The 107,754-nt window shown below is 43.1% G+C and overlaps 2 long non-coding RNA genes and 2 pseudogenes across 7 annotated transcripts in view; 1 reads left to right on the top strand and 3 right to left on the bottom strand.

Annotated features, from left to right (window-relative positions):
• Window positions 1-14,816: 14,816 nt before the first annotated feature.
• LOC117721219 (lymphokine-activated killer T-cell-originated protein kinase pseudogene) lies at window positions 14,817-15,845 on the bottom strand (annotated as a pseudogene).
• Window positions 15,846-22,377: 6,532 nt separating this feature from the next.
• On the bottom strand, window positions 22,378-95,790 carry LOC143434677 (uncharacterized). 6 transcript variants are annotated; one of them, XR_013104366.1, is made up of 5 exons: window positions 95,604-95,786; window positions 93,824-94,031; window positions 83,708-83,962; window positions 77,020-77,097; window positions 22,378-22,948 (listed from the first exon to the last, which is right to left on the bottom strand). It is a non-coding gene; the product is annotated as an uncharacterized LOC143434677 (long non-coding RNA). The 6 variants fall into 6 exon arrangements; XR_013104363.1 differs by lacking the exons at window positions 22,378-22,948; window positions 77,020-77,097 and adding exons at window positions 84,052-84,145; window positions 93,343-93,461 and having other exon boundaries at window positions 83,566-83,962; window positions 95,604-95,790; XR_013104364.1 differs by lacking the exons at window positions 22,378-22,948; window positions 77,020-77,097 and adding an exon at window positions 81,123-81,273 and having other exon boundaries at window positions 83,678-83,962; window positions 95,604-95,783.
• On the top strand, window positions 33,698-34,154 carry LOC117721735 (large ribosomal subunit protein uL15 pseudogene; annotated as a pseudogene).
• Window positions 95,791-98,419: 2,629 nt separating the features above from the next.
• LOC143434676 (uncharacterized) overlaps window positions 98,420-107,754 on the bottom strand; it is a 13,483-nt gene continuing 4,148 nt past the window's right edge. The window contains exons 2-3 of the long non-coding RNA XR_013104361.1: window positions 98,997-99,111; window positions 98,420-98,674 (exon numbers count right to left, since the gene is read on the bottom strand). This is a non-coding gene — a long non-coding RNA (uncharacterized LOC143434676). The remainder of the gene's footprint in view (window positions 98,675-98,996; window positions 99,112-107,754) is intronic.

Raw genomic sequence — 107,754 nt, 5'->3', positions numbered from 1 at the left:
AAATGAATTCTGCTCTTTCTAGCCAATATGTAAAGAGTTCTGTGAAACCAATTTGTAAAATTCATTATCCCAAGAGACACAAAAGAAATATCACCAGTAACATATATGAAAAATGGTTACTTTTTATATTAAAAAAGTTGAAAAGAAAACTATACTACAAAATCACATTGTATTGCTATGGTTAATACCCAGTCTGACAAGTGCTCTCTCAAAAGTGATACTCTTAGACATTGGTTTTGATCATTTATAGCAATACAAACCTTTGTGGAAAACAATGTAGCAATCAATGTCAAGGCTTAAAGATACTCATTCTCTTGACTCAGTCTGGGGGTCACTAAAGGAAGTTCTCAAAAGAGGAAAGAAAGCTATGCAAAAGATACTCAGTGCAATTTTTAATAGTAAACACTGGACACGTTTAAAACAAAGGAGAGTTGATTTCCCCATGGGACACCACTCTGAAATAACACGACAACTATAAAATGGTACTCATGAAGACAGATGAGGTGCAAACGTGTTCATGAACTCTGAGAAGAAACCTATGTTGTACAGAACTCCCTCCTAAATGCACTGATTCCACTCACACTCAGCTCGGTTGGAAGGTGGGTGGAAACCAAGGAAAATATAGTCACCTTTTGACAGTTTCATACATGCAAATAGCAGATCGTGGTCATTTTCCATATCCATCATCCCATCTCTTGCTCTGTTCTACTGAAACCCTTCCCAGCAAGTCTCCCTCCGACTCTCATGCTATGGTGTGTGTGTGTGTGTGTGTGTGTGTGTGTGTGTGTGTGTGTGTGTGTGTACACATATGCATGGAGAGTTATTTATTAGAACATGGAACCTAGACACTGCTAAAGAAGACAACACTCTCTCCTGCAGTCAGTGACTGCCAATAGTCTCTGGGGGAGGGGCGAGGTGAAGGGGCGGGGCATCACGAGACTAGTAGGAAAATGTGAACGTAAGAATAGCTGTGCTTACAGTGGGCTCATAAGATTTTCATCAGAATTTCTTTTCCTTACTATTTGGTACCCTAAATTCAGTAAGCTGTGGGAACACAGACCAGACTTGGCATTGTGCCTATCAGTTTGCCAACTGCAGCCCTGCACACCTCCCCCGCCATGTGAAGATTCGAAACACAGATGACTTTGAGCACCGCCTCAGGAACACTATCCTTAGCTTCCGTGTGGCAAAAATTTTCCAGTCACCCTCAAGTCTCGTCCTTCATGTCTGAGGAAGTAAGCACAGCTACCAGAAAGGGTGCCGACAGCTGTCCAGGCGAGGAGCAGTTCTTATGCCGGATCTGGCAGATGAAAACCAGACCCACCTCCTTCCCCATGTGGTGTGGGTCTTGTTCCTGCTTCTGTTGCTGTGACAGCCAAGTGCCAATTATCTCCCAAGCGTGAAAGCAAATATTATGATAGTCTAAGAAGCCTACCAATGTCAGAAGATTCTGGCGGCTGCCTGGCCAGCTGCCCATGTGTCTTTATTATGGTAACGGTTCTCAGGAAAGGGGCCCCACTAGATGTAATCTCTTCAGAAATTTATAGCCTTCATTTTCCTCTCTCTCTCTCTCTCTCTCTCTCTCTCTCTCTCTCTCTCTCTCTCTCTTTCTTTCTTAGCATTCTCTCTCTGCTCCTTTTTAAGTCTAGAGATGGAATTTTGCTTCTCTTTGCCTAGAACAAGTCCCATCAAACCGTGCAACTAGTCTCAGGACTCAATTTAACATATAGTTGTATGAAGACTCTGTCATTTTGAAGGCCTTACATATTCTAAGTATAAATACTCAGGTTTTTGAGAGAAACACGACCAGTAAGGGTAAGGCATAGATAGATAGATAGATAGATAGATAGATAGATAGATAGATAGATAGATAGACAGATAGACAGACAGACAGATAGGATACATATATACATACATAGTACATACATACATCATGAAAACAATGATGACAAACAACTGGTTGTTGGTTGAATGATTAATAGACAGATGTGAGGGACCAGGAATTAGACAGACTCCCTAGTAGGAGGACAGATAAGGAGAGGAGCGGTGATTAGGTAATAAAGGTGGCAAGTTTTCAAAATGGCTGGCTTCTTCCACACCTGCCTGACATAAGACAAAAGCCTGGCAGATTAAAACGAAGGCCTTATAGGTTCTTTCCCCCACCACACACACCCCCCACCACACACACCCCACCCCCTACCCCACCACTAGGCTCCCTGATGCTGGAACTGGCTCAACAAGTCCAAGAGCACATCAGGATGTGTTACACAATACTGTGGGCCAATTAACCATCCTATCTTTCTTCAAACTGACCATCCATAAATTAGAGGCAAAAAAACTCTTCAGAGACTTTTAAAAAACAAAATCAAAAGCATCCTTCCAAAAGAAACTGGATTTTTCAGCCTCCCAGGTTCCCCTCTACAGCCCTTGCTTCACAGAGGGTCTTTTTCCTGTGTGCCTGCCACACTTGTGTGTTTCCTCAACCCCAACAAACACATTTCTTCAGCTGTTGCTTCTGTCTGCTGCTGTCTACAGTGGCTGAGATTTCTCTACTGTCACCTGTCACACTTGACATTTTTCCTGCCTTTTAATTTTTTAACTGTCAGAGAAAACAATGAAGGCTCCCAATCAAGACTCTGAGACAGTAACAGATGATGAAATCATTGATAGATACATAGAAGATAGGTAGATTGATAATAGATGATTCCTACGGACTTACAGTCATAGATGATAGATATATAAATAAGAATAGATTAATGAAAGATGATGACTTATTGATGACGACTACATTGATAGACACATAGAGCACAGAGGTAGTTTGATGATAGATACATAGATCATGAATAAATTGATGATAAATGATGATTGACACATAAAGAGATTGATGACATACATATACAGAAGATGGTTAGATTAATAATATATAGTAGATGGATAGATGTTAGATAGATGACAGGTAGGTAGGTAGATAGATAGATGGATGATAGGTAGATAGATAGATAGGTAAGATAGATAGGTAGATAGATAGATGACAGGTAGGTAGATAGATAGATAGATGATAGATAGATAGACAGACAGACAGACAGACAGATAGACAAATGTTTTAAGGAATTGGCTCATACATTTATAGAGACTGGAAAGACCCAAAACTGCAGATTAGACCAACAAGCTGGAGCCCCACTAGAGAGGAGCTGCAACTGGCGTGTAAGGACAGGCTAAAGGCAGAATTCCCTTTTCCTCTAGAAATCTGGGCCTGCATTTTCTTAAATCCTTCTATTTATTGAATGAAACCCATACATGTTGTAAAAGCTAGTGTGCTTTCCTCCAAATCCACAATCTTAAAAATGAACCTCATTCACAAATACCTTCATAGCAACTTCCCAACTAGAGTTTGACCAAATAACTAAGCACCGTGGTTACATTAACTACATTTGTGTCGCTGGACAAAATAGGTAGCAGAAACAACAAAGGGTAGGAGGGTTTATTTTGCCTCACAGTTTGCAGAGATTCCAATCCATGACGGTGCAGAAGGCATGATGAAACAACCCTGCCTGTGACAGAAGGGGCCTTAGAAGGAAGGCCCGTCGTACCACAACACACAAGGAAGTAGAAAATGGTACCAGAACTTGGAACTCAGTATAGACCCACCTTTTACGACCAAGTTCTACCAGCTAGGCTCCACCACTGCCTCCTTAGACACAAGGGTTCACAACATGAACCTGTGAGGGAAAAACATATTCCAACCATAACAATAGCCTAGTCAACTGCAAGAGTTAGGTCAAGGAGTAGATTTTACAAGCATGTGTATTTGGCCCTATAATGGGGTTGTTCAAACAGCTAAACTCGCCCACTTATGAAGATAGTATGACCTCTGTTCCAAGAATTTTCAAATTAATATTAGATGGCGTGCTATTAGCGATATTGCCAAGAAGGTAACTTGAACTGAATAAGAAGTTAGAGCTATGTATCATCTATGTGACATCACTGTTAACCTAACTATCCATAAGTTATATACTATCTGCCTCATCAACCTATCTATGCATCAGCTATGAATCACCTGCCTGTCAGTCATCATCCACTCCCACCAAGCTCTTAGCAGTGAACCCATCATTCTACGTCTGTATCTATCATCTATGTAATGTTCTGATTCTAGAGTCTAATCATTAGTGTGTGGGTAATATAAAATTTATGTGAATTAGTTTAACTCCAATAAATGCAAAATATTTTAAAGTGACCTCTCACCTCAACTCTAATGAATAAAGAACCTGAGATTTGAGAGATGCAAGGATGTTCAAGGGCTATAATCTGGGTTTACCCATCCAAGACCTTTCCACTACAATGCAGAAGACATGCTTACAAAATGTTCTAGACAATCACTAGCAATACACAGGTCAGTCAGCTTCCCAGTGTTGTAGAAACACCCGAGACAAATCAGCCGGGGAAAAGGAAGGTTTTCCTTCACCTCACAGACCAAGAGATTCCAATTATCTCTTGGCCCCACAGCAGCCTTGGATCATTGGAGACAGAGCACATCATGGAGGGAGGCCAATGAAGCTGCTTGCCTATGATATCCAGGAAGTAAAGGAGAGGGGAGGAGCCCGGGGTCTCACAATCGCTTCAAGAACATACCATGTTACTTAACCTTCTCTTACTGGGTCCTACTCTTAAGGGCCTACTTGCTCCAATCATGCACAGCTAGATTTGCAAGCTTTTGACATGTGGGCCTTTATGGGCCATTCAAGATCCCCCAGAGTAATTGTCACTTCTTGAGTGGTTCCAAATCTTGCCTCCACCCTGCTCGTCAATCTACCTTCAATCTACCTTCCTACATTAGGGAAGCATCCCACAGTCTCCTAGATCAGAAGACAGATTTGCTTTAAATGAAGAGTGACATTTGCAGTGGATTTGTGCTGACCAGAATCTTGTGCCCAATCTGGGAGCTCGGGAAAGGAGGACACGAGACAAAGCCCGGATCTCGTTCTAGGCAGAACCTAGAAACGAGATTTCAACCTTTCAGCATATGGGATAAGCATTCCTGATGCAAAAAAAATCCAAAATCTAAAAGGCTTCAAACTCCAAAGCACTAAGCATCAGCTACTACAGGGGAATGCTCCATACCTGCCCATGAAGGGTTGCAGTCAAAACCCAGGAGGACTAAATATATTGTCTAATGGATTATTAGAATTCCTTCAGGCTGTGGGATATAAAGTGTATGAGGCACAAATAAATTTTATTCAGATTTGGGGCCTCGCCTCTTACTATGTCGTCTTCTTGTATTTACATAAATGTTTCAGGATTGAAAGTCATCTCGGGAATATTTCTGGTTCTAGGCATTTTAGATAAGGATCACTTAAACTTGTGTGTGGTAATTTTGTTTTTATTCTTTACATACATTACATCCTGACCACAGTTTCCCCTACCTCTACCCCCTCCCCGCCCCCAGCCACCCCTCTGCTCCAGATCCTTTCTTCCTCCATCTTTCTTTAAAAAGAAAAAAGGGGAAAAAAAGCAGGCCTCCCCAGGATATCAGCATAACAAATTACAATAAGACTGGTCACAAACTCTCATATCAAGGCTGGATGAGGCAGCCTGGTAGGAGGAAGGGGTCTCAAGCACAGGCAAACGTGTCAGAGATGCCTCCCAGTCCCACTGTTAAGAGTCCCACAAGAACACCAAGCTTTACAGCCACAAGAGACCTATCACAGACCCATGTGGGGTCCGTGATGGTTGCTTCAGTCTCTGTGAGTTCATATGAGCTCTGCTTGGTTGATTCTACAGGTTGTGCTCTCCTGGTGGCCTAGACCCTTTAGGTTCCTAGAATTCGTCCTCCCCTCTTCTGAGTATGTAGTCATTTTTATAAAGCTATATCCACGCATCAGTAAGACACCCACAAGACAGACTTGTTCTTGCTTCTGCTGGCCGTCTCTCACCAGCACTAGGCATTCCTCCTTTTATTCCATCTAGGGAGGAAATTGAAAAGGAAGGAGGCAATAATGAGGGGCAAGAGTCCATCATATTCCTGTGACATTATCACTTTCTCACAGGAGCCCAATATGGTAATAAAGTGGCATGTGGTAATCTTGGAACATACACCACTTTCCAACAAGGATGACTCCAGCAATGATGTCCCTGCTATCTTGGATTAAATGTCAGCCTGCAGACATCTTAATGCCCTCCAATGTTTCACCACAAAAAGGTACAAATACCGCCATACCCCGACAGCCCCAATGCCCTTTTGTGCATCCCTTCCTTCTGGCACAATCGTACCTCACAGATCACCTCGTGCAATGCATCGGCACCTCATCAGAATCTTCACTGGTGTTTCTTTAATAACACGTTTATCCTCAGCCTTTTGTTGTTGCTGGAGAGCCCCCACCCCCACCCCGCTTTGTGCTTCATGGTGTCTTTAGCCCATTGAGAGCCTCTCTGATACGATCCCCATTGTGGTTTTTTAAAAAAAGAAATAATTGTGTGACGGCTGACTTCTTTTGGTTACTCGGAAAACCAGCATCTCGGTGGTTGTTTCAGACATGCTTAATAAGAAAGCCATTAGAAAGGCAGAAGAGAACCCTATCATTATTTTCTGGTTTCCTCCTTAATTATAGACAATCGCTCTTGAAGGAAGGGGGACAGCTTCTCTGACAAAAGTTGTGTAGCATTTAGCAGAACAATTTGGAACCGGATTGAATGGATCAATGCTGTGTCAACTCACAGATGCGCAACAAAAACTGCTTAGATGGGATGAGAGGCTAATTCAGCTGTTTTTCCCTTCCCTCAGGAAGTGGAAAGTGTGCTTTTTTAATGGTTGCCCATTCTTTTTTGTTGCTGTTGTTATGTTGAAGCACTTCATTACGTGCATATGTTTTGGTCAAATCTACCTTCCCTCCCCTCCAACTGTTCCCCTAACAGTCCCTTTTACCACTTTTTCTTCCCAACTTCATATGTTTTCTTTAGCAAACCCACCGAGTCTACCTAGTGCTGCCTGCGCGCGCGCGCGCGCGCGTGTGTGTGTGTGTGTGTGTGTGTGTGTGTGTGTGTGTGTGTGTGTGTGTGTGTGTTTACAGGACCATCTACTGAAGCAGGGGTAGCCACACTAACAGCTATGGCCATTGCTCTTGATTACTCTCTAAAACATGATGGTAAATTAACTCTAGTCCTGAAGACATCACATTCCGAACACACAAAATGCAGAAAAAAAAATCAAGCTGCTATCAACATAGAAGTTTCATCCCAGGATCTAGATTCTATAGCACTTGGAGATGCTCTGCACATAGCCAGGGGAGAAAAACCATCAACAGTCCTACCTTGCTGTGAACCTTGTAAGCAGTAATAATGACTGCCCTAGAAAGGTATGTTTGCCGGTGCGGTAGTAGCACAAACATTATGAGAGTAACTAATAACTTTCGGATTAGATGTAAAGCTATTCAACAAGATGAAACTCACGCCTGTTACTGTTAACTGGGCCAAAAAAACCAATGGCTGGCTAGGTCCTAGGTCCTAGGGGAGAGCCTAGTATCATTATCCTGCTAAACCAATATAGTGCTAGACTGTCCTCTAAGTTCTGTATTCCTGTGCTGGTTTGAATGAGAATGTCCTCCATTGACTCGTATGTTTGAGTACTGGTCCCTAATTAGTGGGACTGTTTGAAAAGGACCAGGCAAGGCCTTGTTGGAAGACATGTGTCTTTTAAAATATTTTATTAATTTCATTTTAAAAATGTTAAAAATCTATAAATGCAGTCAGTATTGGTCTATCTGTCTCAAACTACAACCTATTGACTTGTACCGCCAACAGAATAACTACTAAAAAGAGTCGGCTTCAAGTATCATGGATACTCAATCTAACACAAATACTTACTGTGTTTCAACTTGTTTTCTAGTTTAGTAGGTTAGTCATTCTCTCTGTCCCTCCCTGTCCCCCTCCCCTCCCCCTCCCCCTCCCCCTGCCCCTCCCCCATCTCTCTCTCTCTCTCCTCTCTCTCTCTCTCTCTCTCTCTCTCTCTCTCTCTCTCTCTCTCTCTCTCTCTCTGCATTGTACTAACATTCCTTGATAAATGCTTACTGTGGATAGACATTTAGGCTTCTGGAATGTCTCCTTATTGCTCTTATTGCTATTAGGAAGCAGCTAGGAGCAGCTTGTATACCTGGTTTGGAAATGTGTGCACATTTATCTGCAAAATAAATGCAGAAATAAAATAAAAGCAGAAAGGGTGAGTCAAAGAATCGAACATTTTAAATCACTCCAGCATAAAGGATTGTTATGCCGTACTTTGCCAAATTTATCTTCAATGCTCATGCCAATGTGCTCTCCCAGGAGAAAGAGTGCACAGGGTATTGGTAAGGATCTTAAGCAATTGTGGAGGCAGCGTGGAAATCATCAAGTTTTAATCTTTGTCAGTCCTGTGGGAGTCAACACAAGTGAGTCTCTGGGTGTTCTTTGACCATCAGTGAGCATGATCCTTGTTTATGAACTAACCGTGCTTTCTATACATGGCCTCCCTCTCCATCCTCTTTGCCTGGCCTCCCTCTGTGTGATGTTTCCTTCTTTCTTTCTGCCTTATGCAGTTTGCTCTGAAATGTTCATCTTTTTCCTTTCTGTTTCAGGAGCTCTTGGTTAGTGTGGGGAAAATGTTCACTTTGTTACAAATGTTGCTATATTTTCTTCCCAGACCATCTTACCTCAGGTTTCAAGCAGATTTTTTTCCTGTAGGCAAATCTGCTTTCCCTCCCTTTACTGTCCTATTCCTCACACTGTGCTTAAAAGAGTTCTAAGATTGTTTCTTAATACCTGTTCTAAGATTGTTTCTTAATTCCTGAGAGTTTTATTCTCATGTTTTTATAGATCCACGTTTTTTACATTGAAACATTTGATCCTTCTGAGATTTATTTGGTGCAAGAAAGTAGGAATTAAAGCTTTCCCAGGTGAGGCAGTTACTCACACCAGGAAAGCACACTGAGTTCAACCAAAACCTTGATGGTCCATGGAAAGCATGCATTCGCTGTATCGAGACTAAACAGCACACCGCCACGTTCACTAAACAGCACACCGCCACGTTCACCGGCCTCCTAGCCTCCACCATCTGGCTAACTCAAGATGACCTCATGGTCTGTGCAGCTGGCTGAGTCAGGCCTCAGTTTACCTTGCAAGTGTGCCAACATCAATAGACTGAATGCCTCTTCATTATTTCCCTCCTTTAGGAATTCTTAACTTTAAAAAATACTTATTGCATATATAATATATGTTTCTTCCTTGCTCTCACCCTTTCACCCCAGCCTGAGTCAATTGCCAATGTCTCTCCCCACCCAACTTCCTACCAAAGCATCTCATTACCCACTCATCCAATTTATAAGCACATAGCATGATCTTGATGCAATCTGCAAAAGAACATCGAAATATGTTCTTGTATGTGTCTATCATGAATTCCGTTGTTTGTCCCTGCATTAGGTGTTTCCTTCCCTGTGTTGCCACGTTAACAGTTCTTCTGGCTCCTTCCTTGAGAGATGAGTTGACATCAGTAGGTTGTCTATGAAGATGTATTCACTGACAGTATTTTGAGAGCAGGAAGAAAATGGTAACGGTGGGTTTGTGTAATGAGAAGAGCCTTGGTGAATGACAGTACCACACAAAGATAGTATCTTACCCTGCAGACGCCAGGAAGTCTGACAGTCGGTTCCATACCCTTCACCTGTGATGTGTAATACTATTAGATCATTAGCCTCTTGCCCTTTGCCCGAAGCCAGCTCTTGCATCTGAGCCGGCAATGTCAGCACTTCAATATTCTAGTCTCTGGAGCCCCTGTGCAAGAACACCTCTGACCAAGGGACAGAAAAAAATCATTAAGCAACTTCTTGGTTGTTCAGTGGCTGAAGAATACTTAGGTGCAAACCAATCTATCTATCTATCATCTATCTATCTATCTATCTATCTATCTATCCATCTATATCTCTCATTTGTTCTCTCTAGTTCTTCTCCTCATCTCTTTTCTTCTCTATTGTATGCTGAAATGGTGCCGGAAAGAAAATGAAATGTCAAAAAAATATATATATATATATATTGATGAATTATTGATAATATATAACAAATATATTGACAATATATTGACAAAAGCCAAATTTAGAAACTGAAAGCAGGTGGTTCCTCTGTTGCTGTCACCACTGCTCTCTTGCAGTGCAACAACCCAAGCTTATTGGGGAGAGAGGAAAAGAGGGAGGGAAGGAGGGAGAGAGGGAGGAAGGGAGGAAGGGAGGAAGGGAGGGAGGCAGGAAGGATGAAGGAAAAGAACATTTTTCCTAAATGGACCTTCCAGACTATCTAAATGCAGATAAAAAAGGGGTGGAGACATACTTAAAGTATAAGCAACAAAAATGTCACAAATGTACTAAATTAAGAAGAGACTGTTAACTTGAAAACATTCTTTTAGAAAGTCAACAGCTAGAATATGAAGGTATAATTACTATCGACAACATGAGTAGTTTCCTTCACTGGCTCGGTATCATAAAAAATTCAAGTTATGAATCTTGAGAGATTTATTTTAGCTCTCTTACTGTCTGGCGTATGACTGCTCATTCCTGTTCAATCACCACGAGGCCAAGATGAGATCACCAGAAGTCATCTAGCTTAACCTCCTCCAAAGATGACGAAGCAGCAGTATCGGGAAGCTTGACGGAAGAATGCAGGGTCACAGTGAGTCAGCCGAGAGCTGCTACAAACCTCAGATCTACCTTTGTGATGCTTGAAGATCCATGTCATCTCCCACAAGCAACTTGACAAAGTCACCTCGTGTGTTACAAAACCCTCAGGGCTGGCTCTTTGTGCCCCCTGGTGTCTTCCATGGAGTGTTCCCCAATTCTGTCTTAGAAAGCTGACTGACATGGGCTCACCTGACTTGTGGCTCATACCTCTAATTGAGTTTAATCCAGGGAGAGGCAGGGCAAGTCTGTGAAGGACTGAGGGTGCTTCCCTGACGTCTCTCTCAAGCCAGTGTCCTCCTGAGACTAGAGCACCATGTAGGGATTTTTTTCTCCTTCACTTTGCCGTTTCAGGCCTTAAGTGTGTATTTATGTCTGTTAGTGAGAGTTCTCTAGAAAAAACAAATTGTATTAAAATAGAGATTTAAAGTGGGGGGAAGACAGAGAAGAAGAGAGGGGCAGGCAAATGGAGGGAGAGAAAGAGGGAGAAAGAAAGGCAGGGAGAGAGTGAGGGGGGAGAGAGAATGGAGAGAAAAAAGGAAAGAGGGAGAGAAAGAGAGAGAAGAGAGGAGAGAGGAAGGGAGACAGACAGTCACAGAGGCAGAAAAATTATTAAACCAGCTTAGCTACCTCACACCTGAAAGATTGAGAGTCCTGTAGTTACTTAAGCCTTAAGGCTGCCTCCCAATCTAGTGCCAAAACTTGGAAGGCTCTGAGAGATCTGCTGGTCCTTGCTCCATGACAGAAAGCAGGAAATGCTGGTTTTCATACAAGCAAAAAAAAAGTCAACAGCAGGAGCTAGGGCACACAACTCTGTGGCAGGAGGAAAGGCCAAGTGAATGGAAAGAAAATATTCTGTCTGCCCTGTCTCTTTTATCTGGGCTGCCACTAGGAAGTGCTACCCATGTTTGGGCTGGGTCTTGTCACATCAGTTAAAGCTAACAGAACAGTTTCCCCACCACCACCACCACCATGAGGCTCCCACTGAGTTGGTTTTAATTTGTGGCAAGTGGACCTTAAAGCCAGCCATCATCGTGGTCTCCCAGAGCTCCTGAAACAAATGTCAGAAAAGAGCACTGTGTTTCATCCTTCTAGGGACTGGAAGTTTATAATTAAGGGGCTAGCAGAGCCTCTCTCTCTCTCTCTCTCTCTCTCTCTCTCTCTCTCTCTCACATCTCAACGAGGCTTTCTTAGCCATTGTCATGATGGCTAACAATCCTTGGCATTCTTGTGCTGCCTCATCTCTCCCTTCATCAGCACCCAGTGTTTTCCAATGTCTGCCATGTCTCTTCTCCTCTTACGAGGATACTACACACTGGATGAGAGTCCACCCTGCTATGTCTGTAAGTACCATTCCTCCAAGACCACACATTTGGGAACTGTCAGGTACTTCAGTGTACCTGACAGATAGACAGATAGATAGATAGATAGATAGATAGATAGATAGATAGATAGATAGATGATAGATAGATAGTGACATACATACATACATATATACATACATACATACATATGCAGGCAGACAGACTAGATTAGACTAGAGAGATAGCTTGCTGGTTGAGAGCACGTGTGGCTCTTGCATAGAACCAGGGATTGGCTTACAGTACTTGCATGGCGGCTCACAACTACCTATGACTCCATAGGATCCTACACACTTTTCTGGTCTTTGTGAGCACTGCACACACATGGTACATAGACATACATAACAGGCAAATATACACTAAATTAAAAATAAATAAATCTTTAAATATATATAAACACTCTTTATTAAGTTAAAGAATATTCTACAAAAATACAATATATTGTGATCTTATTCAACCTTCACTTCTCCCTCTAACCCCTCCCAACTTCATATCCTCTTTTTTTTTTTTTTTTAGTAACTCACCAAGTCCAGTTACTGCTATCCACATACTCACAGCTATTAGGCCATGCACAGGACATAGTCAACCTTACCAGGGACTACTTAAAGAAAATTGGCTTCTGTCCCCTAGTAACCATCAACTATCAATAGTTCCTCGGCTGGGGTGGGTGCTTGTGAATGCTCTTGTGCTGGCTAGTTTTATGTCAACTTGACACACAAACTAGATATATCTGAAAGGAGGGAGCCTTAATTGGGAAGATGCCTACGTAAGATAAGTTGACATGAGGTCATAAGGACATGAGGTCCCATGTACAATTGTTGATCTTAGAGCCTGAGCCATTGGTTTAGATTCAGGAAATTTTCCCCTGTGCTGATGTGTTCAAGCCTCTTTTCCACTTTTCTATTAGATTCAGTGTATCTGGTTTTATGTGGAGGTCCTAGATCCACTTGGACTTGAACCTTGTACAAGGAGATAAAAATGGATCAATTTGCATTCTTCTATATGTAGACTGCCAGTTAGACCAGCACCATTTGTTGAAAATGCTGTCTCTCCCCCTCCCCACCCCACCTCCCGCCCCACTGTATGGTTTTAGCTTCTTTGTCAAAGATCAAGTGACCATAAATGTATGCATTTATTTCTGGGTCTTCAATTCTATTCCATTGATCTGCCTGTCTGTCTCTGTCCCAATACCATGATTTTTTTTTTTTAAATCTCTATTGATTGGTAGTACAGCTTGAGGTCAGGGATGATCATTTTCCCCAGAAGTTCTTTTATTTTTGAGCATTGTTGTTGCTATCCTGGATTTTTTTGTTATTCCAGATGAAGGTGAGAATTTCCCTTTCTATCTCTGTAAAGAAACACATTAGAATGTTGATGGGGACTGAGTTGAATCTGTAGATTGCTTTTCGTAGTATGGCCATTTTTACTAGTTAATCCTACTGATCCATGATCATGGGGATCTTTCCTTCTTCTGAGATCTTCTTCAGTTTCTTTATTCAGGAGCTTGAAGTTCTTGTTATACAGATTTTTCACATGCTTGGTTAGCTATGCCGAGATATTTTGTATTATTTGTGACTACTGTGAAGGGTTTTGTTCCCTAACTTCGTTCTCAACCCATTTATCCTTTGTGTAGAGGGAGGCTACTGATTTGTTTGAGTTAATTTTATATCCAACCATATTGCTGAAGTTGTTTATCAGGTATAGTAGTTCTCCAGTAGACTTTTGGGGGTTGCTTATGTATACTATCGTATCATCTGCAAATAGTGATACCTTGACTTCTTCCTTTCCACTTTGTATCCCTTTGATCTCCTTTTGTTTACTTGATCTAGCTAGAACTTTGAATACTATATTGAATAAATAGGGAGAGAGAGGGTAGCCTTGTGTTGTCCCTGATTTTAGTGGGATCACTTCAAGTTTCTTTTCATTTAATTTGATGTTGGCATGTGGTTTGCCGTATATTGCTTTATTATGTTTATGTATGTGCCTTGAATTCCTGATCTTTCCAAGACCTTTAACATGAAAGGGTGTTGTATTTTGTCAAAGGTTTTTTCAGCATCTAATGAGATGATCATGTGGGGTTTTTTTAAATTTGTTTATAGTGGATTATGTTGGTGGATTTTCTTTTCTTTTCTTTTCTTTTATTTTTTTTTTCTTATTAATCCATCCCTGCATCCCTGGGATGAAGTCTATTTGATTATGGTAAATGATTGGAAATTGGTCTGAAGTTCTCTTTTTTTTTTTTCTGGTACTAAACTGTCTTTTGTTTATTCTTATATTAACATTAAAAGACTTAGGATACAGTCAGTAAAAACAAAGTAAGTTAGACGCTAAGATGTGGAGAGAGGCAAGACAGTAACGAGGGTCTGAAACACCTCAGGAGCTATGCTTCTGAACGATGCTCTTCTCAACTCGAGGGCACATGGGCCTATGAAGGGTGGACACTATGAGCAGACAGATTAACTGTGTACCATATACAGTGAAATTTTTAGTAACTCATTAAAAAAGCAAGAATATCTAAATAGATCTTTAACAAAGCAATGGTCCCTTGATTCTAAGTCATCTTAGACAGGGGTCTCTAGTGTTTAAATCAGAGGCAGCATCTAGATACCTGGAGTTTTTTAAACTTCATAGACTATCCAGTACAATAAGTGCATATATAAGAAATAACATGTCAGAAAGTTATGCAAATATTAACTGTACAATGGTCCTAAAATAAGCTACTTCTAGTGTCTAGGCACTATACATTATATTAACTAAATACATCTAATTAACAGTTCCCATGCAAGCTATGCTTCGAGCTTAGACCACCACAACATTGACCATCTAGTTCCAAAGCTTCAACCATGTGTGCAGAGGACGGGTGATCTTTAGGCTTCTCATTAGTATGCACACAGAAGAGTTCAATGACCTTCTTTCTGGTAGGATTCATCCAGTTCTTCCATGTTGATGGATGGCCTTGTCCCCAGAGCGGCATAGTATGCTTCATCATCGAAGTCACTCTCATCAAAGGTTGCATCTTCATCTTCATCATCATCATCATCTGGAAGACTGATGTGTGGAATACATAAAGTCATCATTTCCCACAGAGTAAGGCCAAAAGCAAACAGATCTGCCTTGTCAGTAATAATGCCATTTTCCTCCAACGCTTCCGTGGGTTTCCATGGCTCAGTACCAATATAACAGACCTCGGGATCAGTCACAGTCATATTTTCATCCAGTGGCAGAGAGACTCCTACATCACAGATTTTAATTGTTTCAAAATCACCTTCAATTACAACATTTGAAGACTTTATGTCTCCATGAAGTAGCTTCTTTTCTTGATGCAGATACTTTAGCCCTCTCGCCATGTGCAAAGCAACTTTGAGAATTACAGCTGCAGGAAAAGGACTTCTACCATCTTTGTTCCACTCTTCTATTAGGTCATTCAGAGACTTTTCACCTCCATTCTCCATAGCAAGGCACAGACTTACCATCACTGGCTTCAGTAAAAGCACGATACCCTATAATGTTTGGGTGATTAAGGTTTTTTAAAATCTTAGCTTCATCAGTTAGTCTCTTCTGATACACAGTTAGATACTGATCATCACATAAAGGATTTATCTTTTTCACAGCCCAAGGAGAATGAGACAACCCTCTAGGAGATCTTTTCATTAGGTAAACGCTGACCCCAGTCCCAAAGCCAAGCTTCTGCATAAATGGAGAGGCAGGGATATTTTACACCTGGAGTCGAACATAATACAGATTTACTTTCTTCAGATAATTTGTTTGGCGTCTTAAAAGTATTGATTCCTTCCATTGTAGCAATCACGTTAGGTCCCTCGGGTAAAATGGTGAAATTGACAGCTGGCTCAAAGCTGTCTGGACACCTAGTCTGGAAGGTGCAGGAACAGCTCCCGACAACTCTGTAACCGCCGCAGCCAAAGTTCTCTTTTTTTGTTGTGTCTTTGTATAGTTTAAATGTCAACATAATTGTGGTTTCATAGAGTGAATTAGGTAGCATTCCTTCTGTTTCTATTTCATGAAACAGTTTGAGAAGTATTGGTATTTGGTCTTCTTTGATGGTCTGATAGAATTCTGCACTAAAACCATCTGGCCCTGGGCTTTTTTGGTTGGCAGACTTGTAATGACTGCTTATATTTCCTTAGGGGAAATATAATACATGGGGCTGTTTAGATAATCTATCTGGTCCTAATTTAACGTTGGTTCTTGGTATTTGTCTAGAAAGTCATCCATTTCATTTAATTTCTGTTTTTGTTGAGTATAGGCTTTTGTAGTAGGATCTGATGATTTCCTCGGTTTCTCTTATGTCTCCCTTTTTATTTCTGATTTGGTTAATTTGGATACTGTCTCTATGCCCTTTAGTTTGGCTAAAGGTTTACTTGTCTTGTTGATTTTTTCAAAGAACCAGCTCTTAGTTTTGTTTATTCTTTGTATAGTTCTCTTTGTTTCTAATTGGGTGATTTCAGCCGACTTTGATTATTTCCTGCCATCTACTACTCTTAGGTGTGTTTGCTTCTTTTTGTTCTAGAGCTTTCAGATGTGCTGTTAAGTTGCAAGTGTAGGATCTCTCTAATTTCTTTACGTAGGTACTTAGTGCTATGAAGTTTCCTCTTAGTACTGCTTTTATTGTGTCTCTTAAGTTTGGGTATGCTGTGCCATCATTTTTATTAAATTCTATAAAGTCTTTAATTTATTTCTTCCCTGACCAGGTTATCATTGAGTAGAGAGTTACTCAGTTTTTCAGTAGAGAGTATGTGGGCTTTCTATTTTGTTGTTGTTGTTGTTATTATTGAAGACCAGCCTTACTCTGTGGTAATCTGTTAGAAATGATGGGATTATTTCAATATTCTTGTATCTGTTGAGGCTTTTTTTTTTTTTTTTTTTTTTTTTTTTGTGCAGTTCTCATGTTCAGCAGCAGATGGCCAACAGAAAACAAACCCATTTACATCTATGGAGGCTCCTGGTTTCATAAAGACCTCTCAGAACTTTATTGTAATTTACTTTTGATATTTCATTGTTATTTATATATTGAATTTTTCTCTTTTTACTCCTCATGTTGTTTGTGTGTTTATTATGGCTTCCAGGTTAGTGTTGTTATGGGATCCCTGTGCCTCTTTGTTATTTTATGCCTATTCTTAGCCATGGAGAAGGGGTTTCTGAGGTCCTCACCCTAGCTGAAATGCTGATGGGAGTTGCTATCTTCTTGGGAGGGAGAATCATTTTTGTTTGAGGATAAGACCAGTGGTAGACTAACTATACATGTGCACTAATCCAGTAGCCACATACCTATTTCTACATGATTCTTACTAATTGGATGCAGAGTGTAAATAAAAATTAATAATCAATTATTATCATTTTAAATAAATATGAGGAGGGTGACTGGTTGGCATGTCATGGGATGAGTAGATTGGAGGTGATAAGGGTAGATGAAATCAAAATACATTGTATATTTTTAGAAAATGCTTTTTTTTTTCCATTGGAAGAGCACATTCCTACCCATTAAAAACCTCCTAAAAACCTCCTTCTTCCCAAAGTCACTGGAGACCACCTTTCAGCGCTCTGTCTGCCTAGATCTATTCATTACGGAAATTCTTGCCTAATTCTAGACTTGTATTTGGTTTCTTGGCTTAGCAGAGTAACTTTGAAACTTGCCTATGTTGTAACATGAATTAGCACATACTAGAATTAATCTGTTCATCAATGGCAGACTGTTCTCGACATTTGGATTTGTGATTTTAGTTCTTTGGGGGAGTTACACAGCGTTCGAGGAACAAAGTCATAGTAGTTGTATTTATATTTTTGAAGAACTGACAAAGTATTTCAGAATATAAGTAAAGCACTCAACACGTGCGCTAGAAATGTGCCACGATGCTATGATACCATATCCTCACCAACACTTGGAATTTCTGCCTGTAAAAGTATAGCCAATTCAATGTGATTGAATTGTTACCACTGGACTAAAGTGGTAACTTCTCAGGTTTAGTTTGAAGTTTACTGAAAGGTGATGTTGAACATTGCTACATGTGCTTTATTAGTCACGTGTATACCTTCTTTAGAAAGAAATGGCTATTTAAGACTTTTACCTATTATAATTTAAGCATGACATTTAATGCTTTTAAATTAATGTTTTATCTTTTAATTATTTTTGTTTCTAAGAGAACTTTGAATAAACTTAAAATAATTTATCAAATAGAATATTTACAATTTGCAGATATTTTCTCCCATCCTTAGGTTGCATTTTTGACAACGTAAAACAAACAGTAACAATTTATTAAAACCAATTCTTAAACACAATACTAAAAAGTTCAGAAAAAGTAAAAAGGCTATTTCTCAGGGGAGGGGAAGGCTGGCTGTGGGGCTGGAATTGCTGCTGGACTGAAGTCAGGGGCTGATCATAAGGGGCAGGAGGAGCAGCTCAGATATAGGACAGACCCAAATTGATGACATGAGATGACAGGGCCATTCTCTAAATAGGTAGGCCCACTGTAGCAAGGAGGAGATAACTGAGAGATACGTTGCATCTACAGACTTGTTGAGACACAATTCCACAGTTGTTATCAAGTGTGCTGGCTGGACTGCTGCTGCCACACGTGGCTGCAGCCACACATGCATCACAGAAACTTCTGGTGGCTTTTGTGCTATCCAGATCTGGTGCACAAGTTGAATCTGGCTCCAGATTTGCTGTTTTTCCTGCCGATTTACAGCAATTGAATCTCTGGATCTGAGGATGTGTGTCTCTCCAGATCAGAGTCCTCCTCATCCTTTTTTTGGCCTGTGAATCCTTAGCCTGTTCTTTCTTCAACTGGGGTCAGGAGCCTATTGATATCGACAATAAGATCAGAGTGTGGCATGAATGCACTCAAGTAGGCCTTCACTTATTTCACAGGGAACAAATCTGTGGGCCCACAAAAGTCCTCAGGGTTCTTGTCCATCCATGCGTGCAGGAAGCTACAGAGAGTATTCTTTACTTGCGCATCCTCTTCATAAGGGCCAAAGAATGCATAACTAGAGAAGATCAGACAGAATGTCACATGTAAACTCCCAGGCCCCCCACCTAATACTGGTAGTTCTGGATGCTCTCAGAATTATTAGTTCACCTGTACACCTACTGGTGTACACCTACTGGTGCTTTCAATATATCTTTGCAAAGGTTGAACACATGCATCTCTATTCAGACATCTCTGTGGTCACATGGTCCCCTGTATGTATCTCCACTTTGGACACATCTCTATTGGGTACTCCAATATTTCTAGAACTTCCTTTACATGAGAGAAGTGCATTTGCCCAGGCCTCAGATATACTGAGTGAAGGATAAAGTGCTTTTTCAAGGGGATAGCTACATCCATTTTAGGGTCTCAGCTCTGGACAGCCCACTCCCTTGGACCAAACCTGGGAGAAGAAATTTCTTACTTCATGTCTGGGTCCTGACAGTTATGTAGACAATAAAAAGTTGGAGAGAGACAGAGAGAGAGAAAAAGAGAGAGACACAGAGAGAGAGAGACAGAGAGAGACACACAGAGACAGACAGACAGAGAGACAGAGAGACAGACAAAGAGATAGAGACAGGGAGACAGACAGAGAAAGACAAAGAGAGACAGAGAGAGAGACAGAGAGACAGAAAGAGGCAGAGAGAGACAGAGACAGAGAGATACAGAGAGAAAGAGACAGAGACAGACAGAGACAGAGAGAAAGAGACAGAGAGAGACAGAGAGAAAGACAGAGAGACACACAGAGACAGACACACAGAGTCAGACACACACACAGAGATAGAGAATCGGGAACCAACAAGAGGATCTGAGAACTATGAGCTTGCAGATGGCCACTGACCTCATGAGCTCTAGGGTCTTTACATGTAGGGGTGTGACAAAACTTCGATATTTGGAAAGAAAGGCAGGGGGAAAAAAGGGGTCCTCTTCCTGTAGAGAAGGCACCAGCTTGCTCACCAGCTTAACCGCAGCCTCTGCACTGATGTGTGGCTCTTTCTGTGGCTCCCTCAGATCCTGTGGGGCAGAAGCATTCTCTCCCTGAGGAAAGATCAAGGTCAAGGTTTCAAAGGGGTACAGGTCTTCAACATTCTGATTGGATCTTCTCATTTCAAGATTTCCTGAATTATTACTCTGCCAAACACAGAGAAAACACCGAGTGGTTACCTGGTCTGTGCAGTCCTGGTCTTGGCTGCCATTAGTTAAGATTTTTCCCTTTCAGGAAAATGGCCACAGGCGTTGAAGGCAAGAGTGAATACTGTGCCTCCAGACACCACCATGGCCTTCCCTATTGTCTTTCTTGAGACCTGAGCCTCGAGAGTAGTCCGAATACAGCAAAAGAACATCCTACTCTCTCTAGTGTCTCTGACAAGTGAGCCTGAAAGCTTTGCTCTAACCAGTAGGTTGCCTGGGTACCAAGCTTCTTCACTGTTAGGTCATTGTCAAGAGGGTGGGTCTGTCTCTTCTTCAACAGGACTTTCTTAAAGGGCTCCTTGACCCCCTCCTATTTCCCAGGTGCAGAAATCAACACAGGTATACATGTGTTTCCCATCCCACTGCTCCCAGAGATTTCTGGATATAGGCAGTACCTCAGCTTTGCAACTTGGGTCCCTACTGTTTAACTGTATCTGTAACCTTAACCATAAACTCAGCCCTAATTACCCCAGCCTACCATAACCCTAGCCATATGTCCTTGCTTTTATGTGATCTTGTATGTGTTCTGTGTGGAATGAGAGGACATGCATACCTGTAACAGCCACCAGCCACACAAAATCAGCGTTCCTGCATAGGAATTGTCTTTCCCAGAATCATTTTCCAGCGACGTGATCATTTTAGGTGTTAATCCCAGAGGTTTACAGCTTTCTGTAAACATCTGGCTCAGCCACATCCACCAGTTTAAAAGATGGAACCTGGAACCCTAGGACTCTTTCAAGGGGAATTCATCTTCCATTGCTGCTGCTTTAATTTCCTGCTTGAGTCCTTGTCCTGACTCTCTCCAGTAATGGAATGTGACTTGTCACCTGCAAGAAAACTTTCTCTTCTCATAGCAGCATTTAGTTCTGGTGCTTGTCACAGCAACCAAATGAAACTTAAACACTGAACACTACGCTTTCTCTGTCCCTATCCTGTGTTATGTGGCAGCCAACCTCTTCTCTAGTTGCCCATCTCCCTCACTCCCTGGTATCCTATCTCTTCCTCTACACTCTGTGCTTTCTTATTCTGCTGCTCCCAGTGGTGTTTGCTCCAAAGTCATTTACTGTTCATGCCCTGGTCAGCTCCCTCCATCACACAGAGTGTCTGGGTCAATGTTTAGCAAGCCAGTGATCTGAGGAGTCCACATCATGTGCATGTGTTCAGAACTCCGTGGTACTCCTGAGTAAGGGGCAGTTTTGTAGTTAATTACTATCTTGTCTCCTTTATAGTGAAGTGCAGTTGTATTCATGAACTCTTCTCTGACCTCAGTTTCATTTTTTTCCTATTCCCAAAAGTTGTGTAGGATCTCCTTCATGTGCACATGTGTGTTCATGCTAGTTTCTACCAATACATACGAGTGTGTGTGCATAAGATCACTATTGCATGTTATGTGCATTTGTGCATATGTGCATGTGCATCTGTGCAAGTGCATGGGAATGCTTATTAGTGTATGAGCATGCATACATACTTACATACATATTTGCATGCCTCTGTGTGTGTGTGTGTGTGTGTGTGTGTGTGTGTGTGTGTGTGTGTGTAGACTTAGATTTCCTTTTACTGGTTAGGTCAAAATCCAGAACTCCTAAAATCTGACTAGGTACATACACACAATAGTTGGAACTAATTCTTCTTTCTTTGGAAACTAGTTTCAGATCAGGGTCCTGAGCTGAATCTCCTGTGACAGAAAGAGAGTGAGAAGAGAAGGAGAGAGAGAGAGAGAGAGAGAGAGAGAGAGAGAGAGAGAGAGAGAGAGAGAGAAGAGAAGAGGAGAGAGAAGAGAGAAGACAGAGAGAGAAAGAGAGAGAGAGAGAGAGAGAGAGAGAGAGAGAGAGAGAGAGAGAGAGAGAGAGAGAGAGAGAATGGATAAACTCTGGGATTCTTGCTGGCTGTATGACTGCAACTAGCTGGTGAGTTCAATCTGTTGGTGATGGGAACAGGGACATCTAAATTCAGAGGATACATCTTTGAAGAGGCCAAGCCCACTTGACAATTTGGAAATTATCAAGACATCAACAACCTACAAGGAGAAGTGAATCCTCAGGTCCCAAGCATCTAGGAGGCTAAGCATGTCACCAAGATCTGCAGCCACAAAACTTCCATAGCTGCCCTGTAGCAGCACAGGCATGTGCCCCGGCCCGCGGGGATTCCAGACCTTAGGGAAGGGGGCAAACAAATGAAAGGACAAGAGACACAAAGAATGAGAGCAAGTCTGGGTTCTGATCAAGCTCTGAAACTTTAATTTTGGGGGCAGGTTATAAAGACACAGCAAACCGGGAAGTTTGGGTGAGGGTCATTGTTTAGGGCTGTCCTACTATGGAATCCTTATCGCCCTAGACCTTCCCACTGTCAATATCTTATTGCCCTAGACCATCCCACTGTCATAATCTGCTCCAAGGAAATGCTAGACGTTCTTTAAGTTCCTGGGACCTGAGACCTGTGAACATCCTTTCTTAACCTTGTACTGACCAGACTTTCTAGAACAGCAGGTAATTTCCTGAGTTTGGCTCCCGGCAGGCATGAATCAGGTAGAGGCTCCACCTTACTATACTTTATAAATGTAACTGTGATGGAGAAGAAGTGGAAGACTAAAAATCACCATTGACCCAGAGAGACTAGGAGTTAAATACATTGACTATTAGGAAGAGAGGTAGGTAGAACGGCCATGTAGTTAACAAAAATGGTGGACTTCCAAGATGGCTGGCTTCTTCTTCATTGTCTCGACCTGCAATAAAACTTGGTAGTTTAAAAGAGAGGCCTGGTAAAGCTTTTCTTCATCAGTCACCCCTCAACACCTCCATCCCTCTGCTGCTCTTGAGCATGAACAAGTTCAATTCTTTTTTTTTAATTGGATATTTTTTTATTTACATTTACATTGTTTTCCCCTTTCCAGGTCTCCCTTCTGAAACCCCCATCCTATCTCTCCTCCCCTTTTCTCTATGAGGGTGCTCCCCCACCACTTCTGTCTTCCCACCCTGGCATTCCCCTACACTAGGGCATCAAACACTCTCAGGCCTAAGGGCCACTCCTCCCACTGACATCCAACAAGGCCAGCCTCTCCCCCCACCTCGGGAGCTCCAGGGGGGTCTGGCCAGTTGACACTGTTGCTCCCCCCATGGGCCTGCAAACTCCCTCAGCTCCTATAGTCCCTTCTCCAACTCCTCCATTGGGGACACTGCCCTCAGTCCAATGGTTGGCTGCAAGCACCCCCTCTGTGTTTGTCAGGCTCTGGCAGAAGCTCTAGGGAGACAGCTATATCAGGCTCCATCAACAAACACTTCCAGACATCCACAATAGAGTCTAGGTTTGGTGACTGTATATGGGATAGATCCCCAGGTGGGACAGTCTCTGGATGGTCTTTTCTTCAGTCTCTGCTCTACACTATGTCTCCATATTTCTTTCTGTGAGTATTTTGTTCCCTCTTCTAAGAAGCACTGAAACATCCACACTTTGGTCTTTCTTCTTCTTGGGTTTCATATGGTCTATGAATTTAATCTTGGGTATTCCAAACTTTTGGGCTAATATCCACTTATCAGTGAGTACATACCATGTGTGCTCTTTTGTGATTGAGTTACCTCATAATTTCAGCCCTGATTTTGATTATTTCCTGCTGTCTACTCCTAGTGGGTGTATTTGCTTCTTTTTGTTCTAGAGCTTTCAGATGTTCTGTCAAGCTGCTGGTGTAAGCTCTCTCCAGTTTCTTTTTGGAGGCACTGAGAGCTATGAGTTTCCCTCTTAGCACTGCTTTCATTGTGTCCCATAAGTTTGGGTATGTTGTGCCTTCATTTTCATTAAATGCTAGAAAGTCTTTAATTTCTTTATTTCTTCCCTGACCAAGTTTCATTGAGTAGAGCATTGTTCAGTTTCCACGTGTATGTGGGTTTTCCATTGTTTTTGTTGTTATTGAAGACCAGCCTTAGTCTGTGGTGATCTCATAGGATGCATGGGATTGTTTCAATCTTCTTGTATCTGTCGAGGCCTGTTTTGTGACTGATTATATGGTCAGTTTTGGAGAAGGTACCATGAGGTGCTGAGAAGAAGGTATATTCTTTTGTTTTAGGATGAAATGTTCTATAGATGTCTGTTAAATCCATCCAGTCCATCACTTCTGTTAGTTTTACTGTGACAAGTCCTCTAAGAAAGACGGAGGCAGGAGATGCCCTGGGTGGCACCAGTGCTCTAAGGCAGGAGATGCCCTTGGGTGGCACCAGTGCTCTTGTGGATATTTGATGTGCTGCTGGTTCAAATGTGAAGTCTCACCTACTTAGCAGAATCCTTGAGATGAAGTAAACATCTACAGTTGCTAGGAAACAGAGGCACCCCTGCCTCCCACTCTCAAGCCCAGGCAGACTCTTGCTGCTCCCGAGAAACAAAAGTTAAAGTTCTCGACCACTGTCCTAAGAAAACCTCTCCAAGCAAGAGAGACTTCGCTGGCTCAGAATCCTGTACTGATCGAGCAGTGTCTTGCAACCATTGAAAGCTGGAAAATGTGACCATGTAAAGATGCCCCAAAGAGAAAGCAGTCTTTGGATGAAGCAGGAGCAAGGGAAACATTGAGAAAATACTACCACTGGGTCCCAGAGAAACACACTTCACCTACGGTGAAAACGAAACCAGGTAATGAAATCCTTCCTTGTACAATCCTGAGGAACATATGAAGTAGCAAGCAATGCAGTGAGCTCCAGCTTCAAAGAGGCCCTGTCTCAAAGGATAAGATGAGGAGTAACTGAGGAAGACATTGGAAATGAGCCTGTCCTCTACACATATGTGCTTGAGCATATGTATACACACACACACCATATACATACACGCAAAGGCTATTTTGAGAAAAAAACAAAGCATGACAGGCTCAGTTGACAGTAGACTGGCATTAAATACAAATTTGCAACTAAAAGAAATTCTTCAAACAAAAATAGTGAGATAAGAGAGATGGAAAATTTAGCCCACACATAGATATAAGAAACAATGAAGGTAGTAAACTCGGAAAATTCACAAAGGCATTTTGGTTATTGTAAGTCTTTTTAAAAGAAATTCACTAATGCAAAATACTATGTGTTATAGGGTTTATGTCATATAGAGGAGGAACTATATTATTAAAACAGCATAAAAGACAAGAAAAAATAGTTTTAAAGACTATGCAACAGAAGAAATGGTTTATCATCTTTAAGCAGACTGGTATTTTGTAAATTCTCTATCAACCACTAAACACTAAGATATATATATATATATATATATATATATATATATATATTCCAATAAGAGGATATCTTAAAAATCAAACAATCCAAAATAAGTAGAAAAAGACAAAATAAAAGAAAAAGGAAATGACAGACAAAAAACCAGCACATTTAAATCCAACTATGGTTACTATCTCATCAAATAAAATAGGATCTAACTGTTCCCATTAGAAGGCAGAAACAGGAAGTCAGAAAATAGCAAGACCTTACTATATATATTTTATACATATATAAATAAAGAGAGGAAAAAGGATAAAAAAGGATATACCAAATTACCATTAATCAAAAGAAAGCTGGATCATAAGGAATGTAACTTAAAACAAATACTATCATATCTAAAACGAATATAATATCTGATTTTAAAATTATAATAAGTGAAGAGTGATTTTACACCATGATAATATAATCTACCAGGAAGATATCAGTGCTGAGTGTATATGTGCATAAGACAGGCTTCAAAGTGCATGATGGAAAGCTAATCTATTCAGATGAGGAAAGAGACAAACCCACAACACAGCACCAACAGTGGAGAATTCAGCAGTAGTGTCTCAGTAATTGAACAACGGTCTAGAAGAATACAGAGCATCTAGATACCATAGACCAGCTTGATCCAACTGCCACCTTACCCAGTGACAGCAAAGAGCCATTCTTTCAAGTATACACAAAGTATTCTGACAAGCAAGATCAAACTTGCCCTAAGGAACTTGGCGCCCTTAATCATCAGAAGTACTCTGAAGAGATTGATGCTCCTTTCACCTCTGACCTTCTTTCTCTACTAGCTAGTGTTGGGGGTTGGAAGGGTAGAGACAGTGGTAAGAAAAAGAACCCAATAAAATAGCTGAAAGCGTGGCTGCATCTTAGAAAGATCGCTGTGACATACTGAAGGTCTGTTAGCTCTTCTTACCCTTGTGGCAAAATCCCTAACAGGAACAACCCAAAGGAGGAAGGGTTTCTTTTTTATTACCAGTATTAGGATTAATTATTTTATTTATTTACATTTCAAATGTTGTCCCCCTTCCCGGTCTCCCCTCCGCAAGCCCCCCACCCCATTCCCCCTCACCTTTGCCTCTAAGAGGGTGCTCTTCCACCCACCCACTCCCACCACACCACAATGGAAGAGTTAGGGGAAGGACTGAAGAAGCTGAAGGAGACTGCAACCCCATAGGAAGATCAACAATATCATCCAACCAGACCCCCCAGAGCTCCCACAGACTAAACCACCAACCAAAAAGTATGCCTGAGTTGGTCCATGGCCCCGGCTACTTCGGTATCAGAGGACTGCCTTAGATGGCATCAGTGGGAGGGGTGGGGCTTGGTCCTGTGAAGGATTTCTTTTGTTCCTGGCTCCTGAGGTTTCAGCTCATCCTGATAGGGAAGGTAAAGTGGGACCACTCATAGTGGGCAGGAAGGAGAGGCAGACAGAAAAGGGAAGAGGGAAAGGGGGAAGGGGAGAGGTGGAGAGAAGAGTACCTACACTAGCTAACTTCCTACTTTTATTCCACTGGGTCACCAGCCGATGGAAATGGCACCCACATGCAGGATGAATCTTCCTCTGCTTCGTTCACGGCCTGGAAACTTGAGCATGCGCACTCACGGACACATACTCCAGTGTGCCTCACTAATCCCTTAGGCGCTTCTCAATCAGATCAAGTTGGCAACCAAATTTAATCATCACAGAGGTTTACTAGAAACTAGAAATTTGAACCCTGAAGTCTACAGCACTATTATTGATCTAGCTCAATGCCAACCCATACCAAGACCATCTCCACAGCCGACACACACCACACCCCCCCCCGCGCCCCTGATGCCTTCAAGTGCCCATTCTCTTCTGAGGGAAACAGCACAGCCAGACTCACCCCAAACCCTAATACAATTCCAAGCATCAACAGGGGCTCGATAGCCCTGTGGGCAAAAATGAGATAAACAGGAGACTATGAGATTAAACAGAGAAGCCATGGGTCGCAGCTCAACCAACCCAACTAAGTTATCACTCTAGCTGCTGTCCTGAAGAGACAGAGACATTAGCCATAACAAAAAGAGGCACCACCATGTCTCCTTCACTGAAAAACAGTCTGAATAAACAGAATAGGAAATCGAGCCTTACGGACAAGAATGAGAGAAGCAATTTAATTATACCCAGCTGCTCAGGAATTCTGAACATTCATTCTTAAGTAAAAGCTCATACAGACTCCTGAGGAGACGAAACTCAAATCCATGTCCTGTGTTATTTTGTCTCAGGACTGGACCACAGGCATGGCTGCTTCTGTGAACTCGGGAAACAAAGTGACTGACTATAAATCACTGTTTTCCTAATTGTGTTTCAAGCCTCTTCCTGCTACTAACCCAACCTTGAGAGAGAACTATGGAAATCTGCAGGTCTCCCTCCCAGTCATGCGAGGACTGAACCCTGTGTGTAGATGAATAAACTGCTCCAGACTCAAAGGGCCTGCAAAAGGTCCAGAGGAAGCAGCTCCTACACAGAGCCAAGAATAAGGCCTGTTCCACCAGTGCTGGGCCTTAAGCAGATATTTCAGACTGTGTTAGCCCCAGGTGGAGTACTGAAGACCATCTTGAACATCTTGGGTGGATGGTGTAGACCACCTTGGACCTTAAATGAAAGCTACAGATAGTCATGGGCCTTAGGTAGACACTGCAGACCATCTTGCCTCAGTGGGGTGGACAACTAGACCTAAAATTTTATTCTTCTTCATGATTGTTCTTCAAAAACAGGATTTTCTCCGGTTGATTTGTGTATAAATTCATTTCTGGCTTTGAGAACTGTAAGTATTTCCTTTTGTTCATGGGTATGAGTTCTATCTTTAAAACCTTAGTGCTTAAGTGTGGAGGTTGTATACTATTTGTTTGACAGATAGTAGAAGCGTGAGGCTAAGAGGGTTCCTGTTTGTTTTGTTTGGCCATGCCTTGGTTTTTGTTATTTTTATCTGTTTCCTATTTTCCTTTTTCATCCATTGTCTATAATGTGACTCCCCCTCCCATTTTACCCTTTCTCACTCAAGCTTTCTTCCTCAGAAAATCGCCCTTTAAAATTGGGTTTCCCGCCAATAGAGCAGCCATGCTGGCGGAGCCATCACCATGCCTCTGGCTAGAGACCTCTTACACTCTTCCTTGGGAGATGACAAGCAACCACACACACACCCCCACGAGAGTAACCACAGCAATGATTCATTTTGACCATTTACATATACATATGTGGATGAAATCATATGGTGTATATGCCCGTGTCTAGCTCCTTCATCTTACCATATTCTCATCCTGTCTACATGGGTATGCCACAAATGATGCTCTTGAAATCACTTCACCTTTGGGTCTAATTTGAATAGTGTTGGTGTGAGCCTTCTTGTGTATGTCTTGGTAACTGTCTGAATTACAATATGCTGGGGGCTAACATTGCTTGTTCGTAGACAAGGATTGTGCTGGCTAGTTTCATGGCAACTTGACCCAAGCTAGAGTTATCTGAAAGGAAACAATCTCAGTTGAGAAAATGCCTCCATAAGATCCAGCTGTAAGTATTTTCTTAATTAGTGGTAGATAGGGAAGAGACCAGCCCATGGGAGGGGGGGTGTGCTGCCACTCCTGGGCTGGTGGTCCTGGGTGCTATAAGAAAGCAGGCTGAGCAAGCCATGGGGAGCAAGCCAGTAAGCAGCATCCCTCCATGGCCTCTGCTTCAGCGCCTGCATCCAGGTTCCTGTTTTAACTTCCTTCAGTGATGGCTACAAAAGCATAAGCCAAATAAACACTTCCTCCCTGAGCTTGCTGTTGGTCATGGTATTTCATCACAGCAATAGTAACCCAGAGTAAGAAAGGGGTGTATGAAAACTCTTGTTACTGCACATACTTGTCAAAATGTGATAATTGCCTTTTCTGCTTTATCTGTTTTAGTCATACATGGCAATCGTTCACCACAATAAAGCCTTTATTTATTTTGTCACTAAGCCATTGGTTGTCTTCTTTTAGAAGTGTATTTTGGTCAGTTCTCTCGCACTTCGTTTTGAAGCAAAAAGACCTTTTCCCTGATGACTAATGAAGTTACCATGTTCACAAACCAAATGAGTCACAGAGCTAAAGTGAGACTTAGAATAACAGCCTGAAGCCTCCAGGCTTCTGCTGCCACCAGAATAGGGAGTTCAGGGTCAGCTGTAGTTAGTAATTGTGGCCAAGAAAGGCCAACTGTGCTAGCCAATGAAAAAAATCTTAAATTTCCTTAAACCATGACGAGACTGTGCATGAACTTTATACATAAGTGTCATGTCAAAAGGTGGTGGGTGAGCTAAATAATGACATGGCCATCTATGAGTTACAGCGACTGACCTAAAAATTGTGTGTAGGATAGATGGCAGAAAGTGAAACTGTGTGTAGGTAAAAATAGTTGGAAGATAAGTGGGACAGGAAGAGAAGCAACAAAACCAGAAAATCAAGACAAATCAGAGAGAGTGGCTGGAAAAGAAAATTTACAAGAACCAATCCTTGAATTCCTTTTTTAAGTCCAAAAGCAGGAAAAAAAAAAGTTTTCTTCTGATGACAGATGGACGCAGTGGGCCAGAAGAAAAGGCGGTTTTTGAAGAGTATGTAGTTTGTGTAAAATCCAATGATTTTTGGCATGTCAGTAATATCCAGGAAAAAATACCTCGTCCTGAAAAATGGAATTTTAGTTCAAGAAATACAAGGCTAAAGATAAAGTTGGGTGAATCAGTTGAAAAGAGACCTAGAAGTGAAGATAAGTTAGAGGAAGTTCAGAGAAATAGGAAGTGAAAGGCCGCCTGCACCAGTAACTCAAGGACAAAATCAGAGCAGCGGGGGTCTAGAGCAGCAGGTGTAGAGCAGCAGGTCTAGAGCAGCAGGTGTAGAGCAGCAGGTCTAGAACAGCAGGTCTAGAACAGCAGGTCTAGAACAGCAGGTCTAGAACAGTGGGATCTAGAGCAGCAGGTGTAGAACAACAGGATCTAGAGCAGCATATTAATAGAACAGTCTAGCAATGTGAAAAGCAGGAGAATTAGGTCAGGAGTAATAAAGCACAGAGTTGAGTGAAAACATTTCCATGGTGGAACGCTCTTCTTATTTTAGACAAACAAAAGAATGCCCACTATCTGAATTAGGATTTACTTTTCTGTGATGAAACACCATGACCAAAAGCAAGCCGGGGAGAAAAGGGTTTATGTCACTCATAGTTCCACAGAACAGTTCATCATCAAAAGCCATGAGGGCCGGAAGTCAAGCAGGACAGGAACCTGGAGACAGGAGCTGATGCAAAGGCCATGGAGAGATGCTGCTTACTGGCTTGCTCCCCATGGCTTGCTCAGTTTGCTTTCTTATAGAACCCAGGACGCTCAGAAGGGGAAGTAAAATAGACATCAGAGGTTGATGGAGGGAAGGAACTGGGTGGGAGAGAGAATGAGGAAGGGGGGTAGAAATCAGGTGTGGGGAGAGGGGAGGTAGGAGAGAGAACGGAAACGGTGGGGGGCATCCCTGGGATGAGCCGTAGACTTGGGATGGGGAGGCGACTGGGAGTCTATGGGGTAACCCTAGCTGAGATTTCTAGCAGCTGGGGATGTGGAGGCTGAAGTGGCCACCTCCTGTAGCCAGGAAGGACTTCCAGTAGAGGGAGTGGACACCAACCTACCCATAGGACCTTCAACCCAAAGATGCGCAGGGATGATGGGGCAGAGATTGAGGGAATGGTTAGCCAATGACTGGCCAAACTTGAGACCCATTCCATGGGAGAGAGCCAACCCCTGACACTACTAATGATACTCTGCTATGCTTGCAGACATGAGCCTGGCATAACTGTCTCCTGAGAGGCTACATCCAGCAACAGATGGAAACACATGCAGAGACCCACAGCCAAGCATTAGGTAGAGTTTGGGGAGTCTTGTGGAAGAGTGAAGATAGGATTGAGGGAGCTGAAGGGGTCAAGGACACTACAAGAAGACCTACAGAGTCAACTAACCTGGGCCCATGGGACTCACAGTGACTGAATTACCAACCAAAGAGTGTGAAGGGTCTGTACCTAGGCCCCTACACATTTGTAGCAGATGTGCAGCTTGGTCTTCATGTGGATCCCCTAACAACTGGAGTGGGGGTTTGTCTCTGACTCTGATGCCTGTCATTGAATCCCCTTCCTCTACCTGGACTGCCTGGTTGGGCCTCAGTGGGAGAGGATGGGCATAGTCCTGCTGTAACTTGACATCCCAGAGCAGCAGGTTGATACCCATGGAGGTGGGAAGGGTACATCCCCTCCTCTGAGGAGAAGTGCAGGGAATAATGGGAGGAGGGTTTTGTGAAGGTGGGACTGAGAGAAGAGGAGGGAAGGGGCTGCAATTGGGATGTAAAGTAGATAGGTAGATAGATAGATAGATAGATAGATAGATAGATAGATAAAAAGGAAAGAGAGAAGAGGGAGGGAGAGAGAGAAAAGGGAACGAGAGAGAGGAGGGAGGAAGGGAGGGAGGGAGAGAGAGAAAGAAAAGGGAAGGAGAAAGAGGAGGGAGGGAGGGAGGGAGGGAGGGAGGGAGGGAGGGAGGGAAGGCCCCACAGGCTTGCCTACAGCCCTATCCTAGGGAAGGACTTTGTTAATAGAGGTGCCCTCCTGACTCCTCTCAGATAACTCTAGTTTGTGTCAAATTGACATAATATTACCCAGGATACCCACCAAAGAGAGATGCATTGAAAAGAGGCCATGTGGAGAGAAGCAAGGAAAGAAGATGTTAGCATTCTGTCTAAACGCCGCCCCCACAGTTATATGGCAACAACCAGATATGTTCCTCCCCACAGTTACCTGGCAACAGCCAGGTAGGCCTGGCCCACTATAAAAGGGGTTGCTTGCCTTCTCTCTCTCTTCTCTCTCTCTCTCTCTCTCTCTCTCTCTCTCTCTCTCTCTCTCTCTCTCTTGCACTCTTGATCTCTCTTTATCTCCTGCTCTCTTGCCTTCTTTCTCCCGCTCTGTCCTCTCTCCCCTTCCCCCTTCACTCTTCCCTTTCCCCTCTCTCCATATGCTCATGGCCAGCCTCTCCTTCTCTCTCTCTCTCTCTCTCTCTCTCTCTCTCTCTCTCTCTCTCTGCCTCTCTTTGCCTCTCTCAGCCTCTACTACCCTCTTAACTCCCCTCCCCATGCCCTGAATAAACTCTATTCTATACTATATCATCCTGTGGCTGCTCTCTCAGGGGGAAGGGATGCCTAGGCATGGGCCCTCAGAGGCATCTTCTTCCCCCACACCTCACCACAGACCCATAGGACATATTCTCTATCTCTTTATCTTTTTATAAACACATCAGAAGACACTGCTTCTTGATGGGACATGTCCTGAAAACCTTTTTTATCTATAATTTTGGAGGAAGTATAACAGCTTCTCTTCGAGAGCATAGCGAATGTTCGGGACAGTAAAATTCTCAAGTTCCTAAAACAAGGATCTGAAAACTGGAGAGGTGGCCTTCCAACAGAAGCCTTTCCAGGAAGGCAGAGAGAACAGGTGGGAATTGTTTTGGGGTACCCTTTGGGGGGGTCAAATGACCTCACAGGGTCACCTAAGACCATTAGGAAATACAAATATTTACATCATGGTTCATAACAGTAGCAAAATTACAATTATGAATTAGCAACAAAAATAATTTTATGGTTAGGGGGTCACTACACCATGAGGAGGTGTATTAAAGGGCTGAAGCTTTAGGAAGGTTGAGAACAGCTGTTGTAGAAATTAGGACTCAAGCCTCTGTTTACAAATAGGAGCCTTTAAAAATCCACCCTTGGGAAAGAGTGGCTTGATATGAGCAGGCATGATGGTACACACCTTTTATTCCCACCACTGGGAGACAGAGGCAGGCAGCTCTCTGAGTTTGAGGCCAGCCTGGTCTACAGAGTGAGTTCCAGGACAACTAAGGCTACACTTAGAAACCCTGTCTCAGGGGGAATAATAATAATAATAATAATAATAATAATAATAATAATAATAATATCTGCCAGGACAGTGTATCATCAAAAAATGTACTATTTACTATTAAAATTGTCACAGGCCTAGCCTTCAGGGAAGAAAAATATTCTCCTCTAGGAATAAACAAAAATTAATATTTAGATCATAGAGAAATGTGTGCTATAGATAAAAGACACATCACCCAGTCCAAACCTCCTGAGAATTTTTTTTCTTAGTTTATAATAACCATGCTAACTAAAACCTCTACATACATATTATCCAAACCTCAACATAAAAATTCATTCCAGGCTTTTCCTTTCTGCCACCGCCATGCCATCCAGACTGAGGAAGACCCGGAAACTCTGGGGCCTCATGAGCCACGGCCACGACCATATATATCTGTAAGCACCGCAAGCACCCACAAGGCACGCATCCCCACAGGATCAACTTGGACAAATATCATGCAGGTTACTTTGGAAAAGTTGGTACGAGGCATTACCACTTGAAGAGGAACCAGAGCTCTGCCCAGCTGTCAACCTGGAAAAATTATGCATGTTGGTCATCAAGCAGACACGGGTCAACGCAGCCAAAAAAAAAAAAAAAAAAAAAACATGACCGGAACTGCTCCCATCACTGGTGTTGTTCGATCGGGCTACTACAAAGTTCTGGGCAAGGCAAAGCTCCCTAAGCAACCTGTCATCGTGAAGGCCAAATTCTTCAGCAGAAGAGCTGAAGAGAAGATTAAGGGTGTTTGGAGGCTAATTAAATGCTAACATTAAAAAAAAAAAAAATCATCCCAGGCTGTTAATAGACTGTTAATGTAAAACAACTCAAAAAGGTGATCTTGCAGCCCACGAAGGACTCTCACAAGGAAAGTGTCAATGAAGACAGAAAATCAGAGGGAATTCTCCATGCAAATCACAGAGACAGACAGACAGGGGACGGGCCACTAGGTAGAGATTTGAGACAGATTAAATGAAAAGGCCGGACGCGAATCTAAAAGGAGTTCCGCCACGGGGATGAAAAGCGGTTGGCTTTTGACGGCTCAGATTTAGAAAGCTTGGGCTTTAAGTGGCTTGAGGTGTCACAATTATTGTTCGGACGTTTCTGCTCTGATCACCAAGGTTCTCAGTCTACTCTCTCTCTCTCTCTGTGGTTCCTTAGCAACTCCAACCTGCATCCCAGTGCACCTCCAGATAATACTTCCTCGCCTGACGCAATGAAGGCTTCACACACTTGCCTGTAAAGATCTCCAACTGAGGCAAACATTCCAAACAAGGAAGGCATGCCTTACACTCCTGCCACTACCTGATACCGCTTCATCTAAATCAGACTTTAAAAATGACACAGAACAGAATTAAAGGTGAAAAGCCTCTGTGTTAAGCTTTCAGACTATAATATTCTGTTGTTATAAAGGCACCATTCTTAAGGCACTGGAGACTGAACTCTGGGCCCCGCATACACTAAGCAAATGCCCGGCCTCTGAGCTGCATGTGACCTTTGTCTTCTTTGACTGACAGATATACCCAATTCAAGAGCGTGCACATTGACAGTCGAGCCTGGCCCAACAGCTTGGTCTTCAGCTGAACACTCCTTTAAGTATTCATTCTTCATCTGCACCCCGCAAGTCTCCACACTGAGCATGTTTTGTAAATCGAACTATAAATAACCATAATAAATGTCATATGTAAATTGATCTATTTTCAGGGTTTCTGAGTACAACGGGGAATCTGGATAATTTTTTGAATGGCTGACAGATATTTCTTCTCATCTCGCACTTGGATATTGCCCAAACAACTGAGCAAAATTTCCTAAGACTTCATCTGCAATTCTCCATACAGTTAAAAAATAGACATTAAGCAGGTTCACGTCTCAAAAAGGTGGCTGGTGAGGAAGATCAACCGTAATGAAGGTCAGTAACTTGAGCTGGCTATATAATGCCTCAGTCCCCAGGACTATGATCCAGAGACAAGAGTGGGTCTCAACCTTCCTAATGCTGTGACCCTTTAATACAGGTCCTTGTGTTGTGGTGACCATCAACCATACAATTATTCCTGTTGCTACTTCATAACTATAATTTTGCTACTACCTTGAAGCATAATATGAATATTGTTGAAAATAGAGGTTTGTCAAAGGGGTCACAGCCCACAAGTTGAAAACCAGTGTATGATACCAAAAAAAAAAAAAAAAAAAAAAAAAAAAAAAAAAAAAAAAAAAAAAAAGAGTGTCGGCTGCTGTGGTCTCAATGTGAATGTCCCCAACAGGCTCCTGTTCTAACCACAGTTCTCCAGCAGGTGGCAGTGTTGTGAGAGGCTGTGGAAATGTTTAGAACCTGGTGAAAGTAGAAGGCTTGAGGTGAGCTTTTGAAAACTGTACTTTTGAAAGCAGGACCAGGCCCTGCTTTCTTGGTAGGATCTGAAGAGTCTCCCTGTTTCACACCCCACCACCATAGAGGAAGACCCTCAACCTTGTCTTCCTTGATAAGATGGACTAGATTCCCTTTAAAACTTTGAGATGAAACAAATCGTGCCGTTTTCTGTCAGGTACTTGGAATGTTAACAGTTAAGACGTGATAGAAAGTGCGCAAGGTCAGCAGGACAGAGCTCTCTGTCAGCATCAGATTCATCCTTAGGACTGAGGCTGAAAGCATCCCAAGAAATAGCACTTCCCCGCTAACCTCTAAAACGAAGGCAAGTCAGGTCTTAAAAGTGGTTTCTGCACCATTAAAAGAGCTGGATTCTGGGAGCTGAGGAGATAGATGGCATGAGGTCCTGAGGTGAGTTGCTAGATCCTACAGAAAAGCCAGGCCTGGTGGCACCCACTGTAATCCTAGCACTGGGGAAGTAGAGACCGGAAGATCCTTACAGCTTTCTGAAAAGCTAGACTTATTGAATCAGTGAGCTCCAGGTTCAGTGAGAAACGCTAAGAAAAGAACAGGAAAGGCTGCCAAGCCAGACGACCAAGTCCATGGAGTGGAAGGGGAGAACTAATTCCCTTGTCCTCTGACCTCCACGTGCTTACCCTGGCACATTTTCTCTCTCTCTCTCTCTCTCTCTCTCTCTCTCTCTCTCTCTCTCTCTCTCTGTGTGTGTGTGTGTGTGTGTGTGTGTGTGTGTGTGTGTCTGTCTGTCTGTCTGTCTGTCTGTCTCAAGTAATTAATTAATTAAAAAACAACAGAGCAATAGAGAAAAACACAGACATCGGCCTCTGGCTGCTACATTGTAACGCGCCCAAGACCTTAACACAGGTGACACCATATTAGAAGCACCATTCACCATTCTGACCTAAGACCCCAACGCATTGACTCCAATGCCTGCCAAAACTAAAACAAAAGCCTAAGCCATCACAATCCACAGTTCTAGAACAGTCCCCAAATGGACTGACCTGCTTGTTTGGCTTCTGGAGCTATTTATGGCTGTTCTTGCTGAGGCTCGTCAACCAAAGTGTGGTTTCTGTACATAAAAAGCCAAGAGCAGTAAGGCTCGTGGCTGCATGACTTGGACACGTTCCCTGTGAGTAAAAGAAGAAAGACTTCCTATTCGGCTCTAAGCTCATCTGTGTGTGTTCTCTTGTGGAGTTAGCTTACAACATATCCTCACAAACACATAAAAACGTATCGGGCACACACACATAAAAATACATACAACACGTGTAACAAAAATAATCAACACAATAAAACATAATTAGGTTCTTTGGTGGTTTGAGTAGGAATGGCCCCCACAGACTCATGTGCTTGAATGCTTGGCCCATGGTGAGTGCCACCATTAGGGGTGTGACCTTTCTGAAGTAAGTGTGACCACTTGTTGAGGATGGGCTTTGAGATTTCAGAAGCTCAGGTGAGGCTCCATTTCATTTTCTCTTCCTTCTGCCTACAGATATGGATGTAAAACTCTGGGCTCCTCCAGGCCCATGTCTGCCTACACGCTGCCATGCTTCTCACCATAAAAATAATGCACTGAACCTCTAAAACTGTAAGCCAGCCCCAATTGGATGCTTTCCCTTATAAGAGTTGCCGTGGTCATGGTGTCTTTTCACAGCAATAGAAACCCTAAGACAGAAATTGGTACCAGTGTACTGGGGTGTTGCTGTGACAAACCTGACCATATTAGGAGAGTATTGTGGAAAAGGACTTTGGAACTTTGGACTAGAAGAACCATTGTGTGTTAAGAGCTCGCTGGGATGGTTCTTTAGGCGCTTGGAAGAGAAGAATGTTGAGAGCAATGCAGAAGATGAAGGCTTAGCTTTTGATGTTTCAGAGGGAAATTTAAAGACGCTATCGGGGCTATTTGCTACTTTGAATTGAAATTCTGTCATTCTAGTTAGCTGGAGATGAAGAGTCAGCCAGGATTAACAAGAGACCAGTACCATTAAAATGAAAGCTTTTCATTATTGGGGAAATTCTGGTTAGCTAGTGCTAAGAAAGTTGGCAGTATTTAAGAAGAGACCAGCATCACTAAGGTGAAACCTTTTGGCATGTGTTTCCTGAAAGCACAGAGAAGCTGTGTTGCAGAGGTGTCCAAAGTTGTACCACATGCTAGCACCCAGACTTGGTACTGTGTCGGTCACCCAGGTGGTACTGGTTTTGAAGGCATGAAGGTGTGGGTCATGGAAAGTAACTGAGGCTTGGTATTGTGAAATGCCAGGAGAGGCCATTGGTGAAGGTACAGTCCCAGTGGCAGTTGAAGGCCCAGACCTAAAGGGGTCATGCAAAGAAACTGAGGCATGTCACCATGAAGAGAGCCTATGAGAGGCTACTGGTGAAAGTGCAGCACAGTTGCAGTAGAAGACCCGAGCATATTGGAGATGTCTAAATACCACAGGATGGCCACCAAGAACATCAGCAGCGATGGAGTGAAGTCAGATGGACCCTAGAAGACAAAGTATGTGCTGCAAAGGGCAGAGCTGGAGAAGTGACCCAAGCCCTTTGGAGGAGTCCAAAAGATTATGGGTAGATCCCAGACATTGGATGGTTGAAATTTGGTTTTGCTCTGATTGGTGACTGTACCTTGATTTTCTTTTTCCTCTTGAAATAAAGTATTTTATTGGAGCCCACAGTTGAGAGACTTTGGATTTTAAAAGAGATTGGCTATTTTAAAGGGACTGAAATGTTAATGTGTTTGCATTTGTGGACTGTTAGAGTTTTAAAGTTATTTGTTTTTCATGTAAGATTTTGGGGATGAATAAGAAAAAGAAGGTTTTGGCTTAATAATGGTGTGTTTGTGTGCTAAGTCGACAAAGGGTCAGTTGTACTGGCTGGTTTTGTGTGTCAACTTGATACAAGCTGGAATCATTAGAGAGGGAAGAGCCTCAGTTGAGAAAATGTGTTCACAAGATCCAACCCTAAGGAATTTCCTTAATCAATGATCAATGGGGCAGGCCCATTGTGGGTGGTGCTGTCCCCTGACTGTTGGCCCTGTGTTCTATAAGAAAGCAGGCTAAGCAAGCCAAGGGGAGCCTCTACATAAGCTCCTGCCTTCAGGTTCCTGCCCTGCTTGAGTTCCTGTCCTGACTTCCTTTGGTGATGAACAGCAATGTGGAAATGTAAGCTGAATAAACCCTTTCCTCCCCAACTTGCTTCTTGGTCATGATGTTTTGTCACAGCAACAGGAACTCTGACTAAGACAAGCTCCTTCATAACTGGGCTGCATCCCCCCCATGTTGTGTAAAGATTAGTTACTGAACAGATATATTGGCCAAAGAAGAAACTGACCAGAAGAAATAAACAGATCCAGAGAGAAAAATCATCAAACTCAAGGAGAGAAATGTATTCTCTAAGTCTATGCCTTCTCCACAAACATCAGGGAGGGAGGGAGGGAGGGAGGGAGGGAGGGAGGGAGGGAGGGACAGAGTTAGTTAAAACCATCAAACCCCCCAAGTCCAAGAGCAAAAATGGCAAAGCTCTACCTACTCAGACTGACTGGGGCATCGTTTTAACTTATAGACATGAGGTCATCTCCCAAGTATATTCCGCTAATTTTTTTAGTTTACTTAAAGACATCTATTTTCATGAGCTGAAGAGTTAAACTAGATACCCATTGTCTAAGCCAGAAGATATTAGAAAACTGAATACTCCAAGTGTCTTGGTTAGGGTTTTACTGCTGTGAGCAGACACCATGACCAAAGCAACTCTTATAAGGACAACATTTAATTGGGGCTGGCTTACAGGTTCAGAGGTTCAATCCATTATCATCAAAGCAGGAACATACCAGCATCCAGGCAGGCATGGTACAGGAGGAGCTGAGGGTTCTATATCTTCATCTGCAGGCTATTAGCAGAATGCTGACATCCCAGGTAGCTAGGCTGAGGGTCTTAAGCCCGGGCCCACAGTGACACACCTACTCGAACAAGGCCACACCTTCTAATCCTGCCACTCCCTAGGTCGAGAATAAGCAAACCATCACACCAAGTGATGTCTATACATGATATTACACTAACATAAAGTCAGCTAGACTTAGTCTACAGTGTTCTGTCAAGAGCTCTGTAGAGTGCTCTGTACAGAGCACTGTAGAAAGGTCCATGAAGCACTCAGGCTCACCTGCAAGGGGAGAGGTAAACGGCAGAATCAAGCAGTACACATGAAATTGACTCGTTCCCTGCTGTCTCCAGACTCCCAGACCTGCAGACCATATACTGAGTAAAGATTGGTAGCATGAAACTTTCCAACTAAAACCTACCAGACTTCTAATTAACCGGAGCTCCTCACCCACCTCTCCCTGGAGTTCTCAGGACTTAATTCTGTCTTCCCCATCTGCTCATGGTTGTTCATAATCTATCTCGACAGAAGTCTAATTAGCAGAAGAAATTCAAGGACTGGTTCTAGGGGCTTGAGGCCTTGGGTGCACAACAGGGAGAAGGGCCCCAGTCCTCCCCCATGTGTCTAAGAAAAGCAACAATTAAGTACTCCAAGGTCTCTGAACAAAAGAAGCCGGTGCTTGTATTGCTTTAGTCAAAAAAAATTACTAAATATCTCATGTTTCTATCAACCTAAGAAACACTGGAGAAACCTGCCAGGTAACATGACACTGCAGGCATGTACAGGGCCAGGAGCAAACCTTCCAATCCTAAGAAATTTACATATGCCTGTATGTGCAAACTGCCAAGAAGGAACAGCTCTTGGTTAAATCATGATTCCCAAAAGTATTTGAGGGGAAAACTCATCTTTTACGTCAGTCATCCAGGACCGAGTCTGGTTTTTCCAATCTGACCATGTTTTAGTCAACCATGGCATTCAGTGATACCTCAATCCAGAAAGCCCAGTGTGGAAATTTCCCATCTAATTTCTTGTTCCTAAGGTATTCTGCCGTCATCGCTTTGAGATAGAATAGGGTGGAGCGGAGACTCACACCTAAGAATCAATTCTGCAGAATTATTTTTTATATGAAAGCAAATATGTCTGTCTTCATTGGCAATTTTTTTTTCTGTGTTCAGACGATCAGTCAGAAATGGCTTAGAAAAATTTAGATGACCCTAACCTCACACCTCATCCACCCCAGGGTCACATCAGCCAACACCTTCTTCCTTCTTGAGAAAAAGAATGCTCGGCAGTGAAGAGCACTGGCTGCTCTTCCAGAGGACCAGGGTTCAAGTCCCAGCACCCAATATGGCAGCTCACAACTGTAACTCCAGTTCCAGGGGACCCAACACCCTCACACAGGCATACATGCAAACAAAACACCAATGCATGTAAAAGTAAAATAAATAAATAAATAAATAAGCAAGCAAGCAAATAATTTTGAGAAAATATTGCTTGCAAAGTGTTTTGCAGATTCCTTGCAAAACAAGGATCCAATGTAACAAGCTCTTTATCCAGAAAAAAAAAAAAATATATGATGTTTGTGTGGAGTTTTACAGCTCAAAGGGCTTCTTCCTAAACAGGCTCTGTGGTTGTTGCTTCAGTCTCTGCGAGCCCCCATAAGCCCTGCTTAGTTGATTCTGTGGGCTCCTGAGGTCTGATTTATCAACATTTCTTTTCACCCCTGCAGTGTCGGACCTATGAGCTTGTCACCTCCCCATAGGTCTCAGAGAATTCCACTGGTTTCCTGAGTTTCATACAGTTTTTCATTTTACATTTAAGTTCATGATCCATCTTGAGTTAGCGTTTAAGTGGTAGGTTTGAGTTGAGGTCATTCTTCCTTCTATAGATGCTCAATTGCCCCCTGTTCCATTTGCCAAAGAAACTAGCTTTTCCCTCATTGGATCGCTTCATCGTCTTCAGCCAAGGCAGGCAGAAACAGTTCTAGAGGTCTGCATCACAATAATCTGGATGCTCTTTGACACCAACACTACTGTCTACTCAACATGGTGAAGATGATCAATTTCAGCCAGATAGAGTGACTGCAATTCTACTTCTTTGGGAGATTAAGGCGGGAAGATTACAAACTCAATATGTGCTTGAGGCAAAAAGTGAGTTCAAGGACAGCTGGGAAAACCGAGTGAGACTTTGTCTCAGACTGAACGGGGGCTCAGGGCAGGAGCTCAGCCACACAGCACTTGCTCGGGTCTTCAAGATCCTGTGTCCAATCCTCAGCACTGCACAGTTTTTAAAATTCTTACTTAAGCATTTGTTTAAGAACTGTTTGGAATGGGGTAAGGGGATAAAATTTGAAATGTAAATATTATATCCAATAAAAGAGGGGGAAAAAAGAAAATCGGTTAGAACCAACATCCTTAATAAAATGTCAGCCCTCTTTAAAAAAAAAAAAAACTATCTTGATACTAAAATTTGTTTTGAGAATTGTATATTGCAGAATGATCAGCCTTGGTGTATCTACTCATCAAGCAAGCTGGGCAGACCTGCTCAAACCTCTGAGGTCTGGGAATTCCATCTGGAGGCAGTGAAGACACAGCATCAGAGGCATATCAATTTGCTCTCCCCCTCCCCACTCCTCTTCTAATATCTCAACACCCATAATCAGCTTGAAGGAGCTAATGAAGAGTCAGCGCCCCTATTCCATGGGCTAGGGGACTAAGGTGGTAAATGTTGGGCTGTCTCTCTAGGGAAAAGTAGTGGTTTTGTGGGAATAGAGAGGATTAGCTAGGATTTATTGCATAGCCATAACCTATTAGTAGAAATCTGTACAATTATTATCAAGATGAAGATATAAATTCTTAAATGGCACCAATTTACTTTGATTACAAATTTTAAAGTTTTCATTCATATGAGCTTCTTATTGATATAAAAGTGAGATGAATATTGTTACTCTCATAGGCATTGTACCAGTATAACACATTTAAGAATACAAGGCTTAGACCCAGTCCTTCTTTAACTTTTTTAACTGATTTGAGATGGTCAGCCTGTGAGTTAAGGGACTATAGCAAATTCATGGCTTGGAGTTTATTGTTAGGGTGTTTTCTATGTTTTATTTAGAAATAGCTGAGAGGAGTTAACAGACAACAGACCAGATTACCTTACATGGATAGTTGGTTTTTAAAACATCAGAAATCCACAGAATTGATGTGACAAACATTTCTGTATTAATGTTCATTTTGATTAGAGACCTGTCTGCTCCTGACAGCTTCCTATATTGAATTCTAAGAAGAAATTGAGCATCTTTGGAGTTACTCCAGTTGTGGCGAGACAGCCACTATGCAAGAATTGCCTCTTTCCTTCTACAGACAAATTACTGTCCAGAAAAGGACACACTTGCAGAATAGTCGACTGATTATATCTGCCTAGACAGAGTAATCAGCCCTTAATAATTCTGCAGCACTAAGGTCTGTCAGATGATCCTGGGCCAGAAGGCAGAAGAACAGATGCTCCAACTTTTGTAGTAGAGGGAGTGTCCAGGTGTTCAGAGGTCTCTATAAATTGGCTAAGTTTTAGAAGCTATGCTTTGTGCTTCCCACAGTTATAGTTAACTCAGTCATTCTGGATCTCTGACGGGGTTGAAAACTCATAGCCAATCCTGGCTATTTACCTTGAGAGAAAAGACTTGAGTGGATGGTCGTCAGCTGACATTCATCCTAAAGCCACGGAAAAAGCCAGTTTCAGAACTAAGTGTTTTAGTTAGGATAGACGACAGAGGTTCTGGTTAGTCAACAAAATGATGGACTGGGTACTAGGACTATCTTGTACCTCACTGGTACAAATTGGCATAATTATGCTCTAATTGTATTTTGAGAGAAAAGTTTCATTTTAACAGGAAGGGTGATATGTAGGAGGAGCTAAGGTGGGAGGAGTACTGAGAGGAAGAGAAGGAGTAAGAAGAGGAGGAGAAGAAGGAGAGAAGAAGCTAGGTGATGAGAGAGAGAAAGAGGGGGGAGACAGGGAGGCAGATGTTCATGTATCTCCACCAGTCAAAGATAGTTGATATATCTAGGTTGGGTAGTGGGTTACACCTCTGATTGAACAATACCAAACTTATAAAGCCTTTGATTAACATTTTTTTTAAAAAATGTGTAAGTGCAAAAGGAAAAGGGGGCATGGGATAGGGGTTTTCTAAGGGAGGGAATGGGGAAAGGGGGTGGCATCTGAAGTGTAAATAAAATATCCAATAAAAATGGAAAAAAAGAAAAAAAAGAACTGTTTGGGTTCTCTGTGATGTCCCATGGATCTGCACAGACATCCCTATAATATCACACTGCCTTGATCTCTGTAGAGAGTTCATATGTGTTAAAAATAAGTACAGTGATTCACACACACGTTGTCTTTTTCAAAACTGTTCTAGCTATTCTACATCCGTGTGGACACCTATACTTCACCCTACAAAAATTGTAAGATAAATAGAAAGATAGAAAGATACATACATATATACATACATACATACATACATACATAAGATAGATACATAGATACATAGATAGTTACGTAGATACAGATACGTAGATAGATACATAGATTTAACAGAAGGAAAAGGAGTCATTGATCGCTGTTTAGTCATCACTCATTCAGCAAAAAAAAAAAAAAAAAAAAAAAAACCATTGATTGAGCATCTACCATCCATCAGCCCGTTACACAGAGGTTCTAACTCAGTCTTCATGGAACCCTGTGCTATGTCTCATCCTCCATCCTGGAGACAAGGTTGCTGAGAAGAGATAAGTTAGCAATTCTCCCAAGGACAAGCAGGTGACGAACAAGAGATCCAAGATAGGAACACAGTTCTATTTGAGTCAAAGACCATGACTCTCTGCCATAGCATCCTGTACATCTATCCCAATGTCTGTCATCTGCTTGATGACCTGCTCATCTCAGTGACACAAAGGTGAACATAATCAAAAACGTCTGAGGATCTCTTTGATTACATCCGCTGACTCAACCATCAAGGTGAAGACTTGGTTCAACTGGGGCACATTCCACCCTCCCTGCTTTTCAAAGTTATCCATCTCACCCCTTTTTTTTTTTTCTTTTAACAATGATTAACTTCTTGGCCCAACTAGAATTTTTAAACTAAAAGATAATAATCATGATCTCTTACTAAACCTACCTTTAAGTCTCAGTTAGTAAAAATATATAGTCCTATATAGCATATGGCTTTTATCTTCCCATACTCTTCCCAGTACTGGAGACTGACCCCAAAGGCCTGTGCATATGAAGCAAGCCCTATCTCATTGACACACATCTCCACTCTATCAGATCTCTGCCCTATCCCATTGACACACATCTCCGTCCATAAATGCCTATGTATAATAGACAACATCTTTACTGTGTGGTGCAGGCCCACTGGTGGCTGGAAATCCTCCTGTGCTGAGGTCTGAGTCTGCCCAGCTGAGAAGCTACCTAGCGGTCACAGTGCAATAGTGCACAACTATTTTAAAGCACGATGCCGGTATCTATTAATATCTGCTTCTGAGATATCAATCAAGAGAGAAAAGGGCAATATGGAATTATCTGTTCCATTACACATGACTTCATTAATAGTGTTGTAAATTCCTCTTGTAAGCAATACATTTTCTTAGCTTCCCAGAAGATTAAAGAAGGTCAAATCTGATTGTCATTGTCTACCAAAGATAACTGTTGGTTTCTATAATGGGATCTCATATATATGGTAATCTGTTACAAAAAAAAAAAAAAAGGAAAGTTCCAGAATAAATTGATCAGTAGGGGGCAGGTCACAGCTCTGTACAGCATATGTTCAAATATTGTGCAAGGCCTCAGGCTTATACAGATGGAAAAAGATGAGGAACCTTGAGGATCTTATGAGAGCAAATAGCTGTAGTAAATTCTAAAATAAAGGTTTCCACAAAGTTCTATTGAAAGAAGAAAATTTTTGTTCAATCAGAAGACATCAGGAAAAGATAAATTAAGACTAAAATATTCAATTTTATCTTGAACGGTTTCATATCAAATTTGAAGACAAGAAAATGACCGTCTTGAGAAAAAGCAATTCCCCAAGAAGCTTGATTTGAGATGTCTTCTTTGACAGTGCGTCTATCTGCTTGCTAGCTTATACATCAGAGCTCACAGCACTGCATCCCTACACACAGAGACTGAGAAATGATGGTGACATTGTTGATGCAATGACAATCTTTCATCAGACAGGGGGCGGAGCAGATGCTCTGTGTGCTCACCAAGTCACACCCACTCCAGAGACAGTGCTTTACAGCAAAGTCAGAGAACACACTTTCTTATGAGACAACTATGCTCCCTCCAATGACCTCTCCTCCTCCCTACCCCATCTCCCACACCATCCCCAGTCATCAGGAAGGAGCCACCAACTGAATAGTGGAAGACCCTGGAATAATCAGAAAATGTCCCACAGCCAGACAGCCTCTCTATGAATGTCACAAAGACCATGACACATGTGAGCCCTCCTCTGAGATTCATAGTTCCACAAAGAGGATATTAATGACTGTCAAAGCCAACAAGAAGGAAGGGCAACTGTGGTGGTTTGAATAGGCTTGGCCCATAGGAGGTGGTACTGTTAGGAGGAGTGGCTTTGTTGAGTGGGTATGTCACTGTAGGGGTGGGCTTTGAAGCTCTGTCCAGTTCAGAAAAGTCAGATTTCTTCTGGATGCAGACAGATCATGATGCAGAACTCTCAGCTCCTTCTCTCATACCATGCCTGCCTGGACGTTGCCATGCTCCTACCTTGATGATAATGGACTGAAACACTGAAGCTGTAAGCCAGCCCCAATTAAATGTTGTCCTTTGTAAGAGTTGTCTTGGTCCTGGTGTCTGTTCACAGCAGTAAAACTCAAACTAAGACAGCGGCCAACAGACAAACCCTGTCAAATGCCTCAGCCACGTATCAGTGGCTTCACAGCCCTCAACAGCAGTCTGACAAGGCAAGATTCAGAATCAACATCCCTGTCAACAGATGAGTGGATAAAGAAATGTGGGAGATATGCACAGCAGGATATGATTCAGCATTAAAAAAGAAGGAAATCCTGTCCTTTGTGATGTCACAGATGAGCCTGGAGGGCATTGGGTAAGACAAAATGTCAGGCATGAGAAGGCAGACACTGCAGGACATCAGGACATCAGGACCTCAGGACATCAGGACCTCAGGACCTCAGGACATCAGGACCTCAGGACTTCAGGATGCGTAGAATTTCAGGAAGCTGTGCTCAGAGAAGCGAGAGTAGAACGTGGTTCCCTGAGGCTAGAGATGGAGAATAACAGAGAGCTGTTGGTCAAAGAGCACATTTAAGCTGCCAGGAGGAAGGTTCAAGGGCTCTATTGTACACCACTGTGGCAATGGTTAGTTAACAATGTATTATGTGATAGTTCTTCTTGACTGCCATCATGAGCACATTTAGAATCGCTATAGAAACAGACCTCTGACTCTATAAGGGCATTTCCAGAAAGGTTTAACTGAGGAAAGAGGACTCACCATGGATGTGGGTGACACCATCCATGGCTGGAGTCCTAGACAAATGAAAAGACTAGAATACTTCCAAATTCTGTGCATGAAAAATACACATGACAGTTCCCAATCCCACTGATTGGAGTTCCCAGCTCCAGTGTTACTGTCCCAGCTTGTACCTGTTGTGCACCAGTGGCTTTCCACTGCATTCATGCTGTAACACGGACAGAGAGGCCTATGAAGATGGGATGCTGCAGGTGTGAGCAAGCTACCAGTGGCACCTGCAAGACACAGGTCAGTGCCCCACACAGCTCAATGCTTCAGTGTCTCAGTTATCCCTAAGGACTTACAGCAATTGAGTAAAAGAAAACACTATAAGTCATTTCTTTCTCTTCTTTGTCTTCCTCTTCTTCCTCTTTTTCTTCCTCTCCTCCTTTCCCTCCTCCTTCTGTCTATAATCCTTTTAAGACTTAAAAGAAAGGGGAAATATTTGCTCAAAAAAACTCTCCTCAGGGTGGAAATGAAAAGCATCTAAAAAAAAATATTCCACTTACCTGAAAAAAGTATTAAATTAAAATATATATATATGTTATATATATTACATATGTAATTATACATATATGTAATTACATGTTCGAATTTTCAGCAATATATATAATATGTAATTGCATATATATATATATATATATATATATATATATATATATATATGTAATCTTGACAAAGCATGTCAATAAGAGAAATTATATGGGGCTGGAGAGACAGCTCAGCAGTTAAGACCACTGGCTGTTCTTCCAGAGGTCCTGAGTTCAATTCCCAGCAACCACAGGGTGCCTCACAACCATCTGTAATGGGATCTGATGCCCTCTTCTGGTATGTCTGAAGACAGTGACAGTGTGGTCATATATATAAAATAAAATCTTTTTAAAAAAAAAAAAAAGTTCTAATCTGAAGGAGGGGCCACCCTACTCTCAGTCTAAACACTATGGACTCGGTGCATTTAAAGTCTCCACAATAGCTTGGGTCAATTAGGGTCTTAGCTAAACTCAAAGCACACACTTGTAGTCCCAGCATATAGAAGACTGAGATGGGAGAAGTACAGTAAGGCTGAAATTAGCCTGGTGTACAGAGTGAGTCCAGAGTTCCCCAAAGTTCTAGGCATTAAAGGCTTAGTTTCCAGCACTGAGATTCTGAGAGGTGTTGAAACCATCAAGGCATGGAACCCAAGGGGAATCATTAAGTGTATATACATGAAGAGGATAGTGAGATCTCTCTCTCTCTCTCTCTCTCTCTCTCTCTCTCTCTCTCTCTCTCTCTCTCTCCCCGTATCACCTCTCTTCCCATAACTTTCATGAGGTAAGTATATTTTCTTTGCTAAATGCTTTCCTGACATGACAGATATTTCCTCATCACAAATCTAAAAACCAACTGAGCCAATCAGCCACAGACTGAAGCCTCAAAACTGTGAGCCAAACAAACCCTTTTCTCTTTTTAAATTGGTTGCCTTGGACATTTTGTTACAGCAACAGAAAGCTGACTGACATAGTCTGTCTTCCAACTAAACAGTTAAAGGATGTGGGCAGCAGGTATTTGAATAGAAAGTTGGCTCTCCTACATTTGATGAACAGCCAGAAACTCTGGCAGACAAGACTGTCAGAATACAGCATTTCAGTTCGAATTTTCAGCAAAAACATTTAACTCCAGCAAGAGAAATTAAAGTTAGTTTTAAGAATACACTATACTCTGTAAATAAGACTCACGGCCTTTTATACCTTAAATAAATGACTAGTAGTTAAATGTTTCCTTAAAGCAACATACATTTTAAATACATTATTAAAACTCATAGTGAAAATAAATAGTTTCTATGAAAGGAGAAATTTATCACAATGAGAGTTATCACAATAAGGGTTATCTTCTCTTATCCTAAATTTTATTATTTCTTATTTATAATTACTCATTAAATTTTTATAGGGAAAAGATAAGGAATATATTTTTATGGGGATCTGCCTCCATTTCACATTAGGGAACTGTGTTAGACAACATTTCACACAGTAGACTGCATGCTAGTCCATGGGTCTCTGTGAAAGGAGAGTTCTGTGGGAGAGTGTGCTTAGGAATCTAGATAAAACTAAACAACCTGGTCCCTTCTCGGAAGTAATGTCACTTTGCTAGACATTGAAAATACAGAGGGTAGGACTGGAAGGGTGGCTAAGTAGTTCAGATCCCTGGCTGTCCTTGCAGAGGACCCCAGTGTCACATTACACACACACACACACACACACACACACACACACACACACACACACTGGTTGGCTCACAACTACTTGTGACTCCATCCCCACAGGATCTGACACCTCTGGCCTCTGAAGGTTCCTACAATTGTGTGTTCACATACCCACAGATAGAAAGAGACAGAGAAACAGAGCTAGAAATAAAGAACAGAGGCAGGGAGACTAAATAATTACCTAAATAAACAAAGATGGCAGGAGGTTGCACAGTGGCCTGGTTCCCCAGACTAAGTGGTATCGGTGTCAGGGACAGTCTACAGAGCACCCATGTGGGAACCTGACCACAGCCAGACTTGGCAAACTGAAGACCCAGAGTCCGAGGTGTGCTTCAAATCATCCAAGGAGGGAGGAAAGGGTGCGAGCAGGGGACCCCTGAACGTACAAAGTTCTGAGCTTATCAGTCCTGTAGCCAGCGTCCCCTTCTGTTTCTGTTACCTAAAACCTTAGCTATCTTTTTCACAGTATTGTAAACAGCTCATTGAGAGCTGTGTGTCCTCCCAGGCCTAAGTCTAAGTCTGCACCACTGTTTATTGAGTTGTAGAACAGAGCCACATTCCTAATAAAGCCAGACGTCAGCCACACATACAGATGGAAGCCTGGAAATGTCCCACACTTACACAGTTAAAAATGACATGCCCAGTTAAAATCATTAGTAAATGTATTCATAGCTCTGTCCTGACAGATATACCTGAATCTGGAAATCTCACGCTTCCCCAAATCCATGCCATAAAAATGTCTGTCCTACCCTTCTCTTCCACTGCTAGCTCCTTTCAGCACCATAAGTGACCTAGCATCCTGTGGTCCTTTGAATAAAAATGGCTCCTGTAGGTTCATAGGGAGTAACACTACTAGGAGGGGTGGCCGTTTTAGAGTAGGTGTGGCTCTGTGGAAATAAATGTGTCACTAAGGCTTTGAGGTCTCCGAGGCTGAAGCCAAGCCTAGTAGTTCACTTTCTCTTCCTGCTGCATTGCAGATCCAGATATAGAATTCTCAGCTACGTCTCCAGCAGGATGTCTAAGTATACACCACCATGCTTCCCACCATGGCAATAACGAACGAAACCTCCAACCTGTAAGCCAGCCCCAATTAAACCTTCTCCAGTATAAGACTTGCTATAGTCATGGCATCTCGTCATAGCATCAAAACCCTAAGTAAGACACATACACACAGAGAGACAGTGGAGGCCACACAAAGCCCCACTCATGGTCCTTGAAACAATCAATACTTTGGCTGTTTTCTGGCTCATACAGCCACCAGCACTTTCTACTCCAAGAGGCTCTGGAACAAGGCCCATGAAACTAGAAAATTATGGAAGGGATGCTGAGGTCTTAAACATTGTAATTCATTCTAAAATTAAGAAATATAAGGGGGGAGGCTGGAGAGATGGCTCAGTGGTTAAGAGCACTGACTGCTCTTCCAGAGGTCCTGAGTTCAATTCCCAGCAACCACATGGTGGCTCACAACCATCTTCAATGAGATCTGACGCCCTCTTCTGGCTTGCCTAAAGACAACTACAGTGTACTCACATATGTAAAATAAATAAATAAAATCAAAAAAAAAAAAAAAAAGACTCCGGCCTTCTGAGTGCTGGGATTAATAGTGCTAAAAAAAAAAAAGAAAAAAGAAAGAAAGAAAGAAAGAAAGAAAGAAAGAAAGAAATATAGGGGGAGGAAGAAAATGATCAAAAATATATTGTATTAAGAAATTAATTTAAAACATGCATATAAAATACGGGCTCCAACTAGTTATATGTTTTTAATCTCAAGAACCTGAGACATGGGAAAATCTAAGGAGGGTCAGAGAGGGAACTTAAAGCACGGCCCCAGGACCAGAGTCTCTCCTGCCAAAGCCTAGGGCAGGACTACTGGAGCCCAAACTGCAAGGCATGAAGCAGGAATGGGAAGGCAGAGATGGGCTGTAGACCAGCCTGAGTGACCCAGGTGGCAGTAACTTAGCAAAACCTATGGGGCCACCTTGGTGCACAGGAACTTCCCTTTGTCTCATGAAAAAACAAAAAAACAAACAAAAAAAACCCTAAAGTACTTGTATTTAACTTGCCAAGGGAGTTCTATAAGAAAAAATTATCCTAGCTTCAATTAACAGGTTTTTTTGTTTGGTTTTGTTGTTTGGTTTTGTTTTAGGAAAAGGCTTTTAAATAAATACATTTGGAACTGTATTCATAAACAGATACGTTAACATCAAGCCAGCTTGTTGGAGTTCAGGAAAAGATGAGTTATGAAGGATGGGCTCCCAGCAAGCATTAGTTCAGTCATTCAAAAAGTATCATTAGTATCTTTATTAGAGCCATAGCACGAACGCCCACACAAAAGTCTTGCCCTCTAGAATTTTCTATTCTTTTAGGCCCTGTGTGTTGAATGGTGTCTTAGTCACGTTCTACTGCTGAGAATAGACAACACCATGACAAGGCAGCCCTTATAAAGGAAAGCATTTAACTGGGGGCTTGCTTAAAGTTTCAGAGGTTTAGTCCATTATCATCATGGCAGGGAGCACAGAAGCACACATGGCAAGCATGATACTGGAGCAGTAGCTGAGAGCTACATCCTGATGTGCAGGCAGAGATGGAGAAACTGCGTCTAGCATGGGCTTTGAAATCTCAAACCTACCCTCAGCGGAAACTCCAAAAAGGCCACGCCCCCTAATCCCTCTCAAATAGTGCTACTCCCCGATGACTTAAGCATTCAAGTACAGAAGCCTGTGGGGGCCATTCTTCTTCAAAGCACCACAAATGAGATAAATTCTAGGACAATATACAAATGAGCTAATGTGTTGGTTACTATTCTCACCACTGTGAGCAAATACCTAACAGAAACCACGGACTTAATCTAATTTATAGCTTTTCAGATTTCACCCTGAAGACATAGACTCCACTGATTCTGGGCCCAGAGAAACTTGGTAGTAGGAGGAGATAGCAGAAGAAGCAGTCCACTTCAAGACAGACAGGAAGCAGAAAGTAAAGGCTGAGGGCCAGTTTTAACCTTCACCCCAATGACCTACTTCCTCCAGCTGGACTCCACTTCCTCAAGTTTGCAGATTCCCTGATTAAGCCACAGGCTGAAAACCATGTGGTCCACAGAGGAGCCTCTGGAAAGCAATCATATCCAGCCATAACAGAATGGAAGTAATACACGTGACAGTCTCTTCAAAATGGTGACAAATAGGCAGAGACCACAGAAAAGGGATGCCCTTCTATAGTTCTCAGAGAAAAGCATTCCGTACAGAAGGAACAGTGAGCACAAAGGCTTCAGGGTAGCAATAAGCCAAGTCTGATCTATAATATAGTCTATGTGTGGTCTCTATATGGTCTATATCTCTATATATGGTCTATAGTACACAGAAAGAAGCCCTGGGAAGCATTAATAGAGACCACAGACAGGGGAGCCAGTGATGAAGCCTGGAAATGATTTGCTATGGCTTGGGGCACGGTGTGCGTATCCCAAGACACTTCTGTGATTGAGAGATTGGTACACAAGGTGGCATTATTAGGAGGTGGGACATTTGGAAATGGGGCCTAATCAGGAGGTCTTTAAGTCAAATTTGGGGTGTGTCCTTAGAAGGGACGGTAGGATGCTGTCTCTATTCCTGATGTTCATGATATGACTGTTCACACTCATATGTATTCCCATCATGAGTGTGGCATCTGCCATCCATACCACACAAGACATCAGTGGAGCCTTGGGTCTTAAATTATTAACATCCACTACTGCATTACTGGTTTCTGTTTTATTGGCCTGAATCACGTATTCTACTATTGTGGTCAAAAGCTGGCTAATACATAAGGGATCCTTCCTAAAGAGTTGGGGTAGCCAAGAGGAGTAAATACTAAAAATAAATAATAATCAGGTCAAATTACTACTTACATAGTCTTATTGGCTTTGACAAGTCACTAGTGACCACGGTCAAACAATTTCTACACAATGATGGCAGCGGAAGTCAACGTCCATTGGCATGAGGGATGTGTGGGGATGATAAAGCAGATTCTGAAGACTGATTTTTTTTTCTTTTTAATGCATCTTGGCTGTGAATGGAAAGGAACAGACAGGAAATTTCATTCTGACTGGAGGGTGCAGTGTGTGGGAGTGCCTAAGTGTGTACATGCATGCGTGTGTTGTGATATGCATACACATGTATATAGTGACATGTACCCATGAATGCTCAGAGACCAGAGGAGAACATTAAATGTCCTACACTGCCTTATTCTCTTGAGATAGAATCTCTAGTTGAGCCTGAGGGTAGCCTGGTGGCCAGCAAGCTCAGCACTCTTCCTGTCGCCATTACCATGCCCCTTCAGAGTGTAAACAAAGGCCACACTCAGCTTTTTAGATAGGTTCTGGGGATTTGAACTCAAACCCTCATGTTTGTACAAGCATCACTCTTATCCCCAGGAAATCATTTTGGTTTGTTTGTTTGTTTGTTTGTTTGTTTGTTTTTATAGAAAGAAAGGTTTCTTTGGGACCTACAATTGCAGAGGGTTAGGAGTCCATGCCCATCATGGCAGATAGCACGGACAAAGGCAGGCAGGCGGGCAAGGTGCTGGGGCAGCTGCTGAGAGCTCACATCCTGATTCACAAAGAGCAAGTGGGGAGAGAGCAGGGAATTGTTTTTATTATAATATAAACAACTAATTGCCTAAGGAAAAGACATTGATGAAAAAGAAAAGTGTTAATGTACACACGGAAGGAGTCCCTGGATCAGAAAGGGCTTATCCATTTCAAACTCCACCCTCTTGAGAGAACGCCTCAGTTAACTGCAAGTCCGCTTCAGCCTACTGTGTCACTCCAGCTCTACAGAAAGCGGTGGCTTATTTGATGAGTAAGCTTAGAGGGAAAAATGGCAGCCGAGCTCCACCCTTCATCGTGTCAGGAATGGTTTTCCTTCTTATCTTCACTCGGTATCTTTATTTTCTCACCCCCAGGAAGGCCCCTGCCTAGCACTGCCTAGGACTTCCCAGTTGAGTCTGAGAGAGTCAAGTCTGATCACATGATCCTGCACCTTTATAATGTGGCTTCTGTCCTTCCTCTTTGAAATACTTTTAAATTTTTTCATCATCCAGGGCGAAAAGAAAATGGACCCCTTACTAATGTATCCTCAGAGACCTCAGTAGGAGTGAGATGTCAGTAATCAAGATATGAACAGAAGAGGTGGGGAGAGAAGGGGAAGGGAGAGGAGAGGAGAGGACAAGAGGAATGATTTTCTGTCTTCTAAAATCAAAAAATAGGAGAGACAGTAGGTAGGTGATACAGGCTGAAAGCACACTCGGCTGATACCGGCTCACTTGTCTGTGCCAGCAGAGATGAGGTTATCTCCTGCAGGGGAGGAGACTGAAGGTGTCTTATTCCCAAAGGATTAAAATAGAACTTCCAGAAATCAAAGTGAGTGGATTGAGGACACATGAGTGTGAAGACAGTCCTGCTGCTCCCCACGGCCATCACATAACATTAAATCTTTCTTCTTCCAAAAACCAAGCCAGGGAGAGAAAATGGCCACATAATGAGCTTGCAGTCGTGATTAGAACCCACACTCTGATGTTCTCTCCTGGATGACGTCTGAGGAAAGGCCAAGGGCTCACTAGACTCACATCCCAGTGATGAAGACTTTGTATGAGCTGCTGAAGGAGACTATGGTACCCACATACATACGTGCTGTCTTGTGTTCACTCTTTTGCATAGCCCCCATCTCTGCCTTGGATCTAATGGCTTGCTTCCAGAGAATAAAGCATAGCCCAAGATGCCATTTGCAAAATTAGGTCAAGAAAGATGAACTGCTGTCTTGTTCACATGCTGTCTCTCTATTAGTTGCCTCTGATGGGGCCACAGAGAAGGCACATGTGGGAAGGAACCAAGGGCAGCCTCCGGCTAACCTAGCAAGGAAGTGATCTCTTCATCTTAGCAACCTTCCGGGAACTGATTCATCCCCTATCCACTTGATTGGGAAAAAAGTCTGCCCAGATGAGCTTTCAGATTAGAGTGCAACTCTGGGAGACATCTTGCATGCAGATGTGTGAGATCCAGCTATAATAATGTGTGGTTGATGTTATTACCCTTGTGAAGTCATAGGCCGAACCTATTCCTCAATCCAATGGTTATTGGAGGTGGGGCCTTTGGGAGGACTCCCTCCTCATGAATTAAAGTAATATGCTTATATTTTTAAAAACAACCCTATACATACAGGGAAATAGCTCAGAGATAGCAAAGTGAGGTTCTACATGAGAGAGACAGAGGCAGAGACAGAAAAGACAGAAATAGGCACAGTGGCCAGAGAGTTCACATTCTCCTGTGGTGCTGGAAAGCCACTGTGAATCCAGTCCTTCCACAAAGGAAACTAGAACCTCACCAGATACCAAATCTGGCAACGCCTTGCTTTTGACTTCCTCCAGAACTGTGACAAAAGAATGGTGTTTATAAGTCTGTGATACTCGGTAGAACACGTGTGCAGACTAAGATTCTAAAAGCAAAAGATGCATGTCTGAATTTCCAACCTGAGGAAACAAATGGATAGTGTCTTAAGCCACTGGGTTTTGGTGTCACTCGTAATACAGTAACAAGCACTGCCTGGTGTGGCACTGGCAGAGCAATACTGCGGGGCCCATAAAGCTTCTGTGGCAGCTAAGCAATGGGTTCTTCACTGCAATGTCATTCTGTCCTTGTCCTCAGGAGTGTCCAAAGAGAACATGAAAGGACAGAGATGACAGAGCATGTTCACTCTCTGCCAAGGGAATTAGGAACAAATTTAAAGCCTCACACTTCTTCTCCAGAGCTCTGTGAGATGAGGACTCATGCTCTCCTTTTAAAGAATAAGATTAATGTGAGGACTAAGTAACGAACTACATATCGAGCAATTAGCAGGGAGCCTACAAGATAATAGATACTGAAGAAACGCTCTTCAGTTCCCCTTCCTTAGCCTGTAGGGAAGCAGAGTCTTAAGTGGCAATGACAGCAGATGCTGGAGTCACAGGCTATGTCTGTAATTATCACAGCTTTAGAACAGAGAGCTGCACCGATAACTGTTGAGCTGAGATCCAGAATTAATCCCACACTTTGAAAGCAATAGGCCAAAACTACCAAGAGGAAACAAAACAACATAAACACCGTTAGGACATTTAGGAGAGGCTTGACTAGAGAGCTACTTATACATAACATATCTGGAGTTAATCCCCACCTTCATATAAGCCAAAAGTGATGCACGGATCTTAGAAAATGAATTTGGTCTTTACTCTAGACCAGATGCATTCTCGTAATGCATCAATCCAAGAGCAGAGACATCTAAGCACAGTAACGCCGCTCAAAGCAGACCCAGGACGTCTAAACCAAACAGACTCTTGCAATACAAGGAAATGGGGAAAGCAGGTTTTTCCCACATTAATCAAGATGTGAGGAGTCTGAACTCTGCCATCCAAGTATGATTAAGTGACTAGAGATGCCTAAAACAAGCACTGATCCCGCCCATCCCCCTGCCTACTTTACCAGGAATGCCTACAGCACTATTGTCACTCCCAAGGTTCCTGTTTCCAAGTATATCTAGTGAGTTAGTAGAGGAGGCTGGAGGGGGGAAGGGGTCAAAAGACTAATGTGCAACATCAGTGCCCACTAATGCCAGTGCCAGGATACAACTTCCTCTGAGACTGAATTCCCAGACCCACAAAATGACTAAACTTTCCATAGAATCCTTGGACAGAAGGCTGAAGATTTCAGTGTTTGGACATGGTCCAGTCCCGGAGATCACAAGACAGCATCAGACTTATCACTGTCACTAAACCCATACGTTCTCATTAACCCACAGCTCACAGCTTCTATACCAAGACAGGGTTACCCAAACAGGTTCCGTGGAACAGCATTTTTGGATGACAATTAAGAAGGAACTCAAAAGTCCCACCCCTATACAAATAACTAGTGACAGCTGAGAGATGGAGAATTAGTCTCTCCCAGGCATGAGCCTCTAACTGGTGATCCAGTACAAAGTGGTCGGCCGCGAAATCATACATATAAGCCACTAAACAGACTCAAGTTCCATTTATCTATGCATATATGTGTAACAACAATAAAGAGGCAATCAATTTGAGAGGGGATGAGGGGGGTAGGAAGTGTTGGAGGGAGCAGACATGGGAGGGATTGGAAGGAGAACAAGGAAAGGGGAAGAAGGGGTATAATTTTATTTTATTTTAATTTTTTCAATTAAATAAAAAGTATGTGCCCAGAGGTCTAAGGCAGCATGCCACAAATACCTGCATACCCAAGTTTATTGTGACTATCCAGAAGACCTGAGTTGTAGAATCAATCTTGACATCTATCAACAGAAGAATGAATAAAGAAAATGTGGTACATACACACAATTTCCACTTTGTTTTCACATAAAGACGAATGGGTTTATGTAATTTTCAGGAAACTGTGTCATTGGAAATCATTATATTAATAAAAATGGTATACTCCAGAAAGTCAAAAATGGTATATTTATAGTGTTACCCACCTCCATTGGTTGTCCACATGCCAGGGCAGGCCTTACTCACAAAACTACTTGAACAACACAAACTGAACTGGATGGGTCAAAAAAAGAAGAAAACCTTTCATTTGAGTGGCAGTGGTTTTAGGAGGAGTTTGGGGAAAGGAGAAATATGTTCAAAATACACTGTATACAACTCTCAAAAATTAATAAGAAAATTATTTTAAAAATATGGTACATTTTCTCCCTACTCAGGATGCTAGATCTTATGTAAATATATAGAGATATATATAAAATATATTTATAACATGAAAGTAGAGGGGGTTACTTAGGGAAAAGAAGGAAACAAAGAGCAGGAGACAGGGGAGAAGGGAAACAGTATGGTGTAAATACCGTCACAACACGTGATACTCTTGAGTAGATACATGTATGACAGCTATATCTGTTATATAAAACAATATAAAAGAGCCAGTTCTGCAGTGACTAGAGGGGACTCTGCCCATACCACACTCCTCTTAGACATTCACAATCCACCTCGCCTATTATGGACCTGAAATTTCCACAACCTGTAAGACACTGCAACATTATTCAGATTAGTACATTTTCCATCTTGCATGAAGCTTGTGCCACGTTGGTCCACAGTCTGTCTTTCTGAAGCAGAGATCTGGATCAGTGGTAATTAGTTACTTTGTATCCCATGCTGAGCCAGCCTTCCCTTCATTGCCAGGCACAAACAGTCCCTACAGAGAAGAACATCAGGCAGCCAAGTGTGTGTGTGTGTGTGTGTGTGTGTGTGTGTGTGTGTGTGTGTGTGTGTGTGTGATGTTCTTAACGAAATCAGCCCTTAAGACCATCCTGTCACTGGTCTCTGTTTGAAAAGAAGCTGTCCACGATTGTGAACTCAGCCACGTGGACCTATCAGGTTACAGAATTCAATACTGCCTGACAACCACAGTTATTCTCAAGCTAAATATTGCTAAAAAGACCTTTGAGAAATAGTAACGAGAAACGAAATATAAGATTTAGAACAAACATTTCCCAAAGTCATTCCTTCCACTTTTAAATCTTACAAATTAGCCTAAACCCTCTGTTACCAATGTGCATGGTAATATTTACAGCCTAGAACAAGAGTAATAAATAGAAGTGAAATAAGTATAAAAACACGTTTTAACTTCAGTCCATATCAGTACTACTCTGCTGCCCATTTCAGCAGAAAATTAATTGTGAAGGCAAAGCTTCATCAGTAACCTATGCTACCTTCATAGCCTTTAAAATGACTTAAAGTCAATAAAGCTGAGTCTTGAAAATTACCATTAAAGGTATTATCCATTCACCAATCCCCTTCCTAACGTTAATGTGATTTCCCTCGCACATAAAATGTAATTACCTGGCCCCAGAATGAATGTCAGGTCACCCATCTTGCTTGGGAAAGTAATAAGATTCTCAGTTTCTTTTCTTGCTGCCCAGCCTTCCACCCAAATCCTTACTCTCCAAGAGATCTAGTTCTACGTCTCTGTCTTGCTTGAAATAGTTGTCAGTCTTACAAAGATTGTTTGATGGTGAACATCAGACTATGACTAGAAGTGTAAATTACTTAGTTACTTAATTACTTTTCTATTCCTCTGAGAAGAGAGCACGGCCAAGGCAACTCATAGAAGAAAGGGTTTATTAGGCTTACAGCTTCTGTGGGTGAGTCCGTGACCATTATGACAGGGAGCATGGCCACATATGGCAGGCTTTGTGCTGAGCAGTAACTGAGTACTTTACAGAGTTATCTTCAAACAGGAGGCAGAGAAAGCTATCCAGGGATGTCTTGGGCTTTTAAAACCTCAAAGCCCACTTCCAATGGTGCACCTCCTCCAAAAAACCTACTCCTCTTAATCCTTCCCAACCAGTTCCACCAACTGGGAGCCAATCAGTCAAAGACATGAGCCTATGGAAGGGGCGGGGCCTTTCCTACTTAAACTAACACAATACCAGTTTTAAAGAGGGCCATAAGAATTCCAGCCCACGTGAAAAATCCAATGTTAAGGAACTGTTGGGAAGGAAGATAGAATAGATAAAGTTGAGGGAGAATCAAAGGAGCCTGAAAAACCTAGAAGGACTTACTTATGTGATATAATAATGGTTTTATTACTAAAAAAATTCATTTTATTCAGTTCTTTATACTCCAACCCAAAGCACTGGGTTCAAATCCTTACTCTGCCTCTTTCCAAGTAGAGTAGCTCTGCTAAGTCCATAGTCTTCCTGAGTCTCAATAAATCAAAATTAGGTTTAATGACAGATTTCATGGAAGAAAAATAACAATACATTAAACAGAATAGTTTATTTCTCTCTAATATGAAATTATAAAGATCACATAGCTGTACACCTGGCCATGTTGGGTGGACTAAGCTACTGCTACTATCAATGCTGTTGTCATAAAGTATGACCCCAGCATCATGGCCCTCCACAGGACAGAAGAAGGGAGAAGCAGAAGGGACACAAGGTGTATATCAGCATCTCATAGGCATTTACAGTAAGCCACCTCCATGTATTTATAATCTAAATCCCACTGGCCATTGATCACTAATGGCTACACTTACCAGCAAAGGAATAGAACCCACCATCTCTAGGCTGAGCAGTTATACAGGTATTCCAACTGGAGAACAGAAAGCAAATACTAGGAGATACTGATTGTTTCAGTCACACTACAGTTTACTTTAGGATGGACCTAAGATGGACTACATGGAATGAATTTGAGACACTAACAACAATAGGAAACAAAATTCTATGAGCAGGGGTATAAAAAATACAGAATCAGAATGACAAAGAGCAGGTGTTGGTTATCAAATATGGACTACAAAATTAATATGCTTTAGAGAAAATTCTTTGTAGTAAAGTAGGGACTGGGTATGTGACTTTTGCCTGACATACATGAAACACTGGATTTGATTCCCAGCACTGGAAGGAAGGAAGGAAGGAAGGAAGGAAGGAAGGAAGGAAGGAAGGAAGGAAGGAAGGGAAGGAGGAAGGGAGGGGAAGGGAGAGAGGGAGGGAGGGGAGAAGATAGAGAGAGAGAAGAAGTGGGAGAGAGAATATGAAAGGTTACACAGCAGATTAGATTGCGTTGAAGAAAGAATTAGTGGCCAGAAGACAGATGTCTTGGTTAGAGTTTCCCTTGAAGCCAATTTTGATGAAGGAACTGGAGCAAAGAATTTACATGGTTCTCCTATGTTCACACAGTTACTATAGCATACACAGTAAAACTAGAAAGAAAGTAGAAAGAACTGAAATCAAATTAGTAATTATCTCTAAAAAGGACTTGGGGCTGGGGGGATGGCATCGTGCTCTTCCAGGATACTCAGAATCAGTACCCAGAACCCATGGTTGCTTACACTGCCTGTAACAGCTCCCAGGAATCTGACACCTTCTTCAGGCTTCTGCAGGCACCTATACTCACACATGGCACACATTCACACAGACACACACATACATATAATTCTTTTCAAAAAATGTTATAAGATGCAGCTAAAGGAGCTTCAAGCATCCTAGAAACATTCTTTACATACAGGGAGAATACATACATCTTGATGTATCACTATGTCTTAAAAGTGGTGCTGTATGCTTTCTTTCCTGTATATGATGTTTTACAACATATTATCAAAAAGGAAAGATTAACATAAGGAAACATTAAGAGGGAAAATGGGGATCTGTGGGGTGGCTCAGCAAATGGCAACCTGAGCTTGATCACCAGAACCCACACTAAGACGAAATGGGAGAACCCACTCCACACGTCCTCCAAGCTCTCCAAGCATATCATGGCATGTTCACACACAATCACAAGCGCACACACACGCAATAATTGTTATTTTGAAAAGAGGTGAAAGGGAACTTAATGAAATAATTTATCAGAATAAAAAATATACAAAAAGAATTTCAATTCATAGGCACATAGCAATATCAGATACATTAAATAGCCCCATCTGACAGGGCCAGTTCAATCTTGCATGAAAGCCTTACAACTAGGATAAGACAGGATAGTAAAGAAACCTATAGTTGACCAAGACACACAGAAGCACACACTATTTAGCTGGTGCTAGAAAGACACAGAAATGTTTGCTTCGTGTTTAAATGGAAGAGTTGTGAATGATCTCCGCTTTGCTTTTTAAAACAACAGACTCTGGAGTAAGACATGGTCTTGATTTGCATAATTCCCTGTGTGTGAGACCTGGGATCACTTGTTTCTTCTTCATTTCCTCCTGGGTACGATGAAGACCAGAAGTGTGTTGTGAGGTTAAAACAGACAATGTCAACAACAACAGAGTGCCCACCTTATGCTAATACTACATCCACAAATGCTGGTGTTAGTGGAGCAAGTCTTGGCCTCTTTTATTTGCCTTTCTCCATTTGGGGGCACTTAGTCTTGTTTTAAGGGGACCCACACCTCTCTAAATAGGAGCCTATAACCTAAGCCGAGATAATGAATTCACCTCTGTGACTTTGGGCAGGCACAGGGAAGGAGGCACCATCTTCGTTGGCATGCTAGCTCCAAGAGTGTAGGCTACCTCCTAGGCAGTGGCCAGCCTTGAAGCCATAAAGTAAAGGCTGCCTGAAAGTGAAATCAACTCAGGAAAAAGCAGAGGGAAGGAAAGAGAGGGAAATGAGACAGAGACAGAGACACAGAGGGAGCTGTGACATCCTTAAATCCAGCCACATCTAGAGAGGTTCATACTTCAAATATATTTCTGACTCTTCTAAAACTATCTAATGAATGAGTTAACACAGGAAAAAAAAAAAAAAAACAGAGTAAGCCAATTAGCTACTTTTACACTATAAATACACCTTCCACTTCTGTTGTATGTTTTGTTAATTCTTTTGCCATTGTTTTTCTATTTTAACTACTAAGTACACCTACATGCCCCCTTATCCATGGGGGATTCATTCCATGACCTCAAAGTGGGTGGTAGAGACTGCAGATAGTATCAGACTCTGTGTATACTGTCTCCTCGTATATATACACCTACCTGTGATGAAATCAAAGTATACATCAGGCACAGTAAGAGACAGTGCAAAAGTAACAAAAATAAAATAGGGTGATTATAATTATGTGCTACAATAAAATTGCCAGCATCACAACTCTTATAGGGCTATTGCTAAGTAAATAAATAAGGGTTACTTTAACACAAGCACAGGATACCATGACAGTAAGCCAACCTGATAACCAAGAGGGCTGGCTGTGCGTGACTAACAGGAGGATTTTATATGGTGTGGAGATGATGGGCTCCAGGATGAGTGAAGTCTCTGGTAGAGAGCAGGACAGCCCAGGATTTCATCATTTTCATTAGTAAATTGTGTTCTTTCACAACTTCATACATGTGCACTATGCATACTGATCAATTTCTGCACTCACGCACATGCACACACACATGCTATTCAATTGGTTACCTTCTTCTCTCTCGGAATTTGTTGGTTGCACAATAAACAATAAGAGCTTATGAGTCCTTTCCCTCCATAGCTAACTGTTAGGCCTGACGTTCGTGGTCCCAGTGCCAGTACGTACGGCTACTGTGAGTCTGTGGTCAAGTGGCCTGCCTTGTGTTGCTTAGAAGATGGTACCTCACACCCCCTTCCCTCATCTTCCAGCTCCCACAGTCTTCTTGCCCCCTCTCAGCAGTGTCCCCTGAGCCTTGGGAGGGTGAGAGGAATCCTTGTCTAGAGCCCAGCCCTCAATCTCCCTTTGTCCTCTACATCCGGTACACCCATGGGTCCTGGCACCTCTGCATTCACTGAAAGGACAGGCTTTTCTGTTTAAGGTGGAGGGTAGCCTTTGTCTGTGGCTATAAACAGGTATTTAGGGGGGAGTTTGATGCTAGGCCAATCCAGCTAAGCCGCCATCTTAGGTTCATTTTTAGGCTAAAAATGCGCTTAGAAAAAAAAAAAAAAGACTCAAAAAAAAAAAGACTCATTTTTCTCCCTTATTTCTTTGATTATGCTTTTGCATTTCTTGTTGGATTTATTTTTTTTCCTTACAGAATAATTATTATTCAAAAAACTGGGATCTCCGAAACGTCTCACGCAGAAGCCAGCACACTGCTGATAGCCTATTCCTGGAAGCTGCGCGGTTTAGCCGTTTCCACGACTGTCGTTTCTACACGAACTCTCTTCCTCTATGGCTCCGAGTGCATCATTGGCTGCCTCCACCCTAGTATCTTTTAGCTGCTATATTTAGCTTTATGGAATCTTTTCTTGGGTTTTTCACATATTTTCCCATAACTGCTTCCTCTTCTTCTTCAGAGGAAATATCCCCTGATATTTTTTTTTCACATTTGGAGCAGATACCTTCTAAATTTGTTCTCTGATTCATACGGTAGCTCTATTTTAGACGCAGGCAATCTTCCTGAGTCATCAGGACGGAACGGCATGAATCCCAAATCGTTCGCTCAAGGTTCAAATCCCAGCCTTCTCACTTGTGAGTTCTGTGTGCTTGGATAATGTTTTTAAAGGCTGGAAAAGAGTGTTCTGTGTCTGGGCTGTTGACTTTTTGTCAGCTTGACACAAACGAGAGCCACCTGGGAATTGCTGCCATCAGATTAGCCTGTGATCATGTCTCTGAGGCATTTTCTTGGTTGATGTCAAAAGGCCCAGTTCAGCCCATCATGGATAGTGGATCCCTAAGCAGGTAAACTTGGGATGTACAGGAAAAGTAGTTGAGCAAGCCAGTAAACAGAGCTCCTCCATGGTCTCTGCTTCAGCTCCTGCCTCCGTGTTCTTGCCTTAGCATCCCCCAAAGGTAGGCTAAATACTACAAGCCAAGTGAACCGTTTTCTACCCTAAGTTGCTTTTGGTCATGGTGTTTATCACAGTGACAGAAGAGCAAATGAGGCCCGTCCTTCCCAGAGTCACAAGGCTAATACTTGTAAAATGATCAGAGCCGTTGCAATATACAGGATGCTCTCAAAATTTTAACTATTACCAAAACAATGGCCAACTCAACTTATGCTGCCTAACACTCTCTCTAGATTTAATTTGAGATGTATAGTTTTCCCTGGCTCTACACAAACTGGTATGAGGTCTTCTTTCTTAGTAACAAAACCCAAGACTGTCTCTTCCTGGTTAAAACAGGCTTAAAACTGAAGAAAAAAAAAATCAGCTATTACCAATGTAACCATGAGATAAGTAGAGACTTATACATCAATTACTTGGTTCAATTCTATAATTCCTATTGCTGACAGTTCTTCCAGTACAGATGACAGAAGGATAGACCCTTAAGGCCATCACCACTTGAGGGTCTAGATAATAGAAATGTTTCCTGCAATACTAACTAGTGCTTATAAACTCAGATTCCTTTTCTTTATCCTAATAACCTCAAGTCTCATGCCCCCAATCCCATCTCTGCCAGGTGGGCAGAATTGAGGTAAAGAGGCACACCCTCTGCATGTGGGTAGAATGGGTCTCATTGTACTAAAAAGACAAGCCACAACTCTGTACAGCTTCCCCAAGGTGTCTGTGAAGTGTTCAGAGCAGCTAGTACAGGCATGACAGTAGCTCAGCCAGCTGCTTGGCTGATAGTCTCTCACTCCTGACAGTCAAGACACCAGGACAGGTCTTAACCGTTGTCAATTTAGGGAGGCAAATTCCCCAAATGTTAATTTATTTAAAAAAAAAAAATGTTCATTAAAAAGGGGCACTTGTTCCAGAGTTTACAGTTCTACTAAACTTCTACCTTAGGATGAGGACCAACCCAAACTGTGCTGAGACTCAATGACAATACAGGGAACTGGGAAATTGGAGGAGGTAAGACTGCCTACCACTGGCAGTTGGTTGAAAGGGAAAGTCAGTCTAGAAATTACCCCAGGGGTGGGGCACATCTACTTGGTACAAACCTGAAGACGGAATCTCTTTGTCAGCTTAGATGGCGTCTGAAATGGAGAATGAACTCTTGGTATTTCTTTCAATCTGTTACTCAGCAGAGTCCCTAGATGGATTAGAGTTCACTGCTGTAGGTAATTACTATAACTGATCGTGCTGCAGCCGGAAAGGTCAAGGAGAAGACGAGCTGGTGAGCCAGGTTCTGCTCAGTGAGCCACACTCTACTCAGTGAGCCATGTTCGGCTCCCACCTCTTTTTATGGAAATCCATCCTTCTCATTCATTCATTTAATAAACATATGCAATTGAATTTAATCTCCCCCCCCCCAGCTGCTCTTCTAGGAAGACCTTCTGGGCTCTTTAAGAAAGTAGCTAACAGGACGGAAGGGGCGAGCCCCTCCCCCCATGGCGAGTACTGTTTGTTGAGTAGTATCATGTGTTGGTTACCGTGCTTTCTGTTGTTGTTGATGCTGCCGTTCTCATTGTGTAAGAGACGGGCGGGGTGGGGGTGAGGGAGGACTGGACGGTCATGTATATGCAGAGGTCAAAGGACACATTCAGGAGGCAGCTCTCTCCTATTGTGACTTCTAGGTATCAAACTCATGTCCTCAAGATTTCGTACCAAGAGCTTTTTTTGCCAACTGAGCCATCTCACCGACTCTTCACCAAGTCTTGCATACACACCAGGCTCTCTTGAAAGCCTTCCCTGGCCCTCCTATCTGTCGATAGGGGCAGACTGTGTCACCACGACTTATATAGGAAGGTGATTCTCACATAGCCTTGATGGGACAATGATGTAAGTGTGCAGGAAAGAATACTGTGCCCTTTGTCTCCTCCTGACGCTGGCCTAATGGTGTCAGACTCAGGTTAATAGCAGCTTGGAAGAGAATTTGGGCAATGCTAAAAAAAAATAAAAATAAAAATAAATGGATGTGATAGTATTATTGGGGTGCTGGCAGGAGCGGACAGGGTGTTAAATAATCCTAATACTAGATCTCTTAAAGAACACACATCCAATAGACATCTACATATGTCATCTACATATGTGCTCATATGTCAAATAGACATGTATATGTGTTCATATGTATAATAAACATTGTTGAATGCACCTGTTACACATATGTATGAATACATATATAATTATTCTGAGACAAAATCTAGCTGTCTCGAGCAGTGTGGCCTTGAAATTGCAATGTAACATAACCTAGGTTGGCCTCAATCCTCCTGCCTCAGCCCCCTAAATGCTGGGACTACAGTTGGGTGACACTGTGCCTACTCTATTTAAAATTTTTGAATAAAAAGTGTATTTTTCAACAGGTGTGACATTTGTCTCCTACTGGCTACAAATAATGCAAGAAGTATCCAAAATGTGAGCATTGTAATACTCAAGTATGATTTTGAAGGAGGTTTTATTTTTAAATATTGTAAGTCTTCTTTCAGTTGCATGTCTCTTCCAGAAAATATAAAATTATCCACTGAAATTTGCAAAGGCTTGTTGTACCTACATGTGCTTGGTATTAAGGACATCTGTTATGTCCTCGGATTGAATTTGGCCAACTCTACCCCCAACCCCCACCTCCCTGCTGAGATCTTGGAGCCTAAGTAGATTCTAAGTAGAACAATAACAGTGAGACCTATTAACAGGTCCACCTGTCCCTGGGCAGTAAGAGAGGAAAATGTTAGGACACTGTTTTAGAGTTTCCTTTAGGGAGGTGAAACACCGTGACCAAAAAGCAAGTTGGGGAGAAAGGGGTTTATTTGGCTTACACCTCCGTATTCATTACTGAAGTAAGACAGGATGGGAAGTCAAACAGGGCAGGATCCTAGAGGCAGGAGCTGATACAGAAGCCATGGAGGAGTGCTGCTTACCAGCTTGCTCAGTCTCCCTTCTTATAGAACCCAGGACCACTAGCCCAGGGATGGCACCACACGCCATCATGGGTTGGGCCCTCCCTCACTGACCACTAAATACCTTATAGCTGGATCTCATGAAGGCATTTCCTCAACTGGACTCCTTCCTCTCTGATGACTCTAACTTGTGTCAAGTTGACACACAAAAACCATTCAGTACAGACATTTTAAACACTGCTAAATCACTATTGGTGATGGATCTTTATTGCAAGTGCTTCTTTTTCATGGACATTTTTTTCCTTTAAACAAAGATTTGGGGAATTTGACTCCCTAAATTGACAACGGTTAGACCCTGTCCTGGTACCTTGACTGTTGGGAGTGAAGAGCTATCAGCCAAGCAGCCAACTGAGCTCCCTTCATGCTGCTCTGGACACATCACAGACACCTTGCAGAAGCTGTACAGAAACTACAGCTGTTTGCTGACAAAGCACACCTCCGACTCCTAAAGCCAACGTCTGTGGTTGTTTGAATAGGTTTGCTCGCTGCCCCCATAGACTCATGTGTCCACAGAGTGGCACTCTTAGGAGGTGTGTCTTTTTTGAAATAGGTGTGGCCTTGTTGGAAGAAGTGTGTGTCACTCTGAGATGGGCTTTGAAGTCCTATGTTCAAGCTCTGCCCAGTGCCAAAGAGACAGTCTCCTGGCTGCTCTCTGATCAAGATGTAAAACTCTCATTTCCTTCTCCAGTACCATGTCAGCCTGCGCACAGCCACACTTCCTGCCATGATGATAATAGACTCAACCTCTGTAACTGTAAGTCAGCCCCCATTAAATGTTTGCCTTTGTAAGAGTTGCCTTGGTCATGGTGTCTCTTCACAGCAATAAAACCCAAACTTACAGTGTCTTAGCCAGTGTTTCCACAGTTTGGACAGGGCATTTACCATCACCTGCCCGGTGAACCGAAGATGATGCTGTAGTCATTTCTACATAGCCCAGGGAAGGAGCCCTTCTCTTGTGGTCCCAGCAGAAGTCTTGTGAATGGTACAAACAGTCCGTTCTTGCTGGAGAACTTCTATGATTGGTGCAAACACTCCTATCAAACCCCCCCTTTCTTGTTACAAACTTGGGCTATTTAGCTCACAAGGAGACACCTTTTGTTCTATTCTCCTATTACCACATTACACTCTCTAGAAGGCTTCTCTCAAGTGGTCTTTTCTTGCCTGGTTTTGATCTTTTTCGTTGCTAAGTGTTTTAGTCACTGTTCTATTGCCATGAAGAGACGCCATGACCGAGGTGACTCTTATGAAAGAAGGCATTTAGTTGGGGGCTTGCTTACAGTTTCATGGTAGGGGATAAGACAGCATGCAGGCAAGCACTGGAGCTGTGGCTTAGAGCTACATCATAGTGTGTAGACAGAGAGAAGCAGAGACAGACAGACAGACAAACTTAGTCTGACATAGGCTTTTGAAACCTCAAAGCCTACCTCCAGTGACCTACTTCAACAAGGCCATGCCTCCCAGTCCTGTCAAATATTGCCATTCCCTGATGACTAAGCCTGCAAACACATGAGCCTGTGGGGGCCATTCTCATTATACCACCACACTAGGGTGGGCTGAGATGGTGACAGCAAAGCCCTATGCAGAAGCAAAGGCAATGTCCCCAGCAGTAGTAAAGGGTTGCACAGAGCAGCCAGGACAAACATGGGTGGCCAGAGACAATGAAAGCTGGAAAAAGCTGAAAACCACAAACAGTGGATCTGAGTAGCCAGAAAGATTCCAGACCCTAAGACCATTCTCAAGAGCTCAGGGTCCGAACACACCAGGATAGAGAGTGTCACACTTGTCATCGTGGGGCTGACAGTCACAGCACCCAAGGCTCTGTGATAGCTCTAACACTAGCAGGCAGTGCCTGGTACTGTTTGCTGCTGTCACTCAAAACTGGCAGGAGCCAAAGACTACAACAGCTGCCAAGTATCAGAGTCACTGACAAGCCCCCAACCTGAGTACCGTATGTTTCTGGCTTCTAAAGCCTGAAGCAATAGGTTCTCTGGCAATCAAGGTTGGGAGCTAACAGCCTGTAGATCTGCCTGTGAAGCCCCTGGGCATGGACACTAACAAGCCCCAGATTGCCAGCATCATAATGGCTCCTCCTTACTGTCTAACATTTCTTATCCAGGTAGAGTAAAAGAATCCCAGGCAGGGGCATGCTTAAGAACAAGGTTGTGCTGGGCGGTGGTGGCGCACACCTTTAATCCCAGCACTTGGGAGGCAAAGGCAGCCTGATCTATATAAGTTCAAGGCCAGCCTGGTCTACAGAGTGAGTGTCGGAACAGCCTAGGCACACAGAGAAACCCTGTCTCAAAAAAGTCTTTATAAAAAAAAAAAAAAAAAAACAAGGCTGTGCTCCTGACTCTAGGATGAAGAAGAGGCAGTCTTCCAGAAGACTGCCAGAAGGTGACCAGAAGGATTAGGCATAGTTCTCTAGAGAAACAGAGCCAATAGAATGTATATACATTTCCTGGGGTACCCCAAGGGTCCCAGACATAACTGGAAATCTAGATCTCGGAGATCTTTTCTTTTTTCTTTCTTTCATTCTTTCTCTTCTTTTTTCTTTTTTTTTTTTTCTTTGTTGTTGTTGTTGTTGGTGGTGGTGGTGGTGGTGGTGGTGGTGGTGGTGGTGGTGGTGGTTGTGGTGGTGGTGGTTGTGGTGCTGGGGGGGGGGTTGTTTGTTTTTCAAGACAGGGTTCTCTGTGTAACCCTGGCTGTCCTGGAACTCACTTTATAGACCAGGCTGATCTTGAACTCAAAGATCTACCTACCTCTGCTTCCCAAGTGCTAGGATTCAAGGTGTGTGCCACCACTGCCCATCCAACCTCAGAGTCTTTAAAGCCACATGGTCCAATGGCTGGTCAACTAAGGAAATATGAATGCTAGGTGCCAGAGGCGGGTGACACTGAGAAGCATGCTTCACCTGCCTCACACCTGGCTGCCCATCACCATCTCCCCACAGTTCACAGAGCTTCACTATAACACCGGAGAAAAGGCCAGGATGAATTCAGAAATATCTATGCTCAAGGTTATGCATCCCAGGGGCAGCTTAAAAATAGAATTAATTTCTCTTATAGAAAAAAAATTAACTACATTTCCTGTCGCCCAAATATATAGCCTGAATTCTGACAATGCTTATATACCTATATCCAGATACTCATATTAACGTTTTCTGAAATGCTAGCAGTGACTACCCATCGATGTAGAGAGAATCTCTACACTGTATGGAAGCGTCGCCTGTCAATAAAAATATTGGCCTATTGGCTTAGACAGGGGATAGTAGGTGGGATTTCTGGTATGGAGAGAGGATTCTGGGATAGAGTCAGGCACAGAAGCCCCCAACACTGATGGAGACAGAGGCATGAAACTGAGGAGGGGTAACCAGCCTATGGCACTCATAGAATAGAATAAATGAGTTAATTAAGTTACAAGCTAGTCAGGGAGTGAGCCCTAGTGTACGACCTAGGCATTTATTCATAAATAATAAGTCTCTGCATCGTTGGGAACTTGGGCATGGGTGGAAAAGTCTGTGGTTACACATAGAGGATAGAAGTGGAGAAAGGATGAAGATTCGTAATTTCCAACATCTTCTCTATACAGCTAATATTTCATCCACACACAACAATGTAAACACATTTTTAGATGGTGATGTATTAGGTAGTAGAAGTGGATGATCACTTCTTGAGAATTGGAACAGACTTGGAGGGTTCTTTAGGCTTTTCCCAGGTAAGCGTGTGTCCCTGGAACTGTACACACAGCTGAATCCCTTACAGTCAAACTCTCTCTTACCTTCATTCTTCCAGTTCCCTGTGAGTCACTCCCAGGCTGCCATCATTTTTATGATGCCTGTCAGTCATAACGCAAAAGGACATCCACAAATCCCCAACCTCTTACTGAACTGTACCCCCTGCTTCTTCAACAATGTCCTTGACTCAAACTCCAAGTGCCCCGTGGTTGAATGCCTGCCACGACAGTCTCGTTTGGCCTTCACGATCTTAGTGTGGTCTCTCTCACACACCTTTAAAGCTTATCATTGGCCAGATCAATTTATCAGAATACAAGATAATCAGCAGAAAGAGAGATCTCAATGGAACAGTAAGTACTATGCATTGCAAAACTAAGTCAACTTGTGATGCAATGAGAAAACAGTCACTGCCTGGGAATAATTACAATCTGGTATGTTTCTGAATGTTGGCATAAAGGTATTTAACCCATGGCCTATAAGGAAAGCGCTGTGATCTCTATGAAAGGTTAGCTCTCCTTGACTTGGGGCATTTTGTAGAAGAGTAAAACTTTGCAGTATGTTCCAGCCAAAGTCTGTAAAATCTACTCAGTCAAGCAGACCTACAGGGAGGAAACTAGATTAGACTATCTGCTTTCTAACTAACAAGAAAACACATGATACATCACGTGCAAAGTCAATTAGTATAAAGCTGGAAGATTCATGTATATGAGAGCAATGGATTAATTAACATAGGGCTGGAAGTTCATACATAGCTTGGGTAAGCAAATTCAATTTTCCCTACAATTTATGGCTTAAGGAGAGGGCTACAGTATCCTACAACAAAGACATTTTTCAGTGCTATTGGTTAGCTGCAGTTAAAATATTACTGTCCCAGGAACTGTAATTTTTTAAATGTGAAGTTAGGAAATGGGACGAGTTAGCCTTTTCTGCCGCTTCTTGTACATCAGCAAGCTTGACAGGAAACCGCAGTGGTCATGAGATGAACCAAAGCAGGTATGCTTGTGAGTTCACATAGATAGCGCTTAAGGGGGGGTGCTTCTTGCTGTTATAAGAACCCAAACCCAATCCCAGGACCCATGGGAACTGTACCCCAGGAGGTCTGACACTGAGCACCCACACAGGAGGCACACGCTCACACAAACACATGTCCATACACACGAATGAAATTCAATCTTTTAAAGGACCTCTCCTTACCGTAACAAGACAGATCCTCTCAAGAACCCCCATCTCTCAAGAAATATAGGTTATTGTAATTGTATCTAAAGTTGATTCAAAGCTTAGGGTTAGGTTGTTTTGAACACCTATGATAAGCTTCAATAGCCCCAGTTGGCATGGCGACATAGGTAGGGAAATCGTGCAAGGTCCTACCCCTAGATGAAGAGCTACTGGCAACTAATGACTGCTAAGAGAGACTCATTCTTCCTTGGGGTGAGCCCCCAATTAGCTATCCATTATCAATTGGTCAGCCCTAAACACACACACACACACACACACATATATATCAACACTAAACATACTCAGCAAGTTGTGCCTATATATGTATTTTGCATATGTGTATGTGTGTGTCTATATGTATGTGATACTAATAATTAAAGGAAAAGAGGCCATTAACTTGAAAGGAGAGTGGGGATACATAGTACCAAGTGAAGGAAGAAGAAGGAGAGGAGAAATGATGTAAACACGGTACACATATATGAAACTTTAAAATAATACTTAGAGAATAAATTTTTCTTTAAAAATATGATCTATGTTGTTTTCAGTAATTATTTTACATGCACACACATACACACACACTTATTTTAGAGAAATGCCCCAGAAACAAATAATATTTTTTTAAAAATTAGTATAGCATACAACAGCATTAAACTGTTAACCATTTATTACTTTATAATAAAAAATGATGCTCAGTACATTGAAAAATGAAGGTCAGGGCCAATGGGCTGGCTGAGCAGGGAAAGGCTCCTTCTGTCAAGCTAGAAGACATGAGTTGGGTTCCCCAGGACCCATATGGTAGAAAGAGAGCCATCTACCTGTATGACATAGTATGTGTTTGTATAAACACACACAGAGAGAAAAACAACGTAAGTGGTTTTAGTTACATGTGAAGTTTGTGTAACACAAACAGCTGGCTCTTGGCAATGAAAACACACAGTGTCCTACCCACTGACCACAGCTCCCCATGGAAGAACAACCTATGTTAATTCACAGGAAAAAGATCCTTGAGAAGTTGGCCCCACAGACTCTCAGTGGACCCTGCCCTGCTTGGAATGATGGTGAGTTCATAGCTGTCTGTCTTTGCTTCCTCCATACTAAATATAACCCAAGTGTCACAGACCTGGTGGCCAGCAAGTGCTGCCTGTGCTGTGCTACATCAGACTGTGATGTCATATAGTCCCATCACCTACATGACCTAAAGGGACAGGAGTCAGGGCTGATGGCTTTAAGTATATGAAGTGCAAATACTGAAGCCCAAGCTCTGAGGCTCATCAAGTAGAACAAACATGTGAAAATGCCTACACACCAGCCAGGCGGGACGGTACACACCAGCAGGAAGACCCTGTAAAAGGTACAGTGGCCCACAACTTTAATTTCAGCACTGAGGAAGCAGGAGCAGATGGGTCCCTGGGAGTTTGAGGCCAGTTTAGCCTACACAGTGAGTTTCAGAACAGTCAGCTACATAATAGAAACAGAGAGACAGAGAGAAACCCTGTCTTGCAGGGAGGGGGAAGACAGAGCCAGAAACATGGCTGACTGGCTAAAGACTCATGCCACCAAGCCTGATGACCTGAATTTGATCCCATGAATCCATATGGTGGAAAGGACAGAGTCCTATAAATTGTTCTCTGACCTGAAGAAAACTCATGAACACTGTCTCACACAAACACACACCCACACACACACACCCACACACACACCCCGCGGGGGGGGGCGGGGGGCTAGGGAACATGTACTACTACCATGCCCCAATAAAATAAATAAAATATAATACAAATATTTTAGAAAACCAAATGCATTATTCTACAAATAAATAAAAATCCTACATACAGAACTAAAGAGGTTCCTTCTTATATGTAAGGTGAGGGAAGACTGGGGCTCAGAAGATGATATGAGCTACTCATTAGAACATTTAAGCAGCAGCAAACATGTGATACTGGTGGCCTTTTGCCATCAAAAGCATAAACATGGCCGACTGAAACTTTTCAAGACACCATCTCAAAAGCCATGCATCTTTAACTGGGCAGGAGACTCCTTGCTTAGCTGTTACTTTAGTTAACCTTTCCATATTGGTGGCTGAATTAGTTACTGTTTCATTGCCGTGACCAAATACCTGTCATGAAGCAACTTAAGGAAGGAGGGTGTGCTTGGGTCTCCAATTGGAGGAGATACAGTCCATCCTGGTAACAGGATCTTGGGGTGCCTGGTTACATTGTATTCACAGACAGGAAGCAGAGAGCCATGAGGGCTGATGGTTGATTTCCTCTCTCCTTTTCATTCAGTCCAGGATCTCAGCCCATAGAATGGTGATGCCCACATTTAGGGCTAGTCTCACCAGTTCAACTAAGCCAGCCTTGAAACTCCCTCTGAGACTTTCCTAGAAGTTTGTTTCCTAGGTGATGCTAGATCTTGTCAAGTTGATAATCAATGTCAGTCATAACTAGCCCCAATCCAGTATGACAAATGTCCTTAGAAGAGGAGGTTAGGATACAGGTGCAAATGCACTCAGAGCAGAGCTCACAGAGGACACGGTGAGGATGCGACATGGTGAGGATGCTGCCGTCCCATATCTCTAGAAGCTTTTATAAGAACACTTGTCATCAGACTCAGGGTCAACTTAGATAATCCAAGATGATCTGTTCACTTCAAGATCCTTCATTTACCTCTTCTCGGGTAGGGTAACAGTCACAGAATCTGAAGATTAGGGCTCATGCATATTTTTACAATTCCACTCAATGTCTCTTACCCCTATCTTAAATCAATTCCTGTCGTTACACTGAATCTAGCATGTCCTCTTTATGTCCAGTCGTCTCTGAGCACACTTCTACCATAGTATGAACCCTGAGGATATGCTGACATGAATTCCACTTCCTCTTCATTTAATCACAAGAGCCTTGGGAGCAAACCCATCTGATTATCTCCAAACGCCCAAGCAATCAGGGTAACAGCAATAGCTCAGACTCTGGGGTCAAACGGGATGGCGACCTCAGTCTTTCTCCCGTCAGCTGTACAGCCTCAGAAAGCTTTCCTGACTTAACCTTTCTAAGCTGATTGGGTTGATGGGGTAATTATTGAGAATTATTATCATAATAATTCTCAATACATATTGATGAGAATTTATTATTATAAATTCAGCAAGAGCATTTAATTCAATGCCTGGCATTATCAACCATGGTTAACTAAATGGCACAAAGTTCATAAAGATAGATTTTTCACTTCCTTGCACTTAGATGACTGTCTTTTACAGGAAACTGATCCAAGATAACACATGTGCGCATGTGTAGCTACATAGTTTAGTGTTCTCTTTTCCTGCTTCGAGTTTCCAGCCCAAACTTTCAAACTTCTAGTACTCCACATGAGCAGAGTCCCTGGGATAGGACTGCATCACTGCCACAGCCAAAAGCATGATGACACTGACTACTTTGTCCCTTAAATTAATGTTATTTATGTGTATGTCTGTTTTCCACCTCAAAAAAAAGAAAGGAAGGAAGGAAGGAAAGAAAGAACCATTCCATTTTGAACACAATCATAGTCCATTCTGAAAGTCTGTTTAAAGTGTAAAAATCACTAGTATGGGTGCATTTGCTTGGAATCTCAGCCCTTAGAGAGATGAGACACAGGGATTATAAGGTTAAGATTACCCTGGAATACACAGAAAACAGCGTCTCAGAGATGGACAGAGAGGGAGAGGGATGGGGAAGATGAAAAGAGGGAGAGAGATAGGGAGAGGGAAAGAACAGAGAAGAGAGAGGGGGAGAAAGAGAAGGGGAAGAGAGGGAAGGAGGGAAGGAGGGATGGAGAATGTCACATTAGAACATTTTAAAATAAAACTTCAGTTCTCCTAAGAATATCTATAGCATGAAATTTTGAAGAGTCACTCTAAAGGAAAAAAATTAAGTTCTAGGGTATAGCTCATGCTAGTAAATAGGTAACATATGCAAAGCTCTGAACTAAAGCCTCCTACAAGGAAGGGGGTAAAAGGAGGGAGGATCTACACCAAAACTATAAATCAAAGATACATAAAAATCTATACAAGTCTACCAGTGAGCGTGGATCAGGATGAAAAACATACACTCACACACAGAGAGTAAGTTCAGTTTTTTAGAAACCAAAACAAAATTTCTTATCAAGAAATATGGTCGAGGTGGTGGGGTGGAGAGATAATGCAACAGTTAAGAGCATGAGATGCTCTCAGAGGATCTGAGTTCAATTCCCAGCATCCACAACAGGTGACTCACAACCACCTGCAACTCCAGTTCCAGGAAATCCCTCTTCTAGCCTCTGTGGCCCTGTGCAGGCATGCGTGAGCACACACACACATGCGCATACACACACACAAATTTAAAAGTAAAAATGTTTCAAAAAGAAATAAAATCAAGCAAATGAGGAAAAGGGTAAGTGAATGGGAAGATTCACAAATATGATTTTTAATCAAAATAACTTACTTCTTTAGCGCTATGCCACAATTCAGGGGAAAAAAAAAGAATGTTCCATTTGCATACGAAAGACCTTGGATTTCATCTCTAGGAGTGAGAGAGAAAAATTATAAATCAATATTTAGTAGTTCAGCCAGGAAAACAATATCCCATCAGTTCTAAATTGTTTAGGCGCTTAAGTGTCTAGTTCATCACAGTACTCAAGGAAGCCAAATAGGTTTTCTTCATGAATCTAATTTGCATCTCAAGTAACTCAACAGAGCTAGCCTGTGCTAGCCGTACTCTCATGACCTGGTCCTGACAATACTGCAGGGCACTGCTGTTTGCTCATAACAAAGTAATCAGACAGCTGAGCAGCCCCCACCCCAACTCCGCCACCTGGCAGCATCAGCTGGCCTCTGGTCACTCCCATGGTCCTTACTCCCAGACTCTGCCCAGTTTTTGGTTCCACAGGCTGGGGTTTAATATGAACGAAGGTTACAGCTAACAAGAGTGCTGTTGCTGTATATACGGACATCGTTCAGGTTTGAACGGGTCCAGTTTTGACAAGCACTGGCTACGGTTCTGCTTTAAGAGGGTGAATGTTTGCAGTAGTGGCAGATGTCAACCCGCTGCAGATGGTGGATGCCAAGTGTCACCCTCTGACTCATTTAGCATTTGGATTAGTGACCCAGGGAAGTGTAAACAGCATGTTAATGTTATCTACGGAGGGGAGGACACCGTATGGGGCAGCGGGCACATGAGAAGGTAATGCAGCCGGTCTCAGGGGCTCCAACAAAGGAAGAAGACCGGATGTCAACTGGGCAAAAAGAGATGAGCTAATGTAATAGGCTTATGAGGATGAGCCACGGATAATGAATGGGCTGATGGCCGACTCCGATGGTGGTAAAGCAGGGAGTGAGTCACACACAGCACATCATGATTCCGTACTGAGCCCAAGCTATCGGGCCATCCTGTCAATGAGAGGTTCCAGCCACTGTCTGGTGGACACTGTGTGTGTGCTTTCACGGGAAACAAACAAACAAACAAACACCAACAGCTAGGATGATGGTGCATCAGAGAGGACAGGCATGAGGAAAGGGGATTCTGGGAAGTTAGAAGATGAACTGGGTGAGCCTTCTGCAAAAGTCAAGGGTACAAAAGTTTGCTTCTGCTCGCTTCTCTTGCTTAGACTCCGTTAGTGTGGCTTCATCTCAGGGTCAAGATAAATGGAATCAATCAATATCTCTCTCTCTCTCTCTCTCTCTCTCTCTCTCTCTCTCTCTCTCTCTCTTCCTCCCTCCCTCCTTCCCTCCCTCTCCTCTACCTCTCCCTCTCCCCCCCAATCCCTCCCCCCCGTATCATCTTGAGCATCATGTTGGGTCTACAGATATTAAACTAATACACAGCTTTGACTCAGACTCTCCTTTGCCTGACTTCCGGTTCTCAGCACTGTGCTCAGAGTGGAAGGTCCCTGCTTACATAGTTGAGTCTCTGAGCGCTTACTCTCCAGTCTCTTTCCCATAATATAGCCAGCCAGTCAGCGGCCACGGAACTGTCTCCTCCGGAGGTCTTCAATAAAACCCCCAAAAGCTGTGACAAAACTAATGCAAGGGAAGGAGATGGGAGTGGAGACGCTGGGTAGGAGCCAGAGGTAAGGAAGCACATTAATCTGCCTCACCTGAGACACCGAGGAAGCGGAAGCGTGCTTTTACAGTTCTCTCTTCACGGTTTTTAAAACTGTTATCGCCGCTTTCCCGTCCTTATTCTTCGTTGTCATCGAGCCCACCCTTAAGCAATTAACCGTTCATTAACACCTTCACAGAGAATAAACGGAAGCAAAAGGAACCGGCAGGGAGGAAACACAGCTAAGAGCTCCAATTCTCTGAGACAGAAATTGTTTTGTTGATACCATGGGCAGCAACGAATGTAAAACTCTTATCGTTACTTACAGAATCCTTCTCAGCATCAAGAGCAAGAGATAATGGGGGGGGGGGGGGGGGAGTAGATTTGCTTCTTCCTTAAAGATATATTCTCTTATGGCCCTTGACATTCAGAATCTTGGCGAATTGTCTTAGCATCAGCCCAACCCCCACCCCTTAACTTACAGAAAGGAACTTAGCTACTTACAATCACTGGGTTGACTCTATTCTTACTGAACCCTCATTCAATGGATGTCAGCCTGAAACTTGCTTAGACTTCTATAGCCAATGGGGAAAGGTGGATGGAGGGGGCTTTTCTGGATCACCACAGGGAACTTGGGGAAGTGGCTCCCCCAGGGTTCTTACCCATCTCCACTCAGTAGCCACCCAAGTGGACCAAGCAGCCAGCAAAGCCTCTGCTTCCCAATGAGGGAAAGCCCAGGACTCTGTCAGCATCTCCCTGCCTCTAGCAGGACTGCTGTGGTAGAGAGCCTCCCTCCAAAATCACAGTTGAAGAAAGTTAACCTTCTAACAGGGAAAACCAGCCTCCTGTTGGCGGTAAATATGGAGACTATGTACAAAAAGTTCGACGGAGGACCAAGAACAAATTTCAAGACCCAGAAATCTAGAGATGCGTGTGTTCAATTTTGAAGTACCTCTCCATGGTACCAAGCAAGGCCCCTTACCCTGCCATAGCAGCTTCCGTTTGTAAATCGAACTCTGACTCATTCCAGTATTGAAAACCCATCTCAGACTTCACATTTCCAAGGTCTAGTTATATTCATTCCCAAGTCTTTCCATCTTTTCCAGGCAACAACTCCGTCCATCATTCTCATTACTCAGATGAGAAATCATCATGACATCAACTTTGGCTTAGGTTAGAGTCTCCTCTCTGTATCTCTATCTTTCTGTCTTTGTTTCTTTCTGTCTCTCTCTCTCTCTCTGTGTGTGTGTCTCTCTGTGTCTGTCTGTCTGTCTGTCTTCCCATCTCTGTTTCTCTGACTCTGCATCCCCTCCCCACACACACACACACCCCTGCCCCATTCATCCATCTAACCTACCCACCTCTGCTGACCATCCCAGCAGTTACATCCCAATCTGGATACCTTCACCCCTCGACGCCCCACCCTGATCGAATGACCTTAGGTCAGGGTTCCTGTTCTCCACACCTGCCCCAGTGAACTGCTTTCACTGCATTGCAGTTTCGTTGATCCTTTAAATATTTACATTTGATCTTCCTTTTCATGAGCTGAGAGGACAAATCTTTTAAGTTCAGAGTCCATTTTAGAGAAACCTGACCTAAGTTTGAACTCAGGAAAATTAATAGGCTGGTGCCTAGCATTAGTTTCCAAGTTGCCCCCCAACAAAACCCAAACCTAGCTCCAGTCTCTAGGTTAATCCCTAACAAGACCAGCGTCTCCAGGTTATACCCTCAGCAAGAACAGCATCTCCAGGTTATTTCCCCCAACAAACCTGCACCCTCAAGTTACAAGCCCACCCCCTGCCTAACGACCACCAATGCAGAGGGGAGCAGAAAATAAGTTTATGACATGACTCCCAGCACCAGCCAATTATGTTAAAGGTCACAGTAGCTTTCCAATTAGATGCTTACACACTTACTTGCTGCTTACTATAAAGCCTTGCCCCAATAGATATTTAAGGCTCCCCCACCACCAAAACCATCCTGTGTGATGGTGGTGCATTGAGGGGACTGGAGCAAGCTCGAATAAAGACCCCGCTGTGAGTTTAGTCAGATCGGCTCCTGTCGGCTTTGGGGGTGGGTGATCCCTAACATTTCCCTGGCACTACAGTGCCTCTGTTGTTCCCAGACCACCGAGAACCCTCCCTACCCAAAGCATCTGCTCTCTGCCATAGCTCATCCGCATCCGCAATAGCACCTCCTTCATGTTGCTCACAGCTCTGTGTCTGCTTCCTCTTTAAGAAGACTCGCCTTTAATGTCCTACCTAAAACAGTCACCCAGTCACAGTCCAGTCCCCTATTTTCTCCCAAACATTTTCACCAGCAGTGTATCTGACTGTATATTCCTCAGCTGCCCTCCCCCATCCCTCACCCCATCAACTGTAAATCATGAGCCCCAACAGAGTAGGTGTTCTTTTTCACGACCCAGTCTCCACAACCCAGCACAGTGATTGTCGTGTAACAGAAATTCATCAAACTCTTGTTGAATGGACAGTATCCTTCCTATTTTTTGGTGGGGGTGGGCAGGGCTCCTTATAGTTTCCATCAGAAAAGTACTCTTGAAAAATTTTTTTTTTGTCTTGCCTGGGGTTGGTCTAAAGGAGCAGGTAATCTGTGTACAGTGGGCTTGAGCACAGGGAAACCATGGAAGAAGGGATCTGACTGGGGTCAATCCGTCAAGGAAACCACAAAGGTCAGCCCAAGGTATGAGCTATTCCCCACCGCCACAGAGTGAAATCCAGAAAGACTATGTGTCTCACCCAAGGTCTCAGAAATACTAATTGGCAGAGATGGAAGTACCAATTAAATCTCCTAGCTGTGTCCTGGTGGCGTTTCCCTCTAAACTACACTTGTGGGGGAATAACAACTTCTTTAAATGTTTTTCTAGCTGACTTCATTTCATGGTGTTAATTGATGAATCCATTTCGATCCTAACCCTTTGATGTCTCCCCGTGTTTTTCCAAGAGAAGGTGTGCTTATCTAATTAGCATGCCATACAAAACTGAGAGGAAACAGCTAGGATAATGACTGACAGCTCGTGATCAAAAAGATGCTGATAAGCTACAGCAATGAGCCATAGCTGATAAGAGGAAACTGAGCCAGAATCCAAGGGCTGTGACTAGAGTCAACCAGGAAGGAAAGCAAGGTCCAGCTATGGCTCTGATGGAACCATCGAGATGCTTGGGAATACCATGGAGCCTCCTCTGCCTTGAAGCTCTGACTCAGTAGACCCAGACTGCCAACTGTCACTATGTAACATGACACCTGCAAACACCCAGTATGGTAGTAGACTCTACTAATAGAACACAGGTTCTAAAATAAAGGTTACCATGCATTGTTATGTTTGTTAAACAAACTAGATACTCAGGCATACATTCATGGTTGTGCCCATTAAGACTCAGGAACTGGGTTTTACGGTTAAAAGACAGGCATAGCTCTCCCCTCAACAGAGCTCATAGTCTTAGGAGAAAGCCATTCTGTGAAAGCAGTGTCTCAGGTTTCATGAGCTTCCTTTACCTCAAATTCCTGTCCCTAGAAGCTTCAGGAAAGCTGATAGCAGAGCAGAAATTTATCTTCAGTCCAAGAAGCAGGACTCCCCAGCCAATGGCTTTAGTATGAATTGTACGGAGACTCCCCTGGAGCTAGTCTGTATCTTTATGGTGCTGTAAGCTGATGAGATGAAATAGGAAATTACATCTGGTGGCACGACAGAGATGGCTCAGCGTAAGAGCACGTGACGCACGAGCGTGAGGACTTGAGTTTGGATCTCAGCATCCATATCAAAAGCCAGGGGTAGTTACATATGGACCTATGACCTCAGCACTGTGGGAGTGGAGACAGGAGGGCTCTGCCTTCCAAACTATTTCTGGGTCCACTGAGAGGCTCTGTCCCAAAGGAATGAAGTGGAGAGTGATAGGGCAGGACACGCAACAACCTCTTCTGGCCTCTACTTCAGTACACACACACACAAGCACATATACCATACAGACACATATGCACATACACTATAACACACCACACACACATACACACACACATGTACCATACACAAATACACCATACACACATGTACGCATACACCATACACATCCACATACACTATAACACACATACACACCCTAACACACACACATGCACATACGCCATACACAAATACACCATATACACACATGCATATATACCATACACAGATGCACATATACCATACAGACAGACACATGCACATACAACATACACACATGCATATATACCATATACAACTGCACCATGCACAAACACACATACACACACACACACTAAAATACATGCCAACCTTTGCATAAGATAGAACATAGCAAATCTGCCTACCTAAGGTGTCTACCCATGCCAGCCTGACCAGATCAGATTGGCTTCCCAAACCAGTGTTATGCCCCTTTACACTTCTAGGCCTGAAGCTAGGAGCCATTTGGGCACACCCTTGCTTTATAGTAATTTCCTCTCAGGAACCCTATCCCCACCTAAGTCATTTCTGTCTATCATGCAGAGCCTTCTACTCTTGACCCTCAGTAGTGGCATCAGAGTCCATCCCCCGGGGGAACCTCTTCAATCCCAAAGGGACACCTCTAGAGAGTCAACCTCTGTATCCAGCATCAACTGCTCATTTCCAATCCCCTTCCCAGACAAAAAGCTGTTGAGCTCAAAACGCTGAAATTCAACCTGAGTGTCAAGTTTTTGAAGGATCATGAACAAGCTAGAGTTTGCTCAAAACACAGTGGGCGTGTAAACGATGATAGAAAGAATTAGACACATCCAGCCTGGTCCCTTCAGGAGCTTAATTTCCTGAATGATACCAGGAAAGTAAGCACTAACGCATAGCTGAGATGCAGCCTGCCTGGGCTGCCTGAACCTATTGGGGGATGATGGGAAACAAAATTAGAAGGGATAGTTAGGCCTACCCAAGCCTAAGAGTACCTGGGTGGGTTTTGGTAGATGTAACTTTGTTTTCAAAAACTATTTTTAATGATTAAATGCTTTAACCTCCCTTTTAGCCCACCACACACCAGAGGTAGTGGGAAAGAAAGGATACAGAGGGGTGGTGGGAGAGGAGGGAGTGAACCTGTTTGGAAAGGTTCTTCGGAGCAACTCCCGTCTGTGTTGTCTGGAAATCAGCAGTTCAGTTCACAGGTCAGCAGTGACAGCTCCATCCACTCACAAACACTTCACGGATACACCAGCAGGTCAGTTCAGTAGAGTCAGGATCGCAAACAGGAGTCAGCAGCAGTAGCACAACCTAGCAGAGACAGCCAGGCCTCAACCTCAGCTCCAGTCAGCAGGAGGGACCAACAGGAACATCAGAAGTTCTGGGTTGTGTCTGTCTCAGGGAAGCAAAGATCAGTTTAAGACCCACAAGCACTGCACAGTTAGCTCTGTAAGCAAGCCAAGCTTGTGTTCTATTTATACCTTCCAAACATCACATGTCCTGCCTCAGCACACGCATCTGTCTCATCGGACATCACTATGCCAATCAGCCCGAGTCGGTGAAGGCAGAAAGAAACTGCAACACAACATCAGAAATTCTTTTGGTGCGTTTCTCTCTATGGAGTCCCGACAAACGCAGCTCAACTACACAATGTAAGTTGGACCAATACATGTGTGTTGTTAGCAAAGAATCCTTTATCACGTGTCCTTTCGCATGCTTGCTTTAGCAGAACATCCTCTCTCCTGTGTCTGCTTCAGCTAAATGTTCCTTTACAAGTCTGCCTTAGCCTTTCACACCTGTGTCCACTTCAGAAAAACACCTTCCAACACAATTGACAAAGAACCCTCAAATTTCCACTTCAGGTAGATCACCAGGAGTCCAGAGCAGAAGCCGGCTAGGAGTAGAAACCTGCTCAGAACTGGCTGTGTTCCTCTAGCCTATTGAATGCACGGGAGGAGGGAGATTAGAGGGCAGGAACACTGTTCTGATGCCCTTGACATCACCCACACATCAGACAGGAAACTTCCAACCTACAAGAGCGGTGTGGGGAAGAGGGAAGGAAGAAAGAGAAGTGACTAAGTTCAAGTTCAGAAGACTCAGCAATGAAGTAGATAGGGAACAAAGACAGAAAGAGAGAGATGTCTGACTAGACTTTCTATTCCAAGCCAAAGACTATAGAAGCAAGGGGTACAATCTGCCACCGAAATGTGCCTCAAAGGCTGTGCTTTAAGTATGTGTTCTGGAGCTGATGGTGCCACTTTATGAGACTGTAGAGGGCCAGATAGCTCAGCTCACAGCTTTACACTGAAGAAGGGACTGTGGGGCCAACTTGGAAGAAGTAAGTCATTAATGCAAGACCTTAGAAGGTGACATCTAATTCCTGTCGCATTCCCTGCTTCCTGATCCCCCATGACATGAGCACCTGTTGCCATACACTCCTGCTGACATGGCTCCACCAAGTCTTCCCTGACATGATGGGCTGAAACCTTCAGAAACCATGAACCTCCCTTAATTTGCTTCTGTCTGGTGTTCCTCTCACCATGATACAGAAGCAGCTGATGCACCTTGGTGATATCCTTACTGTAAATTTTTAAAATGAGAAAGGTATTTGTATGTGGGGTGTACTGGCTGGTTTGGGGTGTTATCTTGACACAAGCTGGAGTTATCACAGAGAAAGGAGCCTCTCTTGAGGAAATGACTCTATGAGATCCAGCTGTAAGGCATTTTATCAATTAGTGATCAAGGGGGGGAGGGCCCAGCCCATTGTGGGTGGTGCCATCCTTTGGTTGGTGGTCCTGGAGTCTATAAGAAAGCAAGCTGAGCAAGCCAGGAAAAGCAAGCCAGTAAACAGCACCCCTCCATGGACTCTGCATCAGCTCCTGCCTCCAAGTTCCTGCCCTTTGTGAGTTCTTGTCCTGACTTCCTTTGGTGAACAGCAATGTGAAAGTGTAGCAGGGGAGGGGGACAAGGAAAGGAGACAGGTACATAAAGACTATTTGTTCCATTTTGGACATCATGGGATAAAACTGAGGTCCTGATGGACATCCATCTGGAAATTTCTAGGGGCTAATGAGGAAGGCAGAAAGAGTTGCATTGACACTGTGACCTGTGCAGCTCGAGTCCTGGAACCATGGCTGGAGGCAGAGAAAGAATGGAGAAAAGACAGACAGACAGACACACACACACACACACACACACACACACACAATGAATGAAGCTGAGACCAGATTAGGTTTTCTTTTCTTTTTCTTTTCTTTTCTTTCTTTTTTTTTTTTTTTTTTTTTTTGGTTTTTGAGACAGGGTTTCTCTGTATAGCCTTGGCTGTCCTGGAACTCACTCTGTAGACCAGGCTGACCTCAAACTCAGAAATCTTTCTGCCTCTGCCTCCCAGGTGCTGGGATTAAAGGCATGAGCCACCACCTCCAGGCTCAGCGCCTGGCTCAGGTTAGGTTTTCTAACTGCTGCAACCCAGAACCTGATGTTTATTATACACACCAGGCAGGGTTAGCTAGACCCAGCAGGAGGTCTCTATAGGCGCCAACAACAAGCAGTAAACCCGCAGGAGGAGGAAGCCACAGTTGCTAGTCTCTGCACATCCATACCCAGACTCCCAAGGAGAGCTCTGCCGTTTCTCTTGAGTCTGGGCCGTCAGCTTTGCCAATTTTCCACAGATCAATTGTGCTTGGAGTTAGTTCCCAACAAGCTGAGCCCATGTCAAAATAAACATTCACTCCGGGTTTTACTTATTCAAGATTTCCCCAGATACCGACACCTTGAGGGCAGGGGGCCTAAAACATAGAAGCAGATGATCACCCATGACTCACAATGAGTCACATACTGCTAAAGACATGGAGACAGAAGATGAGGTGGCCTGTAAGGAGCCTCTAAGGAGCTAGCCAATCTAAGGACACAAGGAAGGTGAGAGACTAATAAGGTCCCTTTTCTCTGTTATCAAAACTCCTATTTTACTAATTGTAAAAAGAAAATGTTAAAGAAGTGTGGAGAGGGAAAAAAAAAAAAAAAAAAAATCTTTCATCCTCCAGATAAACACCATGAATATCCTGAGGTTACCGGTTTATCTTAGTTATTTATGTTGCTGTGAAGAGACACCATGACTACGGCAACTCTTACAAGGGAAAACATTTCACTGGCAACTGGCTTACATTCAAAGGTTTGGTCCGTTGTCATCACGATGGGAAGCATGGCATCATGTAGGCAGACATGGTGCTGGAGAGGGAGCTGGGAATACTACACCCAGATCCTCAGACAACAGGAAGAGAGAACAACACTGAGCCTGGGCTTGAGCTTCTGAAACCTCAAAGCCCACCCCTAGTGACACACTTCCTCCAACAAGGCCACACCTCCTAATAGTACCCTTCCCTATGAGTCTTTGGAGGTCAGTTTCACTAAGATCACAATACTGGCTGGTTTGTGTGTCAACTTGACACAAGCTGGAGTTATCACAGAGAAAGGAGTTTCAGCTGAGGAAATACCTCCATGAAATCCAGCATTTTCTCAATTAGTGATCAAGGGGGGAGAGTCCCTTGTGCGTGGTACCATCCCTGGTCTGGTAGTCCTGAGTTCTTTAAGAAAGCAAGCTGAGCAAGCCAAGGGAAGCAATCCAGTAAGTGACATCCCTCCATGGCCTCTGCATCAGCTCCTGCTTCCTGTCCTGTGTGAGTTCCAGTCCTAACTTCTTTGGTGATGAACAGCAATATGGAAGTGTAAGCTGAATAAACCCTTTCCTCCCCATCTTGCTTCTTGGTCATGATGTTTTGTGCAGGAATAGAAACCCTGACTAAGACAATCACCATACATCTAAACATTTCTCTGGGAATATATTAGAAAGATTTGCTTTGGGTAGTTGCAAATTTATATCTAATGGTCTCTAATAACTTTTACTTGGAAAGTTTTTCGGTATAATAGTCCTATTTTTGTCCAGACCAAAGTTCACGTCAACTGCTAGATTCCTAGCAGTTTTTAAAATCTTTTACTGTTAAAAAAGAACCACCCTTCCTGCTGTCGAAAAGACACAGGCAGGAAGTTTACTTCATACTGTGGCTTGTGGAGGAAAGAATGATTTATCAGCTTCGGTGAGATTTTTATAAAGAAGATGCCCTGGTTGTGTTTGAGAATAGAACCAAGAGAAACTGGCAGACAGCACTAAAAAGGTTTTAGACTTTGGAGGCCATGTAGGGTTAAAGCATCTGGCTCTGAGCCTCTCTGAAGCCACAGACAGCCCAGTGAGGAGTCCACACAGTCAGCTTGTTACATAAGACCATGCATGCCTCTGCCTCCCGCCTTCGCTTATGGGGGATTTGATTTCCTGTCAGGAAACAAGGTGTCACCAAGAGAGCTGTCTTCACAGAGCTGCCTTCAGGGCTAATGAGATCACGACTTCTGAGCTCCTCTGAGAAGCAGGCTACCTAGATTCGGGACAAACATTGCTCTAATCGGTTTTTTGAAGAGAGCCACGTGGCTTCCTCTCTTCCTGTAGAATGATCAGTCCTGGCTCCAGGGGCACCCGCGATGTTTCCGGCTCTTTCATTTTCCATCCTTCCCGAGGGAGAGCCTCTGTGTCTATTCCTGCTTCCCATGCCAGTCTTCAATTGGTCCCCTCAGGATCTAGTCCCCATTACAATCCAAACTGACACAAAAATCACCAAATATCAAGGGCTGGAGCTGAGCAATCCTAGCGGGTGTGCCGCCCAGATTCTTAGCAAAAGGCTTCCTAGGGTTTTGTTTGTTTTTATTTGTTTAAGCAGCATCATCTCCTGGATACACCATGGATACACCTTTGATATCTTTGTTCTTGAAAACACCCAAGCAGTGCATTACTAGAAGCAAAGGAAAAGGCACGCGTCTCCAGCACGGCTACACATCTGCGTCCCTTTGCGTTTCAGAGCCTCCGGGAGCATCATGCCAGGGACTCGGGGAAGAGACATTCATTAAGCCACAAGTACTGGTGCGGCCTTCAGTTTCCCTGAGACAACACTAGGGAAAAAGCAAAAAAGAAAAGAAAGGACAGAACTATTCTGCAGCCAGGAGTACCCTCTAGTGTTCAATTGGAGGTCTAAACTCCAGCTACAACCCACAAGCCCAATAAAAACAACGGGGGAATCTATGTGATTATACAGAGCTTGCCTCTCTGGAGCAGCTGAGGTTTTGCTTCATTGACCTAAGCTTCACAGACAATGATCTGTTCCTTTGAAAGTGTTGGGAATAGCCCAGCGGCGGTGGTGGTGGTGCACGCCTTCAATCGCAGAGGCAGTTCCGGGCCAGCTTGATCTACAGAGCAAGTTCCAAGACAGCCGAGGTTACATAGAGAAAATCTGGGGGTTGAGGGGAGAAAAATGCTGAGATGAACATGGTTTTTTAAAAAGAAGATTCAGTTACTTATATGCTACCCTACAGCAGTAAATATCTATTTAACCATGGAATAGAATTACATGTTACATCATTAAACTAGTTTCAGTGACACTGAAGTTATAGAAAAATTCTAGGCATGATGTTGTATTCCTTGCAATTTGGAGGCTGTGGTAGGAAGTTAAAGAGTTCAAGGCTAGCCTGGTGTATACAGCAAGACACCAACGGTGGAGGCAAGCGGGTGGGGGCAGGGGTGGGGTAGGTCCTTTGCCACTTTGCTGGCATGATTGTAACTAGAAAGTAATATAATGATATACTTGAGTATCATCAAGTAGTTTTTGAGTCTGATTATACAGAGTATGCTGTGTGGAGATGTGCAAAGCCCAACCAGGTTGGGAGATGTTATCATGGCACCTGTGTTCCAGGTCGATGATTAAGGTTTGGGATAGGTCTTTTTTGTTATCGCTGTTGTTGTAACTGCTCTGTTTTGTCTCCAATTGCTTGTTAATACATATCTAAGTTGGAACAAAGTTTTCGTGTCCGTAAGACCCTTCCAAAACCAAGCTAAGTAGTTCAGTGGCTCTGTGTTGCCAAGTTGAGTTCCATATGATCATTTCAAAGCCAAGAAGTCTATTCATTAAGAATAAGACAGAGTAAGAATAATACAGAAAACTTTTCAGAAGCACCATGGATTATATGAATGTCAGATGAATCATAGGGACATCGGGATGAGCAAAAGGTTGCAGATAAATTAATTAGAGGATGAAGCTAAATAGCAAACATCAGAACAGTGTGCACATCCTCCTGGCCAAAAAGTTCCGGAATCAGTTTAATGCTACTTATTATTGAAGCGTATGGTTTGTTCTTGTTGGTTTTTTTTTTTTTTTTTAAACTTCCTGGACTTCAGAACTTTTTATGGTGATGGACCTCAGAGGTAAGGAAGCTGGAATTGAGCCTAGAGATGGATCAGTGCGTAAAAGCTCTTGTAGTCAAGCCTGCAGACCTGAATCTGAGCCTCAGGACCCACATGATAGAAGGAGAAGCCAACTTCCACAAATTGTCCTTTGACCTACACACACACCACTGGCATATATACACAGAATACATATACATGCTGTGTGGGGGTGGGGGGGGGTGGGGGGGGGTGTGTGTGTGATTTTAAAAAGACGAAATTTCATAGGCCTATGCTTTTCTTATTTTTTGTGTTTCTGATCAGGAGATGCCCTTACAGTCTCAGCAACTCACCGGGTTTCCCAGAAGTGTTCTCACAAGCAGAGGCAGAGTAGCCAGAACAAAGTGGCTCTCTACAAAGCAGCTTGTTAATGGGTATATCACTCTTGCATCGATCTGCCAATATCTGACAGAAACAACTTACAGGAGGAAGGATCTATCTAAGCCCACAGCTTCAGAGGGTTCAATCCATCATGACATAGAACGTATCACGGAGCAGCTCAGTTCATGCCAGCAAGAGCTGGTGCTAGAAATTCCCATCACAGAGGACAGGAAGCAGAGGGCAAGGCTTGCCCCTAGTGAGCTAGTTCTACCAGCTACACCCTCACCTCTTACCAGTTCTATAGTCTTTCAAAATAGCATCACCAGCTAAGGAATGAAAATTCAATTGTGAGAGGGAAATTAACTCAAAACACAGCAAAGTCTCTGAGAGAATTTTTAGCAACATCCAGATGACCTGCTACAGATAAGAATTCTAGATAGCTTGTAGTCTCTTCCTGAGACTTTGGCTTGAGCTGCAGAAGTAGCCAAAGGACAAATTTGAAATCACATCATACACATGCTTATACAATCTAAAATTAATGGTTCAGTAATCTGAATATCTCCAGACATATGCTGTGGGAGTTGGAGGTATGTGTGAAGGATCCAGGCCATTGGATGTCTTAGACATACCCAGGCTGTTCAAAGGCAGAACAAAGAAATGTAAGTTGTCCTTGTATCAGGCCACATTCCGGTTCAAGGACAAATAAATCAACCTTGCTGAGTTATATTAATGTTCTCTGGTTCACTTTAAGAATAAAATGATAAGAAAAAAAATGGAGAAAAGTCACAAGTAAACAAGAAGCCTTCCTAAGGATGAATATATTCTAAAATAAATAAAGCCCTGGGGAAATATTAATAACTCAGCATTTAAGAATATATATTCTGTCAAGCAACAAATGCACCACAGCTGTGGCAGTCCATGTACAAAGAGGGTTAGGAATATAAGCCAGAGTTCCCTTTAACATCATGGTATAAAATCAGCATGGGTTCTGCTAAGCTGCATATCTGTTAAGAGTTATCCTAGAGTAAACAATGAATAAACCAAAAATAAAATAAGAGTGAAAAAAAGTGAACAGTTACTTCTACAAATCCAGGTAAGTTCCCATGAGTTGTTCTTCAGGGACAATATGGAAAAACTCTGCTAATTAAGGTTGAAGTCCACCATGATTAGATAGCCTCTGGGCTTGGTGCTATGTGGGAGACTCCATTTATTGGCAGGGATTCTCCTTCTCTGACTTTGTCTGAGGAATTTAACACACACATACACACACATGTAGCCTCAATTAGATTACAGGATCAATTTCCTTTCTTCTGATAAAACCTGTTCAGCCAGTGCCAGAGATTCCTAAAATGCTTCCCCATGCTAATAAGGTGTTTTGGTACCCTAAGCCTTCATCCAATGACCTTTGTCCTTCCTGGATGTCCCTATCTTCAGTCCCCCAAAACCTCATAAGGCTTGAATCACCCTAAGTAAAGTTGATCTGCCTCCTGATAACTGGTCCCAGTGTGGTCATTCTCCACATGTACTCACAGGCCTTCTGAAACCCAATACTCACCAACACCCTCCCTCCCAACGCTCCCCCTTGTCATCTCTGCTCCTACCGCCTGATGACCCACAAGAGCAAGGAGACCCATATGACAAGAGCCAAGGCTCCTTCCATCTTGTTGCTCTACCAAGCAAAACCTTGACCTCAGGGCCAAGGTGATAATAACTGCCTTCTACACAGCAAGATGAAGAAAGATTTTTAATGTATACCCAAATATTGTCCCAGACTTAGTGATAAGGACATACTCAACCATGAGGGGAGCTATGAATACTGTGTTCACTCTAGACAGCCATAGATGAGCTCAAAAAAACAGTAATTGTATTGCCACAGAAGCAAGCAAACTACTAGGAAAACACTAGTAACTAGTTAGTCTCCCTGACCTTATCATGCCCCAGATGGAGTGCAGAGAAGAAGGTTGGGAATAAATATATAGAAACATTTTCTACATCAGTGCCAGTCTCTTTATTTGGGGGATTCAAGTGGATATTTTCTTTGTCTCCTTGGCGGTGAGGTGTTTTCTTTTAGTTCTTCTGGAAGTTATGTGATCAAAGTTAGGACCTTACAGGTGTGACGTAAGCAATCTAAACTCAACTAAATCTTCATTACCTGATTTTCGTGTTAATGAGTAAAGTAGAACAAGGCAGATCTTTGCAAAGAAGGCGCATCTTGGCCATTCACCATAATTACAGAAGAGGGGTAGGCTGGAACAAGGCAGCAGGAAAATATTTGGACCTGAGGAGTTGAGTCTCAGAAGATGGAGAAGACCCAAGGAGGGAATGGAGGCAAATGAGTGTTACTTGCTGTCCCATGGTTCTGACCTGGGAAAACCCAAGGAGAACCTGTGCAGAGGCGCAGCATCGCAGCAGAAAAGCATAGCATTGTGGTGTCTAAGAAGCACATAAAGACAGAGAGAGGAAGCAAACATCTTCCAACCACCATCTTCCATCTTCTATAGCTCCCACTACCTCCTTCCAATGGCATATGAAGGCTTCCATGACAGAGGATGACTGAATACTCCCCATAAGCAACTCACAAGTCATACAAAGGCCCCACTGTTATAGACCCTTGAAATGTTATGGCTTCTCTAACCTAGATTTTCCTAGATAAGAGTAATATTCCTGCCTCTGGCCATTTCTCAGAGTAATGGGACGGGTAAAACAGATGACAGTGAGGACCTGGAAGCTTCTTGTATCTCAGAGTTTTATGGCTTCATCTAACCTAAAACATGAAGAAGATTTAGGAAAATTAGTGGAAGGCTCCTGTACTGGTTTGATGATGTTTGTCCCAGGGAGTAGCACTATTTGGAGGTGTGACCTTGGAGAAAGTGTGTCACTGTGGGTGTGGGCTTTAAGACCCTCTTCCTAGCTGCTTGGAAGTCAGTATTCTCCTAACAGCCTTCAGATGAAGATGTAGAACTCTCAGCTCCTCCTGCACCATGCCTGCCTGGATGCTGCCATGCTCCCACCTTGATGATAATGGACTGAACCTCTGAACCTGTAAGCCAGCCCCAATTAAATGTTGTCCTTATAAGAGTTGCCTTGGTCATGGTGTCTGTTCACAGTATAAAACCCTAACTAAGTTATGTACCTTGTTTCTCCTTGAACCTTCACCAAACACCGTAAGACTGTTTTGTTGAGCTTCATTGCTTGTTCATATGCTCTGGTTACAATATATGTTGTTCTTCTGGGTCACACATGAGGTCTTCCCTAAAGGAACAGTAAGACCCTGAACTATAATACCCTTTACAGCTGAACACAGCTCATAAGAAATGGAGACTTGATTGCTCTGGCTGAAGGATTCTGGTTTTTCTGTCCTAACAAGGTCAGCTTTCTGCAACATAGACTGTAGTTACTGTCAAATCACTATCCTGAAATTCCCTGTATGGGCTTTTCTCACTGGATCCGCACCCACAATCCTGGAAACCAGCCTTGGCCCCCAAACCAGCTCTCATCTTGCCCGTTATTGTTACCTCTGGGTTCCTTGGAGATTCCAGTTCCTGTTGTGTCACTCTCTACTGTTGCTTCCTCCAACCCGGCCACCCCTGTTGTCCCTCACCCTCTGTCATTACCTGTGCAAGTCATCCAAGTCAATGTGGCTTCTAGAACCCTCTGAGCCGTAATCAGAAGGGATACCATCCTGCAATTTCATGTTCTATCAGCAAGAGCCAGATCATCTAGCAGCCCTTCTAATTTCCCCATAGCCTGAGGGTTGTCAGGGCCATTTTCCTATCTTCTTCTCCTTTGGGTTTGATTGGGTCTCCAGGCCACCAAATAGCCCTAAATGTGAAAGACAAGTCACACTTGTTACCACGTTAAGGACTCCACGTTAAGGACCTGCATCTATTGCTCTCAGCCCACCCTTCTCCATACTACTTCTAGACCATGGTCCCTGTAGGCCTTTTGACTGGTAACAAAACATCTATGGTGCACACTCCTAGGGAGAAGAGTCCTGTATACCTGATGCTTTCCAGAAACAAAAGGATGTATACAAATGCATCTAGAATAATCCAGCCTGACCTTGTCTCCCCTTACCATGCTTTCCCAGGACCAACAGTCATTCAGCTATCACCAAGTCTCTGAGTTATGTCAAACCTTGGACTTTCCAATGCAAGAATTTGGCTGCTTTGCTTTTTTTTTTTTTTTTTTAAATTCTGCAGTGTGTTTGTTTGTTTTGGGGTTTGGGGGGTTGTGGGGTTTTTTGTTTTTTGTTTTGGCTTGTTTTTGTTGTTTTTTAGACAAGGTCTTGTTGTGTAGGGTAGTCCCAGGCTGGCTCTGAATTCCTGATCCTTGTGCCTCAGCAGCCTGAGTGCTAGGATTACAGGTGTGCATCGCCTCACCAATAACTTGGTATTTAAACCTCAGAGGTGGGTGACATGAATACACACTAAATGCCACATAAATGTTGTATGTCGTCGGTTGCCTTCCAGAAACTTACAATCAAATTACAAAGGCAAGAGGGTGGCACATGGACCAGTAAGGAAAGCAGAGTGGTCTATAACAGGGTGGATCCAACATAGGCTGCAAGCCAGGGTACTTAAGCAAAGCCCTCAAGGAACATTAACAATGCAGATCCCTGGGCCTCATTCCCAAGTAGTTTTATGACTAGGTACAGACTAAGCTTTAATCTTTTAACGAAAATTCCTAGGTGATTTTGATAATAGGAAGTTGTCTTAGTCAGGGTTTCTATCCCTGTGAAGAGACACAATGACCACGGCAACTCTCATAAAGGAAAACGTAACTAGGGCTGGCTTACAGTTTCAGAGGTTAGCCTATTATTGTCATGGCAGAGGACATGACAGCTTCCAGGCAGACATGATGCTGGAGAAGGAGCTGAGACGTCTACACTGGAATCAGCAGGCAGCAGGAAGTGAATGTCACACTAGACTTGGCTTGAGCACTTGAGACCTCAAAGCCCACTGCCTATTGACCTCCAACAAGGTCATACCTCCTAATAATGCCACGTCCTATGGGGGACATTTTTATTCAAACCACCACAGAGGCCAAGACACAACCCAACAAAACACCATGATAGGCTTTTCTGGGGGGGGGGGGGGGTGACCACCCTACCAGCTCCCACCCAAGATCCTCGAATCCACAGATAAAACACACACACACACACACAGAGAGAGAGAGTTTACTCCTCTACAATTTGCCTTCCTGACAAAATTGCTCGGCTAAGACATCTCCTGCCTGGAAAAGCGTGCCCTTACCAATGTATTATCTCTGCCCCTCCATTTGCCCTAAACTCAGTGGCTAGTCCCACCTAGCCCCTGCAAAACATCCTTGGCCACCCGCCTACAGTGGAGGCTGCAGGCCCTAGCTCCCCGACACCACCATCCGAGCCCTTACATGCTTGTTGTGTTCTTCCTCCAAAGCATGGCAGAAAAGCCACTCTCTCCTTCCCCGCTTTTTCCTCCTGGGACTGGGAAGTCCTACCTGTATCTTCTACCCAGCAATTGGTCCTGGCCTTCTTTATTGACAAATCAAGAACCAATTGGGGAACAGAAATTTAACACCAGAGCCACTCCCTTCGCCAACCTCCAGGGCTTGTTCCAGAAACTGATTTCCCAAGTCCAACCTGCTCCCCTGGCTTTCACAGAACCACTGGTAAAACCCGATGGTTGCTCTTTGACCATGGACACCAACCTACACCCTCTGCCAGCCCCACCTGCTAGGAAAGAGCACAGTCAGATTTAGTAACAGAAGAAAAGGACATCTTACTAACGTCTTCATTTTACAAGGAGACGGGGAGAGACTCAAAACCGCAGGCACAGCGCTCTGGCCTGCTCTAGGAGGCAGATAGGAAAAGCCCCCACATACCACCACTACCACCACCCAAGATAAAACTACTGACGTGTCTAAAATGCCAGTACGGCAGAATTTGCCTGGCATGCAGAAACAGCAGCCCGGTGATGCTTAGATGGGTCTAGGCACTCAACCTAAGCAGGGGCAGGACAGGGAAGTGGGATGGCCTTCCGAGCACAATGCCAGAGGCGTGGGCCGCCAGGAGGAAGGAGGCTCTTCCAGCTGACTCACTGCAGCTGTTCTCGCCACTCTACCCCGCTCCACACCTACCATTTTCCTGGTTTGGGTTCCAACCTTAGCAACTTGCTCCAGCAGATACCACCATCTGCCCACTCAGCAAACCTGCACCCAAAGGACAACATACGTGTAGCATTTTCTACACCACCTTTTGCTGAAGCCAGGATGTCCACAAAGGAGGAAAGAACATGTTGCAATGAGCCGGGCTTCTGGCAACACAGTTTCCTAATAGGACTGAATTTGCACTGGTGTTTTCAAGCCCCAGCTCCAGCCCAGGGACAGAGTCCTCGGAAACCAGTGGCAGATGCTCCACACTCACAGCAGAGGAGACAAACTCTCCTTGTAGCTTTCTTGTTACCTCCAACAAGGCCACGCCTCCTAATCCTTTCAAATAGTGCCACTCCTTGGTGACCAAGCATTCAAATCTAGAGTGTGTGGGGCAACTCTTATTCAAATCACCCACAAAACCCACAAAGTAAAGGCAGAGGCCCAGGCAGGAAAAGTTTGCAGAGGAAGTCATCCTGGCTGGGCAGTGGTTCCTCTGAGAAGCCAGTCTCCAGCTCGAGCCCTTGCTTGTCCTTTCCTAGATGCCAGTGTGTCCGTCATCTCTTCACATAGTTCTCTGCACACACAAGTCTGCATGTTTGCTGTATTGATTTGTTTGGTTGGTTTGGTTGAGTGTTTGTGCTGAAGGACTATCCACTGGTCAACGTCAATCACTGGAGCTTTCTGCGTGTAAAGAGTCACGAGGTGGACCTCGAGCCACCTAGATGCTAACGTGAGAAATGAAACAGGCTCAGGGAGTAAAGATGTCAGCTACCAAGCCAGACCACCTAATTTCATCCCTGGAGCTCCCACGGTAGAAAGAGCTCCCCCATGGCAGGCATTTGCCTGTGTGCAGTATACAAGTCACTAAATAAATCAGTGCAATTTTAACTTTTTAAGTAAAGCGGGTAATACATGTACATTGCTTTCTGTAGCTCTGTGACACTAGATATATATTTTTTTAAATTCCTTTAATTTTTTTTAGTCAAATTAGATTCCATGAGACCTTTCTTTCCAAATGTGATTTAAAAGGTCACTTGGGGAGATGAAGGTTGGGGGAGGGGTGGGGACAGTCTTTCTGGTTCCCAAACACATAAGAACCATGGTGCTTACGTGACCCAAAAGAAGAAGGTAGACAGTCTGCTCAGCACATCTGTGCTCCATTCTCAGATATATGCTGTGTATATTCAATGGCAGGCAGCTGTGTTCCGCCCATACCAGCTCAACCATAAGTCAGAGCCCCTGGATAACCAACACTCAGCCACGCAGTCACTGGTTTTGCGTGGCTTACCATTCCTGAGACAATGGATTCAGATGGTTGGAGCTCCCTGCTGTTAAGAAAGCTCACAGCCCTCTTAATGGTTCTGGGAATCCTTCAGCTCCCTCTTCAACCTCTTCAGCCCTCAGGATCTCCTGACATGACATGCTAGACCTCTCAGCCCCGCCATGTTTTCTTCAAGGCACTGATCGTTGAGACAGCCAGATTTATGGCCCATGTGTTGATTGTCTATGTTCTCAAAAAAAAAAAAAAAAAAAAAAGTGCCGAGACTATAAGAACAGGATCCTTCCTGGTCCTATTTACTAATAAATATACCCAGTGACTAGGAAACTTCTTGGCACCCCATGGTGATGAGGATCTGCTGAATGAATAATTTTATGTGCCATCTCCAGCCACTCTCTTTGCTCATGTGACCCATTTGGGTGAGATTTTTATTACTGTGTGTAAATACCACAGAGAAACATCTCAAAGACAGGTTTGTTTGAGCTTCTGGTTCAGAAGTTGTAATCCATGGTCAGCTGGCTGCATTACTCAGGGTCTGAGAAGAGACAAGCATCAAGGTTGCAGAGTGTGTGGAGGAAGAACTTGTCACATCATGGTTGACAGGAAGCATAGGGACAGGGTCTGGGGACCTGGCACATCCTTCAGAGACATACCCCAACTGACCTACTTCTTCCACTTGGGCTCTACCTAGAAGATTCCATGACTTCCCCCCCATAGTGCTGCTACCTGGGGATCAAGTGTTCAACAGAGAGCCTTCAGGGAACATTTCATAGTCAGATCATAACACTATCAAACATTGCTTTTTTAAAAGATTTATTTCTTTTATATATGTGAGAACACTGTAGCTGTCTTCAGACACACCAGAAAAGGGCACCAGATCCCATTACAGATGGTTGTGAGCCATCATGTGGTTGCTGGGAATTGAACTCAGGACCTCTGGAAGAGCAGTTGGTGCTCTTAACTGCTTAGTCATCTCTCCAGCCCGTCAAACATTCTTTTAACAGCAAACACCACCACTGGTGGCTCTCAGTCTTCAAGAACAGCCCATCTCCTGGATGGAAAATGGGAACACACTCTTGAGTATTTCAAGTAGAGTCCACAGCTGAGATAATGCAAGTCAATATCTAATTACTAGGTATATACACATATACAGATATGTCTATACTATTAAGATGGTTTCAATGGCATAGTATAGACTATGGATTGAATTGAACCAAATGATAAAGCCAGTGTGTATTCAATAATTCTCAAACTAAAGATTCAAACTTGGCTGGATATTTACTTCATTTGTTTGATACTCAAGTGAGGAAATGGCACGTGGAAAGAGTTCACACAAAACAAAAGATGTGGGTAAACGGATGCTTTCTCGTTACCTGCCTAGTTCCTTCCGAAAGAAGCTCTCCAAGCCCAGTGGTTTCAGCAGAATATGCAGAATTCTCCAAGACAAGAGCGCCAACATCACGGGTCACTGGCTCTCACAGCAGTTCCCTGTGAGGATAAGGAATATCTTTATCTGAGAAACAGCTGTTCTTCATCTGCATCCTGTTTCTCACTACAGCGGCGGCCATCTTTGGGGATATGAGGCCCATCGTAGGGAGTATAGCTTGGCACCATCATAAAATAATTGAACAAATGACTGGACTATTTGAGTGTGGGCATATGATTACATGAAAGTAGCATGCCAAAGAACACAGGAGGAAGAAGATGTTTCCAAACATGTGAAGTGGCTTTGTTTAAAGCGGTGCAGAAAGGAAACCCGGTTACTCAGAGAGAAGGAACCTACGAGATCACAGGCAGGCCTGGCTCCAAAGAAAGGAAGCTGTGGACGTGGGTTTTCACAGGCAGAGAGCCATCTGGTGGAAAGCACTGACAGCAGCCAAGAATAAGAAGACTCTGTGACAACCTGCTAGGGGAGCGGGGAACCACATTGCAAAAGTGGTGACTGGGAGGAACCGCTTATCTTTACTTATGAATAAATTGAAATTCAACAAAATCAAACAGCTTCCTTGGGATGTAAGAGCAAAGTGCAATCAATATCAAGTTGTTCGCCTCTTGGTAAGATTTAAATCAAATACGAACCAAAAAGTGAAGAATTGATTCTGAAGAGCTTCAACAAAAGATACAGTTATTCTGTTCTGTTGTTTTGCTGTTGTTGTTGTTTGTTTTCTTTCCAGAGACAGGGTTTCTCTGTGTAGTCCTGGCTGTCCTGGAACTCACTCTGTAGACCAGGCTGGCCTTGAACTCAGAAATCCACCTGCCTTTGCTTCCCAAGTGCTGAGATTAAAGGTGTGCGCCACTACTGCCCGGCAATTATTCTGTTCTGAAACTTTTACCTTTTGCTTTTTCTTGAACCCAGGAATATACAGAGTCAGTCACATGTTTTAATTTGTTTTGTTTTGTTTTGTTTTGTTTTTTCTTTTGGGGATATGGTCTCAATATCAATATGTAGCTATCTTAGTTGTCTTAGTTTAGGTTTTATTGCTGTGAAGAGACACCATGAACCATGGCAACACTTAGCAAAGAAAACATTTAATTGGGACTGGCTTACCGGCTCAGAGGTTTAGTCCATTATCATCATGGCAGGAAGCATGACAGTGTGCAGGCAGGTGTGGTGTTGGAGAAGGAACTGAGAGTTCTACATCATAATCTGCAGGCAGCAGAGGGAGACTGCCACATTGAACAGAACTTGAGCATAGGAGGCCTCCAAACCCATCCCCATAGTGACACACTTCCTCCAACAAAGTCACACCTACTCCAATAAGGCCACACCTCCTAATAGTGCCCCTCCCCCCCATGGGTCAGGCATTCACACACATGAGTCAATGGAGGCCATACCTATTCAAACCACCACAGCAACTAAGGAGAACTTTGACTTTCTAATCCTCCTGCCTCAGCCTCCCAAACCCTAGGACTACAGGTACATACTGCTACACCTAGTTTATGAAATGCTGAGGATTGAACCTGGGGCCTTGTGCATCCTAGGCAAGCACTCTACTATCTGAGCTACAGACACAGCCATGATCCCTGAGGCTTGGTTTGAGCCCCAGAAGCAAAGATGGGATTCCTGCTGTCTATCTGAGCTCCTTATGTAGAAGTGCAGTGTCCACGTTTTTTCTTGAGTTTGTGCTACATTATCAATACCACCCCATTATCATTGGTGGCAGCAATAACATTCCAGATAGACTGCTGTTTAGTCAAAGAGTCAACAAGAGTGTCCTACCTCAACTGCATAAGAGCTATGAATATTTGCCTCGCTCCGGTCTAGTTTAGGAAGAGATGTTGTCGGGCTGGAAACTTATAGAATGGATTTGCTGAAGGCATGCTGCTATGCTAGTGTGAGTCTAAGCCTGCTCTTAACACGAGCAGAGCGTGCAGGCTCCTACCCAAACAAAAGTGTCTATGCCAGCAAAGATATTCTTCTTAAAGGCCTAATCTCAAAGGTTAGACATGCATGATCAAAGGACAAATCGATAGAAGAGAAAACACCCAGGATTGATGACAGCCTGGTCTAGGTGAGAAGGATCCTGCTTGAAGAAGTGAAACAGCTTACACCAGCCAGTACCTTCCTAAGGCACCCTCTGATTGGTTAAAGTAAAATACCTATGGCCTATAACAAAAGGCAGGATAGTAAGGTAGGACATCCTGCAGAGAGAAGAACTCTGGGAAAGAATGAGAGGCAGGATATTTGCCACCCAGATGTGAAGGAAGCCAGACTTGTGAAACTGAGAGGTAACTGGCAGAGCTTAGATTAGTATAAATGGAATAACTAAGTTATGAGTTAGTTAGGAACAAGCCTAGCTTAAAGCCTAGGCATTAATTAATAAAAATAAGCCTCCGTGGGGTCAAGGACACCACAATTTGGGCAGGTCTGCACTGTTGAATCCACACTGACTCCTGGACAAGCAAAGAAGCTACTGCTGGGGCTGGAGAGATTGTTCACTGGTTAAGAACACTTCCAGAGGACCTGGGTTCAGTTCCCCACATCCACATCCGTGTCAGGTTACTCACAATGATCTAAAGCACTAGTTCCAGGGAGTCTAACGCCCCCTTCTGGCCTCTGCAGGCAGCTGCACACATTGGTATACATAAATTTGCAAGCGCATACACGTAAAACACTTTAGAAGAAGGAGCTACAGTGCCAATTAAGATCATCTTTCATATTGTATATTCACAGAGCATCTAGCTTAATACCTGGCACTCATACAAGTGTTAAATGTTTGCTAACGGGGTGTTTCAGTGACTGGGTCTGGATAACTTTATGCATACTGTTGCTATCTGGCCTGCAAATGAAATCCCAGGATAAACATAGAGCCAGTAAGTCACTACCAGAGCTAGATGGTTGTATATGTACAAGAAATTCTTGTCAGAATGCCAAGAGGAGGTGGAGGAGGAAGATGGGAAGTGTCCCAGCTGGCATGTCTCTGAACATCCTCCTGCCAAAGGAAGTGAGGAGTCAGAGATGCATCTCCAAGCCAACTCGGTGAATTCAGAAGCTGGGAGGTTTCACTCTGTCTCTCTGCATAAATAACAGAGGTGTAGGGTTCATTCTGTCCATGGTCCTGTTTCAACACCTTTAACAAGCCGGACAGAGAAGACTAGAATTCTGATCAGTTCCTCTGACATACAGAGAGGAAGAAATTATTCTATAAATAGTTCTTAGGATCCAACCTGCTCCCTTGCCTGCCTTCGAGATTGAAGAATAGACCGATGCAAAGATGGGAATTATAAACCTTCTCTCGTGAAGCACATTACACATCCCTGGGTTTAAGTCAAAACACATCTTGATCTTTGAAGGAAGCCAGCCTTGAAAACCCAGTTTTCACCAACACTATAGAAGGATCACAGCACAGCAGATGGTGTGTTAAATGATGTCTAACCTGGGAAAAATGAAATCTAGAAAACAGAGTATTGACAGGAAAAAAAAAAAAAAAAAAAAAAAAAAAAACACAGAAAGGATCCCAGGGTTAAGTGAGCTCTGCTCAAATGACCCTGACTCAGAGTGTGAGGCTCCTTTTCCTCTGCCTCCTTCTTGCTCCCCACCCCACCCCCAGATCTAGTAGTTTGTTACTTTTAGGTTCCTTCCTTCTAGATTCTACACTATATACCTGCTCGTTTTTCTTCAAAGAAAAATCAACTGAAATTATTATTATTATTATTATTATTATTATTATTATTATTATTATTATTATTATTTCCTGTTCTGGTTCAAATCTGAACTGTCCCCCGGTGGCAGCAGTTTGGGGCTTTGGGGAAATGGTGGCATCATACAGACTCTAAACTCATCCATGGAGTAGTCCATTGATGGGTTCATCAATAGATGGTTATATTGGGAGATGACGAGAATTTCAGAAAGCCTTGTAGAAGGCATATGTTCTTAGAGGCTTTATCTTGTCCCTGGCCCTTTCCTTTCTGTTTCCTGACACCATGAAGTAAATGGCTACCTCATCCACAATCTGACCACCATGATGTTCTAACTTACCTCAGAACCCCAAACACCAGAGCTTCTGAAACCCCTGTAGCCATCAGTCAAAACAAACCTTTCCTCCTTCAAGGAAGCCAAGCCAATAAAACACAGACACAGGGGAACACAACCACCTATTGCCAAATGCCAGGCTGGAGCCACCCGGGTGCCGTCCCTTTCTTCGCTCCCCTGGCCACATGTGGAACATCACCAGCCCTTTCTAACCCATCACCCAGGGCACCAAGTGGTTAAAGAAAGTATGAGAATTCACAAAGCCAAGAGAGTGAAAAGCTAGATAAATGCATTCAATGGTGTGACTACTAAAATGTGTTAGGATACAAATTAAAAGCAAAAAGATGTCAGCTAGATTTCTGTTTTCACTCTGCCCAGGTGCCCTGCTCATCCCTGTAACGGAGAGGAAGAAATGCCTGTTGTTGAACACAAGCATGTGTGCAGTTAGAAAGTGCACCACTCCCCTTAGGAGCTTGGTATCCTAAAATGAGCCTGTGTCTGTTGTGGCATCCACTGAAAAGATGGCATGGTAGTGTCCGGATTGTTTTTTCTTAATGATCTTGAGGGCAGTAGCAGATGAAACAACGGTTGAAGTGAGGGACCTAGGGGCTAAACGGTTGAAGTGAGGGACCTAGGGGCTAGAGTTCCTACCGCTCCTCCAGAGGAACCAGGTTCAGTTCCAGGTACCCACATTAAGCAACTCACATCTGCCTGTAACTTCTGCTCCAGGAGAGCTTATGCCTCCTGGCCTTCATGGGCTCCTCATGCACATGGTGTGGATAAACTCAACACAGACACACACACACACACAGAGACACGCACACACACACACACATAAAATAAATATTTGTTTTGTTTTGTTTTCTTAAGACAGGTTTCCTGACTATCCTGGAAACTGATCTATAGACCAGCCTGCCCTTGAACTCACAGAGATCTTTCTGTCGCTGCCTCCTGAGTTCTAGGATTAAAGGTGTGCACCACCACTTCCAGACTATAAATACTTTAAAAAGAAAGAGAGAAAGAAGGAAAGAAAGAAAGGAATTAGGAAATCATAAGGTAGACCTCCTTACCTATAATTTTGCTGCCCATGTTTCAATTACCATGATTAACCACAATCTAAAAATGTTAAATGGAATTTTCTAGAAATAAAGTTTATAAATTTTAAGTAACTTTCAGTATTGCCCCACACTGCTTTATAGTGTTGTTTTTGCTAATAGATCCTGATGTCTAATTTATATAAATCTGAGAGGCACACTACGTGTAAAGCAGAAGCTGTTTTAGGCATTAACTAAATGAAGTATTGGAGTGTATTCCCCCATGGCTGAGGGAAGACCATTGTACCCTCTCTGCTTTTAAAAATACTGCGATTTCTCTAAAGTAAATTGCTTGGGGCTTTATTTTTGGTTTGTGTGTGGTTTAGTTGTTTGTTATTTGGGTATTTTGAGACACAGTCTTGCCATTTGAAGTGAAACTCATTATTGAGGTCATATGTAGCCTGGAACTCACTATATGGTTTATGGCAATCCTCCTGTCTCTCTTGTGCTGGTTTTAAGATGTGCATACCACACCAATTCAAGTCAAAATGTTTTAAGAGGAAAGAAAAACGTTGGGGTTGAACCAAAAGGTTTTAAGCCTCCTAAGTTTCAGTCAAAGGAACCCCGTTAACAACAAAGGGACCTCTCTACTAAATTGCTCTGAACTGCCTTGGATACTTTTAGAATTCAGAAACTGAATGACCTCACTTTAAACACACACTCCAGGTAGTTCACAACCATCTCTAACTCCAGCATTTTCAAACCCTTAAAAAAAACTGTAAACTCTCATAAATAGAATCAGAAAGCATCATATTTTGAAGACAAAAGTGGCCAACAGCACAAAATGAGTGACCTCCGCATGCATACACACATGTGCATATATATAATACATATATACAATATTTACATATTATACATAAAATGTATATATGTATATAACACATATATGTATATAATACATATATACATATGTACATATATATACATATATATACATATATATACATATATACATATATATATACATATATACATACTACATATACATCACACACACACACACACAATATCATTAATGTCATTGAGATCTCACTCTGGACAACCCTGTACACCCCTAACCTTGTAATCTTCATTGAAAAATGCAAAGGCTCATAGATATGAATATTTGGTCACCAGGGAGTGGCACCAGGAAGGGATTAGGAAGTGTGGCTTTGCTGTGGTTGGTGTGGCCTTGTTGGAGGAAATGTGTCACTGGGGATGGGCTTTTGAGGTTTCAAATGTTCAAGTTAGGTCCAGTGTCTCTCTTCCCGCTGTCTACAGATCCAGATGTAGAACTCAGATACTTCTCTAGTGCCATGTCTGCCTGCATGCTGCCATACTCCCTGCCATGGTGACAATGGACTAAACCTCTGAAACTGTTACCAAGTGCCAATATTAAATGCTTTTCTTTATAAGACTTGCTGTGGTGGCACAGGGCTTTAATGTTAACACTTGGTAAATAGACGCAAGTGGATCTCTGTGAGTTTGAGGTCAGTGTGGTCTACAGAGTGAGTTCCAGGACAGCCAGAGCTATTACACAGAGGAACCCTATCTAAAAACAAACAAACAAAAACACACACAAAAAAGAGTTGCTGCGGTCATACTATCTCTTCACAGTAATAGAACACTAACTAAGTCACCATCTAAATTTTAGTCAGGTTTTACACTGTTCCTAAAGTCTCTGGAACAAGAAGCTTGTCCTGTAAGCCTTTGTTCTGCCCAAGTGATTGACAGGCCTGTTTGTTTAGACCCTTATAGGAGGAGTTAATGGTATGTCTTTGTTCCTTATCAGAAAGCCTCCTGCTAAGCAGCCATCTCACAAGGTTTAGAGGGCCCTAGAACCAAGTAAAGATAGTTAACAATTAATGATGTCACAGCTCCTCCCAGGACCAGTTCCTGTTCAATCATCACAACCCTGCTGCTCCAGTCCCTATCTTATAAGTTGTTGGTTATGAGTGAGGAGCCCCAATGCCATCTAATCCTATTGATACCCAACCAGCTACCCTTCAGTAATAGTTCAAAGAGCATGCCTTGACGTCATATAATCCATAACTCTCCCAGACATCATCCCATTGAGTTGTACCTCATTGTTGTACATGTTGACATTTGTTTAAAACCTTCAGTGGCAGATAGGTTAACCGCTTACCATCTGGGACACAGAAGAAAACTTGAATCAATAATAGATAAACTGCTGGACTTAAAAGGAAAGGAAAGACTCTGTGGAACTAAAAGTTTGAAGAATATGGACTCTGGAAAATGCCCTTGTGCTCCTGAGATACTGAACAGCCTCTGGAATACCCAGAGCAGAATAACTGTTAAAAGCTCATCGCCAGGTTCTGCACAGGAGGAAATGAGATGTAAAATTGAGCTGTAAGCTCTATGACTGGGTGATAAGAGACAAAGTCACTAATATCTGATGACAACAGTGTCAGTCTGTAGAGTGAAAAATTATAAAAATCATTTTATAAAATATATACAGATTTTTCTTTAGGTTTTTCTTTAAAGGACATAGAAAATTTTCTCTGAAGCAAGCTAAAAATGTGGACTGGCCGGTTTCAGAAACTGGAAGAGAGGAATGCAAGTCATCTAGGTAGGGCTGAGAAACTAGTAACCACGATGACAGGGCAACAACTGAGAAATAGTTGAGCAAGTGACATGGCAAGACCACATTTTTGAGAGGAATGGGTGTGCAGAGTGCTTTTCACATGACCCTGAATCATTTAGGTTGGGTTCCTCTGGAATGTTCCACTATTTTTATGTTATGTATCCTTGACAACCCCTCACCCCCCTCCCCACTCCACTGGCTTGTGGTTTTCCCTTTTAAAAAGCCCCTCAGCTTGCTGGTCTTTTGTCAAATTCAGCTCCTGCGTGGGCAAGCGATTTGACCGTTGGCTAGCCAACTCTCCCTAATAAACCTCTGCTGATTGCATCCAGGTATGGTGTCTTTCGATTTTTGGGTGGCCGTGATTTCTTGAGACTTGAGTAAGAGTCTCCCGAGTTTGGGGGTCTTCAAGTCAACTGAAGTGATAACAGCAGTTAGAAACATAGACTTTTGTCTAAAACCAGAGACGAGATGCTAGAGACAAAACTCCCAGAACTTACAGGAGAAATGTCAGCTGTAACTGCAAAGGTCAATGTTCTACTTCCGATGGTGGATAGAATACCTAGAAAGAAGATGGATAAGGAAGGAGAACCCTTGAATCTCACTGTCAAGCAGCCAGACCTGTGGTGGCTAATCTCAGTAGTCAACTTGACTAATTATGTCTGTATTCAACTAAAACCTAAGCAGCTAGGCATGCCTGTGTGAGATTTTCTTCATTGGATCACTTGAGGTAGGGAGATCCACCCTAACTCTGGGCCACACCTCCCAGTGACAGCACATATTAAAAAACACAGAAGAGGAAAGATTTTGCTTTTCAATTGCTTGTCCCCACTCTCACTGGCAAGTCCATCTTTCCTGTTGCTGAGGGATTCTTTTGCTAGTATTAGAACCTACTTCTTCAGGAGTCCAGCATAGACTGAAGAGCAGTAGCTCTTGGGAATCCAGCGGGACTCCAGCACCTGATTGATGTCCAGCCTTGTGAA

This window comes from Arvicanthis niloticus, chromosome 16 (genome assembly GCF_011762505.2).
Source record: "Arvicanthis niloticus isolate mArvNil1 chromosome 16, mArvNil1.pat.X, whole genome shotgun sequence".
In the NCBI taxonomy this organism is placed as follows: domain Eukaryota; kingdom Metazoa; phylum Chordata; class Mammalia; order Rodentia; family Muridae; genus Arvicanthis; species Arvicanthis niloticus.
Note: the sequence above shows the minus strand (reverse complement) of the source record. Positions and strands in the feature narration are given on the sequence as shown.